The sequence below is a fragment of the Mauremys reevesii genome, linkage group 11 (assembly GCF_016161935.1).
Source record: "Mauremys reevesii isolate NIE-2019 linkage group 11, ASM1616193v1, whole genome shotgun sequence".
NCBI classification, from domain to species: Eukaryota; Metazoa; Chordata; order Testudines; family Geoemydidae; genus Mauremys; species Mauremys reevesii.
The window spans coordinates 74,741,830-74,875,576 of NC_052633.1; the positions used below are offsets into that span (position 1 = coordinate 74,741,830).

The 133,747-nt window shown below is 61.8% G+C and overlaps 6 protein-coding genes across 21 annotated transcripts; 4 read left to right on the forward strand and 2 right to left on the reverse strand.

The window, feature by feature from the left end:
* Positions 1-565: 565 nt before the first annotated feature.
* PLCD4 (phospholipase C delta 4) lies at positions 566-19,346 on the forward strand. Of its 2 annotated transcripts, XM_039494867.1 has the most exons (16): positions 566-669; positions 5,234-5,292; positions 6,770-6,928; positions 7,172-7,400; positions 7,772-7,901; positions 9,133-9,364; positions 10,514-10,715; positions 11,827-11,971; positions 12,871-13,023; positions 13,936-14,100; positions 14,922-15,069; positions 17,133-17,249; positions 17,743-17,921; positions 18,231-18,366; positions 18,486-18,635; positions 19,154-19,346. In XM_039494867.1, the coding sequence occupies exons 2-16, from the start codon at positions 5,268-5,270 to the stop codon at positions 19,252-19,254; spliced, it is 2,271 nt and encodes a 756-aa protein (XP_039350801.1). In that variant the 5' UTR covers positions 566-669; positions 5,234-5,267; the 3' UTR covers positions 19,255-19,346. The 2 variants fall into 2 exon arrangements, with proteins under 2 accessions (XP_039350801.1, XP_039350802.1); XM_039494868.1 differs by lacking the exon at positions 12,871-13,023.
* A 6,587-nt stretch (positions 19,347-25,933) lies between these two features.
* On the reverse strand, positions 25,934-44,820 carry ZNF142 (zinc finger protein 142). Of its 2 annotated transcripts, none has more exons than XM_039495814.1 (9): positions 44,696-44,820; positions 40,834-41,163; positions 39,346-40,059; positions 37,428-37,685; positions 34,729-35,541; positions 33,887-34,064; positions 28,832-32,078; positions 27,422-27,527; positions 25,934-26,635 (listed from the first exon to the last, which is right to left on the reverse strand). In XM_039495814.1, the coding sequence occupies exons 2-9, from the start codon at positions 41,111-41,113 to the stop codon at positions 26,160-26,162; spliced, it is 6,072 nt and encodes a 2,023-aa protein (XP_039351748.1). In that variant the 5' UTR covers positions 41,114-41,163; positions 44,696-44,820; the 3' UTR covers positions 25,934-26,159. The 2 variants fall into 2 exon arrangements, with proteins under 2 accessions (XP_039351748.1, XP_039351747.1); XM_039495813.1 differs by lacking the exon at positions 44,696-44,820 and adding an exon at positions 43,999-44,094.
* Positions 44,807-54,792, forward strand: LOC120375121 (mitochondrial chaperone BCS1). Of its 5 annotated transcripts, XR_005586445.1 has the most exons (9): positions 45,471-46,203; positions 47,737-48,120; positions 48,706-48,845; positions 48,967-49,161; positions 49,923-49,986; positions 50,905-51,074; positions 51,667-51,784; positions 52,835-53,037; positions 53,175-53,287. XR_005586445.1 is itself a non-coding variant. In XM_039495824.1 (8 exons), exons 2-8 carry the CDS (start codon positions 47,801-47,803, stop codon positions 53,425-53,427), a joined length of 1,260 nt encoding a protein of 419 aa, XP_039351758.1. In that variant the 5' UTR covers positions 44,807-44,938; positions 47,737-47,800; the 3' UTR covers positions 53,428-54,792. The 5 variants fall into 5 exon arrangements, 4 of the variants coding, with proteins under 4 accessions (XP_039351758.1, XP_039351759.1, XP_039351761.1 ...); XM_039495824.1 differs by lacking the exons at positions 45,471-46,203; positions 52,835-53,037 and adding an exon at positions 44,807-44,938 and having other exon boundaries at positions 53,175-54,792; XM_039495825.1 differs by lacking the exons at positions 45,471-46,203; positions 52,835-53,037 and adding an exon at positions 44,841-44,938 and having other exon boundaries at positions 47,734-48,120; positions 53,175-54,792.
* Positions 54,793-57,537: 2,745 nt separating this feature from the next.
* On the reverse strand, positions 57,538-66,413 carry RNF25 (ring finger protein 25). The gene is made up of 10 exons (XM_039495822.1): positions 66,258-66,413; positions 64,837-64,911; positions 64,142-64,244; positions 63,971-64,038; positions 63,019-63,088; positions 62,784-62,855; positions 62,420-62,560; positions 61,380-61,469; positions 60,342-60,476; positions 57,538-59,907 (listed from the first exon to the last, which is right to left on the reverse strand). The coding sequence occupies exons 1-10, from the start codon at positions 66,299-66,301 to the stop codon at positions 59,137-59,139; spliced, it is 1,569 nt and encodes a 522-aa protein (XP_039351756.1). The 5' UTR covers positions 66,302-66,413; the 3' UTR covers positions 57,538-59,136.
* Positions 66,414-66,541: 128 nt separating this feature from the next.
* Positions 66,542-94,522, forward strand: STK36 (serine/threonine kinase 36). 7 transcript variants are annotated; one of them, XM_039495816.1, is made up of 27 exons: positions 66,542-66,565; positions 68,054-68,152; positions 69,651-69,791; positions 70,335-70,412; positions 73,040-73,170; positions 73,288-73,537; positions 74,493-74,586; positions 74,821-74,990; positions 76,059-76,261; positions 76,347-76,461; positions 76,590-76,733; positions 77,265-77,444; positions 77,856-77,953; positions 78,442-78,547; positions 78,758-78,899; positions 79,805-79,932; positions 82,563-82,667; positions 83,028-83,126; positions 83,524-83,618; positions 85,147-85,210; positions 86,171-86,281; positions 86,511-86,585; positions 88,184-88,355; positions 90,373-90,520; positions 91,158-91,317; positions 91,570-92,316; positions 92,923-93,069. In XM_039495816.1, the coding sequence occupies exons 2-27, from the start codon at positions 68,069-68,071 to the stop codon at positions 93,067-93,069; spliced, it is 3,987 nt and encodes a 1,328-aa protein (XP_039351750.1). In that variant the 5' UTR covers positions 66,542-66,565; positions 68,054-68,068. The 7 variants fall into 7 exon arrangements, 6 of the variants coding, with proteins under 6 accessions (XP_039351750.1, XP_039351749.1, XP_039351753.1 ...); XR_005586444.1 differs by lacking the exons at positions 66,542-66,565; positions 92,923-93,069 and adding exons at positions 66,637-66,689; positions 87,532-87,796 and having other exon boundaries at positions 91,158-91,265; positions 91,570-91,700; XM_039495815.1 differs by lacking the exon at positions 66,542-66,565 and adding an exon at positions 66,637-66,689 and having other exon boundaries at positions 92,923-94,522.
* Positions 94,523-97,149: 2,627 nt separating this feature from the next.
* Positions 97,150-130,749, forward strand: TTLL4 (tubulin tyrosine ligase like 4). 4 transcript variants are annotated; one of them, XM_039495569.1, is made up of 19 exons: positions 97,151-97,301; positions 105,145-106,594; positions 107,872-107,984; positions 109,350-109,413; positions 110,487-110,611; positions 111,973-112,083; positions 113,235-113,311; positions 114,238-114,432; positions 114,517-114,599; positions 117,950-118,078; positions 118,427-118,549; positions 120,066-120,164; positions 120,900-121,034; positions 122,042-122,179; positions 124,494-124,596; positions 125,704-125,914; positions 128,024-128,094; positions 128,899-128,981; positions 129,413-129,684. In XM_039495569.1, exons 2-19 carry the CDS (start codon positions 105,231-105,233, stop codon positions 129,543-129,545), a joined length of 3,357 nt encoding a protein of 1,118 aa, XP_039351503.1. In that variant the 5' UTR covers positions 97,151-97,301; positions 105,145-105,230; the 3' UTR covers positions 129,546-129,684. The 4 variants fall into 4 exon arrangements, with proteins under 4 accessions (XP_039351502.1, XP_039351503.1, XP_039351506.1 ...); XM_039495568.1 differs by lacking the exon at positions 128,899-128,981 and having other exon boundaries at positions 97,150-97,301; positions 129,413-130,748; XM_039495572.1 differs by lacking the exons at positions 97,151-97,301; positions 128,899-128,981 and having other exon boundaries at positions 105,249-105,386; positions 105,833-106,594; positions 129,413-130,747.
* The last annotated feature ends 2,998 nt before the right edge of the window (positions 130,750-133,747 follow it).

Here is a 133,747-nt window from a genome sequence, read left to right on the forward strand (position 1 = left end):
TTTGCTGAGTTACAAGGCGTATCTGCCTCCTCTCCATGGGTCAATTGTAGCTGATGGTCCTTAATGGGCCCTCAAGCAGGCCAGGCAGAGCTAACACCAACTTGTCTGGGGTGTCACCGAGAAGCACAGCACAAATCTGAAATACAGACAGTACAGAGCCAATACTCATAACTTCAACTAAAAATGACACACACACCCAGACAGCATCATCTTAACCAGCCACCCCTAACCTGGTCTTAGACACCCTAGATGACCCCCTTTACATAAGATTTGGTGCCACTACGGGACCTTGGTTGCAACCCTGTTCTATATGGTCCCAGTTCATATCAATAACGTCACAGGTCCAGGTGATTCTTACAAGGGATCCAGGCCCAGGTGAGTTCATGTGCTGTGGGGAAGGCGAGTCGGGGGCTGGGGGGATTTTCCTCTCCATCCCCAGCCAGCAGCTCCCTGCGCCGGCCCTGCAGCAGCTGAGCGGCCCGCCAGTGGCAGGGTGACAAGGGAGCCCTTGGCTCTGTGCCTTTAAGGGGAGAGCCAGAGCCAGAGCCAGAGCTGGGCAGGGCCGGGCTCATTTCTCCTCGCAGCTCAGCTGCTGGGTCAGTAGCTGCCCTGAGAGGAGAAGGGGCCGGACCGCGGGGAGCCCGCTGCCGCGGGAGGCACCAGCCGCTGGTAAGGGAGGGCAGCAGCTCCGCTTCCCGGGGATGTGGGGGGTCGGGGGCTCGCTGGGCAGCTGCCCTGCGGCTCCGGTGCCTCCTGCAGCCGCCGCTCTGGGCACCGTCCCGGCAGAGCCGCGAGGCGCCTGCGGGGCGCTGGGGGGGATGCGGGGGACGTGCGGGGGGAGGCGGCCTGGCTCCCGCTGGGTTTCTCGCTCTCCCAAGGTCGGTGCTGCGCGGCTGGACACTTTCCCAGCCGGTCTCCTGTGGCCTCAGTTACCCGCTGGGCTGGGCAGTGCCCGGGGCTCTGTGCCGCAGCCCCTGTGGCCATCTGGGCACTGGCAGCTCCAGGGGCTCTCCCGGTTCCCCCCCCCCCTTCGGCTCCAGGATCCGGCTCTCAGAGGTGCTCAGCACCCCCCAGCCATGGCACTGCAGCCACTCAGCACCGCTCGGGGGGATCGGGCCCTGGGTCTCTTGCCACCCTCCCCAGCTTCTCAGGCAGGAGCTGCTGCCCCTGGGAGCCTTGATGCCCAAACGCCATGGTGATGGGCCTTTCACAGCTCGCTGGCATGCTCCACAGGGTGGCAGGGACGGTGCCACCTTCTGGGGGGCAGAGCAGGGGTCAGGCCAGATCCCTGGGGGCAGATGATTGCCCCTCTCCAGCCGCTTCCACCTAAGGATCCCAGAGTACATTGACGCACTCAGCTCCCCACAGCCTGCCACAAGCGGGGGAAACTGAGGCACAGGGCGAGGAAGAGACTTGCCAAGGTCCCAGTGTGAGTCTGTGGTAGCCTGGAATGGAAGCCAGGCAGCCCGACTCCCGCGTGATGCCTCAAGCAGGGCTCAGAGCAGCCCCCGCGGGACGCTCGCACTCCCCAGATCTGTGGGTTCAAATCCCCGCAGGGCCTTTCGCTCGTCCCCGTTGGCCAGGCCGTTCGCGGTGCTCCCGTGTCCTAGGACAGCATGGCCCCGTCTTCCTGGCTGGGGCAGCGGCCTCACCCTGGCTCGCTGCGGGGTTTTGCAGTTAGCAGCCAAGGCCCCCAGCTGCAGAGGGCCCTGGGGCCCCCCCATCATGCAGCAGTTCACTAGCCCTGACCCCCACCCCCAGGAACCCCCTGCTCACAGGGGCGGCTGCTTGGCAGCATCTCCCATTTCTCTGCACCCTGGTGGGAGAGACTTACTCAGCCCCCTCCCCGCCAGCACAGCCCCGTTCCCGCCCTCTGGCCCCCACCCAGCAGCGCCATCCCCTGCAAACACCTGCCAGCAAACCGTGATCAAAGTGGGACCCTTCGCTCTGCCCCGTCCTCCCCCCTCCAGACCCTGCAGCGGCTGGAACCCCCCCTGGCTCTGCTGGGGCAGTGAAGTGAAATCCATGGGGCTGGGCCGGTTCCCACCAGCCGAGGGGCCCGCCCCCACCAGGCGCTAGGGCGCTCCTCCCCCGTTCTCCACGGTCCCCCAGGCCAAGCCCTTTCCCTGCACGGGCGGGACGGCGGTTCTTGCCTGGGTCGGAGACGTTCTGACCTGTGACCCCTTGCGGGGAGGGGGGAGGCTGAATGACTGGGCAGGTGGACGATCTCAGCAGGGCCCTGTGGGGTGCAGGGGGGAGCCAGGGGCCTTGGGAGCACCCTGGCTTTGGGTGCTCTGCTGGGGGGCCCAGAGGGCGGCCAGGTGGGGAGAAGTGAGGGGCGTCTCTCCTCCCGCTGGCCTTGCCCTGGGCAGAGCAGGGCGAGGGGCCGTGTGTCCCCAGCCCCGGAGAAGGGTCGGAAAGAGGCGAACACCAGAAGGGCCCAGGAGCAGAGCCCAGATCAGAGACAGTCGCCCAGTTCCCCCGGGGTTGAGCCCTGGTGTTTGGCTAAAGCCCCTTCCCCCAAGGCAGCCAGGGGCAGCTGGAGGCTGCCCCACGGCCCTGGTTCAATCCCCTCGGTCAGGCTGGCTGGGGCAGCTCCCGCCCGTGAGTGCCGACCTCCCTCCGGGCAGACGCCACGCAGGGGGGTGCTCAGCAATGAGCTTGCACCGAGCCAGGGACAAGGGGCAGGGAGAGCTCAGGGGTTTGAGCACTGGCCTGCTAAACCCAGGGGTGTGAGGGGCCACTTAGGGATCTGGGGCAAAATCAGTCCTTGGTCCTGCTGGTGAGGGCAGGGGCTGGACTCGACGACCCTGCGGGTCCCTTCTGGCTCCAGGAGGCAGGTCTAGCTCCATAAATCCTGGGCCCCCCGGGGCTCTGCAGCCGAGCCACCACCCAGACCACCTGGACTGTGCGTTTGTCCTGCCAGCCTGACCTGGGCTGCTTGCCCTGCGCTGCCCAGCCTGGCTACTAGCCACGGATGGGCCCGTCCTCCATGCGTCTGTCTAGCCCCTTTGAACCCTGTTCTAGCCTTGGCCTCCACTACGCCCTCTGGCCAGGAGTTCCCCAGGGTCAGGGCGGCGCGAACACACACTGTCGGGTGGTTCTTGTAAACCTGCTGCCTATTAAACCCCCCTCGGGCCTTTCCTGCAGCCAGAGCTTGCTGCAGGGCCAGATGTGCAGCTGAAGGGCTGAAAGACGTGACTGGAGATGGCTGAGGGCAGGCAGGCCCTGACAGCCCCCCGGGCTGCTCTGCGGGGCACCCCAGTCCTGTTTTTAAACTCCCCCGCCCTGCTATCCTGGCCCCGGGGCTCCCCCAGCTCTGCCGGTGCCCCATAATCCCAACCCACAACCCCGATATCCCAGCCCTGGGCTCCCCCAGCTCTGCCAGTGCCCCATAATCCCAACCCACAACCCTGATATCCCAGCCCTGAGCTTCCTCAGCTCTGCCAGTGCCCCATAATCCCAACCCACAACCCTGATATCCCAGCCCTGAGCTTCCTCAGCTCTGCCAGTGCCCCATAATCCCAACCCACAACCCCTGCTAGCCCAGCCCTGGGATTCCCCAGCTCTGCCAGTGCCCCATAATCCCAACCCACAACCCCTGCTATCCTTGCCCTGGGGCTCCCCCAGCTCTGCCAGTGCCCCATAATCCCAATCCACAACCCCTGATATCCCAGCCCTGGGATTCCCCAGCTCTGCCGGTGCCCCATAATCCCAACCCACAACCCCGATATCCCAGCCCTGGGCTCCCCCAGCTCTGCCAGTGCCCCATAATCCCAACCCACAACCCCGATATCCCAGCCCTGGGCTCCCCCAGCTCTGCCAGTGCCCCATAATCCCAACCCACAACCCCTGATAGCCCAGCCCTGGGATTCCCCAGCTCTGCCGGTGCCCCATAATCCCAACCCACAACCCCTGCTAGCCCAGCCCTGGGCTCCCCCAGCTCTGCCAGTGCCCCATAATCCCGACCCACAACCCCTGCTAGCCCAGCCCTGGTCTCCCCCAGCTCTGCCGGTGCCCCATAATCCCAACCCACAACCCCGATATCCCAGCCCTGGGCTCCCCGAGCTCTGCCAGTGCCCCATAATCCCAACCCACAGCCCCTGCTAGCCCAGCCCTGGGACTCCCCAGCTCTGCCAGTGCCCCATAATCCCAACCCACAACCCCTGATAGCCCAGCCCTGGGCTCCCCCTCCCCCAGCTCTGCCAGTGCCCCATAATCCCAACCCACAACCCCGATATCCCAGCCCTGGGCTCCCCCAGCTCTGCCAGTGCCCCATAATCCCAACCCACAACCCCTGATAGCCCAGCCCTGGGATTCCCCTCCCCCAGTTTTGCTGGTGCCCCTCACTCCCGACCTGCAGCCTCCTGGTGCCCCAGCCTTGGGCTCCCGCTGCCCCAGCTCTGCCAGTGCCCCCAATCCCATGTGCAGCTCCCCCACTGCTGTAGCAACCTTGAGTTAGCTACAGACTCAGGACAGCGGCAGAGATGAAACCAAGAGAACCGCTGCTCGCCGCAGCCACTCTGTGCCCCCGGGCAGGCGGGGCCAAGGCCACCGTACCAGCTGTCCTGACCGAGGGGAATCAGAAGAAACAAAGTGTGTGAGCTACACAGCGAACAAACGGGACCCCATCAACAGACCGCGGTGGCAGCCGGGCGAGTGCCAGTCCCCCACCAGCAGCGGTAACACAAAGGAGAAGTGCAGACTGGTCTGCAGGCCAGCGCGCCGCAGGGCCTACGAGATCGAGCAGGCTGCAGTGGCCTGACGGTGAAGGCCACATCCCTCGGCTGGGCTCTGTTCAAGTCACCCGGCCCCAGCCAGTCCGCAGCCGTGGCCCAGAAGCTACAACAACTGCAAAGGCGGTTGAAGGAAAGATGGAGCAACCGGCGTGGAACTTGGAGCGGGGGTGGGCTGGCATTTGGAGATGGCACCAGGCAGTCAGTCTGTGTGCACATGGCTGGAATGCCGATGTCACAGCACCTCTGTCACCAGTGCCCTTAATAAGAGGTAATTTTGTTTCACACGCCTGGAGTCCTGTCGTGTTATCATCCTGTGCATGGTGTTATCCTGTCCTGTCGTGTTATCATCCCCTGCTATTCCAGCCCTGAGCTCCCCCCAGCTCTGCCGACACCCCGTCCTGCTGCAGCATGCCATGGTGCCAGGGGCAGGAGCTGGCGGGATAAGCCAGGCAGATGTGACTGTATTTAATGACTCTGGTGTTTTCTCTTGCTAGATGCCCGTCGGGCCAAGCCCCTGACGACAGCCCCATGGCATTGCACCTGTACAGCCCCCGTGAGTGTCCCTGGAGCTTCCCCAGGCTGAATGGTGTGTGGGCGGGGCAGGAGTGAATGACTTGGGTTTGGGAGAGTCACGGGGGGCGGGGGTCAGACCCAGTCACAATCCCGCCAGCACTGGTGTGGGGGGAGCTGCCCCCTGTGGTGTCTGGGCCCCGGCCTCGTCCTGATCCCTGGGTCTGTGGGCCGTGGAGCTCAAGCGAACAGCGAACCTGAAACCGGGGCTAGAGCGGTGCACGCAGGGGCGGCTCTAGCCATTTCGCCACCCCAAGCACGGCGGCATGCAGCAGGGGGCGCTCTGCCGGTCGCCGGTCCCGCGGCTCCGGTGAACCTCCCGCCGACGTGCCTGTGGATGCTCCACCGAAGCCGCGGGACCAGCGGACTCTCTGCAGGCACGTCTGCGGGAGGTCCACCGGAGCCGCCTGCCGCCCTCCCCGCGGCGTGCCACCGCAAGCGTGCGCTGGGGCCTGGAGCCACCCCTGGGTGCACGCCAGGCGGGGGGAGAGCTCAGACAGCTGGGGCAGAGCTGAGCCGGCCAGCCAGCATCTGGGGCTCCTCGCGGTCACTCCTGGTGCGACCCCAGGGAAACTGGGCGAGCTACAGCACTTCCCCCATGGCCACTAGGGGGACCAGATGTCCCAATTTTATAGGGACAGTCCCGATATTTGGGACTTTTTCTTATATAGGCTCCTATTAACACACACACCCCCCGTCCCGATTTTTCACACTTGCTGTCTGGGCACCCTAGTGGCCACTAGCTCTCCCCGGCCGGGTGAGCGGATCCCTCCAGGCCAGCCGGGGAGCAGGGCCCATACGGGAGAACAGAGGCCCCCCGGACATGGAACTACCACTCCCAGGAGGCACCCGGCACAGGGACAGGAATTCCAGTCGGGGTCAGTCTGTTCCAAGGAGCTGCCCCAGGTGCCCCCAGGGCCGCTCAAGGGACGGGTGGAATTCACCCGGGCTGCTCAGGACGGGGTTCTCCACACCACGGAGGAGTCTGGGCCCCTGGTGTAAATCTGCTGATTCCGCCCGTTTGCACCAGCGGAGGAGCTGGCCCCATGTAACGGGAGCGTGCGGACTCTGAGCTCAGCCACCCTGGTGTGACTCTGGAGTGACCCCGCTCCTGAATCATTGTAACTATGGCCGAATTCCCCCCTCCCCCACCTTTCGGGGTGCTGCGGCCATTGTCCCGTAGCTACAAGTGCACGTAGGTCTATCACGGGCACCAAAGGGTTAACGGTGTGGTAGGTTTGCGCCAGTGACGCTGGTTGCATGACGGGGCTCCATTTGTCGTGCCCCTTTCCGAGGAGGCCGATGAGCCCCAGTGGGACCCTCAGGAGCCGGCTGGGTCACGGGGGGCAGCGGTCAGCCAGCCAGCACGGTGCGCCTGGCGAGGGTGCACTCCCATGGCGGGTCACTCCCAGCGGTGCCGCCTCCCCGGTCCTCCCTCGCTCAGCACCTGCCGCCCGCAGGCCTGCAGCTGGATGAGACCCTGGAGCAGATGCAGCAGGGGACTCTGATGCGGAAGGTGAAGTCCAAGAGCTGGAAGAAGCAGCGATACTTCAAGCTGCAGGACGACTGCATGACCGTCTGGTACAAGTCCAAGAAGACTGGCAACACCAAGTATACCTGTGAGTACAGCCACTGCTGTATGCCAGCCCACTGGGCACTCAGTAGGGTTCAGAGTGAACGGTGTGCGACTGTGTGCGCACAAACCAAGGTGTGTGTCTGGTGGGTGTACAAACATGGGTATGTGCATGGTAGGCGTGTGGTTGTATATACGGGTGCTTAGGGGTGTGTGTGTGTGTGTGTGTGTGTGCGCGCGCATGCAGTAAGGTGCCCCCTCTGGAGCCTGACCCATCCCTCCCTCCCAGTCTCCATCAGCGACGTGGAGACGGTGCGGGAGGGGCACCAGTCCGAGGTGCTGCAGAGCCTGGCTGAGGAGTTCCCGCCCGAGCACTGCTTCACCGTCGTCTTCCACGGGCGGCGCGGGAACCTGGACCTGATCGCCGGCTCCCCCGAGGAGGCGCAGTGCTGGGTCCGGGGCCTGCGCCGCCTGGTGGAGATCGTCACCAAGATGGACCAGCAGGAGAAGATGGATCAATATCCTTCCGCCGGCCTGGCCCTGAGCCCCGGCTCCTCCTGCCCCCTCGGTGCCCTTCCACCCACCCAGAGGGGCAAAGCCAGGGGGCAGGGCTGGGAGACACCCCCGTCAGCCTGGGGGATGGGCCTGCCTGCCTCCCTGTCCCCTGGGTGTCTCCTCCCCAGTGGATGGGGAAGGGCCCCTGGGGCAGGGATGTGCCATGTGCTCATGTCCTGGGGGCACTGGGAGCTGGCGGGCGTTTAGCTAGGTCAGTGAGGGGGGTACCACCGGTGCCCATAGCCTATGGACGGCACCCGCCTGTTCCCCTCCCCCGCCTCAGGCAGGGAGCTCTCAGCCCCCCGTCCCGTCGCTTTCCTTAGCCCCCCGGCAGGTGGATCTGCGACTGGTTCCACAAGGCCGATAAGAACAAGGACGGGCGCATGAGCTTCAAGGAGGTGCGGCAGCTCCTCCGGATGATGAACATGGACATGAACGAGGACCACGCGCTGCGGCTCTTCCAGGTGGGCACCGTGCCGGGGGTGCCAGCCCTTTCCTTGCCCCCAAGGACTGGCCACCCCCACCCAAAGGCTGTTTCAGAAGGAAGCCCTCTGACGGAGCAGCTCACAAGGGGCTGGTGGGAGGCCGGCCACTAGGGCTTTCCCCGTAGGGCAGGGTGGGGGGTCCTTGTGTCTCTGCTGGAGCCCACATGGGTCCAGCCAGTGATGGCCTCACTCTTCTCCCTCCCTCCCGCATGCCTGGCATCGCCCCGCCTGGCAGCCAGCCGCAGAGGACACACTCGAGAGCCGCTTGGATTGAAATCGGCTCCTTAGCCCAGCATCCGTCCATCCACCTGTCTGCACCATCCATCCGTCCATCCACCTGTCCGCATCCTCAGTCTATCCATCTGCACGCATCATCCATCCATCCATCCCATCATCCACCTATCCACCCAATCACCCACCCATCCTTCTGTACCCATCATCCGTCCATCCAGCCATCCACCGTCCCATCATCCACCTATCCACCCAATCACCCACCCATCCTTCTGTACCCATCATCCATCCATCCATCCATTCATCCATTCATCCATCCACCGTCCCATCATCCATCCACCCATCCTTCTGTACCCATCATCCATCCATCCATCCATCCACCGTCCCATCCTCCACCTATCCACCCGATCATCCATCCATCTGTACGAATCATCCATTCATCCCATCATCCACCTATCCACCCAATCACCCACCCATCCTTCTGTACCCATCATCCGTCCATCCATCCATCCACCGTCCCATCATCCACCTATCCACCCAATCACCCACCCATCCTTCTGTACCCATCATCCGTCCATCCAGCCATCCACCGTCCCATCATCCACCTATCCACCCAATCACCCACCCATCCTTCTTTACCCATCATCCGTCCATCCATCCATCCATCCATCCCCATCATCCATCCATTCACCCAGTCACCCACCCATCCATCCATATGCATCATCCATCCATCCACCATCCCATCCTCCATCTGTACCCATCATCCATCCCTCCATCTCTTACCATCCTTAACCCACAGAGCAAGGATGGTAAATAAAGGCCAGCTCCCTCTGTGGGAGGTGGAGGCGATTTTGGTAGCGGCCCCACTCCTGACGCGTGGGGTGGTCAGTGCTACGGGGCAGTCGGTGCCAGGGGCAGGGGGGGCATGCGCTGGCACTGTCGGTCCTGCAGCCTCCCCCTGGCCCTGCTCTCGCTGCAGATGGCTGACGGGTCGGAGTCGGGGACGCTGGAGGGCGAGGAGTTCGTGCTGTTCTACAAGGCGCTGACGCAGCGAGACGACGTGCTGGGCGTCTTCCAGGCGTTCTCCCAGGACGGGAAGAAGCTGACCCTGCTGGAGCTGGTGGATTTCCTGCAGCAGGAGCAGCTGGAGGGGGAGAACACGCAGGAGTTCGCCATGGAGCTGATTGCCAGATACGAGCCGTCTGAGAGCGGTGAGGGTCACGGGAGGGGACCAGCCCCGGGGCCGAGGCAGCTCATTCCCTACAGGGCCCGGGCAGCTACACGGGGCTCTCGGCCTTTCCTGGGGGTGGGGGGTTCCCAGCCACATTCCCTCCCAGACTGGGAGCACGGGGCTCACCCTTTCCAGGATGGGGCCCCCTTATTCAAAGCCCAGTTTTCGTGATCCCCTGACAACTGCTGTCACAGTAACAGTGAAAAGTGCATGGACGCCAACGGTGCTGTGCCAGTGTGCCTGCCACGTGGGTGTGTCTGGGGGGGACAGGGACCCTGCAGGGGCCGGGCACGTGGGGGGTGATGGGGGATTGTCTGTGCCTGCCACGGGGGTGTGTCGGGGGGGGACAGGGACCCTGCAGGGGCCGGGCACGTGGGGGGCGATGGGGGATTGTCTGTGCCTGCCACCTGGGTGTGTCTGGGGGGGACAGGGACCCTGCAGGGGCCGGGCACGTGGGGGGCGATGGGGGATTGTCTGTGCCTGCCACGTGGGTGTGTCTGGGGGGGACAGGGACCCTGCAGGGACTGGGCACATGGGGGGCGATGGGGGATTGTCTTGGTATTAACTGGCTGCAAAACGCTGCTCCAGGTCAGTGCCGCTTGGGAACGAGACGGACCCTGGCGCGCACCCTCCTGGGAGCCGGCGGAGCCCTGCTCCCACCTCCGCACTGCGCCGCTGATGGCAGCCGGCCGCGGGCCCAGGGCAGAGTCAGATCCGGGCCGTGGGAACGGGCGGTGAGAATCCGGCACTGTCGCGCCGGGCCTGCCGCGTCGGGGGCCGGGATTCTGGCAGCAACAAGGAGCAGGATTTGCCCAGCAGGATTTATTCTCGTCACCCCCCAGCGCTGCCCGGTGCCTGCGTTTCTCAGACTCGCTAGATGTTTAGTGATTTTTCCCTCCCTCTTACTGTGGTCTCTGGTGTTTGATTAGCTCTGGTCATTGCCAGGATCCCTCTTCTCCCCTTTTGGGAAGATTGGCACCACGCTTGCTTCCCTCCAAGCAGCTAGGAGCTCCCCTCCTGCCCTGGGCTCAGGGCCCTGCAGGCCACGGGGCCCTCGCCGGGCGGGGTGGCTGGACCCAGCTCCCTGGTCTCTTGACGCCGCGCTTTGTCTCGGCTCCTTCGGCTCCAGCCAGGGCGCGCCACGTGCTGAGCCTCGACGGCTTCCTCCTGTACCTGCGCTCGCCGGAAGGTGCCATCTTTAACCCCGTTCACGGGCCGCTTTGCCAGGACATGACACAGCCCCTCTGCCACTATTTCATCTCCTCCTCGCACAACACCTACCTGCTGGAGGACCAGCTCCGGGGCCAGAGCAGCGTCGAGGGCTACATCAGGTGCGTGAGGAGAAGGCAGCTGCTCCCGAAGGCGTCGCCTGGTCTCCCTGGGGGGCAGCGTCGGGTATGAAGGGCTGGGGGGGCCTCTGGGCTCATCCTGCCCCGGTGTCTCGGCGTGGCGGGACGGGAGCTGTGGTTTTGCTGGAGGTGCAAACCCAATGCCTGACCACGTAGGATTGTCGGGTCCCCCTGCCCCCTTTCAGCAGAGCCATAGGGCCAGCCCCACCTACCCTGGCCAAGTTCAGTGTGGGAAAGTTCATTCTCCCACCCGAAGCCCCTGCCTGGATGGGGTATTCGGTCGCTGCCTGTCTCGTGGAGCATTGCTGGGAGCAGCTGCCATGTCCCACTCAGAGGTGGCTGCATCACTGTGGGAGGCAGGGCCGTCCCTGCAGGGGGATCAGCATTGTTTGCTTCGGGGCCGAGTAGGAGGCACTGGGCTGGGGCACGCTGCGGTGGAGTCGTTAGCCCCCGGGAGTAGGGGACAGAGGGAGTCCATCGCTGGCGGCGTTACTCCTCTGTGTGTCCCAGCCGCAGGAGCGACGGCCGGGCCCCATTGTGCGTGCACGGTGGGGACTGTCCCTGTGCCAAGAGCTGGCAGCCGACCTGGGCACAACAGGCAGGAAAGTCGCTATTCCAGAGGGAGAACCGAGGCCCAGGGAAATGCAGCCACTCGCCCGTTGGTTGTGGCAGAGCTGGGAGCTGCCCCGGGTTTCCCCAGGCCTGGCCAGTCCTGGCTGCCCGGCAGCCCCGGCGTGTTACCGTCAGAAGCACCGTGGAGCAGGGGGCAGCTCAGGGGGGGTTGGTGAGCGGGTTAGGCCGCGGCGAGCCAGCGTCGCACGCCCCAGGGAGCAGGGCGGTGGCACCGGTGGGGCGCTGAGCAGCCGGGGGGGTCGCCAGAGGGCGGTGGCACCGGTGGGGCGCTGAGCAGCCGGGGGGGGGTCGCCAGAGGGCGAGGCGGCGTCGCACGCCCCAGGGAGCAGGGCGGTGGCACCGGTGGGGCGCTGAGCAGCCAGGGGGGGTCGCCAGAGGGCGGTGGTACCGGTGGGGCGCTGAGCAGCCAGGGGGGGGTCGCCAGAGGGCGAGCCGGCGTCTCACGGCGTCTCCTTGGCAGGGCTCTGAAGCGGGGCTGCCGCTGCTTGGAGGTGGACTGCTGGGACGGGCCCAGCGGGGAGCCCGTCGTCTACCACGGCCACACGTTCACCTCCAAGATCCCCTTCCAGGACGTGGTCAGCACCCTGGGGCAGTACGCCTTCCAGGTAGGGCAGCCCCCGCCAGTAGGGGGCGCTAGGTGGCGCCACGGGGCAGGTTCTCAGCGGGGGTCACGACGGGGTGCAGGGGGTCAGGAGCACCCTACCCGTCTCCTTGTGCCAAGCGGGTCGGGGGGTCCCCCTATGGGAAAGGCCAAGGCCGGCCCTGCCCTATGGCGTGTTTGCAGCGCCCCCTCGTGGTGGCAGCCCCGTCCACGGGCTCGGCGCTCAGAGGTGGCTGCCCCAGGGTGGCAGGGGAGCAGCCACTCGATGGGGATTAACAGCGTTGGGTCACCTGCCCAAACCCCGGCACTGGCTGAAGTGCGGCATGATCCAGGCCCCAGGTTTCTTCAGCTCCATTCGGCTTCCCTCCCGCCCTGTGGGACGGGGACGGGGGCAGCGGGGACGGGGCGAGGTCGTCACTGCAGCCTCATGTCGCCGGGTTCTGCTGCAGCGCGAGGCGGCGTCGTGCTGCAGGGAGCAGGGTGGGGTATAACTAGGGGCGGGGCGGGGTGCAAGGCTGCAGGGAGTGGCGCAGGGGGCTCGACGGGGCAGGGGCTGCAGGGAGGGGTTGGGGGCTTGGCAGGGGTCACGGGGCTGCAGGCAGGGGGCGGGGGCTGCAGAGAGAGGGTGGGGGGCTCAGCAGGGGTTGTGGGGCTGCAGGGAGGGGGCAGGGGGCTGGGCAGGGGGCAGGGGCTGCAGGGAGGGGGCAGGGGGCTGCGCAGGGGCGGGGGGCCAGGGCTCTCTCCCCCCTACTCAGGGCTGGCCCGGCTGGCACTGTTCGGCCTCGCCCCCTAGGAAGCCAGGCGGGCTCTTGCCCCGCTCGGTGCCCACGGGGACCCGGAGGCTCCGGCCTGGTCTCGGCGCCTGCCCCAGGGACCAGCAGCCGCGGGCTCTTTGCTTGGCAGGCGTCCGACTATCCCGTCATCCTGTCCCTGGAGAACCACTGCGGCCCGGAGCAGCAGCACCTCATGGCCCAGCACCTGACGGGCATCCTGGGAGAGCGGCTGCTCACGGCCCCCCTCGACGCCCGCGACCCCCCGCAGCTGCCTTCGCCGGAGGTAGGGGATGGGCGGGGGGGGCTGTCGCTGGGGGGCCCGGCCCACGGCTCGGAGCTCCCGGCTCGGCCATCCCGCCCCCCCGGGGACGCCTGCCCCCCGCCCCCGCACGCCACCCCTGAGCAAACTGCCGAGAGCGCAGCAGCCGTTCCCGCAGGGCCCTGGCTGGGGCTGGGGCCGTGCTGGGGGGCGGGCGGGGGAGTTGCATTTCCCCCCGTCTCCAGGGGGGGCGCTCTCCTGCCTCCGTCTGCACCGCCATCCCCACCCACAACGTGTCCGTCCGCCCTGCCAGGCCTCCTGCATCCCTCCCGCCATCCATCCCCTGCATCTCTCCTCCCTCCTCCTCCATCCCCTGCATCCATCCTCCGCCATCCATCCCCTGCATCCATCCTCCATCCATCCCCTGCATCCCTCCATCCTTCCTCCCCTGCATCTCTCCCTCCTCCCTCCCTCCATCCCCTGCATCCATCCCGCCATCCATCCCCTGCATCCATCCCGCCATCCATCCCCTGCATCCCTCCATCCTTCCTCCCCCCTGCATCTCTCCCTCCCTCCATCCCCTGCATCCCTCCCTCCATCCTTCTCCTCCCCCTCCATCAATCCCTCCCCTGCATCCCTCCCTCCATCCCCTGCATCCCTCGCCATCCATCCCCTGCATCCCTCCATCCTTCCTCCCCTGCATCCCTCCCTCCCTCCATCCATCCCCTGCATCCCTCCCTCCTCCATCCATCCCCTGCATCCATCCCTCCTCCATCCATCCCCTGCATCCCTCCTCCTCCCTCCCTCCATCCATCCCCCTCCCTCCATCCATCCCCTGCATCCCTCCCTCCCTCCCTCCTCCATCCCCCCTGCATCCCTCCATCCTCCCCCTGCATCCCTGGCCTCCGCCCACCCTCTCTCCCGGGTGTCCTGCAGGAGCTGAGAGGAAGGATCATTCTGAAGGGGAAGCGGGCAGAGAGCCTGGCGCACTCGCCGAGTGGGCAGCCGGACGAGGCCCCGGAGGGGGAGGCGTCGGAGGATGATGATGGGCTGGAGGCGGAGGAAGAGAGCCTGAGCCAGGAGGCCAAGAGGAAGGCCGAGGTACAGAGCCGCCCTCCCCCAGCCGGGAGCACCGCACCAGGGCGGGGGGCTCCGTGAATGGGTGGCTGCTCCCGGCGGGTGCTGGCTCCCAGCTGGTGGCGACATCCCCCAGGGACAGCTCCGTGCAGTGGGCCGACACCCACCCGCACCCCACACTGGGGCTTCCCGGGGCTCATCACCCCTGGGTGCTGGGGGAAACGGCCTGGCTCCGAGCCGCCATAACCAGCCAGGGCGCCTGGGCCTTGGCCCTCTCCATTGGTCTGAGCTTCTGCCAGGAGTTATCCCGGCCTCCTGGGCACCCTGAGATCGGCTGCCCAGGGCTCTGCCCAGGACTGCGGGCAGGGCCGGGGCAAGGATACTTTGTGCCCTAGACGAAACGTCCACCTTGTGCCCCCCACCCCCCGACAACCTCCGAAAACTAGTAACCTCAGCATTGTAAACAGCCTGGGAGAGCCCCGCTCCCGGCCTCCTCCTGCCCCACGGCGGCTACGCTCCCCCTGCCCCTGCTCAGGCCGCCCAGCTCCCCCCGAGCAGCGCCCGGGTCCTGCTGCTCTCGGCCGGCGGGTGCGGGCCCCCAGCTGAGCCCGGTCCCTTGCGGCTCCTCCGCGGCGGCGGAAGCCCGAGAGGAGGGGTGGCCCCCGGGCAGGGGGGAGACTCTGAGGTGAGGAGGCCGCTGGGTGTGCCCGTGCCAGCCCCGGCAGGCGCAGCCGCCCCACCTCGGTGCCCACGGCCCATCCCGCCTGCCCAGCTGGTGCTCCCGGTGCCGGCTCCTCCGGCTGTCAGCCCTGCCCCCAGGCTCTGACCCGCTCGGCCCTTCGCAGACGTCCCAGGCCCAGGAGCTGTCCGACTGCATCGTCTACTGCCACAGCGTCCCCTTCGGCGGCTTCCAGCCGGCGCTCGCCCGCCGCCGGCCCTACGAGACGGCCTCCCTGCCCGAGGCCAAAGCCAGGAAGCTGGTCAAGGAGGCGGGTAAGGGGGGATTGCGGGGGCAGCGAAGGGGTGAAATCCCAGCCGCTGAGAGGAGCGTCCACGGGCTCCGGGGCCAGCGCGGGGCTCTCCTGCTGGGACCCCAGAGCTCTGGCAGGGGGTGTGGGACACCCAGCTCGGCCTCCCGGCCGGCAGCAGCCCCCCAGCCAACCGAACTGGGTCCTGTTCCCGACGGGCCAGATCGCCTGAGATCCGATGGATACAGCCCCGGGCTGCGGGGCAGGACCTCTGGGTTCTCTCCCCAGTTCTGGGATGGGAGTGGGGTCTAATGGTTAGTGGGGGGTGGAGCTCGGAGCCAGGACTCCTGGGTTCTCTCCCTGGCTCTTCCATTGCTTCCCTCTGGGAGCTTGGGCAAGGCCCTTCCCCCACCCCGTGCCTCAGTTTCCCCTGCCACCCAATGGGGCTGGTGATACTGACCGTGCTTTGAGATCTGGGCAGCGTGTCGCTGATTCCCAGACCCACCGCAGAGGGGAGAGTCCTGGGCCTGCGTCAGACGGGCTCAGCCCAGATGGTCCCTTCTGGCCGTCAGTGTCTGGATCCGTGGACGGACAGCCTCAGTAGCGAGGCCCCAGGTGTGTGGGTCACAGGGACCGAGCTTTGCCCCCCCACCCCCAGCCAGGGCAGGGCAGTGCCAGGCCAGAGGGCAGCTCTGAGGCCGTCGGCTCCTCGCAGCCTGGCAAAATCCACTGCCCTTGGCAGCCGGTGCCCCCAGCCCCTCGGGGGCTCACTGCGGAGCCTGCGCCGCTCCGGCCAGCGGGGAGAGCCCCACGCCCAGCCCCACGCCCAGCTCGTCCGCCAGCCTCTCGTGCTGGGGCAGCCCAGGCCCATCGGCTCTCTGCACAGGTGGTGGGGGGGCTCTGTGGGTAGAGGGTGGGTGAGGGGTGTTTATGGGGAGATGGGGGCCCTGTGGGGGGCCAAGGGGTCTCTGAGGGGGAGGTGGTTGGTCAGGCTGTGGGTGGGCAAGGGGGTCTCTGAGGGGAGGGGTAGGTCGGGCTGTGGGGAGATGGGGGCAAGGGGGTCTCTGAGGGGAGGGGTAGGTCGGGCTGTGGGGAGATGGGGGCAAGGGGTCTCTGAGGAGGGGTCGGTCGGGCGGTGGGGAGCCATGGGGTCTCTGAGGGGGAGGGATCGGTCAGGCTGTGGGCGGGCAAGGGGGTCTCTGAGGGGAGGGTCAGCTGGGCTGTGGGCAGATGGGGGCAAGGGGTCTCGGAGGAGGAGGGGTTTGTCGGGCTGTGGGGGCCGAGGGGTCTGTGAGGGGGAGGGGTCAGTCAGGCTGTGGGGGGGTGAGGGGGTCTCTGACGGGGAGGGGTCGGTCAGGCTGGGGGTGGGTGGCTGTGGGTCCCTGCAGGCAGCTTGGGGGCCCTGTGGGGGAGGGATCGGTCAGGCTGTGGGGAGATGGGGCGAGGGGGTCTCTGAAGGGGCGGGTCGGTCAGGCTGGGGTGCCTGCAGGCAGAGCGGGCCCCGTGGGGAGGTGTCGATCGGGCTGTGGGGAGATGGGGGCGAGGGGGTCGGTCAGGCTGTGGGGAGATGGGGAGGCGAGGGGGGTCTCTGAGGGGGGGTCGGGCGGGCTGGGGGTGAGCGAGGGGTCTGGGAGGGGTCAGCTGGGCTGTGGGGAGATGGGGAGGTGAGGGGGTCTCTGAGGGAGGGGTCGGTCGGGCTGGGGTGGGCGAGGGGTCTGAGAGGGGTCAGCTGGGCTGTGGGGAGATGGGGAGGCGAGGGGGGTCTCTGAGGGGGGGTCGGTCGGGCTGGGGTGGGCGAGGGGTCTGGGAGGGGTCAGCTGGGCTGTGGGGAGATGTGGAGGCGAGGGGTCTCTGAGGGCGGGGGTCGGTCGGGCTGGGGTGGGCGAGGGGTCTGGGAGGGGTCAGCTGGGCTGTGGGAGGTGGGGAGGCGAGGGGGTCTCTGAGGGAGGGGGGTCGGTCGGGCTGGGGGTGGGCAAGGGGGTCTCTGAGGGGGGGTCGGTCGGGCTGGGGGTACCCGCAGGCAGAGCGGGGGCCCTGTGGGGAACGGGATGGCGAGGCTGGGGGGTCACCGTCTCCTCCTGCCCCCAGGGAACGAGTTTGTCCGTCACACCGCCCGGCAGCTGACGCGGATCTACCCCAGCGGGCTGAGGACCGACTCCTCCAACTACGACCCGCAGGAGATGTGGAACGTGGGCTGCCAGCTCGGTAGGGCCTGGCTGGGACCCGGGGGGGGGACCCGGGGCCCGAATCCCAAGTGAGCGTCCCAGGGTCCTAGGGACCCGGCCTGGAGCATCCCGAGGGAGAGCCGGGCGCTGGCCTGTTCGACCCGACCGGGGCCTGGCTCAGCTGGGGCCCGGTAGGATCCACCAGCGGGTGCCGGCCCCTCTGACTTAGTGCTGCAGTGGCAGTAGGGGGCGCTGTGCTGCCAGGGGCCCCCCTGAGAGGTAACACTGAGCCCCCCCCAGCCCATGAGTGTAACCAGCCCCATGGGCTGGGGTCCTGGTTAAGTGTCCCCGGCCCTGGATACAGCAGCGTCCTTCACTTCCTGTCCTAAACGGCTGTGCGCTGGTTCAGCGGGGTGGGGGAGGAAGGGTTAACGAGCACATGTTCTGAGAGCTCGTGGGGAGCCCCGGCTGGAAGGGGTGTCCGGGTCCCTCTGCCGGAGCCCCACAAGCCCCGACCGCCTCCCTCCCCGCAGTGGCCCTGAACGTGCAGACGGCCGGGGTGGAGATGGATCTGTGCGACGGGCTCTTCCGGCAGAACGCCCGCTGCGGCTACGTGCTGAAGCCGGCTTTCCTGAGGGACGCGGGAACCGCCTTCGACCCCAACGATCCCCGGAGCGGGGCCGGGGGCGGCCCATGGAGCCTGGCGATTCAGGTACGCCAGCCTCCCGCAGGGGTGCTGCCCGGGCGGGCGCCTCTCTCCACTGGTAGCAGGGGGCGCCTGGTGCTATGGGGCTCAGCTGGGCGCAGGGGAATGGGGGAGGTGTCATTGTGCCCCATGGCAGGCTGGAGCCAGGCCCTGAGGCCAGTCCTGGGTGCAGCGTCCCGGGCAGTGTTCGGCGAGCAGCCTGTCCCGTGCCTGCCGAGGACCCAGCTGCTGGCGCTGGCAGAGCTCCTGGGGCCCACGCGGCTGCCGGTTCCCCGAGCTCAGGGGCCCCTGTGCTGCTGCCCGGTGTCGCCGCAGGTCATCAGCGGGCAGCAGCTCCCCAAGGTGGCCGGCAGCAAGGCGAGCGCCATCGTCGACCCCCTGGTGCGCGTGGAGATCCACGGTGTCCCCGCCGACCAGGCCAGGCAGGAGACCCAGGCCGTCGATAACAACGGTGAGTCCGGCCTCGGGCAGGTGCGCCCTGCCAGCAGCCTGCAGCTCCAGCCCAGCGAGGAGCAGGCTCGGGGGGCCGAGGTCCCCAGGCCCTGACCCCATCTCCGCCTCCCCCTCCAGGCTTTAACCCCCGCTGGGGGGAGACGCTGCGATTCAAGGTGCACGTCCCCGAACTGGCCCTCGTGCGCTTCGTGGTGGAGGACTACGACAAGGCGTCCAGGAACGACTTCGTGGGCCAGTTCACCCTGCCCTTCGCTAGCATCAAATCAGGTGAGCGCCAGGCCCGGCTGCTTCTGCACGGCCCACGGCTCCCTCCAGCCAGAGCTGGGGCGCCATGGCAGGGCCAGGGGGAGCGTGCCAGGGCCGGGGGGGGGGCAGTAGCTAGCCAGGAGAGCGCCAGAGCAAGAGCCAAGCCCCGTGCCTCTGATAGTCCCCCCCCGGAGAGAGGGGGGCGTTCGGAGAGCAGCACGGAGCAGGCGGGGGGGCAGAGGAGTGGGGGACCTCCAGCTGGTTTGGGATGCGAGATCCCTGCCCAAGGAAGTGGGGGACGCGTTAGGGGCTCACCAGGAACCAAGAGGGGACGTTGGGCACCACGCTGGAGAAGGGCACGGTACAGATGCTGGAGGGGGGCGGGAGACCCAACACTGGGGGCAGTTGAAATCAGGCTGGAGGAAGCCCCCCTACAATAGACCCCCGGGGAGCATCTCCCGCCCGGGCCCCGGGAGCCCACAACTCTTCTCCAGTGGGGCCTGCCGGGTCCGACCCAGCTCACTGGTGTCTCCCTGCAGGTTATCGTCACGTCCACCTCCTGTCCAAGGACGGCACGGCCATCCCGCCTTCCTCGCTCTTCGTTCACGTCCAAATCACGGAGCTTCCCTCCCCCGAGTAGCAGCCGAGTGGGTCACGCCAGGCCCCTGCACCAGCCGTTAACAGCCCTGTCCCGAGAGCTGCTGGAGCGACCCTGCCCGGCCCCGCCCGCCCCTGCCCAAGGCGGCTTTGCACGACGCTGGTTTGCTTTTGAACCTGCCTGTAGCCGTTTGGGCGGCTGCTATTTGGTGCCCGAGGGTTTGCCCGGCTCTCAGCCGGGCTGGGAGGCAGGTGACTGCCCCTCCCCACGTGGCTCCGACCCCGCATCCCCCCCCCCGCCCCAGGGCTGCAGGCGTGCTCAAGGCCGAGCTGCCAGCTGGGGCGCTCCGGGGGGTTTGCACGTCCTGGCCAGTAGCACCCCGGTTTAGTCACTACCCTTGAGGGGGCTCAGGCTCAGCTGCGTGGCTAGAATCAGGCAGGCTCTGCTGCCCCCCGCTGGGTTGGACAGCGGTGCCCCCAATCGCCCGCCGCGGGCAGCCTCGCGGTGTTCGGCTTGCAGAGCACCACGGCCCAGAACTACGCCTCTGCCCCACAGAGCTTCCAAGGGGAGTAAAGGACAAGAGCCATGTGGGGACAGGCCGGTCAGCGCCCCAGCTGCCTCCCAGGGCTGCGTGGGGCTGGGGGCTGATAGAGGGAGCTGGGCAGCCGTCTACAGGCAGCTCCTCCTCAGCGTAACGGGCAGCCCCAGAGAAAGCACCAAAGTGCCCACTGGACACTGCAACCCATGAGTGCAGCCCGCCAGCCAGAGCTAGAGCCAGGAGCCCCCGGTTCCCAAAGGCCCCGGAAGCTGCAGTGGGAGCAGCTGGTGCCTGGCTCGGCCCTTGCAGGGGCTCTCGGGCCCAGCGGCAAGGCCCGGCGTCAGGTGCTCCAGGAAGAGCTGCTCTCTCCTTTTCAGAGGGTGGGGGAGAGAGGCGCCGAACCCACCTGCTTTGCACCTCTCTTGGGAAGCAGCGGGGCAGGGCTAGGCCGGCAGGGAATTGCCCCAGCAGCTGGGGAAGCCCCCAGGTCCCATGTGTAGAATCTCCAGGGTGCTTGAAGCTGGGGCAGGTTATGGGGCTGCACCCACACAGCTCTCCACACTCCCCGCATGCTGGCTTGGGGGGACACTTTCCTTCCTGGCCCTTGCTGCTGTCTGTCACCCTAAGCTGTAACCCTGCCTCCCCTCCCAGCACAGAGACCTATGGCCACCCAGCCTGGGCAGAGCTCCCTCGCCTCAAGCCCCTCTGGCCAGGGGACGCCGTGCGGCTAGGGCTTAATTTGCAATCCAAGAGGTGCCACGGCACAAATTAAGCCGTGCACACATCCAACAATACAGAGCGTGGGAGCCCACGTCTCCAGCAGCCCGGGGTGTCCCCTGCTAGGCTCACGGCTCCAGTCTCATTCCTCCATCCCCAGCCTTCAGGACCAGTCCCCCGGGGCAGGGGAATGACGAGGAAGTCAACAACCATGGACAAGGGTGACCCAGTGGCTATAGGGTACTTTGACTGTCAGAGTCTTTGACAAGGTCCCTCACCAAAGGCTCTAAAGCTGTCGTGGGCTAAGAGGGAGGAAGGTTCTCTCGTGGGTCAGTCCCTGGTTAAAAGACAGGGAACAAAGGGTAGGAGTAAAGGGTCACTTTTCACAGTGCGGAGAGGTAAATAGCGGGCTCCCCCAGGGGTCCGTACTGGGACCGGTGCTGTTCAGCGTATTCATACATGATCTGGAAAATGGAAGTGAGGTGGCAAAGTTTGCAGACGATACAAAATTACTCAAGAGAGTTAAGTTCAAAGCAGCCTGTGAAGAGTTAGGAAGGGATCTCGCCAAACTGGGAACTGAGCACGAACATGGCAGATGAAATGCAATGTTGCTAAATGCAAAGTGATACATTGGAAAATCCCAACTATATATATAAAACAATGGGGTCTAAATTAGCTGATACCGCTCAAGAGAGAGATCTGAGAGTCAGTGTGGAGAGTTCTCTGAAAAACATCCACTCAGTCAAAAAAGTGAACAGAACGTTGGGAATATCCTAATGCCTGTACCAGTCCATGGTACCCCCACCCCTGGAAAACTGCCTGCAGTTCTAGTCACCCCATCCCAAAACAGAGATAATTGGAAAAGGTCAGAGAAGGGCAACAAAACTGATTAGGGGGACGGAACAGCTTCTGTATGAGGAGAGATTAATAAGACTGGCAAAGAGACGACTAAGGGGGGATATGACCGAGGTCTGTAAGATGACTGGTGTGGAGAAAGTGAGTAGGGAAGGGTTATTTACCCCTTCACATAACACATGAATCAGAGGTCACCTGATGAAATACAGCCAGCTCTCCTGGACTCCTTCCCCCTCATGTTATTCTCCCAGGGGATCCTGCCCATCAGTTCCCTGAGGGAGTCAGAGTCTGCTTTTCTGAAGTCCAGGGTCTGTATTCTGCTGCTCTCCTTTCTCCCTTGTGTCAGGATCCTGAACTCGACCAGCTCATGGTCACTGCCTCCCAGGTTCCCATCCACTTTTGCTTCCCCTACTAATTCTTCCCGGCAGCAGCAGGTCAAGAAGAGCTCTGCCCCTAGCTGGTTCCTCCAGCACTTGCACCAGGAAATTGTCCCCTACACTTTCCAAAAACTGGATTGTCTGTGCACCGCTGTATTGCTCTCCCAGCAGGTATCAGGGTGATTGGAGACTCTCATGAGAACCAAGGCCTGCGATCTAATAACTTCTGTTAGTTGCTGGAAGAAAGCCTCGTCCTTCTCATCCCCCTGGTCTGGTGTCTATAGCAGACTCCCACCACGACATCCCCCTTGTTGCTCATACTTCTAAATTTAATCCAGAGACTCTCAGGTTTTTCTGCAGTTTCACACCGGAGCTCTGAGCAGTCATACTGCTCTCTTACATACAGTGCAACTCCCCCACCTTTCCTGCCCTGCCTGTCCTTCCTGAACAGTTTATATCCATCCATGACAGTGCTCCAGTCATGTGAGTTACCCCACCAAGTCTCTGTTATTCCAATTACATCATAGTTCCTTGACTGTGCCAGGACTTCCAGTTTTCCCTGCTTGTTTCCCAGGCTTCTTGCATTTGTGTCTAGGCACTTAAGATAACTCGCTGATTGTCCTGCTTTCTCGGTCTGAGACAGGAGTCCTCCCCTCTTGTAGTCTCTTGCTCGTGCTTCCTTCCGGTATCCCATTTCCCCACTTACCTCAGGGCTTTGGTCTCCTTCCTCCGGTGAACCTAGTTTAAAGCCCTCGTCACTAGGTTAGCCAGCCTGCTTGTGAAGATGCTCTTCCCGCTCTTCGTTAGGTGGAGCCCGTCTCTGCCTAGCTCTTCTCCTCCTTGGAACACCATCCTGTGGTCGAAGAATCCAAACCCTTCTCTCCGACACCACCTGTGTAGCCATTCGTTGACTTCCACAATTCAACAGTCTCTTCTCAGGCCTTTTCCCTGCACAGGGAGGATGGACGAGAACACCACTTGCACCTCAAACTCTTTTATCCTTCTTCCCAGAGCCACGTAGTCTGCAGTGATCCGCTGAAGGTCGTTCTTGGCAGTATCATTGGTGCCCATGTGGAGAAGCAGGAAGGGGGAGCGATCCGAGGGCTTGATGAGTCTCGGCAGTCTCTCCGTCACATCGTGAATCTTGCCCATGACCCTGCTCTACCCACAGCTCTCTCTGCTCCTTGGTTCCTAATGTTCGGATTACAGGGACGCCTGGCGCAAGAGAGCTCACCCGGGCCAGGCAAACACCTTACCTGGACAAAGCCCCTTCCCAAGGACTTGTCTAATGTGTCACCAAGGCAATCTCCTCCTTGACCCCCGCTGCTCGGCCAGTGATCCAGCAGGATCAGCCCAAATCTCTCCCCAAACACCAAGAGGTTCCTGGCCATGCTTCACGCACAGCCAAGGGGCAGCGGTAGCTGCGAGCACCTGGTGGGGGCCAGGCTGTGCCTCTGACCGCTCCTCCAGGGCTCCCTTCACCGAGTCACTCACAGCAAGGGCCGTGTGCGCTGCTGCATTCCTGTCGCAGGTCTCCCTTCGTTCCCCAACCCCGCACCACGGCCAGGAAGGCACCTAACCCGCTGAGCCTCAGGCTGCTGCCATGGCAGAGAACTACTGCTCCTACTCTGGGCGTACTGCCATGTCGAGCCGCTTCTGCCGCAGCAGGATGTGTCTTGTGGCCTCGGAGCGGCTGGCGGCCTCGGAGCGGCTGGCCTCCACTCCCTGGGTCGTTCAGCAAGATGCAGGTTCTTTCTGGAAGGTGTCACCTCCTAGTACAATGCTGAGCCAGGAATGCTTCGTTCTCATGCAGGCAGCAGGAGCTTGTTACTGGTACATCAAAAAGCCTCCAGCCTGCGAGCTGGGGATGAAGTCTCCCACGCCGGGACGACATCTCCATGGCTTGCTCCAGCTGTGTCTAGCCGCTGGTGCCCGGACACCAAGTTCCCCTATCCACAGATCTCGTATCACAGCTAGAGTTACTGGGATACTCTGGAGGTTCAGAGGAGCTGGGATCTGTCCAGGTGAGGCCATCTCCTCCCTAGCTGAGGCAGCAGGGGCTGTGAGATCTCCCTGTGATATTTACACTGGGGTCACTGCACTGGGGAAAACAGACAAGGGTTTGGTAGGCTACGGAGCTGCCCCAGCACATGCCCGATGGTTCTCCCCATGGGGAGGGTCTTTGCACCTGTACAGCCTGCTGGGTCAGCTGGCCAGGCGGGCTCCCAGCACCCCGACTTGGGCTGCAATGTTCCACAGCCTGCGGGCAGTCCAGGGTCGGGGATGGTGAATCAGTTTGCCATGGCCCCTGCAGTCCTCACTGTGCTGCTGAGGGGCCATCAGCACTAGTGCAGGACTTGTGTGGTCTCCCCCGGGTCCCCTCCCACTTTGTGCCCTGGCTCCTTTCCCGTCTGCCTGACAGTCAGGGGCCAAGAAACCTGGCCAGGTGGCCGTGGATTAAACACTTTCAACAGGAAAACTCCATCACAGTTGTCACAAGCTGACCTCTGATCCGGGGAAGTAGGAGACATCCCTGGAAGCAGGTTACCCCGAACTCCCCAGGCCGGGGAAGCAGCAGTGCTGGCCGCCAGTGGAGACAGGATACCGGGCTGGATGGCCCTGGGCTCTGATCCAGCCTGGCCGGAGCAGCTGTTACAGAGACAATCCCACTCTGTCCAGTCATGCGCTTGGCATCCTCCCTGGAACACGGCCTCGCAGCGTGGCCTCTCGCGGCTGGCCCAGTCGCTCAGATCACTGACGGGCGTGGCATTCGCTGCAGAGGGCAGAGCGCCTCATCGCTTCCCGGCGGCTCTCTCCAAACGGACGAGTGTCCATTACCATCCCCTGCCCCCAGAGCTACTGCTCCTCAGACTCCGGCTAGCCTAGAACCAAAGCCGCTTGTAATGCTGCTGCTCACGCCCCTAGCCACGCAAGCCTGGCTGCTTGCAAACAGCAAAGCCAGAGCTCGCCGCAGGGAGCCAGCGCACAACGGATCCTCTGCATGGACAGCAGGAAGTTAGGGTTCGACGGGCTCCCAGGAGGGGAATTCTATGCAGACAGCTCAAATTCCAGGGGCGGAACAGTGTGTGCTGGTGGAGATGTGGGGGGGGGTTCTGCATGTGAAAGGAAGCCAAAGTTGCAAAGAAACTGAGCCCCACCAGATTTAGTAACTAGTAACGTACCCACCCCATTGCTGGGACTTCCAGCAGGCCCTGGGCTCCCACTGCCTCGGACAGGCCAGCCGGCGCCCGCGGTCTGCGCCTCCCACTGCCTCGGACAGGCCAGCCGGCGCCCGCGGTCTGCGCCTCCCACTGCCTCGGACAGGCCAGCCGGCGCCCGCGGTCTGCCCCTCCCACTGCCTCGGACAGGCCAGCCGGCGCCCGCGGTCTGCGCCTCCCACTGCCTCGGACAGGCCAGCCGGCGCCCGCGGTCTGCGCCTCCTATTCCCTAATGGAGGGCAGGCCCATCTGGACCTGGGGCAGCACCACTGCATCCTGCATGGGATGAGATGGGCTGCACCTGGTCTGGCAGAGCTGAAACGGGTAACAGAGGAGCGCAGAAGTGAGGCAAGCCAGACACCCGCAGACGCAGGCCGAGAGCAGTGCTCGGGTGAGCTGCTGCACGTTCGCCTGAGTAGCGAATCCAGTTTAACCCTGGCCTTGCTGGAGTCTAAAGGCCAAGAGAGGAGTCACCCAGAAAGTATCTGGGAGCCACCGTGCCAGGAAGCTGCGAACACCTCGGATTCCAAGACCACATCCCACCTCCCGAGCAACCAGTGCTGCCTTTCCCCCATCTCCCTGCTTCACTCAGGTATCTTTCTATGGAACGTACCTTTATATGCCATGTAGAGAACAGGCGGCCGTACAAAGCGGGGGTAGCTGTGTCACTGCTCTGTTGCCTTGTACAATCCCTTCCTATAAAAGAGACCTAATAAAATAGAGACCGGTTACAAAGCCAGAGGCTGGGCTGGGCGGTGGCTTCTTTTCATGCTTGTGTACAAATGGTAGAAGTCTAAAAGCTAAGCCGAGTGAACGCGAGTGCCTGGTACTTACTGAGGATATTGATGTAACAGGCGTCACAGACGCATGGTGGAACGACGCCAGTCAGTGGACACGGTAATACCGGGGTATAATAGATAAAGGAACGGCAGAACAGCGTGTGCTGGTGGGGGCGTGGGGGGGGTTCTGCATGTGAAAGGAAGCCAAAGTTGCCAAGAAACCGAGCCCCACCAGAATTAGAAACGAGATCGGAGAGTCCTTTTATACAACCGCATATTGTACATCCCATACACACATTTGTCTATACACACACGTACACTCTAAACAGGGCCTGCGCTTGCAGCGAGCCAACGGGGACTCGCACTAGCGCCGGGCGAGGCCCATAAGGCTCTGGCCCTGGGCCCTCTCTTGGGCTCGGAGTGCGAGGGGAGCTGGCCTCTCTCCAGCCCAGGCCAGCCCAGCCTAGCCCTGCCCTGCCGACTGGACCCCGTCCTCGCCTTCCGGCTTGGGGGGCTCCAGCTGGACGTCATGGAGGTGCAGCGTGGGGGTGCTGGCGTCCTTGCCGACCCCTTGGCTGAGGTCGCCCGGGCCGCAGTCGGGGTGGTGCCGCTGGATGTGTTTGATGACCTGGAACTTCTGCTTGGCCTTGTAGCTGCAGTAGCGGCAGAAGAAGGGGTGCTCGTTGGTGTGGGTGAGGTAGTGGTGGCGCAGGCCGGCCGCCCAGCGGAAGCCGCGGTAGCAGACGTTGCAGACGTAAGGCTTCTCCTCGCTGTGCTTCTTCAGGTGGGTCTTGAGGAGGAAGCGGGTCTTGAAGGCCTTGCCGCACTGCTCGCAGATGAAGGAGCGGGCGTCGCGGTGCCGCGTCTCCTTGTGGATGCGCAGCGCGTCGGCCCGGTTGGTGCAGTACTCGCACTCGTCACACTGGTAGGGCTTGAGGCCTGCGGGCGGGAGACGGAGCTGCTCAGGCTGGGGCGGGAGAGGGGCCGGAGACAGGCTGGCTCCCTGCCCGAGAAGGGAGCTCACTCTCCGAGGCTCTTCCAACCCAGCCCTGCGCTGCGCTGGGGGGCTGCGGGAACGGGGGTGCCCAGCACGCTCCCCCCATCACCAGCCTGCCCCACGCATGGGGGGAGCGAGGGCGCTGGGCCCTTCTCTTCCCCCGGCAGCAACTAGCCCCACACTCCTGTTCCCAGCCCGAGGCCTGGGCTTCTGCCCCCACCCCACAGACTTGGGCCCCCTGCAGTCCAGGCAGTTAGGAGTCTGGTGCCCCCTGCTGCCAATTGCTCGCCACTGCGAGTAGTGGTTAGAAAACTTCCAGGCCGCTCCTATTGTAGGAGCCCAGCTAAGTCTCCCGCCCCAGCACCGACCCTGCCGCCTCCTGCAGGGAGCTGGCTCCCCCCGCGGGGCCTGCCCACAGCACCCCTCAGGCAGCAGAGGAACCCAGCACGCACCCCCCCACCCCGCGGGAGACGTGTGGGCTGCCACCTTAGACAGGCCGAACCCGCTGCCGGAAGGACGACACGGCCTGGTCAGAGCCGCCGCAGAGCGCCCTCCCCTGACGGGCTGCTCGCTGATTTCCCGGGGCGCCGGCAGCCGTTCAGAGGCACCGCTGGTGCCGAGTGGGAGAAGAGCCCCCTGCCTGGACCTGACCCAGCCCCCGCAGGGCTCAGCGCCTGGCGCCGGCCCAGCTGTGGGGGCTGCTGCTTCCCGCCCCTCCCGGCACTCGCCTGTGTGTTTGGTCATGTGATACTTCAGCTGATTCACCCATTTGCACTTGTAGCCGCATTCCGGACACAGGTACTTCCGTTCCTCCTTATGGATTCGCATGTGGTACTGGAGAGAGAGAGCGTGGAGGTCACCGGACTCGGACACAACCCACGGGCCAGCCCACCCTGGCTCTGCCCTGCCTTCTGCAGCGAGGTCAAGGCAGTGTGGCTTAGTGGCAAGAGTGCTGGACCAGGCGGCAGGAGACTTGGGTTCTATTCCCACCTCTGCCACTGGTGACCACGGGGAAGTGCCTCAGTTTCCCCAGTTGTACCATGGGGGTAAGAATCCCGACCTCTTTGCTGTTAGATCTCAGCTGACAGGCCTGAGGTAAGAGCTAGGGATTATCCGCACCTGTGCTGTGCAGTGCCCAGGGGCTGGTCGTTTTCAGCGCCAGGCTCAGGTCCTCTGGGCACACCGCCCAGCCTAGCTCCTACTCGGACTTGTGCCCAGTGACGGGACCCGTCTGTTAGAGTCACGGTGAGCGCCTGCCCACCGTCACAGCACCGGGCACCCACGCACGCTGACCAGGCCTTCAGACTGCGGGGGAAGGGGATGCAGGACAGCCACCCCCCATTGCACAGATGGGGAAACTGAGGCCAAGAGGCAAGGCAACGTGACTGAGGCCATGAGGGGAGTCCATGGCTGAGCCAGAATTAGAACTCGGGACTTCCCGAACCCAGCACTCGGCTCAGTTCTCTAGGCCGTGCGTGTGGAATATCATCTCCTCGCCCTCCCCAGCCTGATCTGGGGAACTACCCGTCCCGCACAGGGCTGCCCCTATTCTGTACACTGGGGCTGGCCCTTGCATGGGAACACGATATTTCCTGCAGCCAGACACACCAGCCCCTGCTCGGATCTCACTGCCTGCCTGAGCACTGGGAAGCGTGTGTCTCTCGTGAGCAGCTCATTTGTGGGCAGTTTAAGTCCCCCCACTGATGGGGCAGGGAAGGGCCTGACACTGCCCCAAGGGACTGTCCCAGCTAGGAGCTGGGCAGCCGCGGCCGGGCGCTGCCCCAGGGGACACTCCCTGCTACCCTGTCCTCGGGAGTGGGCAGCAACGGGCCAGGGGCTGCCCCAGGGGAAGGTTTCCCCCCCCCGCCCCGCAGGAGCGGGGCAGCAGCCGGCCAGACCCTGCCTCAGGGGAAGGTTCCCCTGCCCCACAGGAGCTGGGCAGCAGCAGGCCGGGCGCTGCCCCAGGGGAAGGTTCCCCCCCACACCCGCAGGAGCTGGGCAGCAGCAGGCCGGGCCCTGCCCCAGGGGAAGGTTCCCCCGCCCCACAGGAGCCGGGCAGCAGCAGGCCGGGCGCTGCCCCAGGAGCAGGTTCCCCCCCACACCCGCAGGAGCCGGGGAGCAGCTGGCCGGGCGCTCACCTTGAGGCGCGAGGGGTCAGCACAGGCGTACTTGCACAGCTGACACTTGTACGGCTTCTCTCCGGTGTGGATCCGGATGTGCCACGTGATCTTCTGCTTGTTCTTGGTGGTGTAGTCACAGTCGGCGCACTTGTAGACGCGGGTGCCCCCGTGGCCCTTCACGTGGTGGTCGAAGACCAGCTGGTGGTGGCAGGCAAAGTCGCAGAAGGGGCACTTGAGTGGCTTGTCCTGTGCCGTGGCGGGCTCGTGGCTCTCCACGTAGTGACGCACCAGCTGCTGCCGCTCCTTGGCGGCAAAGCTGCAGTGGTCGCAGCGGTGGCTGAAGTGTAGCGTCTTGTGCTCCTCCAGCGCCTCCCGGCTGGCGAAGGTCTCCTTGCAGGTGCCGCACTCCAGGTGGGGGTGCTGCTTCTGGGCGTGGCACTTGAGCGTGGCCTCGCTGTGGCACACGAAGCTGCAGTGCGGGCAGCGGTGGGAGACTTTCTCCTCGTGCCGGCGCAGCACGTGCTGCTTGAGGGCTGTCTCGGAGCTGAAGCGAGCCTCGCAGCGCGTGCAGGGGAACTGCAGCTCCCCCCGGTGGCAGCTGTTCACGTGGCGGGTGATGTCGTTCTGCAGGTAGCCGCTGTAGTCGCACAGGCGGCAGAAGTGCGTGGGTTTCTTCTCGTGGACCCGCAGGTTGTGGATGCGCAGCTTGGAGTTGGTGCCGAAGGTCTGGCTGCAGACGCTGCAGGTGATCCGGCCCACGCCGGTGTGCAGCGACTCGTGGGCCTCCAGCCGGTAGCGCCGCGTGGTGCTGAAGTCGCAGTAGAGGCACTTGTGGGGCTTCACCCCCTCGTGCTTGATGTGGACGTGCTGGCGGAGGCAGCGGGCCTGCTTGCAGGTGAAGTCGCACTGCCGGCACTGCAGCGGGGGCCGCTTGCTGTGGTACTTGCGGTGCAGCCTGCGGTGCAGCCGCAGGGCGCTGGCCCCCTTGGAGGTGAAGGGGCACGCGGGGCAGTGGAACTCGTCCAGCTTGACGCAGCCTCGCTTCTTGTGCGTCTTCATGGCCCGCTCCTGGTGGCAGGTGAAGGGGCAGGTGGCGCAGGAGAAGCGCCGCCTCTTGCACCGGGCAGCTCTCCTGGCAGCCGTCACGCCCGTGGCCTTGCTGGGCTGGCCCCTCCCTTTGCCGGCTGGGCTGCTCTCTCGGGGCCCATCCGGAGCCGCTCCTTCCTCCAGCGGCCTGGCGCTAGCGCTGCCTTCCTCTCCCGGAGGCCGGGAGGACTCCGGCTTGAGGTGCTTTTCCAACTGGTGGCTTTTCAGGGCCCGCCTGGAGCGGAAGGCCTCTGAGCACAGGGAGCACCGGAACTGCTCCAGGCTCCGGCACCCGTCCTCCACGTGGGAGCTGATGGTGGAGACCCTGGAGCAGACGAAAGAGCAGGCGTTGCAGTGGAGCTTTCCCTGCTCCAGCCGGTATTTCTCAGGCAGGGACGGACACTTGGCTTCCTCCACTTGGGAATGGTCTCCTGGCACAGGCGGTTCTGCCACCGTGGTCTCAGCCGCATCCTCAAGTGCCTTGCTGGGGGCTGGGCTGCCCACCGACGGCGCCTCGGGGAAGGGCCTGCTCATGGAGGATGCTTTCACGGGCACCCGATCTATCTCCCAGGGGGGCTCGGGAGTGCTGCTCACTTCCCCGTCCTCCGAGCCGCCTCTGCTATTCTCCACACCTGCACGGCCCGGCTGCTCCTGAACGGCTGGCTTCAGAGGCTTGTTCTTTCTCAGGATCACGGGGCACTTCTTGAGGAGATGGGTGTTGAGCCCCCGCTGCTGCTTAAAGCTGGCGCCGCACTCCCGGCACACCAGCGGGGATTTCCGGCTCTGGCAGCCGGCTTTGACGTGCAGGGCCATGGACTTCTCCTTCCGCGTGATGTAGGAGCACGTCTCGCACTTGAAGATCTGGCTCTCCGACTGAACCACCAGCATCTGCACCCTCCCTTCCAAGACCAGCGTTTCTGCTTGCTCCTTGTCCTGCTTCCGGAGAGCTTTCAGCACCAGCTCCGACTGCGGCCCTGCCTTGGCCTCGGCGCACGGGGAGGCCGGGTCTCCGGGGGCAGGGAAATGGCCCTGCTCAGCTGGCTTTATGATGCTAAACCAGGCCTCTTGCACACTGGCCTCTCTAGTCTCTGGCACTGCGTGGGGGTCGGAGGCCATGCTGGGCAGGTTGGAGCACTGCCCGTCACAGCAATCCTTAGGCCCCTGCTGAGTGTCCTTTTCACGGCTCTCTTCTGCATTCGTGGTACAGGCCAAGCCGCCAGCGCTGCCCTCCAGCCTTTCCTGCCCTTGGACCTCCGGCTCTTCCTCGAAGTCAGGGACGTCTTCAAGCCCGTTGTCGTTCTCCTCCAGGACCAGCGCGTCCTGTGAGCTCAGAACGTCATAGGCTGGGTCCTTGCAGCTCAGGGCATCTGCATTCTCTGGCTGGGCTGCCGGAGGCTCGCTGGCCCCGAGCCTCAGCATAGGGTCTGCAGAGACGTCCAGCGTCTCCAAGTGCAACGTGCAGCTTTCAACAGCGTCACCGGCATCATCCAGCATCCCCGAGTCCTCCGCCATCGCGCAAGAGGCCTGCGCACGGGAATCTTCCAGGGGGCCCATGTCGGTGGAAGGACCCCTCTCTTCCTCTGCCATCTCAGCGCTGCCCCCCAGCTGCCCAGCAGCACGGTCAAAGAGGGGCACAACGAAAGCCTGCTGAGAAGCCTCTTGCTGGGGTTCCACAGCAGCGGGTTTGCTTTTCTGCCAGAGCTCCTTCCCGGACAGGGAGGAGTTGGAGTCGGACCTCAGAGCCACGCTGATGTCGTAGTTCAGCAGCACGTCTGCCGAGCTGATCTGCAGCTCCTTGCTGGCATAGTTCTCCAGCCAGTCCTTGTCTCCGGGCACGTACCCATGGGCCTTGCGCTTGTGGAAGAAGAGGCTGGTGTTGCTGAAGGTGCAGTAGGCGCAGAGGGCGCAGCGGAACTCCTTCTGCTTGGTGTGCTTGCAGTTCTCGTGGTTGAGGAGGGCCTGCTTGTACTTGGTCTGGTAGCTGCAATACTGGCACTGGAAGACGGGCATCTGGTAGTTCTGCGAGTGCTTCACCTGCATGTGCTTCTGCAGCTCGTACTTGCGCTTGCAGGCAAAGCCGCACACCTCACAGATCAGGCTCTTGCCCTGGTGGCGCAGCTTGTGGCTACTCAGCTGGTCTGCCCGGTGGCAGCGGTACGAACACTGGTTGCACTGATACCTGCCAGAGACATCAGACAGTCAGAACACGGCAAGGGAACAGCACTGCCAGAGTGAGGCTAGGGAGGGCCCCCGCTCCAGCGCACCGGGGTTTACTTGACGGGTCAACTCCCCTCCCCAGAAGGTAACAACAAGCAGAGGGTAATTTATTACGCTCTGGAGCCATCTCCTTGGAAGCGTGGGCACTTGGCACCTCTCAGGATCAGGCCCTTTGCGCTGCCCTTCACGTCAATCCAGCCTGGGGAGTCCTTGGCACAGCCTCTGGGATTCCCCCCCACTCCCGGTGGTCTCTGCTTCACCCTCACCAGTCTGGAGGCTTTGTAGTGGGATCACCAAACCATGTGGGCGAGGGCTGGACTCTCTGCAGGGCCTATTACCACTGGGGACAGCTGCTACACCCTGTCAGCGGCTGAGCCCTCTGTGACGCTGGCAGGCTGGCTCCTACCAAGGTCCCCACGTCTCAACTGAACACTGATAAATTCAGGGCTGCGACCAGGCTGGCTCCCCTGCACGTAAGTGCTGGTAAGGGAGGCCCTAGGGTTGTAAGGACATGGATAGTGTTTAGACTTTATTGAATGCTTGTCAGTGGCTGCCAGCATTAATCTCAGTTATAACAGCTGTGTGCGTGTTGCGAGGTAATATCGGAGCGGTTGTATTGTGAGCCTCTGAGACTGTAAATCACCAGCCAGAAGAGAGACGTTAACTAGAGTGAACTGCTGGTTTCCAACAGAAGGTGTTCGTCCTTCCTGGCAGGAAAGGCTTTTCGACACTTGAGGGACTATTGCGGGAAATTAAAGAGGAGAAGAGCCGTTTGCTGTTCTGCTCTCCTGTGTGTGAAGATGATTCATGCAAGCGGATTCCTCCCATCAGCTGAGTTTGCAGCTCAGATCACATGACAGGAGGGGGATAAAGGAACTAGGGATCTCTGTGCTGCTTGGCTTCGGGGCTGCAAGGTTTCTAGGGATAAGGAAGAGATTCCCAGCTGCTTAGCCTGGGTTAGCCCTAGAGCACATATAACTTCTATTACTTTTTGAAACTTAAGATTGTTATTCATTTGTGTGTGTGTGTTCACCTGCTTTAACTCTGTAAATAACTCTCTAATCTCCTTGTCCTCTATAAATAGTTTATTACAGGCTTGGCTACAAGCATTATCTTTGGTGTGAGATCTAAGATGCAATTGACCTGGGAGGAACCTGAATATTGCTGTGATTCGAGCTATCACAAGGGCAGGCTCACCTGGGTGGCAAGGGACTGTCTGTGACTCCTCGCTTGGGCTGTTACAGCGCCTGAGGAGTTCAGACTTGATAACTGGTTGGTCAGAGCTAAGCAGAGAACTCGCAGCCAATTTGCGGTGTGTGCCCTGCTTCCGACCAGCGCCCTGAGGCTGGTCCTCACACGTGGAGTCACTGCAGATGGCGGTTCTGGCAGCACGTCCAGCCCCTGCAGGCCAGGAGGAGAATCTGGGACTGCGAAGAGTAGTCAGGCTCAGCGGGTGAGGATGCAGAACGCTGGCCACTAAGCCAACGGCAGCCAGGCAGGCAGGCTCGGCCCATCCCAGAGCTGCAATGGCCCAAAGTTCATCCCGAATTTGCAATAAATGGAACAGGCCACAGCCACCCTGGACCCGCCTCCCACAGCGCCTACAGACCTAGGCATGGGAAGCAGCCAGGCCTTGTGGATCAAGAGGGAGCATCACATCTCCACAGGCTGCCTTTGGGACGCCCTGAGCTAGGCGACCAGCCCTGCCCTCTTTGACAGGAGAGAGGAGCAGATTGGCTGTCGCCGGAAGGGGGACCCGGAGGCACGTACCTGAGGTCTCCGGTGTGCTTCCTCATATGCACGTTCAAGTAGTGCTTCCACTTGGTGACATACCCGCACTCGGTGCACATGTAGTTCTTGTCGTTGGAATGGGTGAGCATGTGCTTGGACAGGTAGCTCACGTCCCGGCAGGTGAAGTCACAGAGCTCACACTTGTGAGGTTTTTCCCCTAGTGACAGGAGAGAGAGAATCCACTCACGTGGGGTGGGGCGGAGAGAGGCCGTAACTTCACACGCCCCCTCTCCCCACATACATCTCCTCACCACTCCTGGCCAGCGACCTGCAGCAGGTGACGGGGCTCTGCCCGCCAGCCCCTCCCACCGGCCTCCTCCGAGGGAACGCGCAAGGCACCAGCTCTTCTCATTTGTGTGACCTGCTGTCGCCTTGGCTCCAGCGAGAACCAGCCCAAATCCCTTCACCTCTCCTCAAGCTCAGATCTGGCACTGCCCTCTGCTGCAGAGCTGCCAGGGCAATTACCCCCCCCCACACGGGCCAGGGCCCGGCGTGCCACGCTGCACTGCGGACAGGTCTGACGAGAGCCATACGCCTTGGTATGCTGCCCCTCTGGCACTGCAATCTGCCAGCTTAAGGGACATATCTAGGGATACAGAACAGGGAACTGAACCCAGGAGTCCTGATTCCCACTCCCCCCTGCTCTAACCACTGGATACCACACCCCTCCCAGAGCTGGGGGTAGAACCCAGGAGTCCTGACCCTATCCCGTGCTCTCACCACTAGTTCACATTCCCGCCCAGTGGAGCGGCACAGCACAGCTGATCAACCCCCCCAGAAGAGCAGCACACTGGGGAAGCCGAGAGGCTGAGGCGACTCACCCGTGTGCAGCAGCATGTGGCGGATGAGCACTCTCTTGTGCGCCGTGGCAAAGCTGCACTCGGTGCACTTGTGGATCTTCTCGTTGGCGTGCATCTTCCCCACGTGGTCGTGGAACTCCACGGGGTTGAAGGTGGCATAGGGGCAGAAGCCACACTGCAGCTGCTCGCTGCCAGGGTGCCCCTGCTTCTTGTGCTTGCGGAAGATGTGCTTGTTGGAGCAGACGAAGTCGCACTGCTGGCAGTGGAAGGCGTAGTGGGTTTTGCGGTGAGCTTCCATGGCCTCGGCCGAGCCAAAGAGCAGGGAGCAGGCGTGGTACTTGCATTCCACCGCCTTGATGCCGTGGGCCTCCTTGAGGTGGCGGATGAACTCCTTGCGGTCTTCGCTGCAGTAGCCGCAGTCATCCTGGAAGCAGCTCAGCCTCTTGGGCTCGGTCTTGTGGGTCTTCAGGTGCTCCTTGAGCGCCTGGCTGAGCCGGAACGTCTCCTGGCAGACGGGGCAGGCGTAGACGTCGGAGTAGAAGTTGGAGATGTTCTCGTGCATGCTGGCCATGTGGCGGTTGAGGGCATTCTTTTCCACCGAGCTGTAGTGGCACAGCGGGCAGCGGTGAGCTTTCTCCCCCGTCTCTCGCATCATGTGGATTTTCAGCTTGCTCTTGCTGGTGAAGTACTTCTGGCAGTTGGGGCACTGCAGGCTGGGGTCTGGGAAGTGCAGGTGCAGGTGCTCCACCAGGTGCGTCCGCTTCTTGAAGCACCGTTTGCACTCCGGGCACATGTGGGTTTTGAAGAGGTATTCGGAGCCCTCCGCTACGTCCCCTGCAAAGGAAACCATCCCCAGTCAGCCCGGAGCCACCACACAACGGGGCACGGAGAGCTGCCGGGTCAGACCCAGCAGCGACCGGAGTACGTCGCCCTACTGGGCGGGGACTGCAGAGCGAAGCTGCAGGAGGAGACTCTCTCCTGCTGAGGTCCCTGAGGATGGGAGACCAGGTGGAAAGCCCAGGAGTCCTGGCTGGGTGGAAAGGTCTGGCTGGAAGTGCACCCTGTGGTCATCTGGACAATAAATGGAGCCCAGAACCGAAGACTCATTTGGGGTGGCTGATCATTCCCGGTGAGGAAGCCAGCCTCACTCAGGCACGTCAACAGCAAACCCTGCACTCGGAGCCAGCCGCTGCCTGCGGACACCTGCATCACTGGCTGCAGGGATGTCAGCCCCCAAGCGACGTCCACTCCCTGTCGCACACACGCTCACTAACTCCGCCTCTGCTGACGTGCCGCCAGAAGCCACGTCTGGAGCAAGAGGGGACCAGCCAACCCACTGCACCTACCACACCTGAATGGAGACGCAGCAGTCCAGCATTCAAGCGTTTGGGTGTTGGACCTTTGCTAACGTCTGCCTTCAGTGGGCTCGGGCCCCTCTGAGCCGGCGGGCTCAGGCTGCATCAGGCAGCCAGCAGTGGGAGCTAGGGCCAGGCTTCACTCACTCTACGCTTTTTGCTAGGTAGGGATCAAATGAAGGTTTGTGTGAAAACCAACACTACGAATCTCCAGGTGTGCTTAGATTCCCAGAGTCAAGGCCAGACGGGGCCATTAGATCATCTAATCTGAGTCCTGTTTATCACAGGCCGTTACCCCTCTGCAGAGCCCAGTAACTCAGGTTTGGCTAAAGCATCTTCCAGAAAAGCAGCCAGGCCGCTCTAAAGCCACCAAAAGCTGGCAAATCCCCCAACCCAGGGGAGTTTGTTCTAGGGATTAATCGCCCTCGATGCTAACAATTTGTGCCTAATTTCTCATTGGAATTTGTCTGGCTGTCACGGCTGTCCCCTGAACAGAGCCGTGGCTCCACAGACACACCACTCGCAGGCACCATCCCAAACAGGCTTTGATTTCACTGTCAGAACCGTAACAGCTCCTGGAGCTGGATTCACTGGGGAGCCAACACGCTCTGCCCCCGTGGCCCGCAGGGCTCACCCTCTGCAGAGAGAATCCAGGACAGCCACTGGGATTGTAATGGTCCTGCTTGGGGGCCATCACACCTTCCAGCAGATGGCACAGCAGGAATCCCAGGCTCCTCTGGGATTTCCGCGATGGCCTGGCCCAGCTCACCCTCTGCACCTGGCAGCACAAAGGTACAGTCCCCTCTTTTGGGGCACAGGGCTGCTCAGCCTAGAGCAGATCACTTGGCCCATCAAACCCAGGATCTTGCCTACTGCAGAAGCTAGTGGCCAATACTTCATAGCAAAGTGAAGCCCAGCGCAATGCAGTTCACCGGGGAAAACCCTTCCTGACCATATGCATTTGGCTTGATTGTCCCTATTTTAGCAAATGTAACCAAGTATTATTGCTACCAAAACGATCCAGCCCCTCCTCACAAAGCAGGCTGGCTGGCTGGCTATGGCGTAAAGCCACGGTTCACTGGACACTAGTTGTTACGAGTGCCATTGTGACCTTTGTTCCCAATATGGGGCAGCATAAAAGGACGGACCAATCAGTTCCCTTCATGCCCTTGGAAATCCCCCAAACATCCAGCTCTTCTGCTTTCCTAGATAAACCACCCACAATCTCACGTCCTCTGCCCGACGCGCCCACGCTGCCCACTGCTGTGCCTTCGTCACCCAGCTCTGGGTGTGCCGGCTAGTGAAAGCTCTGACCGCCAGCTCCCGGAGCAGTCGCATCGCCCACGTGTGAATGAGGTACTCTACCTTTGAACTGCTGGGCCCGAGGTGCCTTGGCTTTCTTAGAAGCCACTTTCTCATCTCCTTTGGCTTCTGCCTCATAGGCGCTCTCCTCCTCTTCCTCCTCCAGCGATTCATCACCTGTGCTCTCAGAGTCTTCTTCCTCTGCCGACAGTCTCTGACCCTCGTCAGCTGCTTCCCTGGTGCCATCAGACACCTGCTCTGCTGCTTCCCAGCTGGTCTGATCTAGGGAATTCTCTGCCTCCTCTACGGTCTCCCCAACAGCTTCAAAAGGAAAAGGAAAGAGTTAATCTGTTAAACTCCCTGAAGGGAGGCTCCAAAGAGGATGGAGCTCGGCTGTTCTCAGTGGTGGCAGATGACAGAACAAGGAGCAATGGTCTCAAGTTGCAGTGGGGGAGGTCTAGGTTGGATATTAGGAAACACTATTTCACTAGGAGGATGGTGAAGCACTGGAATGGGTTACCTAGGGAGGTGGTGGAATCTCCATCCTTAGAGGTGTTTAAGGTCAGGCTTGACAAAGCCCTGGCTGGGATGATTTAGTTGGAGTTGGTTCTGCTTTGAGCAGGGGGTTGGACTAGATCCCTCCTGAGGTCTCTTCCAACCCTGAGATTCTATGATTCTTTGGAGTCAGACAAATCCACGATCCAACCCCTCTGGTGGAGATGCCGATGACCCAACCCAAGGATCTCAGCAGGAGCCCAAGGACCACACACAGCTAGCATGGAACAGGGCTGAGTGCAGCCGGCCTCGTTTTTAATATGGGCCTATGGCTCAAACCACAGGTGCCAAGATGTAGTGCAGCCTGGCTGCTTGGCTCAGATGGAGCACTGCATGCTGGGACTTATAGTCTCCAGGCATTGCTCATTTGGCTGAGTGCAACGGATGGACCATCCATTGTATCCTAGTAGAGAGCAGCAGGGAATTTTGGTTCTTTAGGGGTTTATTCCTGCTTTCCAGGGACGATCCGGATTTCTTTTCTCCAACGTTGCAGTTCCAGTCACAGCACTTTTAGCCATGAAGCTTCCCTTCAGGTTGGCTGCATGAACTCTGCAACTCCCCCACACCCCCCAGCCGCACCCAAGGGTAAGCACCAGAGCCCAGGGGGGACCTGCTCTTTCAAAGCTCAGCGCTCAAGGATCAAGCAGCCCCTACTGAAACTTAACCCTGGCATCTTCCCCTCCCCCGTCAGCACCGTCTGGGCTGTCAGGTTTCTCTCGCATTATTGGGGACGCGCACATGCAGCTGGCCACTGGACCGACCCAAACAGGCCAGGGAAGGACCACGCAACACTCGGCCCTGATGCTGCGCCTCCCATCGGAGGGCTCCCACCTGCTTTGTGGGTGCTGAGTCCCCGCTCCTGGGTGGTGGGTCAGGAGCATCAGCCCCGTTTTACAGCGGAGGACACTGAAGCACAAAGGGGAAGCGACTTGTTCAGAGTCGCAGTGAGTCAGCCTCAGAGCTGGGGGAAGAACACAGGACTTCTCCCTCTCTCCTACCCTAGCCACTGAGCAACACTGCTGTCCTACCCATCTGTGTCTGGGGAGAGGAGCCGCTTTCTAGCGACTAACAGCACAGGAGGGGCGTCTGTCGCCTACCCCCGGGTCACTGGGAAGTCATTATACACCCCCCAGTCCCTGCGTCGACGGCTCCACTCAGCAGCGACCGCTCACCCCACTGCCATTTCACCACTGTGGGAAGTAGCCAGATGGCCTCAGCCAGGTGCTACGAGGCAGGAATCTCCACCCCAACTGGCAGTGAGGGGCCCCCCTTGTTGGTAGGCTGAGCTCCCCTAGCAGCCCTAGGGCTGAGGCACCTGGGTAGGGGCAAGGTGGGGCACTCGCCCTGTTGCCAGCCAGTGTCTGTCCTGTAGACAGAGAGCTCTCAGTCCGCCCCATCCCCCCCGTTCCCTTGGCTCAGCAGGTACCGCAGCGCAGACGCAGGGCCTTGCTGGGGACCTGCCCGGCCATGGCAGCGAAGTCGCACTTGCAGGTCGCCTCCATCCGCCCCGTCTCGGCGGGGGGCTCGCCGTCCCCCCTGCTCTCCGGCGAATGGCCCTGTGTGTGCTGCCTGAAGAGCTTGGCATTGGAGCTGACGAAGTCACAGTGGCTGCAGTGGAAGGGGAAGTGACTCCTGTGATGCAGCTTCATGTCCTGGCAGCTCCGGAACAAGAGCGGGCAGGCGCGGTAGGTGCAGGAGACTGGGGACACCTTGTGGGCGCGCCGCAGGTGCCCACGCAGCTGCTTGCGGTCTGCCGGGGTGAAGTGGCAGCTCTTCTCAGGGCAGGCCAAGGCCCCCGGGGTGCTGCGATGGGTCTTAAAATGCTCCTTGAGCTCACTGGGCAGCACAAACTCCCCCCTACAAACAGGGCACAGCAGTCGCTCAGCAGCGCAGCCAAGGTCCCCGTCCTGCCCGCTCGCTCCTGGCGAGCTCTGCGCCAGCTGCTGGCAGACAGCTGGTTCTCCTCTGCATTCGCTGGGCAGGGCCGGCAGCTCCCCCGGAAGCTGGGGGAGACCAGGAAGCTCCAGGTGCTCGGGGGCTGCTAACGTGATGCACTGGTGCTGGGTCGGCAGGCTGGTGTCAGAGAAGCTCTGGCCGCACCTCTGGCAGAAATACAGCTCAACCACTTTGACCAAGACCCCTGTGGGAGGGGAGAGAGAGAGCGTGTCAGACAGCTGCATCTGGAGCCTTTCGCCTGGAGGTCACCAGCTCAAACGCAGCTCAGGTCACGGGCAGCAAGTATGGTCCCTCTCGTCTAGGTCTGTTATGGGAGACAGGACGTGCGTGTGTGTGTGTGAGGGGGGGCCCTTCGGGCTAGTTCCTGGTGAAACGGCAGGGACATCGCACAGGCCACCGCTACAGTGCGGGGAGCTAGAGAGACCCGGGGGAGAAAGGATCGAGCCAGAACCAAGCGGACCATTTGCTGGAAGTTCAGCAGCTAAGCCAAGGGTTCAGCGGGCTGCGGAGACTGAACTCCAAGGCAGGGGCGGGGCGGCAGGGGAGGAGGCGCACACTGCTGTGCCCCAGGCTGCGCCTGTTAAGGTCCAGCCGGCTGAACGGATTCACGATGACACCATCGACTAAGCTCACAAGGTGCCAGTGCCAGGGCCTCTAACAGGCGGCGCTTAGAGGCCAGGCCACCCACGGTGCTGAGCAGGGCTGGAGAGGGCCTGTCTGGTCACTGCACATTGCTCAGCACTCGCAGCGAGTGGTGGCGATGGGCGTCACGGGGACACATCCACACAACCGGCCCCGCGAGACTGGCTGGAGCGTCCTGTCTGCGACTCCAGAGAGGAGGGACTAAAGAACGAGCCCTGGCCTCCCTGACACCTGGGCGGGTGGTGTGGCAGGGGGACGACCCCTCGGGAAGATCTTTGATTCTCGTCTAGCGCTGCCCCCTCAATGTGTGCCATACCTGTGGCGTCGCCTGGACTGCTCAGAGACACGTTGCCTGCCACGGCCTCTACAAATATTTCCACCTCAGCTGCTTCTGCATGAGCTCCGTCCCCAGCCACAGACGCATCCGTCAGCAACAAGCTCTGTCCTACAGTCAGCGGGGACGTCCCTGCCACGCAGTCACTGGAGGTCCCCCGGCTTCCTCCGGTTCCTGCCTCTCCCGAGGTGGGCAACAGCCCTGGGCACAGGGCATCCATCTCTCCTCCGGCGGGCTCTGCAGCCACCACTTCTGCACTCATGGCCTTTCCCTCACCAACCTGCACCGCGCTGCGGAGGAGTACATCTCTTTCTGAAAAGATACAGACAAGGTGACCCAGCCGGCCCTGAAAGGGCTTGAGAGCACAAGACTCCAGAGATGCCTCCTTTTAAGGTGTCTCAGGTTGGATACCCAATATCAAGGTGCTCGAAATACCAATCTCTTTTTAAAAGCTTGGCTAAAGTTCGTATCCGTCATTAATAATGTATATTTTTTAATTGTAACGATAACCACTACTAGCCCAAAGGACTTTGAAGCATTTTGCAGACCTTCAGGCTGATGCACAAGGCAAACGCTCGGCTCACTTCACCTAACAGTGAAATACAGCTGCCTCTGCAGCGGCATGATGCAGCTATTTAACAGCTCGCAGCGACATTATGCAGTGCTGTAAGCCAGGATGTGATGAATTCTGGGTGCAGCTGAAATGCCGCGGGAATTGTAGAGATATATGAGTGAAACTAGACGACTAAGTCACCTACTTGTCTGTTTCCCTTATGCATCCTGAATGAGCTGCTCTCTGATGAAGGAGGATGGGATGAACGCAAGGAAGGAGCAGTCGTAAGGACATTAGAACTACCAGACCAGGACACAGGACAAACATCTTGGCTCTTCCGAGAAGTGCCTAGGTGTCCTTTAGTGATCGCAGATAGTCTGTTTTACATCTCAGCCCAGAGGCAGCCCCAGCCCCTTTCGGGGGGACTGGAGTTGGGGCCAATTCAGAGACAAGAGCCCCCACTGAATCACAACCAGCTCCCACAACTCCTAGGGCTCCTCTACCACCCTCTGCCTCAAGCTGCTTTGTCTGGGGGGATCAGATGGGTTCGCTGCAAGACTTAAACCTCCAACTCAATTTCAAACGAGTGAATATGCTGGTCACTCATTTATATCACTCACTCATTTGGGGACAGGGACTAGACAGGTCAGTTTCACCTGCCGATTTTGTGCTCCCCCATCGTTCTGTCTGTGTGCACCTGTTGTCTCTTGTCTTATGCTTGGACAGTCACCTCTTTGGAGCAGGGACGGTCTTTTATTCTGTGTACGTGCAGCACCTAGCACCATGGGGGCCATAACTGGAGCTCCTAGGCGCTGCCACGATATAAACAGCCAGGGGATGAGGTATGAGCACAGAACTGTAGCAGGATTAGAGATGGAAAAGGCTTCCTCGGCCCCCGGCTCCACTCCCCCTTGGCCAAGCCAGTCCAGCTGTAACGCCCCATGCGATGGGGCAAGCACTAATCTGTGCATTCCAAAGCTGTTGAAAGCTACACCCGCCCCGAGGCCCTCTTATCCCCCCTCGGTCCCTCCTGTTCTCTGCCTGCGGCACACAACAGCCTAGTCCCCTGTGGGCTGGAATACTTTGGTCTCACTTCAGTTGTAGGGTTTGAGTGAGGATGCTGTTGGCAATGTGGGATATACTGGAGGTCAGGCTATAAGATCCCTTCTGACCTTAATATCTCTGATCTCCATGCGGTTCTCTCATGTACACATCTTATTACACAGAATCCAGGTCTGGGACACTATATGGGATTTATCCTGCCACTGTAGTTTCTGGGCAGCTTCCACATACAATCAGGAGCAACAGGGAAGTCCCTAGTGAATTTCATGGGGTCTCTGGTGCATCTCCCTCTGCTTGGTGTAGATTTGGGGGTTGTAAGATTTTATTCATTTCCTCGTTTATTACTGTTGTTGGCAGGGGTATATTGGGTAGAAGGGGGTGTCAGGGTTGGGGGTGTCAGTCCCATGATGGGATGGCTTTTTGGAAGCAAGGCTCCACCTTCTAACCCCCCTTTCCAATCCCCAGCCAAACAACCTTGCTGGGAGCCAGGCAAGTTTAGACTAGTTCTCAGTACTGCCTGTTCTGCTAGTCCAAAGGATTAGCCTAACCCTGGTGCCTGCGTTTCCCAGGTGGGCTTAGCAATGGCACGATGCTCACCAAGTCGCTCTCCTCAATAACCTCGCCAGTGGCACCGGATGTGCCAAGCAGCAGCGCCTGCTGCTCCCAGCGGCACAGCTCAAGAGCTGTCTGTCGGCTGGGTTCCCAGTCCCATAGATAATGAGGCTGTTTCCAGCATATGGGTGACATCTGAACCCGCACCCACATCTCTCACACCCACACCTAAGTTCAGTGGCAATAAATGTCCCGATCGCATCCCGAGGCAAGTCCACATGGATGTAAAAGTCACACAATGAATGCTTATGCAATGGCCAAATTCCCATTTGGTCAATTCCATTCCACTGTCTTCAATTCCCTCCTGGATACAGGATTCTTCTTCAGTCCCTGTTCTAAACAGTTACATGATGTTGCTGTGTGCTGTTAAACCGTCACTGCATCTCATGCCAGAGGGGGCTGCATTTCCATGGCGGATGGTCAGATACACGTCAGCCTTACAAAATTCTAACCACCTGTATAAATTCAGGTATATTTTTAGCAGGTGAGTAAAATATCATTTGGTTTTTCATGATCAGCTTTGTGGCAAAGGACACGTGGGGGATTTTGCAAGGCTGATTATACACCTGCACGCATATATATGGAAAGCGCCCTGAGAACCCAGAAGACGCCAGATACCAGAGAAAGGCAAGTCTTAGTAGCAGTTTCCAGGGTGCTCTGGGAGAGAGCAGTTCCCCGCTTTAAAACACTTCCTGGGTTTGAATTTCCCACCAACTGGGCTCCTGCCACAGACATTTGAGGGAACTGGCCGCACAGCACCACTCTCCTGGGTCGTGGGCCCCATCTCCTACGCTCGCCCCTCCCCTCGCAGAACTCCATCCCCCAGCCCCTCTGGGACCCCATAAACCCACCTGCCCCCACCTGGGGGGAAGGTGCTTAAACTCCTCCTGAGCCTCCCCCTTGGGATCCTTCCCACTCACCTGCCGCACTGTGAACACCCCCTTCCCCGGGGGCCTGCGGCTCCATAACTGAGCCTGCCTCTGGGCTGGGCCTGGAACCCTCCCATCCCCGTCCTGGGGAACCCCCCTCCTGGGACCCTCCTTCCCCTCCCCCAGAGAGCCTCCCTCCTCGCCCCCCGGGAACCCTTCCTCCCCTCCCCCCCTCTTTGGGGAACCCCCCTCCTGGGACCCTCCTTCCCCTCCCCCAGAGAACCTCCCTCCTCGCCCCCCGGGAACCCTTCCTCCCCTCCCCTCCCCCCCTCTTTGGGGAACCCCTCTCCTGGGACCCTCCTTCCCCTCCCCCAGAGAACCCTTCCCCCTCCCCCCCGGGACCCTCCCATCCCCCTCCTGGGGACCCTCTCCTGGGACCCTCCTCGCCCCCTCGAACTCCTCCCCTCCCCCTCCCCGGGACCTTCCCATCCCCTCCTGGGGAACCCCCTCCCCAGAGAACTCCTCCCCTCCCCGGGACCCTCCCATCCCCGAGACCCTCCTCCTCGCCCCCCGGGAACCCTTCCCCCGCCTCTGGGAACCCCCTCCTCGAACTCCTCCCCCTCCCCCTGGGACCCTCCCATTACCCCTCCTATGGGGAACGCCCCCTCCCCCCGCGGGGGGCCCCCGGCTGCGCAGGCCCGGCCCGGCCCCTCCCGCTCGCGGGGCTGCAGCGCCCCGGCCCCCTCACCTGAGGGGCTCGGCTCGCGCTGCCCCCGGAGCGGCCCATCTCTATGGTGCCTCCGGCCGGGAGCGGCCCCCTTTGTGCGGCGGCCCCATCCGGCCCTTCTCTCCCGCGGCCCCCGCGCTCTATGGTGCCTGCGGCCGGGCCGGGGCAGGAACCATAGAGACGAGGGATGGAGAGCGGGGTCCCTCGGCGGACCGGAACCGTAGAGTGCGGGCGGCTGGCGGGACAGAGCGGCGCCGCCTGGCGGTAAGGGCGGGGGGAGGGGACGAGACCCGGTCACGGCGCGGGGCTCCTGCCGCGTCCGGGAGGGGGCCGGCCCCATGGGGAGGGGAGGGGGGCTGCTGGGGGCCGGCCCCCTGGGGGGGGAGGGGGCTGCTGGGGCCGGCCCCATGGGGAGGAGGGAGGGGCTGCTGGGGGCCGGCCCCATGGGGGAGGGAGGCTGCTGGGGGCTGCCCCCATGGGGAAGGGAAGGGAAGGGGGCTGCTGGGGGCCGGCCCCATGGGGGGAAGGGAATAGGGGCTGCTGGGGGGAAGGGAAGGGGGGGCTGCTGGGGGCTGACCCCATGGGGAAGGGAATAGGGGCTGCTGGGGAAGGGAGGGGGCTGCTGGGGGAAGGGAGGGGCTGCTGGGGCCGGCCCCATGAGGTCAGACCCCTTATAGGGTGAGTGGGGATCAGACCCCATGGGCTGGGAGAACTGGTCTGCGGGGTTCAGGCTGCTTTACAGTGGGGGGGGGTGTCAGGGGAATTAGATCCTATTACAGTGGGGAGGGGGCAGAAGGGGGTCAGACTTCATGAAAGGGGAACTCAGGTGGGGGGTTCTGGCTCCTTTACGGGAGGGGCAGACCCCTGAAGGGAGGAGGTGTGGCGGGATCGGGGCCCCTCTCCAGCAGGGTCAGGCTCCCTCAGCATGGCCCTTGTAGCGCTGCCTGTTGCAGCTGGCGCACCAAGCCAGCCTTCTCCCTACCCGCTGGGAGCAGCGGCAGTGTGTTTGCTGGTTACAGGCTGGGGCCAGGACTCCTGGGTTCTCTCCCTGGCTGTGCAGGGAGTCAGCCTGTTGAGCAGGCGGAGACCCACAACTCCTGGATTCTGTTCCTGACTCTGCCACAGCCGCCTGCTCCCCTCTGAGCTGCAGCTTCTCCAGCTCTGCAAAGGGGGCGATCATGCTGCCTCCCCTCCCAGGGCCGTGTGAGGCTTAAGTCACTGAGGCATGTAAAGATCACCAATATGAAAAGTGCTGGATATCATCATTGGTGGGACGGTGCAGCCCAAGGAGAGGGCAGGTTCCTGCGATACAATCAACTTATTTATACAGCACTTTTTCTACAACATGGAAGGCAAACTACTCCACAGGCTCCATCAATAACAGGGCAAGAGAACATCAGGGGCAGGACTTCAGGGTTAAGCCCAACTGCCCCCCAAATTCTGCATCCTGTCCATGCCTGTGTTAATAACGATCCCTGGCTTTTAGAGAGCCGTTGCATCGGTGGATCTCACAGCACCTTGCAGACAAGGCCAGTATCATCGCCCGTGTTTTACAGATGGGGGGATGGAAGGGAAGGGACTTGCCCAAAATCAAGCCAAGACTAGAACCCCCATCCAGTCTTCTGTCCACTACCCCACGCTGCCTTACAAGGGAGCCATTTCCACAGCTTGATACAGGGCGGCTCTGTGGCTTTGGACCTTCCACTGCCATCACAGACAGGGGAGGCTGCTTCTGTCTCCGTCGCCTCCAGGCCCCCAGCTGCCCGGGACATGCCTTTGGGATGCAGCTGGAGATGCATGGTGACTAGCTGCAGCAATAAATCCTCAGTAATTGCAACAGGCTTTTCCCACAGCTTACAGCCCGGAGGCTTTTAATGATAAAGCCTCAGTTTTGACTTTTCACCTGAGACAGCTGAGATTGGTTTTACACTCTTGTGCCCCCAGACTCCTCCTGGTGACCTGTCGTGGTGTTTCACCACTCTCCACCCTTCCCCAAGAACTCCTTGTCCCCGCTCCCGAGAGCCTTGTCCTGGCTGCATCCTCTCAGAGGATTGTAGCACTCTAGGGGCTGCTTCTCTTTCTGCAGCACAAAAAGTTACAGGGCCCCCGACCTGTTGAGGACTATGGCCAGGAGTCAAGACGCTGCATTCCCTGCTGGCCGCTGCTCCATGGTGAAGGCTGCAATCTGCTCTGGGTCTGCATATCAAGGGGGGTGGGCCTCTTTAAGGGCCCAGCAGTAGTTACTGAGCAGGCGTACCTGGGCAGGGAGCAGCTGATTCTGCGGTAAAGGGCGGCAGGAAGCTGGGGAGGGGAACGCTCGGGGAAAGAGGGACTGGAGAGTGCTGAAGGTGAGTAGGGTCCAGCAGGGAACCCCGAGTTTTCAGAGAAAAGGCTCAGAGCGGGGAGGCCCCCAGCAGGACTAGGAACGTGGACTTGATCGGGGGCTGAGAACTCATTTTAACTGTTTTGTTACATTAAGAAATCCAGCCCTGGGAGGGGTGTTGCTGAACTTGCAGAAAGTTTGCTTTGGTAATGTAATGGAGAAAGCCTTAACAAGTGGGGAAACTGAGGCAGGGCTGCTGCAGCATGACCTCAGGCCCCGAGGGGGCGCTCAGGAGGCAGCCGGCCTGATGGCAGGGGTGCTTGGGCTCCCATATGGGCACCAGTGCTGCTTCAGTTTGCGAGCTGTGCCCAAAGCAAGCCGGGATCCTCTGTCAGGGTGTAAGAGTCGCCAGGGGAAGAGGGATGAATTCTGCTCGGTGGGCTGAGGTGTACATTTGGGACTTTAACATCTCCCCCATGTCGAGGGTCTCTTGCTGCAGGCAGGTGTTGCTGTACCCGTGGTTCGCTGCATCCGTAAGGGCTACGAACTAGCTTTGCGTTTTAAAGAAAGTTCAGATGGTGACGAATCGGACGGGGCCTCGTAAAGACGTAATCTGGGCCAGATCCGGCCAGTGGGTCGTATGATTGCCACCTTGGCCCTACATCTGGGTCGCCCCCTTGCGCTGAGCTTTTGCATGGCCCCCCATGGCTCAGTCTTTCCCTTTTTGTTTTGTCAGCAGGTTTGTTTCTGGCTGGCAGAGGTGATGCCATTGAAAGCAGCCGCGTGACTGCCCCGGCCCCACCATGCCCTTTTCCGACTTTGTCTTAGCGCTGAAGGACAATCCCTACTTCGGGGCTGGCTTTGGCCTGGTAGGGGTGGGCACGGCTCTGGCTTTGGCCCGGAAGGGGGCCCAGTTTGGGGCGGTTGCTTTTCGCCGACACTACATGATCACCTTGGAGGTGCCCAGCAAGGACAAGAGCTACCAGTGGCTGCTGAGCTGGATCTCGCACTATGCCAAGCACACGCAGCACCTCAGTGTGGAGACCTCGTACCTGCAGCACGAGAGCGGGCGCATCAGCACCAAATTCGACTTTATCCCCAGCCCTGGGAACCACTTCATCTGGTAAGGGGGGGGCAGAGTGGGCGGGGGGGGGAACGGGCCGGGAGCTGCCCAGCTGGCTCCCGGAACCGAGGGCTGCGTGTGAAGAGAAATTCTCAAAGAGCCTGGGGCCTGATCCGAAGCCCGTTGGAGTCAGTGAAAGGGTCCCATTGATTTCAGTGGACTTTGGATCAGCGCACAGGCCTGCTTAGTGTGGGAAGGAGACGAGTACGAGGAGATGCGGCTGCCGTAAAATGGCATGCTGAGCTCATCTCCAGTCCCTCTGTCACTGGCTTCGTTCGGCCCGGAGACTGGGGTTGAGAATGCCCCTTGGGTGCCCTTGCGAAATGGAAAGGCTACTCGGGGACGTTCAAAGGCTGCACCTCCGAAACGGGAACGGATCTGTTTCTGTACGGGGTGCAGAACCGACCTGTGCCACTCACGCTGCAGGGTGGGATTGGAAAAGTGCTTTTCAAAAGAGTTAGCGCAGGTGGAGACTTAAAACGCTGTGTCGGCGCAGCTGTGCCACTGTAGTGCTTAAGTGAAGTCGCTCCTAAGCCTCGTCTCGTGTCATCCCCCCGCTCAGCCTGTCTCTCCTCCTGCTCCCAGGTATCGGAGGAAGTGGATCCGCATCGAGCGGAACCGAGAGAAGCAAATGATTGACCTGCACACAGGGACCCCCTGGGAATCAGTGACGTTCACAGCCCTGGGCACCAAGCGGGAGATCTTCTTCAACATCCTCCAGGAAGGTACGGCTCTTCGGCTGCCGCGGCAGATTTGAAACCTGGCAGATATAAAAGCCAGGCCATTGCCTGGTGCCTTCTGGGAGATTCCCTTTCACTGCCAGCCCCTCTCTCTGTCTCTCTCTAGCCAGGGAACTGGCTCTGAGGCAGCAGGAGGGGAAGACAGTCATGTACACGGCCATGGGTGCCGAATGGCGGCCGTTTGGGTTCCCGCGCCGCCGCCGGCCGCTCGCCTCCGTGGTGCTGGAGAAGGGGATCTCGGAGAAGATCGTGCAGGACGTAAAGGAGTTCATCAATAACCCCCAGTGGTACAGTGAGAGAGGCAAGGCTCCCTCCTGGGCTGATGGCTCTGCCCTTCCTCTGGGGGCAAATAACGCTACCTCGAGCCAGGATGATGTGGGCTGGTGCTGTGCGGCTACCCCTGCCTCCTCACCAGCCTGCCACACCTCTCCAGTGCACCTGGATCCAGATCTGCAGCCCCTTAGCTAGTGCAGGCCAGCCGAGCCCCCAGATACCCCTTAGTCCTTACCCCCCCGCCCAGTATTGGACCCCTGAACCCGGGGTTTCTGTGCATCATGTACAATCCTTGCAGCTGCCTGTGGGGCACCGGCACCCTGCTGCAGCCTCCACAACCGGAAAGGGGGAGTTTCTGCACCGGGGCGGCAGCGCCTCTTTCCTGCACTCAGCGGGCCCGATTCACCGCCGTGGGTGGAAACTGGAGCGTTGCCTGGGTGATCCAGGCCCAGTGCGTTAGGCAGCCCTGCGGTGGGACTGTGTTCTGTGCCTGGGGTCTGCCTCTCGGGCCTCTCCCTGGCGCTGCAGGACGCAAGCAGGTTACCCCTTGGGTCAGCTCCAGTCCCGGCCGAACCAGAGCCGACGGCAGCGCTGCAGCAGGAAAGCAGGCTGGCCACGAGCGACATGTTAGAGTGACGCCAGCAAGAGCCCAGCTCCGGGGGCCCGGGGCAGCGTTCTGGGACTCGGGGGGTGCGGGGTGATCGTTAGTTCGGTTCTGTCCTTTAGGGCTCTGTGGCAGGCTGGGTGTGGGGCGTGTTGCCGGCTTCTGATGGGTCCCTCTCTCCCTAGGAATCCCGTACAGGAGGGGATATTTGCTTTACGGGCCCCCGGGCTGTGGGAAAAGCAGCTTCATGTGAGTGTTGTGCGCTGGGCAGTGCCAGCTTTCCCCCGTCTCCTGGAGCTCTGGGTCCCCTTCGGCCCCATGGAGGGAGGCCAGCGTGTGCTTCTCTAGGGCTGAGGAGGAGGGTTCGGTCAGCTAGGCAGAAATGTGCTGCACAGAAGGAAGCCAAAGGACCGTGGCCGGAGGTGCTGCTAGCCTGCTGGTGGCCCGAAGCAGGAATATTGGTGGAGGCCCCCCTTGCCCCTCACCCGCCCCCTGGAATACTAATTGCTTTATTTCCACACACCAAAACCATCCCAGCCCCCCCCGTGCTAATACACGGGTCAAACAGGCCACTCCCGTAAGAGGAGCGGTGCTTTGGGGGTAACACGAAATCGGGCTCCCTTGACCAGCTTGTCATTCAGGAGCCCACCTTCCGCCTGACACATCTATCTGGAGGCACCCGCCTGGCACCTTGTGTCGTCCTTTACGCCTGTGCAGGGCGGGCAACTGACTCCCAGAGCCGAGCGCCAGCACCCCCCCCGCTCGCTTTGCCTGCGGAGGAGTGACGGTGTGAAGGGCCAGGCGGGGGAGAGTCCGGCGCCAGGTGTTTCTGCCGGGGGGACTCGGGCCCCATCACTGAGTACCACGCAGTCCTTACTGCATTTCTCCTCCCTCCACCACCCCCCCGGAGGCAGGGCAGGGCACGTGGGAGGCAGGGGTGTAGAGAGACGGTGACTTGCCGGAGGTCACACAGAAGATCCGTGTCCCAGCTGGGAATGGAACCTGGGTCTCGAATCCCAGGCCAGCCCCCAGCCCCCTGGCCCATCCTTGCCCTCTGGCGGGGTCTGATATAGGTGCTCCCTGCCCTACGGGACTGGGGAGGGAGCGTTTTCCCCCGGGGGTTCCCTTGCGGCTTGGTGCTTTACTCCTGCCCTGTGTCCCTCCCAGCACGGCCCTGGCCGGGGAGCTGGAGTACGGCATCTGCCTGCTGAGCCTGAGCGACCGCAGCCTCTCCGATGATCGCCTCAACCATCTCCTCAGCGTGGCGCCGCAGCAGAGCATCATCCTCCTGGAGGACGTGGACGCGGCCTTCGTCAGCCGGGACCTCGCTGCGGAGAGTTAGTCCCAGCCCTTCCCCATCCTGGGGGCCTGCTCCCACCCCTGGGGAAACTGGTGCAGGCCTCGCCCTTGTCTTCAGCATCTGGGTGCCATGTGGAGATGCCTCTCCTCTCCCCCCGAGGTCCCAGCCCGGCTCGGCAGTGAGCAGAATGATGGGGGAGCTGTTCTGAGGTGGCTTTTGTTTCACCTGCTGGGCCGGGGGAGTCCCTGATTCCCAGGGAGGAGGCAGCACACCCTGCCTGGCTGTATATTCCTCTTTGCTCTTCAGCCCGTTAGGGTCCCCCCGCTGGCTCCCTGCCCTGTGCGTGGCGTGGGGGGGCAGCCTGCCGCCAGCTGCACTGCAGGCAGAGAGGATCCCTGGAGATATGCCAGTAGTTGGGTTTATAGTGAGGCGGCGTCGGGGGAGCGCAAGATGGAGGGTGGCCAGGTTCCTTGGCCGGGGACCAGCCCTCTTGGCCCCTGGTGTTGATTGTTGGCAGATGAGGCGGCTCCCTGGCAGCTGGTAAGCTGCCAATGCTGCTGTCTGTTGGGCAGAGTTCGGGTGTCCCAGACCTGCCCTGGATCTGAGACATCTGGTGCCTTTTCCTCCAGACCCAACTGCCTACCAGGGCATGGGACGGCTGACCTTCAGCGGCCTCCTCAACGCGCTGGATGGCGTCGCCTCCACGGAGGCCAGGATCGTCTTCATGACCACCAACCACGTTGACAGGTCAGAGCCCTCTCCTGGGGGGGAGGGGCCCCAGGGCAGGAACCCCCCCTCGCTTGGGCGCCGGGGAACAGTGACGCTGGAGAACCCCCCTTGCTTGGGCGCTGGGGAACAGTGACGCTGGAGAACCCCCCTTGCTTGGGCGCTGGGGAACAGTGACGCTGGAGAACCCCCCTTGCCTGGGCGCTGGGGAACAGAGACGCTGGAGAACCCCCCTTGCTTGGGCGCTGGGGAACAGAGACGCTGGAGAACCCCCCTTGCTTGGGCGCTGGGGAACAGTGACGCTGGAGAACCCCCCTTGCTTGGGCGCTGGGGAACAGTGACGCTGGAGAACCCCCCTTGCTTGGGCGCTGGGGAACAGTGACGCTGGAGAACCCCCCTTGCTTGGGCGCTGGGAACAGTGTCGCTGGAGTACCCCCCTTGCTTGGGCGCTGGGGAACAGTGACGCTGGAGAACCCCCCTTGCTTGGGCGCTGGGGAACAGTGACGCTGGAGAACCCCCCTTGCTTGGGCGCTGGGGAACAGTGACGCTGGAGAACCCCCCTTGCTTGGGCGCTGGGGAACAGTGACGCTGGAGAACCCCCCTTGCTTCGGTGCTGGGGAACAGTGACGCTGGAGATGAGATCGGACCGACCGGCTCCCCCCTCAGCTCCTCACTGCTCAGGGCAGGCCCGTTCCCTGGAGTGTGCGTTTCAGGGGTTGCTCTCGTCTAGTTTGATTAGCCAAACAACTGGGCTCCCTTCTCCACGTACCCCTTTTCCTAACGCTGCCATTCCACAGTCTCGGTGATCTTCCGCCTGCGTCTCCCCTCGCTCCGTCTCCTCCTGTCCCCTGTGGCGATGCCCCCCGGAGACCCGTCCTCCCCCTCCTTGGGGTTTCCGCTGCAGAGCTCCGTTGGGCTGCAGCTCCTTTCACAGCAGAAAGCCTGTCACAGGTGTGTGGGTGGGCGTGTCCGAGTGGACCACCTGCCCAGGAGATTGGGTGCCCCAGGAGAAGCCTGAGCTTTCTGGGACCCTGAGGGTTTGCTGATCTCCTTTGTCTGGTTCTTCCCCAGCTTTCTCTCAGTTGCTTCACAGAGACCCCGCCAAGCTAGAAGCCTCCTGCAGGATCTTGCCTGTGCCTTCCATGTCACAACAGTACATGGGGCGTGAGGTCCGGGCTGGACGCCCTCCCAGCCTGTGTAGTTAAGGGGGACGGTCACGTTGGAGGAAGGACATGGCCGTGGTTTGTGGCGCATCCCCACTGCTCTCATGGAAGGTATTGAGGCTGTGGGGGCCCACCTGTCTGCCCCGCCCCTCCCTCGGGATGCCAGCGAAGGGCAGGTCAGAGAGCAGTGATTGGACTCCTCTGACTGCTGACTGACCGCACCTCTGCCTGTCTGTCTGCCTCCTCAGGTTGGACCCAGCCCTGGTGCGCCCTGGCCGGGTGGATCTGAAGCAGTACGTGGGACCCTGCTCCCGCTGGCAGATTTCCCGCATGTTCCAGCGCTTCTACCCAGACCAGCCAGCGGCTGCTGGGGAGAAGTTTGCAGAGCAGGCCCTGCGTGTCGCGGAGCAGATCAGCGCCGCCCAGGTGCAGGGCCACTTCATGCTGTATAAAGCAGACCCAGCCGGGGCCATTGAAAACGTGCAGTCGATTTCGCTGTGACCGAGGGTGGGCGCCCTCACAGGGGAGGGGCTTGCAGCGCCACTGCTGGGAGTGACTCATGGCGGACTCGATCACCGTGAGGCTGCTGCTCTGGGCCAGTCCCATGGAGCCGCTCGCTCTTGTTTCACTACCTCAACAAGGCCTTGGGTGTCTATTAAAATATAAAGAGAACTAGGACACTCTGATTCCCCCGGTCGCAGTGCAGTGTCCAGCGTGATCGCGCCTCCCCAGACGCAGCTGCTAGTGCGCAGGACCCAGCTGTGCTGGAAATGCCAGGGCATTCTGAGCCTGCTAATCACATGGCCATAACCCACCCCCTCCGCGGCTCTCGGCCCACTGTGCCCCCGGGGAGGGAGTGAAAGAGTGAAGAGATAATAGAGACGGAAGCTGGAGATGACGCCTGGCTCGGCTCTGGAGCATAATATTTGCCAGCTGCCTTTGAATGTTCTCTGTCAATACAGCACAGTGTGAAGCAGGGTGACAGTGCCCTACCAAGCACTGGGTGGGGCCTTCTGTCTTCCAGGTGCTTTGCGAACTCTGTACGTGCAGGTATTGTTAGAGTGCTCTGTGCTGGGGGAGCTGCCGGGGGCCCCAGCCCTGGCCCAGGAGCCAGTGGCGCCACAAACCCAGAACAAGATGACAGTTCCTGTCCCAGATAGTCCCTGGCCCAAGGAGCTCACAGGCTAAGCACGTCCGCTGTGCCTAGGAAGTGGTGCCCTTTGGTTTTCACTGGCGCAGACCCGGTCACTGCATGCGCTCACAAGGACCCAAGTTCATGGGAATCTTTCCATCCCCAGCAGCGGATCAGGCTCCCAGATAGGCTTTTTCTGACTCACGTGAGCTGTCCCTGCTGTGGTATTATCTCCATTGGGGGTTTGATCTCTGTCCCTGTGTAGCTGAGCTGTGCGCATGGCGGGGGGTTCAGTACCTGCTGAACCCCTTGTGCGGTGCCCCCTCTCCCCCCGGGGTGGCAGCTGCTGCCGTAAATACTGAGGTCACTTCAGTTTTCCTTGGCGCGAAGCTCACTGGGTGCCTGGAGCGGGAGATCCCTATGAGACGTGGAACCGCTCCCTGGGCAGCTGGGCCACCATCTTCAGGTGTGGTGAGGGGCAGGCCAGGCCTGTGGGGGAGCCAGGAAGACCCATGATAACATTGCTAGTGTCTCCCTCCCCACTTCCTGGGCCCTTCCGTTGACCCTGTCCACAGGGACCCTCGCCTGGGGGTCTCACTAAGCCCTGCTCAGAGGGGGTCGGGTATCTCAGCTGTGACTAGTTCAATCGTCTGAGTGCTGCTTTGGTGCAGCCATTCCTCTTGGACTGCGACGCTCCTCTGAGCACAGTGCACAGGAAGATGGGGTGTGTGAGACAGACAAACCTAGACCAGTGACGGGCTGTGTCACCCCCTGCCCTGCCCCTCTGGTACCCTCACTGCAAAGCTGCTGTGTCACAGCCCTGCCACCAAGCATGCGGCTCACACCCCGGCTTCCACCACCTGGCTCCTTCTAGCAGAATGACCCTGACGCCCTCCCGGTCCCGAATTTCCCCCAGCCCATCTGCCTGCAGCGTCCAGCCCTCTCCCTGAACCCTCACAGAAGTTACATCATTGCTCCTTTAAAGGGTCAGTTCTCTGCAGCTCGTTAATTTAACGGGTTTGCCCCACATGCTAATTTTAATCACAGCACTGACTGGGTTTGCAATGTATTAAACGAAGATTCCCAGAGCTGCATGGTGCCCAGTGAAGACAGGCAGGGGGACAAGGAAAGAAAAGGGAAAATTCCATTCTACGGCAAACTTCAGCAAGTCCCAGTCTTTGCCCGAGCAGGTTTCTCAGGCCCCAGAGACCTCAACCCCCTTGGCAGAAGGACCCAACATTGTGAGATTTCAAGAGCTCTGGGCCCTGGAATCCCCCAAGTGATGACCCACTACAGGGGTCTCCACTTCCTTTTAATAGCCCAGTAACCCTCTGAGGTGTATTCTGTGAGCCGTAAGCCCAGCCCACGTCTCTCCTGCGGGGGCGGAGACGCCATGGTGTCTTCCCAAAGTCCACTGACCCGGCTTCCAGAGGCAGGAAGGCCTCCAGCTGTTCTTCGGGGGTGTCAGCTGGCACCCCCCAATGTGATGCATTTGGGGAGAACTCCTGGGCGTCGCAAGTCAAGACGAAGAGCCTCAGCGGTTTCACTCGGTGCAGGAGAGGAAGAGTGGCCATTGCTCAGCACGCCAGCCCGGCAGTCAGGAGAGCGGGTCCGATTCCCTGTTCTGACAGACTCAGTGTGACCGGGAAGATGCCACTTAGCCTCTCTGGGCATTAAAGGCAGCACTGGTAGCCAGAGAAGCACAAGACAGGCTGCTTTGGCCACTGGAACAAGGATGGGGGTTCCCCTTGTCGGGCCTGCAACGGGCAGTGCTCAGGCTCTGAGTGGTGTCCCAGCCGAACCACAGCGCGCTCAGGCAGTGAGGGGCCGTAGCGCTGACCGTCCATGGCTTTACCCCAGGCGTTGCGAAGCTCCGTGGGGTTGTTCCGGGTCTGGTGCAGCCAAGTGAATCACAGACGACCGTGTGGCCACCGCCAGTCCGTGGCCAGGTAATGTCCCCTCCTAACCTCACGTCCGACTTTCAGGGCTCGAAGTGCGGGGACTTGATCTCCGATGCGCCCAAAAAGGGCCAGTGGTGGCTTCAGCCCTCTCGAGGCCAGACTCAACGATACGTCCCTATGACCGCCCTGTGCCCGGCAGTCGCCACTGGCAGCCCAGATGAAAGGCCTCCAGCCTCCTGGGGTCTTGTGGAGGCAACATCCTTGTTTCAGATCCGTCCGAGAGGTTCGGGAGTGCACAGCTCTGATAAACCCACGGCTGGCTGGGCCCTGTTGATGACAACGTACTGCCCTGAAGTCGTTGTGGCTTTTCCAGCAGCACAGCTGGTTTGTATTGTGCTGCTGGAACAGCTTAGATGTCTCTACACGTGCCAGGAGGCTGGGCAGTAAACAGAGAACTGGAAGTATTAGTAGGTGAGCTGAATTCTGACTTGGTTGGCATCACAGAGGTGGGATGGGAGTGGTGGGATGAGTCTCACGACTGGAATATTGTCCTCGAGGGCTACAGCTTGTTTGGGAAGGACAGGCAGGGAACGAGGGAGGGGGAATACACTCGCTCTGAGGTCCAGGAGGAGCTGAGAGGCAGCCCAGTTGAAAGTCTCTGGGTAAAGACAAGGGGTAATATTAGGAGTGACATCATGGTAGGACTCTCTTCCTGATTTGGGGATCTGGAAGTAGAGGTGGATGCGGCATTTCTAGAACCAATAGACCCTGGTAGTCGTGGGGGTGTGTTCTGTGCAGATATCACCGCTGCTCTGTATTTGATGTCAGCGCAATAGCTGCCTGGCTCCCGGTAGCGCTGCAGAAGGAGAGCTGAGCTGTCCCTCCTCACAGCACAGGGATCACGAGGTGCAACCCTCCAGCTGCGACTGGAGAATTTACCATTTACCCTGCCAGACGGTTCAGCAACAGGCAGCAGCTCCAGCTGCCCTGGCCCCTGCCAAATTCACATCCAACATTTAAACGAAGATTTTTTTAAATCTAAAAGCTCCCCCTCCGCCCCAGGGAATGTCTCTCACCCTCCCTTTGTTCCGCTCCCCATCTCCCTGCCGCACTTGCCCCCCCCAGGGACAGCTCGTGGTTCTGGGATTCTGATGAACACATTAAGAAGAGTCACCTTTTCTAGGAACATGTGAGCTCGGTGTAAATGAGACGGACAAATTCCCTGCCCTCCTAGATCACGGGATTCCCAGGACGGCTCTAAAGAATATTCCCAAGGGGGCTGTGAAGGTTTGAACAGCAAAACTTCAAGCAGCTGGTTTCCGAGAGAAAGAACCAGCTTCAAGCTCCAGGTACTTTTGGGGGAACAAATGGAGCAGCAGGGGGTTAAATTCTGCACTCTGCTGTGCAGCAGGGGACAGGAGGCTGGCAGAGCAGAATTTGGGCCTGTTCCTATTGCGGTGGAAATTCCCTTCTCTGGCGGCTCACGTTGTCCAGCTTCAAGAGCCGAGCGTCTGAGCTAAAACCGGGTCCGTGCAAACCCAGGTGTGGGGTCTTTTAACAAAAATCGCATCAAGGGCATTGAGTGTCAGTGCTGACTGTGAAATAGGTCAGCGCTGCAGCAGAGAATCCCGCCGTTCACTTGCAAACAGGCTGTGGGACACTCCTGTGCTGTGCCTGCAGAAGTGAGGAAGAGGAAGGTTCGCTGGGACAAGAATCAGGGGGCAAAAAACTGGGATCAAGGGTCTTAACACCTGCTCCCTCCCCCCTGGCAGCCCTGCTGTTCCCTCCAAGGGGAGGTCAGTTCTCTTTAACAATGGGCAGGAGAGGGATGAGACCATAACACTCGGCTTCGCTGACAGGGCTGGAGAGATGAGCGAATGGAAATAATCCAATTTGATCACAAGAAGCTCGAGTCCCTCAAGACAAGTCCCATGCGACCCAGCTAGGGCTAATCCCAGGGAACAGGAAGCCAAGGCTGGAGTAGTAACAAGGCTCAGGGGTGAGCGTGAAGGAATGTTTACAGCGGGGTTGTTCCTTGGGATACCATGGGGAGCTGGCCTTGGGCTGCATGGAGAGCAGGGGAGTAACTCCCTACTGGGGATGGCTCGTCCCGGAGCCGGGGACTGGAGAGTGCGGAGAGAAGCGGGGGGGGGGGGGGGGTTCTCAGAGGGAAGACAATAGCCGTTAACCAAGTGAAGCCTGGCGTGCCAGCTGCTCCAGGGGCATTCAGTGTGGTCTCTGCAGGGATGTTTACAAGGCGGGGAGGAGAACCGGTTCGGATCAGTGAGCGAGCAGAAAAGGGTCAGCTCAGTTTAAAGAGAAAAAGGCCCATTTAAATACGATCAACAGGGACATGGACCCAATGGCAGGGCCTGAGGGAATCCAACCAGAGTCCCCTTGGCCCAGGCGGCTGGCAGCTACTGGAGCTGGCCCCAGGCGAGCTCGTGAGTGGTCCGGGGTGGGGGCTGTCAGTAAAGCGACGCTCGCGGCAGTGCTACCTTGGGGGCGCTGACCCCGGAGCAATGGCAGGTGGCGTTCACGCTCAGGAGCCTGGGATCCTCCCGCACTCTGGCCTTGCTCGCTGGCACTGAGCGGGGCCTGGCTTCCTGAGGCTGTTCTGCTTCATGGGACAGTCCCACCCTCCCTTCAGTCCGAGCATTGCTGCCGCCAACGGGATCTGCGGCAGGGCTGCGTCCCTGCTCAGAGGAGCCAGTCTAGGCTGGCCTCAGCACAGAGCCTGAAGCCTGGGGAAGGCCCCGCGGAGCCCTTATGTAGATGGCTGCAGTCGGGTGGCATCGGGCTACTCCTGGGTCCTGCCTTCAAGGCCAAGAGAGGGATTTTGCCTGCCCAGGACTAACCAGGTGATTGATTGTCAATCTGCCAAGAGACCCTGCAACGCAGCCATTAGTAACCGCACCTGCCCCTCATTTACTAAGATGTGAGTCCAGCCTGGATTTCTGCCCCCACCACGTGCCCAGCTCATCACAGCCTCACTGTGTTCCTCTCCAGGAAGTGTTTTACCCAGGAAGACGTGTGCTGTGCCCGCCACCCACACCCACGGAGAGATCTGGGCTGGCCCTGCTCCTGGGATACGGAGGTGGATAGCTGATGTTCTAATAGACTCTTTATTGGTCTCCCCAGGAAAGACCCCCCCGCACCAGCCCCTGCCCCCTCCTGCTAGGAGCCATCCTCCTTCACTGGGCCGTGGGGGTCTCTCCTTTCACTGGGCCTGAATGCCCCTCGCCCCCGTGGCGCCCTGGGATAGGAACCACGCTCCCTGCCCCGGGACTTCTCCCATCTCCCACAGTCCCAGGGCCTGTGATGGCCCTGCCAGCGGGTGGGGCCCCTGGGGTCATGCTGGTTTAGTGCCAGGTTTTCCTTCTCCCTGCTGGGGGTCTCAGCTCCCTGCTCCGGCATCCATCTCCCCACAGCGGGCTGCTCCTCCTTCGAGTCCAACGCCCCTTTCACGGGCAAGATGCCAGCAGGGCCCGACTCTCTCCTACCAGCAAAGGCAGCCACTCTGCCCCTGCCGTGCAGCTGAGGGAGCTCCTGGCTGTAACCCCCACTGGGTCTCTGGCTCCTGTCTTCTCTCCGTTCGGGTCTCCAGTCAAAACCGCTGGGTCCCCCAGGGCCACGGAGAAGGCGGCAAGTTTCCGCAGCTGCTGCTTGTGGGTGGCTGAACGGCTGCCTGCCCTGGCCTCGGAATCCCGGCCTTTCCCCTCGGTGCCGCTCTCTCTTGCTCTGGTGCTCCAGGGGAACAGATGCGTTGGCCGGCTGCCTGGGTTCTCTCCCCAGAGCTGGAGCTTGGGGAGGGCTGGCAGGCTCCGCAGCACATCCCGGGGCCGGCATCTGCGGTGGTTGGCAGAGCTGCTCGGTGGCAGCCACGGCAGTTTCAGGAGTCAGCAGCTCAGGGGCGGCTCCGTGGCCGGGATCCGCAGCCGCTGGAGGCTGCGAGAGAAAGGGGCCAATGGTGAGGAAAGGGCCTGGCCTGCCACACCACCTGCCTCCTGCTTTTCTTTAGGGAAAGGCCCCGCGGCTGCTGCCCAGGCCCGGCTCCTACAGGCCCACCCCCCCCCACAGCTGGTGCCGGCAATGCAGCACCACGCAATAACCGGACAGTCCTTGGTCATCCCTCTGTGCCAGGACAGCCAGCCCCTGTTCCATGGGCGGCTTTCTGGAGACACCTCCCTGCCCCCCAGCACCGTCTGGGACCTGAAACCCGCCCGCTTTCTGGCATGTTGGCAGCAGTGCCCCCACAGCGAGCAGGTGCTCCAGAAGGCAGGAAGAGCAGAGCCCTGCACCCCATTCCCTGCACACTCCTGCACCACACCAGGGCGGCGCTGGAGAGCTCCCCACAACGCCCGGCCCCGGGAGCAGCGTACCGCCTGGAGGCTGATGAAGTAGCGGTTTCTCTCGGCCTCGGGGTCAATGATGCCCCCCTTCTTTTGCTGCCTTTGGTAGATTATGCGCAGTTCCTCTCGGGTCTGTAGTGCCTTTGCATCAGGCCTGTACGGCTCCTGGGGAAGAGTTAGTGCCGTGCTCTGTCAATATCCAGCCTGGCGGAGTGGCTGCTCCCGGACGGGTAAAGCACCCAAGCCCCTGCCTGCAGCGCTGCTGCCTGGGGCATTCACCCCCACGGGCGCCCGGCGTTAGTCAGACACAGGGTAGCCACAGCAGACTGGACCAGCTGCACCATGTCCCCGCGAGGGGCCTGGAGAGTCTACGTGAGCCAACACGAACTAGAGACTTACTGAAGGGAAGCTGCAATTCTCTTTGAGCGCAGCCTAGAACTCAAGAGTCTGTTCCACCCCCCAGAGCCAGGGCAGGATCACTTCCTCCGGTTGGTGCTCTAGGGCTTTGGCCTGTTGGATCTTAACTGACTGAAGTGACAGGCCCTCTGCCCCGGCCCTTGGGAGAGGGCTCTGGGGAGGGCAGGAAGAGCCACGTTTCCTTGGTTTAATTCCATCCCATTCCCCATGGAGCCTGGCTGGGCCGGAGGATCTTTGGGACAGGGCCCCAGCCTCGTCCCTTCCGGGACAGCAGCACCCGTCCCTCTCCAGGGTGTCTACACCCATCAGACACATGCAGACTTGTTCCCCTCCCACAGGGTGAGAAAAGCAAACAGTAACCACGGAATAAGTCCTTGAGTGTGGCTGGTAGAGCGTGGCCTCTCCGTCTCCAGTCCCAGCCCAAGGAAGACGGGGACTGCACCCGGCGGGAAAGGGGAGAGTTTGTCAGGACTGTCCAGGTGCTACGAGGTGGATGTTAACGTGACCAGTGAGTATCTGCCAGGCTCCAGTAAATACCCAGCAGAAGCAGACAGCAGCCCTGGGGAGGCCCCTGCTGTGTGCCTCAGGGACCCCCCAAATGCTCCCTCCCTCCCGGATCCGTGGGCGTGGTTCCAGCTAGGGGCTTCTTACCACCGGGTGCTGCGGGGGTGGCGCTGCCTGCAGAGCGGAGAGGTCGTAGATTAGTGTTTCCCGGCAGACGGGGCACTGCACTCCGACTCCCTGCAGGGAGAAGAGCGAGCTGGCACACAGTCCTATCGCACTAACCCCCCCCCACCCCCTGCCCCTCCAGGAAACCAACCCCCAGGTTCTTTGGGTCCCAGGCTTCCCCAGGCGCTGCTCTAGCAGGGCAGAGGATGCCTGGCTGCCCAGGCTTAGCTTTAGGACTCATCGTTTTCAGCAGCACTGCAATAGCCTTGCTGATTATTGTAACTCCCACTCCAAACGCACCGAGGGAGTCCTCTGGATTGGCTGGCTGGGAGTTAGGCCAATTTATGCCACCTGGGCATGCTGGGAGTTGTAGTCTAACAGGATGAATAACTTTAAAGCAGCTGGTTCTAACCAATAGTCAAGTTGCCCTTACCCGAGGGACTTCTCTCCCCACAGACACTACTGGGCAATGTGTGTTGGCTGAGATGCCCCTGGCTTGACAGCGGGGGCTGTTCTCAGGACACTGGGTGGGAGGGGTCTTGGACCTGGTTTCTGGGCACTGGTGCTATTTATTCCATACTTTGCAGGAACTGAGTCCAGATTGCTGGCTGGGCGCATTATTAAGCCCAAATGAAGGGTTAAATAGATTGCCCAGCCCCCGCAGGTGTGTGTGCAGGTGAGAATCTCACCTTACGTTATTTCAGTGAAAGTTTCTAGCCCTTGTGGGAAAAGCTTCACCCGACAGGCTCCAAACCCAGAAGACAGACCAAACCAGCCCCAAGTTTATTCTGTTTTTAAACTCATGATTTTTAGCCAATCCCATGATTTCTGGGGGCCTGACCTGTGATTTTCACAGGCTGGAGATTGGCGAGACCGATCTAGAGTCAGTAACCCAAACGGCAGCTCCGAGGAGTGAGCTCTTAGGCGTGGCCATATCCAGAGCAGTGGGGATTGTGTGACGGGCCTGGGAGAGAGAGAGGCCTCCTCTATGTGACACGGGGGGAGGGCCCAGGCCCTCTTACCTGCTTGGAAGGAGGTGCCAGGTGCTGCTCTCTCTCTTCCTGCTGCACATGGATTTCCTCCTCCATGTGCTGGGCGTAGCGAGCCAGGCAGTGAGAGTGGAAGTAGTGGTAGCACTGAGTCTTTGTGAACGCTTCTCTCTCCTGTCCAACGAGATGGGGCCATTTGGAAGGAGCCCTGTGTGCACCCCACGGCGCCCTCCCCTGGTGAGGGGGCCTTCCACTAATGCTCTACCCTCAGCTGGGTCTGATTCAGATACATCTGCTCCCAGAGCCCCCCATCCCATCTCCACAAGCCCTGAGCTACAGGCTGCCAGTCCCTCCCCAGCAGACCTCAGGGCCACGCACTGATTGCAGGGGTTCCTACCTGGAAGCCGTAGAGACAGATCACGCACTGGCCATGAGGAATGTTGTTGTCGGTGAGAATTTCCTTCCCTTTCTGTAGAAAGAAGGAGAACGAACACTTTACCCACCCAAAGCACCAGGTGGGCCTAGGCTCTGACCCAACCAACCCGCACGCAGAGACCAGGCGAGCGTGTGATGCTGTCGGGCTGTATCTAGCACCATGCCCAACCCACCCCAGGCCTCCCCTCCTCTCTTACCTCAATCAGCTCATACAGCACCGCTGTCCCCAGCCCAGCCTCCGCAACTTGTCCCAGGGTCTGGGAAATCCTAGAAGAAAGAGGCAGAAACCTGTGACTAAGGAGGGGCCGTGCTAAGCCCTCGTGAGCTGCAGCAGTAAGACGGGAACAGCGGCTACGATGCAGTGGGTGAGATGGCTGCAGCAGCCACTGGACTGGTCAGGAGTGGTGCCAAGCTGGGGATAGAAATCCCTGTGCTCCGATGTGGTTAACGCAGTCAGACCCTTCCCCCTCCCACCTACCCATCCCCCATGGGGGGGGGAGGAGGAAGAGGAGTCCCATTAGAACAGGTCGGAGGCACCAGATTTTGGCTCCTACCGGCTGCCCTGGATTCTTTGGCACACACGGGCCCTTTGTCAAGGCCGACGCCCAGGAAGAGTCTCTACTCAACACAGCCTGCCTGTGACGAGCTAGCCCGGCCCAACCTCCGCTGCACTCACGGGTGACAAGGCAGAGAGACTAAAACCAGGCCAAACACCCAGGGTTAGAGCCAGCGGGATCTAAGCCTCCTTCTGGCAGCAAAAGACTATCCAGATCTCACCCCACCTGTGCACGACCCTCTGGGACCGGGGAGGGAAGAACACGGGAGCTGTCCGACTGGATGAGGCCAGGGCCAGTGGCTTCACAAGGTGCAAGAGATTCCCCTAGTGGACAATGATGGAATAACCTGTCCAGGGGGAATTTCCTTCCTACCCCCAGGCCGCTAGTGGCTGGTCCTGCACTGAAGCGGGACGGTTCAATGGCCTTTGTTTATTTTCTAGCCAGGCCGATGCAGCTCTGGACGACAGACAGAGCAATTCTGTGAATGCGGGAAAAGGGGGGGTTCATGTTTCCCACCCCCAGCTGGAATGCAGGAAGTTTCTTTCCTCCTGTGTCTCGAGGGCAAGGGGGAAACCCCTTCCCCAGCACTCACTTCTGGATCTGCTCATCCGACAGCCCCCGCGGATTCCGGAGCGAGATTTTTGGCACTTCATTGGGATACTAGAAAGAAACAAATCCAGGGATGAATGGGGCCCGAGGTCCTGCCCTGCCCCTCCCTGTGAAGTATGGCTGCACTCCTGGGGGTCAGGCACCGTGACCTTACCTGTGGGGGCACAGACAGCACGAGCGTGAAGCAGACGTACTGAGAGTCCTGATCCTCCGCGGTCGCAGGGTGCAGGGTAATGCAGATTTCCCAGGGCGCTGACCTGTGCGGGCAGGGAGGCTGAGGTGAAGTGTGAGGCGTATTAATGAAGGACAGGCGGGGCAGCGAGGGTGACAGGGGCTGCGTATTGTCACAGCAGCACAAACCTTCCAGGAAAGCCCCACGGGGCTGAAAAGGGGCAACGGTGCCGGGAGTGCAGCAGAGAGGAGACCAGCAGGCTGAGGTACCTGTCCTGCCCCCGCAGGGGAAACGCTCATTGGAAGGGGGCCAAGGTTCACTAGCAGCTCTGAGGAAAGGAGCGGCTAGGAACGAGGGCGGAGATTGGCAGTAGCTCAGGTACGAGTCAGGGAGCTCAGCATGCTGGAGCTCCGGTGTAGGGCTAAGGACAGCAGAACCCTCTCTCTGGGCAAACGTTCAATCCGGACACGGCGACCACTGGAACTTTATTCTCAGCTCACCGGGGCTTTGAATCCCAAGTGCAGAATCCACAGTTGGACACCCGGAACATCTGTGTACACAAGCCAGTCCAAGGATTGCTCCCAGCAGCACAGCTCTGAGATCTGACTTTGGAGATAAACTGAAGTGGTGAAATCTCACCCCTCAGAATTAGTGACACCTGGGAATAGCACAAATACCTGCCATTTCCTCGAGACACCTGCAGCTCATCCAGGTATATGGATTCCAAGACCTCCACTTCTGATGGCAAAGCCCTGAGAACAGAGAAGGGACATCACACAGAGCTGCTCTCCCTCGTTCATGCACGACTCCCTCCTCCTCTTCCTCCCTGAGCAATGCACAGGTCTGCCTAGGACCTTATACAGCAGAAGCATCTCAGAAACCCCCAATCATTTACAAATAGAAATAACAATACTGTGGAAATTTGTTTTAAAGAGATACTGTCCAGGTAAAAGTGATGTGGAAGGCAGCAGGGTCTAGTGGAAAGAACAATAGGCTAGGACCCAGAAAACCTGCATTCTATTCCTGGTTCTGCCACTGACCAGTCGTGTGACCTTTGGCAAGTCACTTCCCTCATCTGGGCCTGTCTTCCCTCCCACCTTTGTCAGTGTTCCCCATGGAGATAGTAAACTCTTCAGGGGGTGAGGTCTCTCCCTCACTACAGAACTACAGTCATGCACATGACAGATAAATTACAAACATTTATTTCTCAGATTATTAAAAGTGAAAGAATTTTGAAAACTTATTTTTTTTACTTAATTTTCTTTACAGGACCCTCGGCTTTAACATTTGTTTCCGCTATGTTTCCATTTCAGACTCCAAGCTATAACATCGGAGTCGCAAACGAAGCACAAGCATGTTTATTTGTTTTAAAATAACAGATGTATTTGAAATTTTCCAGAACTATAGAAATAGCTTTTTGCTTTACGTTTAGTTTGGGCCAAATTTCAGTTGACAGGCTCCCTTTAGAGAGAGCTCTCCTTGTCCTGTGGCTGCATCAGCTCCCGGTATGACCCCGCACAGCTGGGCTGAAGGAGGCCGGGGACAGGTCAGTCAGTGGGAGACTGCCAAGAAAACGCAGGTGACCCACTACCCAGGGAGGAGTCTGGGAGGGGCGCACCGGGCCCGGTGCTGCCAGCACCCTCAGCTCTGCGATCGGACAAGTCCCGGCTCGCTCAGAGCTTCCAGCCCCCCCGCGCCTCTCACGAGAGCGGGCGAATTGGGAGATCACGTGTTTAAGGTGCCTTTCACCTCAGCCAGTTCTGTGTGATCGCGCCCCAGCAACCGGCTCCGTGACCGCGCCTGCGAGAAGGGAAGGGAGCCGGGGAGGCAACAACCCAGCTGAGGCAGCGGGGAGCGGGGAGGGGTGGCCGGGGGAGAAGGCGGGGGCCGGGGAGATGGGGGCCGGGAAGCGTCACGGCCGTGGGGAGATGGGGCCGGGCGGCACGGCCGGGGAGGAAGGGGAAGGGGTGGCCGGGGCTCCGCGAAAGGGCGGGGCTGCCTGGCAGCGGGGTGTAGCTGCGGGGAGAGGCCCCAGGGGGCGGAGACCAGGTTCCGGCCGGGTCCCCCCGTCGCAGCCCGCGCCCATCGCCATAGTTACCAGTCAGCCACCGCCTCCTCCTCTCTGTCGCTGGCCGCCGCCATCTTCCCCGCCTGTCCCGGAAGCGGAAGTGGGCGGCTGCCCCGGCGGGAGGTTGCTAAGCGACGCGGACGCGGCGGGTCCCCGGGGTCCTTGCGCGGCGCGGTGGCTGCGGCGGCGCCTGTGTAAAGAGGCGGGCTGCAGCCCCTCCCCCGGCCAAGCTCCGGGCCGGGCCGGGCCGCGGGGTCCGTGCGGCGGGGTGTCGGGGCCAGGGCCGGACCTGGCCGCCTTTCCGTGCGCGTGCGAGGCCGGGATCCAGTCAGGCACCTGTGCGGGCAGCCCGGGGGCGGGGCGGGGCGGGCGGCGCCCAACGACCGGCCCGGGCGGCAGCGGGGCCCGGCGCTGGGGTGGGGGAGAGGAGCCGGGAGCCCGCGGGGATTGGGGCGGATCCCGGTGAGCGGCCGGATCCCGCTGAGGGGGGGCAGGGACCGAGTCCCGCGGGAGCCGGGTCTTGTGACCGGGGAACGGGCTGGAGCCCAGCGCCGGGCGGGGGGGCAGGATCCTGGCGGGGGGGGCAGGATCCGGGCGGGGGCAGGATCCCGGAGGGGGCTGGATCCCTGCGCCGGGCGGGGGCAGGATCCTGGCGGGGCTGGATCCGGGCGGGGGGACTGAATCCGTCTCCAGCGGTGAATCCCCAGATCGCAGTGATGCGGGGGGGGAGGGGTGATCCTGGGCATAGGATCCGGTCTGACCTACCAGATCCTGCCCACGGGCAGCCAAGCCCAGGGCAGCAGAACCGGGCACGTCCCTGGGAGGGAGCCCAGGGAGTCAGGGCTCCTGGTCAGCCTGGGGGTGCTGAGCACGTGCTGGGGGGCTCAACCCTGACGGGAGCCATGTAGGTTCCTGGAGACGCAGCTCTGAGCCTGGGGAGACTCGGATGATCATGGGGGTTCCACTCACCAGGCCTGTGTTCAGGGCATGGACCCGACCTCATCCCCACCTGCAAAGTGCTGAGCTCACCCGGGGCGCCAAGAACCAGCCCAAATGTACAGGCCACCTGGAGCCGGGAAGCTGGGATACGGGCGACCGTTCAGGCCTTGCTCTGGGGGAAAGAGCAGAAAGCTGAGGATGTGGGAGGGCAAGAGAAGAGGGAGCCGGGGGAAGGACATGATCAGGCTGGAGGACAAGGAGGAGTGTGGCTGCGGGATGCCAGATGGGGGCGAGATGAGGGAGGCTGGAGGGGAGGAGGCCAGGGTGACCAGGATTAATTTGGGTGGAAGGGTTGGAATCTGGAGCTGGCCCAGGGAGAACCAAGCGGCTGGATGAGAGGAGCTGGAGCCTGTCAGGAGGAGGATGAGGAAAGACTGGGAACTGGGCAGCCAGAGATGGGGCTGGGATATTGGAGGTCTCCCAAGAGAAGACCCATGGGAAGCATCTAGGTAGCACCATAGCATTCGAGCACCTCAGTCTCTAATGTGTTTATCATCCCCCCACCCCCCGAGATAAGGAGGTACTTTCATCTCCATTTTCCACATGGGGGGACTGAAGCCCAGAGAGGCGATGGCCTGGATGTTCCAAGGTATTTAGGCACCTGACTTCCATTGAAATAAGGCCTTTGAGGATCTGGGCCTCAGTGACTTGTCGAGGTCACACAGGAGGTCTGTGGCAGAACAGGGACTTGAACCCAGGTCCCCCAGCTCCTCGCTAGTGCTCTAACCATTGCACCATCCATCTTCTCAGCTCGTATAGGCCTGAGGGGAAGGGGAGGCTCAGGAGGTGAATTGAACATCCTCTAATGTGCCACTTTGCCCTGTCAGGCTGGCGTGCCCACCATGGAGAAATACCACGTGCTGGAGATGATTGGAGAGGGCTCCTTCGGGAGGGTGTACAAGGGGCGCCGGAAATATAGCGCCCAGGTGAGGAGAGATCCAGGGAGGGGCTCTCTCAGGAGATGGGTGGGACGGGAATACAGCGCCCAGGTGAGATGTGGGGAAAAGGACATATGGGGGAAACACAACACAGCTGAAGAGTTCTTGGTATACAGCTCAGGGTTCTGTGACTGGGCCTCTGACAATCATATGTGTGATCCTCACCAGATAGTTTATCTGGTAGTTTCCACTGTACTTAAGGTTGCACAACAGTTTCCATTCTAATTCCCTGCTTTTACATGCTCAGCACTTTCTGGAACATTCCCCTTAGGGGCTGATACATTCCAGGCTTTGTTTGCACTTGATGGGGAAATTAATTTGTTTTAAATTTTCTGATTATTTCTGAATTTGACAGCTTGATTCTCCCTGTACCTTTTAGACAGGTGCAGCAAAAGCAACCAACATCTGAAACTTGTTCTGGGCAGAATCTCACTGAGGTCTGGTACCTTGGTTTGGTCTAGATAAAAAATAGGTTTTGATTAACTCCTGACAATTTGCAGCTTGGTTACTGAGCCTGTGCAGCTGCAGCTGTCATGAATTCTACAGGTTCACACACTGATTTTGGAAAGGCCTTTCACCCCGCCTCCATTTCTACTGGCACAACTGTTCACCCACCATTTTGCCTGCAATTCATTGCAGATGCAGTTAGTGGCACTTAGATGTCTGGTACCTGATTTGCAGCAGAATAAGGTAGTTATATGACTAAGTGCTACAATTTGCACAATTCAGTGTGTGCAAGATTCCGCCCAGGAAACCCGAGGCAACTTTTAAAAATCAGAACCCCAGAGAAAGATGCAGCCTGCACATGGGCAGACCTAGCTACACTTACGCTTTACAAAATTTCCCAGCACTGAATCATCATACTTTTAAAATGACTGAAGTTTTTCAACCCTAGCTTGTTTTGTAGATCTCGCTGAGATCTACCAGTTAACCATGTTTGAAGAAAATCAGTTCAAGATTTTAAAAGTTATGAACACTGAAACACAGTAAACTTTGGGATCCCCTTAGTCCATGTCCAGTGCTAAGGTTACGTGCAGTTAGGGTGACCAGACGTCCCGATAAAATGGGCACCATCCTGATATTTAAGTGTTTGTCCCGAACGATTTTTGATTGGGACCTAATTTGTCCCAGTATTTCATTCTGCCAGCAGCACTCCCCCCCCCCTTTTTTTTTCCCCTCGCTGCTCCGCTGGCAGCACTGGGATTTTTATTTTTTTTTCTCTCTCGCTGCTCTGCCAGCAGCACTCGCCTTCCCCCCCCCCCGTGCTGCTCTCAGCTTTTTTTTGTTTGCTCTGCCAGCACCCCACCTCCCCGCCCCCCACCCATCATATGTCCCGATATTTTCTCCCTCTCATCTGGTCACCCTATGTGCAGTGGTAGGGGAGTGTAGACCTGGCCGTAGCCTTCCACCCTAGCAGTCACTAGTTGATCCTTGCCTGGGTGGGAGCTGTGGTGGGTGCAGCTCCCAGCTTTGTCTGCTTTGGCAGGTGGTGGCGCTGAAGTTCATCCCCAAAGTCGGGCGATCGGAGAAGGAGCTGAAGAACCTGCAGCGGGAAATTGAGATCATGAGGGGGCTGCACCATCCCAACATCGTCCAGATGCTCGACAGCTTCGAGACCGACAAGGAGGTCAGAGGGCGCGTGTGAGGGCGGGGAGGCGCGTGCATTGTCAGCTGCACAGGTTCTCCCGAGCAGCCGTAGCTGGGCCCTTCCCGCGGGGGCTGGAGACGTGCTGTCACTTCCAGCGACGCTGGAAGGAGCAAGCGTTGGCCTTTCCAGTGACTGCTGCACGTTTCTCGCCCCCCTGTCGGCGGCTGGGTTTGTGCCTTGCTGCGCGGGTGAGTCCCGCGGTCAGACTGCACAGCTCTCGTCTCCCTTTGCTGGTTCCCCAGTGATTCCCCTTCCCCAGGGCCCAGCAGGGTGTTTCCTCCACCTTTTGGGCTAAATCCCGAGGCCTCGCTCCAGAGTGCTGCTAGGAGGCTGCCTGAGCAAGGGCTAAGTCCGGGTCTCTGGATCTGGCCAGATGTGCTAGAAACAGTGTCCTCAGCTGGTGCGTTTCCCAGCACCAATGCTCCAGCCACTGGATCCCGTCCCCAGGGGTCCCCAGGACCCAGGTGGGGTTCGCACCTGCTCCCCTCACTCCCACGATCCCTTCCTGCCACCCTCCTGCAGGTGGTGGTGGTGACGGACTACGCGGAGGGGGAGCTTTTCCAGATCCTGGAGGATGATGGGAATCTGCCAGAGGAGCAGGTAGCTGTGTGACGCTGGTCGGAGTCATGTCAGGCCAGGGGCAGGGGTGTGGCGAGGGGCTCATGGTCCTGCGGGAAGTGCCGATGTCACTTCTTCAGAGAAGCGGATATCTGAGCTGGCTGGACACTGGGGCTGACCCTCCAGAGGGGAAGGAATCGGAGCCCGGCGGCAGGGGCGGGAAGGCTCTGATTGGCCAAGCGGGAGAGAGAACTCACCTTTCACCTCGACGTGAGCTGGGTTCAAATCTAGCCTTAGGCTACAAGTGACATGAACTGGCTGGGTCTCAGCCCACGGCTCACCTGTGGCCAGGGCTGGAATAGGGATGAGGGGGGGTCGGGATCAAAGGGCTGTGGCAGAGCTCTGTGCCTGGGCGCGGAGCCCAAGACTGCGATAACCGGAGGCTGTTGGTCAGGATTGAGGGGCCCTGGCAGAGCTGGGTGTCTGAAAAGCCTTGGGCTGTGGGTTGAGACAGGGGACATGGGCAGAGCTGTGTGTGTGGACAGGGCTGGGCTGGCAGGGGCTGCGGGTCGGGAGTGAGGGGCGCCGGCAGAGCTGTGGGGGCAGGGCTGGGCTGGCAGGGGCTGCGGGTCGGGAGTGAGGGGCGCCGGCAGAGCTGTGGGGGCAGGGCTGGGCTGGCAGGGGCTGCGGGTCGGGAGTGAGGGGCGCCGGCAGGGCTGTGGGGGGCCTAGGGCCGGGCTAGCAGGGGCTGCGGGTCGGGAGAGAGGGGCGCCGGCAGGGCTGTGGGGGGCCTAGGGCCGGGCTAGCAGGGGCTGCGGGTCGGGAGTGAGGGGCGCCGGCAGGGCTGTGGGGGGCCTAGGGCCGGGCTAGCAGGGGCTGCGGGTCGGGAGTGAGGGGCGCCGGCCGCGCTGGGGGGCAGGGCTGGGCTAGCAGGGGCTGCGGGTCGGGGGGGGGGGGCGCCGGCTGTGGGGGGGGCGCCCAGGGCCGGGCTAGCAGGGGCTGCAGGTCGGGAGTGAGGGGCGCCGGCAGAGCTGTGGGGGGCAGGGCCGGGCTAGCAGGGGCTGCGGGTCGGGAGTGAGGGGCGCCGGCAGGGCTGGGGGGCGAGGGCCGGGCGAGCAGGGGCTGCTGGTCGGGAGTGAGGGGCGCCGGCAGAGCTGTGGGGCAGGGCGGGGCTGGCAGGGGCTGCGGGTCGGGAGTGAGGGGCGCTGGCAGAGCTGTGGGGGCAGGGCTGGGCTAGCAGGGGCTGCGGGTCGGGAGTGAGGCGCCAGCAGAGCTGTGGGGGCAGGGCCGGGCTGGCAGGGGCTGTGGGTCGGGAGTGAGGGGCGCTGGCAGAGCTGTGGGGGCAGGGCTGGGCTAGCAGGGGCTGCGGGTCGGGAGTGAGGGGCCCCGGCAGAGCTGGGGGAGCCCAGGGCCGGGCTGGCAGGGGCTGCGGGTCGGGCGTGCGGGGCGCCGGCAGAGCTGGGCGCCGGCAGAGCTGTGGGGCAGGGCCGGGCTAGCAGGGGCTGCGGGTCGGAGTGAGGCGCCGGCAGGGCTGTGGGGGCCTAGGGCCGGGCTAGCAGGGGCTGCGGGTTGGGAGTGAGGGGCGCCGGCAGAGCTGGGCCAGCCCAGGGCCGGGCTAGCAGGGGCTGCGGGTCGGGAGTGAGGGGCGCCGGCAGAGCTGTGGGGGGCAGGGCCGGGCTAGCAGGGGCTGCGGGTCGGGAGTGAGGGGCGCCGGCAGCGCTGGGGGAGCCCAGGGCCGGGCTAGCAGGGGCTGCGGGTCGGGAGTGAGGGGCGCCGGCAGAGCTGGGGGAGCCCAGGGCCGGGCTAGCAGGGGCTGCGGGTCGGGAGTGAGGGGCGCTGGCAGAGCTGTGGGGGCACAGGGCTGGGCTGGCAGGGGTCGGGAGTGAGGGGCACCGGCAGAGCTGTGGGGCCCAGGCCATGCTAGCAGGGGCTGCGGGTCGGGAGTGAGGGGCGCGGCAGAGCTGGGTCGGGAGGGGCGCCGGCAGAGCTGGGGAGCCAGGGCCGGGCTAGCTGGGGCTGCGGGTCGGGTGTGTGGGGCGCTGGCAGAGCTGTGGGGGGGCACAGGGCTGGGCTGGCAGGGGCTGCGGGTCGGGAGTGAGGGGCCCCGGCAGAGCTGGGGGGCCCAGGGCCTAGCAGGGGCTGCGGGTCGGGAGTGAGGGGCGCCGGCAGAGCTGGGCGAGCCCGGGGCGGGGCTCGCAGGGGCTGCGGGTCGGGAGTGAGGGGCACCGGCAGAGCTGGGGGAGCCCAGGGCTGGGATAACCGGGGGCTGCGGGTCGGGAGTGAGGGGCACCGGCAGAGCTGCGGGGGGACCCCAGGGCCGGGCTAGCAGGGGCTGCGGGTCGGGAGTGAGGGGCGCTGGCAGAGCTGGGAGAGCCCAGGGCTGGGCTAGCAGGGGCTGCGGGTCGGGAGTGTGGGGCACCGGCAGAGCTGGGGGGGCCCAGGGCTGGGCTAGCAGGGGCTGCGGGTCGGGAGTGAGGGGCGCTGGCAGAGCTGTGGGGGCAGGGCTGGGCTAGCAGGGGCTGCGGGTCGGGAGTGAGGGGCGCCGGCAGAGCTGTGGGGGGCAGGGCCTGGCTGGCAGGGGCTGCGGGTCGGGAGTGAGGGGCGCCGGCAGAGCTGTGGTCAGGACGCAGACTCGGCCGCGGGGGCCTCAGGGTTACGGTGTCTCTCAGGTTCAGGACATCGCCTCCCAGCTGGTCTCCGCCCTCTATTACCTCCACTCCCACCGGATCCTGCACCGCGACATGAAGCCCCAGAACATCCTGCTGGGCAAAGGGGGCGTCATCAAACTCTGTGACTTCGGGTAGGTGCCCGAGGCACTCGCAGGCCCTTGGCATCGGGGCCGTTGGGGCATTCGAAGGGTTCCTGGGCTGGGGGGGCTCTCGGAGGCAGAATTAAGGGGCTCCCTCTCGCCCGGCAGGTTCGCTCGTGCCATGAGCATCCACACCATGGTGCTGACGTCCATCAAGGGCACCCCGCTGTACATGGCCCCCGAGCTGGTGCAGGAGAGGCCCTACGACCACACGGCCGACCTGTGGGCTGTGGGCTGCATCCTGTACGAGCTGGTGGTGGGGACGCCGCCCTTCTACACCAACAGCATCTTCCAGCTGGTCAGCCTCATCGTCAAGGACCCCATCACGTGGCCCAAAGCCATGAGCCCTTCGTTCAAGGTAACGGGGAGGGGGGGTGGGCAGCCCCTGCACCCCACAGAGCCACAGCTGCCCCGGTTCCAGACAGCCCCCTCCCCTCCCCTCCCCCCCCGTGGCTCCAACAGCCCCTCCTCAGGCAAGGTCACTGAACCCCCCTTTCCCAGGGGATGGGCTGTCCAGGCCAAATTCCTGCTTGGGAATCAGGAGCGATTCCACTGACTCCCCTTGCAAACTGGATTCTTCACTTCCTTCCCTGGTGAGCGGTGTTGCTGTGCGCGGTTGGATGGCTGCAGGGGCTCACCCCAGAGCTGGCTGCAAGGGGAGTCAGGGCCCTGCATGTTCTGTGTGTCGTTCGGTGCAGGATCTGCCTCCTGCTGCTGAATCGTCCTCTGGAATCGCAGCTTCCGTTTAAACAAATAGCGTCCAGCCCTTACGGTTGTGAAGACCCAGCAACGCCTGCCTGAGTTTGTAGACAGCCTGAAACAGCAGCTCTGAGGGACACAGACTGGCCCATTAATCTCAAAGGATGTTAACTCTGAAGCATAATGATGAGATGCTGTATGCCAGCTTTGAACTATTTCAGTCATTTCAGCAGAAACATGGGGGGAGGGACAGCTCAGTGGTTTGAGCATTGGCCTGCTAAACCCAGGGTTGTGAGTTCAATCCTTGAGGGGGCCACATAGGGATCTGGGGCAAAAATTGGTCCTGCTAGTGAAGGCAGGGGCTGGACTCGACGACCCTTCGGGGTCCCTTCCAGCTCTAGGAGATAGGTCTAGCTCCAGATATTACTTTATTTTTATCCATTTCTGCCCACTCCGCCGCGCTCCCTTCCCAAAGCCAGGTGTAGAACCCAGGAGTCCTGACTCCCCATTGGGCTACTGCACATGCCCAGTTCATTGTGTCCCAGCAAGAGCCAGCAGCTGTGGGGCACAGAGAGGTGGGGAGTGTGACACTGGGTCTCTGTGCCCCTGGGCAGAGCTTCCTGCAAGGCCTGTTGATGAAGGACCCTCGCCAGCGGCTGGCGTGGCCGGAGCTCCTGTGCCATCCCTTCATCGCTGGACGGGTCACCAGTGAGTGCCCCCCCACCCCCCCGCTCTGTTCCTGCTGCACCGGGTGCAAAGCCGCCATCACCGCCCACAGCCCGGCCACCCCCTCTGCCCCATCTCCCCTGGGTGCAATGGGCACCTGCCTCGCCCGGCCCTGTCTCCAGCGCCCCCAGCCCAGGCCAGTCTCCAGAGTCTCCCCCCGCCCCCCGCTATGGTTGCTGTGGTCCCTGCCCGGGCTCACCCTCCCGCTCCCGGCAGTGATCGATGACGCGGAGCGACACGGGCTCGCGAACCCCTTCACCAGCAAGCTGCCCCCGGAGCTGCAGGTGCTGAAGGAGAAGCAGGCCCACTCGCTGGCCCCCAGGAGCGGCCAGTCCAGGATCCTGAGGAAGGCGCGGCAGAGGATGGCCCAGGAGGCCCGGAGGAAGGTGTGTGGCTGGTGTCCTGGGGGCCAGGCCGAGCCTGCACTGCAGCGGGGTGGGAGCTCCCGGGACACACCGGGCGGGGGCTGGGCGAGAGGCCGAGCGGGGCCCCTCCCGCTGGAGGTCCCCGAGGGAGTGGGAGGTGGTTGGGACAGTTACATGGGGAAGGCCCAGGGGAGTCTGGGGGGTTGGTCAGTTACATGGAGAGAGATCCCCTGGTGACTGGGGGGACTGAGTGGGGACAGGAGCCCGCGGGATTGGTCAGTTACACAGATAGGGCCCCGGGGGCTGGGTGAGAGTCGGGGGGGCTTGGTCAGTTACAGGGAGAGGGGGACCCCCCCCCATGATAGAGGAGTAGAGGCAGGATTGTGGGGCTTGGTCAGTTACAGGGAGAGAGGGACCCCCCCCCCATGATAGAGGAGTAGAGGCAGGACTGTGGGGCGGGAGGGACCCCCATGATAGGGGGCTGGAGGCAGGACTCTGGGGGCTTGGTCAGTCACAGGTGGAGGCAGGTCTGTGGGGCTTGGTCAGTCACAGGAGAGGGACCCCATGATAGGGGTGGAGGCAGGACTCTGGGGCTTGGTCAGTCACAGGAGAGGGACCCCCATGATAGGGGTGGAGGCAGGACTCGGGGGGCGTGGTCAGTCACAGGGAGAGAGGGACCCCCCCATGATAGGGGGGTGGAGGCAGGACTCTGGGGGCTTGGTCAGTTACAGGAAGAGAGGGACCCCCCCATGATAGGGGGGTGGAGGCAGGACTGTGGGGCTTGGTCAGTCACAGGGAGAGAGGGACCCCCCCCATGATAGGGGGGTGGAGGCAGGACTGTGGGGCTTGGTCAGTCACAGGGAGAGAGACCCCCCCCATGATAGGGGGGTGGAGGCAGGACTCTGGGGGCTTGGTCAGTCACAGGGAGAGGGACCCCCCCCCATGATAGGGGGGTGGAGGCAGGACTGTGGGGCTTGGTCAGTCACAGGGAGAGAGACCCCCCCCATGATAGGGGGGTGGAGGCAGGACTGTGGGGCTTGGTCAGTTCACGGAGATCTAACCTGGCTGAAGCTCTTTGGTCTCTTCCAGGAGCAGCTGAAGGCCGACGCGCCGTGTGAAAAGGAGGCGGCCAGAGGAGGCCTGGGGCACAAACCCAAAGCAGCCCCTGGGAAGGCCGCCCTCAGGGCGGGGGAGCAGACAGCCCGCGCTCCGGGAGACGAGACCCAAGCCGGCCTGGGGGAAGAGCCCAGCGAGGCAGAGTGGGAGGCAGCCGAGCCTCCCCCGACGCCACGGTGAGGGGCAGGGGTGCCTGCTGTGGGTTTCTGGGGCAAGGAGCTGGCGTGGGCCGAGTCTCTAGCTGCACTCCTTCCTGGGCAGGGAGCACCGCATCACCCAGGATTACGAGCGGGAGTTCCCGGACGTGCCGGCGGGGGGCAGCGAGGCGGGGCCACGCGGCAGGCGCAGCATCGAGACCGTGGACCTGGAGAACGAGGTGAGACGTGACGGGGGCGGGCTGGGGCCCTTGGGCGCTGGGGAGGTCTGGGGCAGGCGTGGCCCCGCTCCCCTCAGCCTGATGGCATCGAAGTGGCCATCTCCCCTCTCTTGGGCCCTTTGAGCTAGGAACTGGATAGTGACGACGAATGGCAGCATCTGATCGAGGCGACGGAACCCGCCGCCCTGCAGCTGAGCACACCGCTGAGCCTTCTGGGGGACCCGGCCTTCCTGCAGCGCATCCAGGCCCGGCTCCAGCTCTGCAGCCAGCAGGCGAGTGGGGCCAGCCGGGGGGAGCAGGCTGGGGCCAGCAAGCGCTGCAGCGGTTCCTTATCCCAGCTCGCTATTCAAGGAAGGGCTCGGGACCGGGAGGCAGGAGATCTGAACTCGGTTGTCAGCCGTGTTACCTTGCGGGACCCAGGGAGGGAGGGGGATAGAGGGAGTGTGTGGCTGTGTCCTGTGCCTCAGTTTCCCCATCTGCATAATGGGGGATCATGATTCCAACTCTCTTCCATAAGTGCTTTGCGCAGGCCCGGAGACAGGCAAAGGAAGCACCTAGGACACAGGGGAAGCCTTCCCCTCCCCCTGCATTGGTGACCCTGGGGGAAACACCTGGATCCCTCCATCCCCTCTCCCATCCAGGGGAGGAAATTCCTCCTCTGTCGCCAGAGAGCCGAGCTCTCCTGTTTGGCGGATCCCTGCTCTGCCCCCTCCCCGGGCTCAGAGCCTGTGATGCAGGGAGCCCTGTGGCTGGCAGACAGGGTGCCCACATCACAGCCCCTTCTCTGGCCTCTCTCTTGCCAGGTGCTGGAGGGGATGTTGGAGGGAGCGTCTCATCTCCGCCCTGCCCTGCGCGTCCTGGCCAACCTGCTCGCCACCGGCTGTGACTCCGAGCTTCTGTACAGCTTCTGCCAGGCCGCGGATTTACCGCAGGTCCTGCTGCACCTGCTCGGGCAAATGCTGCAGAGCGCCAGCAGCAGGCAGGTGGGTGCGGGGAGCGCGGGGTGCAGGCGCCCAGACAGCACGTGTGAAAAATCGGGACGGGGGTGGGGGTAATAGGAGCCTGTATGAGAAAGAGACCCAGAAATCGGGACTGTCCCTATAAAATGGGGACAGCTGGTCACCCTGGCTGGGTGCGCGTGGCCCCCCCAGAGGCTAGTTCTGCACATGCTGAGCTGTGCCAGGCCGCCGGGGCAGGAGGCCTGTGGGGGCCGTTGTGTCATCACCGCTGCATGAGCTCTCTGGGGGCCAGTTGTGGCCCCGCTCCAGCGCTGGGTGTGCTCCCCCTTGCAAGCCCGTCCGAGGGGGAAGGGTCCTGTGGTGCCCCAGGTCCGGGCACTGCCAGCCGCTCAGAGTGGCGCTCCCTGGCACATGGGTTCTTTCCTGCTCCCGCAGCAGCCCTGGTGCATCACGCTGCTGACGGACCTGGTTGGCGTGATAACGGCCTATTTCACCAGTGAGCCCCCCCTGGAGCGGAGCCGGAGGAGGAGAAGGTAGAGTGGCTGCCGGCGCGGGGGAGGGGCCTGTCCTGGAACCGTCTCCGAGAGGCACTGCACTGAGATCCCCTCCCACCCTTCTCCCCACCCCACACGTGCCGGCTCCATCCTTGCATGGGGGAGAGACCTGAACGTGGCCCCTCCACAGCACGGTGTCCTCCAGAACTCTCCGAGTACTGGTGGGGGACAGTCGGGATCAGATGGGGAAACTGAGGCACGGAGGGGGGGAGGGATACCCCCGGATCCCACAGGGTAGCAGAACTGATGAGTTCAGACCTTCTGTCTCCCAGTCCTGAGGCCTCCCCACTGGGCCATGGCGCCTCCGCTGGGGCTGACCTGCCCGTTAGCCAGACGCCTGCCTCCCCCGGGGGCTCTGCAGCACGAGGGCGGCTGGCAGATCCCATGGGCAGAGCTGGGCCCGTGCAGCTCATCGGGTGACCCCTGGCCCCCAGTGCCTGGCCTCCACCGACACCCGCCTCCCCCAGCCTGCAGGTTTTCCACGAGGCGGCTGCCGGCTTCCTCTCCCTGCTGCCCAAGCTGCTGGCCCAGCCAAGGGATGTCGAAACGAGGCTCCGCGAGCAGAGCAGCACGGTAACGGTGCCCCCCCCTGCTCCCCCGTGCTCACTCGCTGGGCACCTCCCCGTTCCCGTCCCCTCGCTCCGTCCGTGTGCCTCTCCCGCCCCTCTGCCAGCCCTGCCCCGGGGGTCCATCCTGCGGGCGCCTGAGCCCCTCGCGGTCATGGCTCAGGATCACCCGGGATCATGGCCTGCGGTGATTGCGGCTCTCTGGGTCCCTCTGCAGTGCTTCGCCCGGCTCTGTGAGCGCATGGACGGCAGCAGCCCCTGTGTGTCAGGGCCCTTCTACGCCGGCCTGCTCGCCGAGCAGCGCCCCCTGCTGGACGCGCTCCTCCAGGGGGCCACCCTGCCGCAGCCCGCCCCGGAAGGTAACGCTGCCCCTGCCCCTGGGATATCCCCCCTGGGGGCAGCCCCACCTCGGGCTGGGGGCTGGCGGGTCCCAGCGAGCTGCAGTCACTGGCCCCGGTTCTCTGGGCCTCACTTTAGTGCTGGGGAAAGTCAATGGCCGATGGCCCTGATCAGAGCCAGGGGCGGAACAGGCAGTTCCCGCCCCAGCTCTGCCGGTGCCCCTCACTCCCGACCCGCAGCCCCCTGCCAGCCCAGTTCTCCTCCCCCGCTCCCAGCTCTGCCGGTGCCCCTCACTCCCGACCCGCAGCCCCTGCGATCCCAGCCCTGGGCTCCCCCCAACTCTGCTGGTGCCCCTCACTCCCGACCCGCAGCCCCCTGCTAGCCCAGTTCTCCTCCCCCCCCCCAGCTCTGCCGGTGCCCCTCACTCCCGACCCGCAGCCCCTGCGATCCCAGCCCTGGGCTCCCCCCAGCTCTGCTGGTGCCCCTCACTCCCGACCTGCAGCCCCTGCTGGCCCAGTTCTCCTCCCCACTCTGCCGGTGCCCCTCACTCCCGACCCGCAGCCCCTGCTAGCCCAGTTCTCCTCCCCTTCCCCCCAAGCTCTGCCGGTGCCCCTCGCTCCCGTCCCGCAGCCCCCTGCCAGCCCAGCCCTGGGATCCCCCCCAGCCCTGCTGGTGCCCCTCAATCCCGACCCGCAGCCCCTGCTAGCCCAGCCTGGGGCTCCCCACACACAGCTCTGCTGCTGCCCTTCTCTCCCGACCTGCAGCCCCCTGCCAGCCCAGCCCTGGGTTCCTCCCTGCAGCTCTGCCGGTGCCCCTCACTCCCGACCCACAGCCCCTGTGCACTAATTGTCCAGCTGGCTCTCTCTCAGCAGCCCGATCGTTGTTCATAATTACGTGTCTTCTTTGATCTTTTGTCCCTGCGCAGAGCCAGCGCGGGAGGCGAGAGCCACGCGGGAGCAGCGGGAGCGTGGGGCAGATGTGTTCACAGCAGCACTGGCCGCAGTCTGCAGCCTCCCCGTGGGGTGGAACGGGTGCCAGGAGGCCAAAAAGCAGGTCAGGAGCTCGGACCGCGCACGGTTCCTTCCCGGCCCTGCGTGGCTGGAGGTGACGCTTCCCGACGGGGTCACTGCGACCACCCTGGCCTGATCCAGAGCATAATCCAGAGCACTTTACAGACGCTGCCCAGGGACACTGGTGTGCAGCCACCTCTGGGGTGGAAAGTGGCAGGTGTATAACGGCGCCCAGCAGTGCCGCGCAGCAGCTCAGCACAGGGAGTAAAGGAGGCTCCTGGAGTGGGGGAGTTTGGGGAGGGAGAATGCGATTAGCCCCGCGGGGGTCTGAGCAGGACGCTGGGTAAACGCCCCGACTGGGGCACAGAGACAGCGTAAGAGGGTCTCTAACCGTCCTGGGTGGGCTGGGCCACAGAGTTACACCTTCTTCAAAAGAGAAGGCAGCGTTCCCCCAGGGCCAGGCTGAGTGCCGGGGAGAGCGCCCCCTACTGACCCACCCTGCTCCCTGCAGCACATGCCCCCTAGTGCCAGGCTGGGGCCAGCGCTGACTGCCAGGGGAGAGCGCCCCCTACTGACCCCACCGTGCTCCCTGCAGCACAGCACCCCCTAGTGCCAGGCTGGAGCCAGCGCTGACTGCCAGGGGAGAGCGCCCCCTACTGACCCACCCTGCTCCCTGCAGCACACGCCCCCTAGTGCCAGGCTGGGGCCAGCACTGACTGCCAGGGGAGAGCGCCCCCTACTGACCCCACCGTGCTCCCTGCAGCACACGCCCCCTAGTGCCAGGCTGGGGCCAGCACTGACTGCCAGGGGAGAGCGCCCCCTATTGACCCCACCGTGCTCCCTGCAGCACACGCCCCCTAGTGCCAGGCTGGAGCCAGTGCTGACTGCCAGGGGAGAGCGCCCCCTACTGACCCCACCGTGCTCTCTGCAGCACAGCGCCCCCTAGTGCCAGGCTGGGACCAGCGCTGACTGCCAGGGGAGAGCGCCCCCTACTGACCCCACCGTGCTCTCTGCAGCACAGCGCCCCCTAGTGCCAGGCTGGGACCAGCACTGACTGCCAGGGGAGAGCGCCCCCTACTGACCCACCCTGCTCCCTGCAGCACACGCCCCCTAGTGCCAGGCTGGGGCCAGCACTGACTGCCAGGGGAGAGCGCCCCCTACTGACCCCACCGTGCTCCCTGCAGCACACGCCCCCTAGTGCCAGGCTGGGGCCAGCACTGACTGCCAGGGGAGAGCGCCCCCTATTGACCCCACCGTGCTCCCTGCAGCACACGCCCCCTAGTGCCAGGCTGGAGCCAGTGCTGACTGCCAGGGGTGAGCGCCCCCTAATGCCCCCACCGTGCTCTCTGCAGCACAGCGCCCCCTAGTGCCAGGCTGGGACCAGCGCTGACTGCCAGGGGAGAGCGCCCCCTACTGACCCCACCGTGCTCCCTGCAGCACACGCCCCCTAGTGCCAGGCTGGGACCAGCGCTGACTGCCAAGGGAGAGCGCCCCCTCCTGACCCCACCGTGCGCCCTGCAGCACAGCGCCCCCTAGTGCCAGGCTGGGAACAGCGCTGACTGCCAGGGGAGAGCGCCCCCTACTGACCCACCCTGCTCCCTGCAGCACAGCACCCCCTAGTGCCAGGCTGGGACCAGCACTGACTGCCAAGGGAGAGCGCCCCCTACTGACCCCACCGTGCTCCCTGCAGCACACGCCCCCTGGTGCCAGGCTGGGACCAGCGCTGACTGCCAGGGGAGAGCGCCCCCTACTGACCCAGCCTGCTCCCTGCAGCACACGCCCCCTAGTGCCAGGCTGGGACCAGCACTGACTGCCAGGGGAGAGCGCCCCCTACTGACCCACCCTGCTCCCTGCAGCACACGCCCCCTAGTGCCAGGCTGGGACCAGCACTGACTGCCAGGGGAGAGCGCCCCCTCCTGTCCCCCCCGTGCTCCCTGCATCACAGCGCCCCCTAGTGCCAGGCTGGGATCAGCGCTGACTGCCAGGGGAGAGCGCCCCCTACTGACCCCACCGTGCTCCCTGCAGCACACGCCCCCTAGTGCCAGGCTGGAGCCAGCGCTGACTGCCAGGGGAGAGCGCCCCCTACTGACCCACCCTGCTCCCTGCAGCACACGCCCCCTAGTGCCAGGCTGGGGCCAGCACTGACTGCCAGGGGAGAGCGCCCCCTACTGACCCCACCGTGCTCCCTGCAGCACACGCCCCCTAGTGCCAGGCTGGGACCAGCGCTGACTGCCAGGGGAGAGCGCCCCCTACTGACCCCACCCTGCTCCCTGCAGCACAGCGCCCCCTAGTGCCAGGCTGGGGCCAGCACTGACTGCCAGGGGAGAGCGCCCCCTACTGCGTGCCTGCAGCACACACCCCCTGGTGCCAGGCTGGGGCCAGCACTGACTGCCAGGGGAGAGCGCCCCCTACTGACCCCACCGTGCTCCCTGCAGCACACGCCCCCTAGTGCCAGGCTGGGACCAGCACTGACTGCCAGGGGAGAGCGCCCCCTACTGCGTGCCTGCAGCACACACCCCCTGGTGCCAGGCTGGGGCACTGGGCAGCACTGGCTCAGAGGCGAGAGCACCCCGTGCTGAAGCAGCCCCCCAGCTCCGTGCGGCAGGGGCCCCCTACCTCTTGGGTCGCTAGCGGGTCTCTGGGTCTGTGACCCTCCTGGCTGCTTTCCCGCAGGTCGCCCAGCGGGTGGCAGAGAAACTGGCGGAGGAAAGGAGCCCCCTGTTAGCGAGGCTGCTGGCGGGACTCGAGCGCCCGGCCTGCTCCCTGAACGTGCTGAAGGTAACGGGTCCCGCACTGACCCCGCCGTGGGGCCAGTGGGCTGGGGCGGTGGGTGGCGTGGCCCCCAGCTGTGCTCCCACAGCGCGGCACCCACGGGCACCAGTCATGCCAGATGGTAACGGGCCCGCTGCTGTCATGGGGGCCGACCTCGGCCACCTGCCTTCTGCCCGCTGGGTCCCTTGGGGCCCGCCTGCGACGTGGGGTCACCATGAAACCGAGCCCACGGCGGCCTGCAGTCTGGGCCTGGGTCTCTGTTCCCCTCCCGGGGGCAGGGCACTTCTCCCCCCTTCTCCTTTCCTAGCTGGGCTCCCGGCTCTGTGTCCCCCCCGCGCTGAGCTCTGCTCTCCCTCTGGCCCCCAGGTCCTGTACTCCTGCGGCCACGCCAGTAAACGCCTGTGCCGGCTCCTGGCAAAGGGGCAGCAGGTGCCGAGCTCCCTGGTCCGGCTGGTGAAGGGCGAGGTACGGAGACCCCCGGGCGGCGGGTCGTGGGACAGCCGGGCTCCTCCCTCTGTGCGACTCCTGCTGAGCACGGACATGTGCCCTGGGGTGCGGGGGGGAGGGACCTGGGGCGACGTGGGGCCCTCGTGGGGCAGAATGAGCAGAGAGGACTGTACCAAGAATCGTGGGGGGCAGGGTAGAGGAAAGGGGCCTGGGAGAGGGAGGTTTGCCAGGGCCCGGTTTGGTGAGAGGCGGGGGCAGGGCGGGGGGAGGTAACCGGGAAAGGAACCGTTGTCCCAGGTCGGCCTCTGGCCTGTGCAGGCCGGTGAGTCAGTGGTGCCCACCCTGGCAGCCTTTGCCCCCCTGCCCAGCGCCCGCCCAGGTCTCTGCCCCAGCCCTGAGCTCTCTCCCTCTGCAGGTCCCGATGGGGGAGCGGCTGCGGCTGGAAGCCTGCGAGGCGTCGCTGCACCTGCTGGCCCTGCTCACCCTCCAGCTGCAGGCTCTGCCTGCCCGGTAAGCGTGTCTGCCCCCACCCCGCGCCCGGCCAGTCAGCGCCTGGGGGGGGGTGAGCTGGGGGGGCCTCGGTCTAGTCTACTCCCCAGGGCCCGGTGGCCGCGGCGAGATCTGCTCCTAGATGGGATCCCCACCGGGGCAGGGCTGCGGTTAGCGCCGGACCTCCGCGTGGGCAGAGCGTTTCAGGCTCTGGCTTTGTGGCTGCAGGCCAGGGGCGCTGTCCCCTCGGAGTCAGCGCTGACCCCAGCGGGGCGATAGGGGGCACTGGGCTGCAGGGACAGGGTGTGGGGCTCAGTACAGACCCCAGTGCGGCACTAGGGGGCGCTGGGCTGCGGGGACAGGACGTGGGGCTCAGTACAGACCCCAGTGCGGCACTAGGGGGCGCTGGGCTGCGGGGACAGGACGTGGGGCTCAGTACAGACCCCAGTGCGGCACTAGGGGGCGCTGGGCTGCGGGGAACGGCGTGTGGGGCTCAGTGCAGACCCCAGTGGGGCACTAGGGGGCGCTGGGCTGCGGGGACAGGACGTGGGGCTCAGTACAGACCCCAGTGCGGCACTAGGGGGCGCTGGGCTGCTGGGACAGGACGTGGGGCTCAGTACAGACCCCAGTGCGGCACTAGGGGGCGCTGGGCTGCGGGGACAGGACGTGGGGCTCAGTACAGACCCCAGTGCGGCACTAGGGGGCGCTGGGCTGCGGGGAGAAGACGTGGGGCTCAGTACAGACCCCAGTGCGGCACTAGGGGGCGCTGGGCTGCGGGGACAAGACGTGGGGCTCAGTACAGACCCCAGTGCGGCACTAGGGGGCGCTGGGCTGCGGGGACAGGACGTGGGGCTCAGTGCAGACCCCAGTGCGGCACTAGGGGGCGCTGGGCTGCGGGGACAGGACGTGGGGCTCAGTACAGACCCCAGTGCGGCACTAGGGGGCGCTGGGCTGCGGGGACAGGACGTGGGGCTCAGTACAGACCCCAGTGCGGCACTAGGGGGCGCTGGGCTGCGGGGACAGGGTGTGGGGCTCAGTACAGACCCCAGTGCGGCACTAGGGGGCGCTGGGCTGCGGGGACAAGACGTGGGGCTCAGTACAGACCCCAGTGCGGCACTAGGGGGCGCTGGGCTGCGGGGACAAGACGTGGGGCTCAGTACAGACCCCAGTGCGGCACTAGGGGGCGCTGGGCTGCGGGGACAGGACGTGGGGCTCAGTACAGACCCCAGTGCGGCACTAGGGGGCGCTGGGCTGCTGCGGTACCATTTGAAGCCCTTAGTCTCAGGGGTTTCCCCAAGAAGCAGGCTCTGGACCCTCCTGCCGCCCCCGAAAGTCCCCGGCGGTTTGTTGAATTTCGGGCTCCTGCGTCACCGGGCCCCAGCTGCTGCGTCGCTCCTGCGAGGTGGCTGCCTCTCCGTGCTGGGGGCAGTGGTTGCTGGCTGTGAGCTGTTTGCCCAGCCCTGCAGGGCCTGCTGGGGTGTGTCAGTCCCCGGCCGGGGGCGATTTCCCAGCCTCTCCTGATGCCTGGCTCTGGGTCGCTGCGTTTCAGGGTGGACCTGGTGGTGAGCGCTGCCGCCGAGCTCTTCACCCAATCGGCTGTCGTCTCCCTCGTGGTGAGTCCGTCCGCCTGGCACAGCCCCTCCCAACTGGCTCCTGTCCCGGGAGGGCTTGAAACGGCCTAACCCCCATCTGTGTATGGGCAGAGCCCGGCATCTCTGCCTAACCCTTCCCATTCAGGGAGCTAGCTGCTGTCGGACTGTCCCTACACCCGGGGCGAGACGCTCACAGTCAGATCCCCATGGGCGGGGGTAGGGGGTCAGTCTGACTGTTCCTAGATCCGGGGGAGACGCTCACAGTCAGATCCCCATGGGCGGGGGTAGGGGGTCAGTCTGACTGTTCCTAGATCCGGGGGAGACGCTCACAGTCAGATCCCCATGGGCGGGGGTAGGGGGTCAGTCTGACTGTTCCTAGATCCGGGGGAGACGCTCACAGTCAGATCCCCATGGGCGGGGGTAAGGGGTCAGTCTGACTGTTCCTAGATCCGGGGGAGACGCTCACAGTCAGATCCCCATGGGCGGGGGTAGGGGTTAGTCTGACTGTTCCTACACCCAGGGCGAGATGCTCACAGTCAGATCCCCATGGGCGGGGGGTAGGGGTTAGTCTGACTGTTCCTACACCCAGGGCGAGATGCTCACAGCCAGATCCCCATGGGTGGGGGGTAGGGGGTCAGTCTGACTGTTCCTAGATCCGGGGGAGACGCTCACAGTCAGATCCCCATGGGCAGGGGGTAGGGGTTAGTCTGACTGTTCCTACACCCAGGGCGAGATGCTCACAGCCAGATCCCCATGGGCAGGGGTAGGAGGTCAGTCTGACTGTTCCTACACCCGGGGCGAGATGCTCACAGTCAGATCCCCATGGGCAGGGGTAGGGGGGCAGTCTGACTGTTCCTACACCCGAGGGGAGACGCTCACAGCCAGCTCCCCATGGGCGGGGGAAGGTGTGCCGGAGGAAGGGTGTGGCCAGCTGTGTGTCTCCCCGGACTGTAGGGTGCTGAGCTCTCCCCTTCCTTGCAGAGCGCCGCAGGATTCCTGCTGGCTCAGCTTGGCCAGCACGGGGCGGCCATCGAGGTGGGGCACGAGGAGGCCATGTCGGCCATGACGAATGCACTCACCGCGCCTGCCGAGGTAAGGGGCAACCAGCCAGGGGGCTGCCCCGTGGGAGGGCACGGCCAGGAACCCCCAGTGCACCCCAGCGAGGGGACGGACAGGCTGGGACGCCCTGACCGGGCCACCCGCAGCTCAGCACGAATCCAGCCCGGCCCGTCTGATGCCGTGGGAGCGATTGGAACCCCCCAGTCCTAGAGCCCCGTGCCCAGCACTGACCTCTGCCCCTCCTGCCCCACTTCTCTTCCAGCTGCACCTGCCCCCACCCCTGGGCGCCGGCCTCTACGATGGATTCCTGCTTCTCCTGCTGCAGCTCCTCGCCCAGGTACCTCGCTGCCTGCGTGGATCCGGCGCCGGGACTGCCTTGGCGGGAGGGCGGCTGCTGGGGGCCGGGGGGGAGGTCCAGGTTCAAACCAGGTGTCCCAGATCCACACGCTCGGGGTTACGCCCCCAGCTGCGGATCGGTCTCTTGGCGCAGCCCCTTCCATGTGCCAGACCCCCGCGGGGTCTCACTCCTCCTCCAGGGTCAGCCCCGCGGCCTCCCCAGACCGGACCCCTCAGCTCCAGCCCTCCTGCTTCACCCTGTGAGTGCTGCTGAGCGGGGACAGAGCCCCGCCCGCCCGCTCCGCAGGGATCAGTGCACCTCGCAGGGACTCGCCCAGCGTTGTCTCCACAGGCCACAGAGAGAAGTGAAGGACAATCCCTAGCCCGCTCTGGTCAGCCCAGAGCCCAGCTAAGCTGCAGCGAACCCCATAGGTCCCAGGCGAGAGCCCCGACTCCTTCCTGCCACCAGCCCTGATTGCTCCCCCCCCCATCCCTTCCTGGTCCTTTGTTCTCCAGCTGCGGGCATGGCTCCGCTTCCCTGCCGAGAGGTGGGGAAATCCGTCTCCCCCTGGGACGTTGGTTGCTGGCTGTCAATGGCCTGGGGGTGGCTTCACGGATTCTGCATTGATGGGGGGTCGGCCAGTCCTTACGCGCCATTCATACCTGTCTCTTAGCCTGCCCCTCCCCCCCCCACAGGGTAACAATGCAAATAGGGGGAAACTGAGGCACACACAGGCTTCCTGAAAATGTTACAGGAAAGTCTGGATGCCCCTGCCTGAGCAGGAATGGCTGAGCTGGGGGGAAGTGTGGGGAGAACACATGGGAGTGGCCAGCTGACAGGAGGCTCCCTAGCTGATGGGGGAGCGGAGAGCAGTGGGTATTAGCTGTCACCAGTTTAAATCCAGCCCGGCTGCTCTGCTCACATGGGGCGGGCACCTTGTCTCCAGCTGCAGCTGTCAGGAGCCAGGCTCTTCCTTGCAAAGGGGGCTGTGAAAGCAGCTGGGAATGAGGGGCCAGCCCCACCGCCTCCTCCACAGAGCTGCCTGCCGCAGAGGAGCTGGAGAGGGAGCAGGAGCTGCCTGCAGGGACTGGAGCCACCCCTGGGTGCGGAGCTGCCAGCCCCCAGCGGGAGAGGTGCAGTGCGGGAGGAGAGAAGTGAGACCAGGAGACAAAACGGCCAGCGCACTGACAGCTCCATTCCCAAAGCGAGCCGTGAGCTGGGGGTCTCCCTGAGGGGGCGCTTGGGGCTTCTGACCTCCAGCCTTTAAGTTGGCACAAGCAGGGCCCCCGACTCCCTGGCCCCGGGACTCGCCCGGGGAGCAGCTCCTGGAGAGGAGATTGCAGGTGGGAGGGGAGGCAGGGGCTGGGGGCTGGCCCGTCGGGGGGGTGGGGTGCCCATGAGACCAGCTCTGTTGTGATGGGGCCTGAGCCCCTGGCTGGGGTCCAGGCTGGTGAGGTGCTGACACCCCACCCTGGCTCCCCTGGGGCGTCCGAGCTGCCTGCAGGGCTCTGGCTTTGGCCCCGGGTGGTGGCGAGGGTCGAGTGCTCCGCCTCACGTGGCGCGGCCCGGCCCACCAACCGGCGTTCTCCCTCCGCCAGGGCGACGCGGTGACGGTGCGGGGCTTTGCCGGCTCGGAGCTGTGGAACGTCGCCTGGCACCGATTCGCCAGGATGCTCCGCCTGGCCGCCGCCGAGCCGGTGATGGAGGGCGAGACGCCGCGGCCAGGCCAGCCCACTCCGGAGCCAGACTGGACCCTCGTCTCCCCTCAAGGTAGGGAGGGAGGAATGTCACCTTCACCGGTGGCCTAAGACTACATGTCCCAGAATGCCCTCTGGCTGGCAAATAGCCCCCACAGCTGGGAGCTTTGTGCAGGATCCCACTGGGAAGGGCTGGAAGCTGCTTCCTTCACGCAGGGCAGCTCTTCACATGAGCTTCTGGAGATGTGGGAAGCAAAGATTCCTCACTTGCCGATCCTCGTGGAGACAACTGAGATGGATGGATTCCCTCAGCCTGGGGCTCCGGCCCTCCGGACCCCATTAGCAGGGTGTCACGGCGTCCCCGGGCGATGCCCTGGAGCTGCTCCCCACCAAGCCAGGCAGGACCCTGGGGAGCCTCCTCTCCCTTGGAGCAGCCTGTCTGCAGGGCAAGAAGCTCCCACGGCTTCACCTCCTGGGTCTCTCCTTGGAGCATTCAGCATCCTCTGCCCCTCCGTGCGCTTCCCCCAGTGAGTCCGCCCAGGCGGGGTCCTGGGGGGGCCACAGGGTCCTGCCCCCCCACTTCGCAGTCAGACGTGACTCTCAGCCAGCCAGTAACACAGAGGTTTATTAGACGACAGGAACAGGGTCTGAAACAGAGCTTGTAGGTACAGCGAACAGGACCCCTCAGCCGGGTCCATTCTGGGGCCCAGTGAGGCAGACCCCCACGTCTGCCCTCACTCCTCGTCCCCAGCCAGCCCCAAACTGCAAAACCCCCTCCAGCCCCTCCTCTGCTGAGTTCCTTTCCTGGGCCAGGAGGTCACCTGATCTCTTTGTTCACCTTTAACATCCCCTTGCAGGGGGGAAGGGCCCGGCCATTAGTTGCCAGGGAGACAGCGGGTCAGTGATTTATGCACACTGGCCTTTACCCCACCACCTAGAGACTTAGGAAATGCACGGGGGAAACTGAGGCACCCACACAGTATTCAGAGGAAACAGGCCCACTTGGTCACACATGGCTCCTGCGGCAGGTTCCTTTGAAGACTCACTCGTGTGCCCAGATGCAGCCTGGCTGGTGAATTTTTGAAGGGTGAAGAACGTGAGGAAGGACGGCCCAATGGTTAGCCCGGCACTCAGGAGCCCTGAGTTCCATTCCCGGCTCCACCACAGACTGAGTGTCACTTAGTCTCTCTGGGCCTCAGTTTCCCAGCTGCCCAATGGGGATGATGGCCCTGCCTCCCAGGGGGCTGTGAGGTGCTCAGATACCCCAGTGATGGGGGTGGGGTGGCGATAGGTGCCTTAGCTAGAACTTCAGTTGAAGGTTTGTGTCTCGGTGTGGAGCCATTCATGTGCCACCCAATCTGCCCAAGCATCTTCTGCCTCTCTCCTGGGTTCAGCCCTTCCCTCAGGCAGCGGAAGTCTGGTCTCTTGGTTTATTAGTAGCTAGATTATACCCAGCACCCCCTCACCAGGTCTCTAAAGCCCCCTCAGCATCCTGGGATGCTAACATGGGCCTTATGAGGCCAAGGCTGGTGCTTGGCGACCAAGGTGATGGGTGCCTTAGACACCCAGGTTGATTTGAAGATGGCAGCTCGTCTTCCTGGGGCAGCGACCTCAGCCACAGAGCCAGTGAGCCGCAGGGGCCAGTGACTGCGCCGGCCTACGCCGGGTCCTCAGTTCCTGCCCCTTGCTGGGAGGCAGCAGCTGCCAGGCTGGGAGCTGGCAGGAGAGGACCAGGGCAGCTGCTCTGGAGAGGAGGGGACAGCTGAGCCCGGGGGGCACAGACCCCCTGGTGGGTTGCTGGCCGTTCAGCAGGCCTCTCTCCAGGAGAGCACATTCAGGGTCACTGGACACTGGGCCGTAGCCTGCCTCAGACCCGTTCCCAGGCAGATGGACGCTTCACTGGCTCTGCCTGGTCTCGGGCAGGAGTGGAGACCTGATGGCAGGAGCGCTCCCCACTCTGCCTCATGCCTGCGAGGCAAGATGGAGCGGCCTGGCCGCCCCAGAACCCGCCCAGCACCGGGGTGAGGGGGGGCAGGACTCATTGCTCACCCCTCGTTTCATCTGTCTGCCAACTTCCCCCTCCCCTGCAGGCACCGCGCTCTTCCTCAGCCTGGCCCTCTGCGTCTTCACCCGAGAGCCTCACCAGTGCCTTCCTCAGCTCGCCCACCCCGACAGCGTCATCATGGCAACCTTCCCCAAGCTGCTGTCCCTCGACTTCCTGGGGCACCTGGCGCAGACGTGAGTTCCAGCCAGTCAGGAGCTTGGCTGGGCAGGACGGTGCCACGGGGAACTGGGCTCTAGAGAACACGCCAACTCGGAGAGGTGCAGAGAAGCAGCTTAGAAAACCTGCCTCAAAGAGCCCAATCTCTGGAGCTTATCAAAGAGACGCTTCCAGGGCGACGTGATCAGTCTCTAAGTAGCTACATGGGGAACAAATATGTGAGACAGGCTCGTCAGTCTAGCAGAGAAGGGTTAACGCAGTCCAGTGGCTGGAGCTGCAGCTACACTGGAAAGCGGGTGGACATTTTTAACAAGGAGGGTCATGAACCACCGGAACCACTTCCCGGGGCGGTGGTGGAATCGCCGTCACTGGTGGGTTTTCCACCAAGACTAGGTGTTTCTCGAAACGCTCTGCTCTAGGAGCGACTGGGGGGCAGGTCTCTGGCCTGGGTTCCACATGGGGTCAGACCAGAGGATCACAACGTGCCTGTTGGCGTGTGCGTGCCTGCTGCAGATGGCCCCACTCAGATAGCCGGCACAGTATGGACCCATGGGCCATTGTGCCCTGAGGAACAGCACAACCACTCAGACCTCCCCGCTGGGCCTAGCATTGTGGGGCTCATCTGTCTGATCCTCTCTGACCCCTCGACCCCAGGCAGGTGGGGGAGGACGGTGACCCCGAGCTGGTCTCAGCTGTGGTGCTCCAGGCCTGCCAGCTGCTCTGCTTCCCCTTCTCCTTGGACGTGGACACCGAGACCTCCAGGTGCGTCATGAAGGCCCTGAGAGACGCCGAGATCCCTGCCCATCTCCTCCAGGTACCCAGGAATGCTCCCTCCCTCCCATTGCTTGGGCTCTGGAGCTGGGATGAACAGGCCCCAGGCTCTCTGTCTGGACTTTCTCTCCGCCCACCCCACCTCTCTTGCTCCCCGCGTGCCAAGCAGAACCGTGGAGACCTCCCCTCCCATTCCTGCCTCTTGTCTATGGTGTCTGTCTCCATGAGACCCTCCATTCACACCACCCTGGCCCCTCCGAGTCCTCTCAGCAGCTGCCATCTCTCCTCATCCTAGGTCTGCTGCCACCATCTGCCCTTCTCAGAGACCGCGCTGCCCATGAGCCTCCTGTGCCACCTCGGCCTGTCCGACGAGCGGGTCATCGACCAGTTGGTGGGGGTGGCTGCTGCCTCGAACCGCGCCAGCGCCTTCCTGTCGGCCATCTTGCTTTCGGACAGCCCTGTCCTCATGATGGACCTCCTGTCCCTCCTGACCCACGTGGCCCGGGCCTGTCCCGCTCACCTGCCTTTCCTCCAGAAGATCCTGGGCGGCTCGGACTCGGCCTACCAGCTGCTGAGCCACCTGCTGTGCCACCAGGAGCACCCGATACGCGCCAAGGCCTGCAGCCTGGTGGGGAACCTGCTGCGGCATGGCCAGGACTTCCCCCGGGCGCTGCAGAGCCAGGCGGGCCTGCTGGAGCGTCTGCTGGAGCTCCTGTCGGACCAGGACGAGAGCGTGCGCAGGTCGGCCAGCTTCGCGGTGGGCAACGCCGCCTACCAGGACGGCTCCCTCCCGCTCGCCCTGGGGAAAGCTGTGCCCGGCGTGGTGAGGCTTTTGAGCGACCCCCAGGCCAAAACCCGGTGTAACGCCGCCTCCACTCTGGGGAACCTGGGCAGGCAGCCAGCGGAACTGGGGGACGTGCTGATCGAGAACAGAGCCCCCCATCTCCTGCTGGACGTGGCCTGCCACGACTCCCAGCCAGCTGTGCAGGAGGCAGCACTGATCGCACTGCGGTCCATCAGCCAGCAGCCAAAGATACATCAGGTCAGCACCTTCTGGGTCCATCCCCCTCCCCGGCCAGGCCTGTCCCCTGCGGTTCCCTCCCCACCTCTGCCTCTCTCTGGGCCCAGCCACTCGCAGGGTTTGGGGGGCACCAGCCCATGGTTAAGGGGTGGCAGTGGGGGCTTCTGCACCGTGCCCGCGCCCCACATGCTGGTCGCTCACCAGAGTCACTGTAGCTCCAGGAGACTGCGGTGATGGGGCACGGGGCCCAGGGCACCTCACCGCCACTATCTGGGAATTCCCGGCTCTCCCCCCATGGGGAGTCCAGTCCCGTGCCCCTGGGGCAGGGAAGGTGGGTGGCAGTCTCATGCCCCGGGGGGCGCAACCTAAATGATGCTCCTGCACCAGGCGCCATCCAGCATCCCTCTGCATCCAGAGCCCTCAGGCCCATCCCTCCATCTTCTCATCCTGATTCTGTGAAGAGCTCTGAGCTCCACATGTCGCCTAGGAAGCTGGACTTTAGGCTTCGAGACATGTGCAGACTAATGGGCAAAGAGGGTAGATGGGGCAGGGCCCCCTGGCAGGGAACGCAGCTAAGGCAACGCTCAGTGCAGCTCTGTGATGAGTGTCGTCTCCTTTGGGTTCCAGGTGCTCGTGTCTCTCAAGGCCAGCGAGAAGCTGCTGGCACTTTCTGTCAGCGAAGCTCAGACCAGTTCCTATGGGAGCCCCCGACCGTCTTCAGCTCATCACTGCAAGAAGCTCATCCACCTTCTGCGCCCAACACACAGTGCCTGAGAACAGCAGGTCTCTGCTCTGGGAGAGACCATTCCACCCGCCTCTTCAGGACGACACTTAGTGCCCGAATTCAGGGGACACTCCCGTACTCTGTCCAGAAACAGAGGCCACCACCCCCATCTCCTGACACCAACACAGTGCCTGAGCTTGGAGTCGGGGGAGACCACCCTGACAACAGTTGGTCAAGAAACATATCTGATAAAGACAGAGATGGGTGAGAGAGAACCTGGAACAATTCCTCCTCTTGATCCAGACCCCTGCTCTCCGATGAGACCCCTCTTTGCCAGTCCTGAGAAAGATCATGCCAGCAACTCCCTTTCCTGTCCTTTCATAGCGATCTCTTCAACCCAAATGTGGTGCCCCCCAAATTTCCTCAGGGACAGACTTTGGTTAATGCCTCATCTTGTACTATCTCCATCCCCACCACACTTCATTCCAACCCTGTTTCCAGGCTGAATCCAACCAACCAGGTCTAGCTTCTACTTAGAGGGTCTTCTGACTCCAAGCGCCTTCCGGGGAAGGACCCAGCTTTCAAAAAGGGGTCTCATGCTTCCTGAGCTGTGCCTTATGGTCACCTAGGTTGAGCCATGCAGCGGACCCAGCCCCAAGACCCAGTGTGCCTTTGGCCTCTCCCCATCGCAGTCTCTCTCCCACCAGAGAAGTGCCTCATCTCTCCCCATCCTCCTTGAATGAGCTCCAGCAAAATCAGATTTAATTGAACCAGATCCCGGATAGACTAAACCCAACACCAAGCCTTGATGGTTCAGGGACTCTCTCCAGGCCACAGTCCACATACTTACCTTCACCCTGCACTTCCAGAGTTTAACTGCAGGGTCCAGGTGATACAAGCCAGACTCAGCATCAGATTCCCAGCAGAGTTGGAGCTCATGGTGTGTCCAGGAGTCTGTTCACAGCTGCTGACGGCTTCTCTTCTGTGGTGAAGTTGGGGATTGTTTCCCTGGCTCGGCTTCATGAAGACGGGTTCGCTTCTCCTGTTATTCCTGGAGTGTGTGGTGGGGATTCTACTCTGCGGCTCTGACTGAAGTCTGAAGGTTTCTCCTAATCTACGCGCTCCATCATGCTGGGACCCAACGACTTTGTGGATGAGAACTGGAAGTCAAGTGCCATCAGCCGAACCTGCTAGCGTTCCTTAATCAGCCAGAGGGCTCGCATTTGGGCAATGCCAGGCACTTCCTCCCTGAAGTTCCATGTACCACCTCAGTGCTTGTGGGTCTGGACTCGATCCGATGGGTTCATAGTGGTATTTGGGTGTCCATAGAAGCCCGTGGCTGGACTTATCCAGCCTGCATTTTCTAGCCATTTGTAGTGACTCTTTTATAACAGAGACTTTGTGTGACATTGGTTTGGAGTCACTTTTCTAGATCTATTTTTTGTACTATTGCATTTACGTTTGTAATTTATTATAATAAACAGCTCTTCCCTTCCTGGGAAACTTTCCTGCTGAGCGTGTGGATCCCTTAAAGAAATGAACAGAACTGGTATTTGGCCAGCGTGTAATGGGCCCCAGGGATCCCAAAGAGCTTTACCCTGAAAAACGTTCCAGAGCAGCGAAAATCTAGATCACTGATACTCTAATCTGTGGCTCTTTGGGGCCCTGCAAGAGTCTACAAAAGAAACCCAAGAATGGCCAGACTGGGTCAGATCAATGGTCCATCAGCCCATCTTCCAACAGTGGCCAGTGCCAGGTTGTCACAGAGTCCCCGGGCGATGCTCTGGAACTGCTCCCCACAAAGCCAGGAAGGACTCTGGGGAGCCTCCTCTCCCTCGGAGCAGCCTGTCTGCAGGGCAAGAAGCTCCCACGGCTTCACCTCCTGGGTCTGACCTTGGAGCATTCAGCATATGCCCCTCCATGCACTTCCCACAGTGAGTCCACCCAGGCGGGGTCCTGGGGGGCCAGAGGGTCCTGCCCCCCCACTGCGCAGTCAGACGTGACTCTCAGCCAGCCAGTAACACAGAGGTTTATTCGATGACAGGATCAGGGTCTAAAACAGAGCTTGTAGGTACAGAGAACCGGACCCCTCAGCTGGGTCCATTCTGGGGTCCTGCGAGCCAGACCCCCACGTCTGCCCTCACTCCCCGTCCCCAGCCAGCCCCAAACTGAAACCCCCTCCAGCCCCTCCTCTCTGGCCTTTGTCTCTCTCCCAGGCCAGGAGGTCACCTGATCTCTTTTTTCACCTTTAGCATCCCCTTGCCGGGGGGAAGGGCCCCAGCCATTAGTTGCAGGAGACAGAGGGTCGGCCAGAAACTGAGGCACCCACACAGTATTCAGAGGAAACACTAAGAACAGCCCCACTTAGTCACACAGGTGCTTCAGAGAAAATGAGCAAACCAGGCAATCATAGAGTGATCCATGTCATCTCCCAGTTCTGGCAGTCAGAGGCTAGGGACACCCAGAGCAGGGGGTTGTGTCCCTGCCCATCCTGGCTAATAGCCATTGCTGGACCTGTCCACCATGAACTTCTCTAGTTCTTTTTTTGAACCCCCTCATAGTTTTGGCCTTCACAATATCCCCTGGTTCCATACCTTTTTTGAGATGGGGCGGCCACATCTGCAGGCAGTATTCAAGGTGTGGGCCTACCATGGATTTATATAGCAGCATTATGATATTTTCATAATGATATTATGAAATTAATATAATATGATATTTGATATTTTCTGTTTTCTTATTCATCCCTTTCTGATGGTTCCTAACATTCTGTTTGCATTTTTGACGCTGCACATTGAGCAGATGTTTTCAAAGAACTCTCCACAGTGACTCAAGATCTCTTTCTTGAATGGTAACAGCTAATTTAGACCCATCATTTTGTCTGTATAGTTGGGATGATGTTTTCCAATGTATGTTACTTTGCCCCTTATCAACACTGAATTTCATCTGCCATTTTGTTGCCCAGTCACCCACTTTAGTGAGATCCCCTTGTAGCTCTTCGCAGTCTCCTTTGGACTTAACTATCTTGAGTGATTTTGTATCCTCTCCAAATTTTGCCACCTCACTGTTTGCCTGCGGTCACCCTTGTCCACATGTTTGTTGACTTCTCTCAAAGAATTCTAATAGATTGGTGAGGCCTGATTTCCCCTTAGTCCTCTCATGGAATCTGCTTGTTTGATCAGATGAAGCACTACATCCCCATCAAGGCAGAGATGGGTAGTTATCTCTAGCTTCTTTATCCTGGCTCAGACGTGGCTTTGGTCATTCATGCCTGTTTGGCTGGCTGGGACCATGGCATTCTCCCCATCTCTTTTAGAAAACTGTGGGGTCGTTATCTTTGACCTGGACACATGCCGGGCCTGGGGTGGTAGACAGCTCTATTTATTGGCTCAGCTGCAGTCTGGTGGCAAGATAAATCCGTAAGCTTCTACCCCAGAGGTGGCTTTTACTATCTGCTTAGCGTGTCCGTCCATGAGCACAGTTGGAGGGATTCCCCCGCACCTCTAGCCCCCGCCACATACAGACAGACGGGCATTGGAGAGGGAGTGGAAATGATCTGTGCTGCAGCTTTGTCTCAGTGGGTATTACCCAAGAACCAACGGCAGGGACAGGCTATAACCCATCCACCTGCTCCCTGTGAAATGGGGGGCACCATGGGCATTGCTCTCTGAATCCTGAACCGTGAGGTGGGGGGTTGGCTGGGAAGCCGGACCGTGGGACGACTGTGCGGGCGCGGGGCTGTGTGGATGCACATCCTGGAGGAGAACCCGAGGGGGCAGTGCTGGTGGGCAACTGGCTGGCTTCACGCCCAGGTCCAAACCCCGGCTGGGGGCCTCGAGCGAAGCCTGGCTTGGCAAGCTGGAGCCATCGCCCATCAGCCCTGCTGGCCACAGAGCCCAGCTCCAGCAGAGCCATGCTGGGAGCCCTGCCCTGGGCTCTGCGCCACGCGGGGCATGCTGGGAGCCCTGCTCTTTGCTAGCGCAGGGCATGGGGGGGGGGGGTAGTTCCATGGGGCGCAGGGCCTGCTGGGAGCCGTAGTTCCATGGGGCGCGGGGCCTGCTGGGAGCTGTAGTCCCATGGGGGCGCGGGGCCTGCTGGGAGCTGTAGTACCATGGGGGCGCGGGGCCTGCTGGGAGCCGTAGTCTCAGTGACGGGAGCACGTGGTGTCCCGGCCCCGCCCCGGATCTCTATGGTAACGGCGGGCGGTTCGGCGCCCGGCGCGCGGGGAGCCTGCGGCCGCAGGAAGAAGCCGGGTGGGGCCCAGGCCGCCCGCCCCGCCGAGCCGGTGAGTCCGAGGGTCCCCGTGCCCTGCCCCCGACCCCGGCCCGGCTCCCCGTGCCGGGCCCCCCGCCCCCACGTGTCCGGCTCCCCGGGCCCGGCTCCCGCCCCACGTGTCCGGCTCCCCGTGCCGGGCCCCCGCACGTGTCCAACTCCCTCCCCATGGGCCGGCCAGGGCCCCCCGCCGCCTCCCCTGCGCCCGCCCCCACCCCCACGTGTCCAGCCCCCTCCACCCCGCGGCCACCTTCCTCGGAGTCCCGCGTCCGTCCCCCCTCCCCCAGGCTGGGGCCTGGCCCCCCACGGGTCCAGCTACTGCCCCTGGGTCAAGTCTCCCCCCCCTCCCCCCCGCAGGGGCCGGCAGGCCGGATCCCACCTTACCCCCTTTCCTTTCCCACTGCTGAGGGCCCCCGGCGGGTCCCACCTCCCTGCCCAGGCGGGCTCCCCACCGCCTCCCCTGTGCTGAGGGGACACATCTCCCCCCCCCCCCCCCGAGACCCAGCTTCCCCTTGGTCCTGTCCCCGCTCCCCGCAGGCACCTGCATGCCCGCGTATGGGGGGGAGCCGACCTCGGCTGGCGTGTCCCCAGGGCCCAGCTGGGTGCCCAGGGCTGGCAGCAGGCGCCGCCCACGCCTGGCCCCGGGGCCGAGCGCTGCCCTGCAGCCTGGCCCGGGCGGGAGCCGCGCACCCACATGGCTGTTTAAAGCCGTTCTGTGCCGGTTACCCAGGGTAACTGCCGAGGAAAAGCCTCCTGCCCCCTCTACCAAACCCTGGGCTGTCAGTAGCTTCGAATCCGCCTTCCTCCCACTTAGAGACTGGGGTTCGGGCCTCAGCCTCTGCCGCGTACGAATGCCCAGCCCGGTTCTGCGGGCAGAGCCGCGTCTTCACCTCCCAAACGGGCGGAGGTGAGCACACGGCGCTCCTCCCGCCGACAGCAGAAACCCACCTCCACCGGGGCGATGGGGCACTGTCTGACTTCCCTTGGCTGGCTCATCAATTTCATGGCTCTGCTGGAGGACCCATGACATTGACAAGGAAGCCGATTCCCGGCTCCGGGGCCTGGCTGCTGCCCGGTCTCCGCTCCACGCTCGGCTGCCACCCACGCGCCTGCCTTCGGCTGCCTCCCGGGGTCCCGGCTCCCCACTCGGAGTGCAGGAGCCAACCAGACTACAGGTGTGGATCTCCCTGCCGGAGGTGAGAAGCCCTGGGTGGCCGCTCCGCCCCGCAGCTGGGAGTGGGGAGGTGAGAAGCTCCAGGGGGGGCAGCTGGGTTCCCAGTGGGGAGCTGTGAGGAGCTGGGAGCCCTGGCTCTCAGCCCCCCACGCTGCCCCTTTTCAGTCAGCGGAAGCTCTCCTAGTGAGGACCGCGCACCGAGGGCGGTGTGGCCATCAGCCACGGCAGGAATGAATGGGGTGGCTGGAGGTTGACCTAACACAGGCTGACCTCTCTCTGTAGTGTAGACATAGCCTTGGTCTGCACTTCAGGGTTGTGTTGGCATATCTACGTCGGTCAGGGCGTGAGAAAACCATGTCCCTGCCTGACGCGGCTGTGCCAATAAAACCCAGTGTGGGCGCTGCGATGTTGACAGAGGAGGGCTTCTGCCCCCAGTTAAGTTGTTCAGGGAGGTGGAAAACCCCCTGGTGGTGGGGCAGGCCATGTGCGCACTAGGGGGCCATGCTAGCATAGGCTCTGTAATGCAGCCACCCCCCTCACCCCCGCACCTACATTTCCAGCCCGCGGAGTGACTGACTGAACAGGGAACGTTCCAGCTGAATAGCTGGGAAGAAATCGGACATGAAGCTGAATCAGGTTTTGGCGGAGCCGCCCCGAGGGAAGTCGTGGGAGTTCTCCTGCTTGCGGGGTCTAAGCTAGAGTGGCCAGAACATTGATGCGCGGCCTTTGCAGAAACCTGCTGCGGTGGGATTTCAGGCAGGGCGTGACCGTGTTCCTGACCCGTGCCTGAGGCCGGGCTGGGAGCGCCCGGTAACAGGACTCTGCAGGTCTGCAGCCATTTCCAGCCGAAGACCTCGGTGTCCGTGAAGCCCCCAGTGTGCCCAGACTGATGCGAATGTGGCTGGGGGAGATGAAGAGACCTGCCAGGGGCTGCAGGGCCAGTCTGTGGCAGAGCTGTGCCTAGAATCCAGCTCTCCCGAGTCTGTGTGGTGCCCTCCCACTCCACGCCCCACCGTATCCCACTGTGAATGGGAAAAGAAGCCTGAGCATGGTTGGGCTTGTCCGGCCGGGTATCTCGTGTAGGGTCCAGCTGTCTAATTAACGGATTGCTTTGTGAGCTGATGCACCCCCCGGCCCCCGAGTCTTCATTCAGCGCTAAGCAGACAGTGAAGCCAGAGGGGTGAACTGCATGCAGTGACTGGTTCCAGCATGGGCAGTGTCTGCTGCTGCTGCCTTCCTGTTGGTGGCTGGCCTGTTCCCTTTGTAGTAACATTATTAACAGCCTGTCTCGTGGGGTGCGCTCTCAACTTCCTCCGATTGGACTTGCTTAAAATGACCCCCCCGAGTCAATTCAGCCCCACGTTGATATTGTTAAAATCCAGCTCTGCAAGTGCTCGGAGATCTCCGGAGGGGAAGCGCTGCCTGAGTGCTAAGTACTATTGGAGCTCGGACCGTCACCAGTTATTCTGGGATCCTTTTCAAATCCAGCAGGGAGTCTTATGCAAACGCCCTTTGCAGGGTTTGCATCCCAGGTGCTGCAGGCGATTTGGGCGTCCCCTCGCATGGGTTTAAAATCCCACGTATGGTTAAACTGGTGCTCACTCCCGTGTGCAGCCCAGAACCCTGTCCCGGGTGCCGGCATTACGCTCGCTTGGAGGAACAGCCGTGAGCTATACAGGCGCCGGGCCCTGCTGTGGCTGGGAAAGGGAGCCGTTGGTAAAGCACTGCCCTGGCAGCACGTGGGAACTACAAACGGAAAACCTCCCTCCTCTGGCTTTCCCTGTCTTGCGGCTGTAGAGGCAGAGGTGGGGAGAATCGCTGGAGACGGCTCACTGTCCCCGTGCACACGCTGCATGGTGCTTCTAGAGCAATGGCAAACTCCTGCTGAATCCACTAGGGCTTGGCTCAACATTAAAGGTGCTGTGTAACTCCAGGAACTACACCAAAGAGCAGTTCTACTTGGTAGCTCTCTAAAGATGGTCTTCAGGGGCCCTGTATGCGTCCCCATGAATCCAGATCCAACTTCCTTCGTTTACGAGTGTTTCGTTCCGACTCTTAGCCCTGCCAGCTTTCCTGGGAGCTGAGAGGCAAGCTGGTCTGTTCGGCAGTAAAGATTCCAACTCCGCAGCTGATTTGTGAGCCCGAGTGGAGCCCAGCTCCCGCGCCTGGCGGTGGTGGCTTGGCAGGGCTGATGGCCGAGACAGCCCGCGGAACAGAGCGGTGGAAGGTGAGACTGCCCGAGAGATTTTAGAGGACGTGGCGGTAGCAATATCCCGCTCTGTTTCAGATGCAGCGTAAGTGCTAACCACCAGCTCTGTTAAGGAGGGAGCAGCAATAGAAACAGGGCGGGGGGAGAAATCTCCAGAGCAGGGTGGCCTGTTCCTGGCAGCTGCCATGTCCCCTGCAGGAAGAGCCTAGGACATGGACTGTGGCTAGTCGGTTTCAGTGCTTTCGAACCCATGGCTTGACTTCGTTGGCAGACGCCGCTTTTGTCATGCTGCTCCCCGGTGTCAGTTAGCACGACCTGTGTTATGCCATGCACCTGGGGAGGCAATGGCATTTCCCTTCACACTGAGGATAGCAGTGAAATCCTAGATGTTAGAGATGGAAAATTCTCAGGCAAGCCAGCCCGTTCCCAGTGGCGGTGCAAAGCTTGTCCAGTCTAGCTTGCTTTGCGACAGCTTTCGTGAGTGCCTGGAGGTTAGTTGGCTCGAGAACGGTGGAGCTCTGAAGGAGGAAGCAGGTACCTAAAATCTCCAGCTACTGAAGAATTCTCCTCTGAGAGTTGGTCCCCGTCTGTCCTGTGCTTTGCCAGTGGCCCCGTGAATTGTTTATTTCCCGTTCTCGGAGTTATCTCACTCCTATCTCTGCTGGTTCACTTTTCCTTCCTCCCCCTCTCGGACCAGGCGCGTTCTCTGTGAGTTGTCTACACAGGGACGCTACCCGCTAGAACTCTAGTGGTATCACTTATACTGCTAGCTATGCCGTACAACTGCTTGTGGGGAGTGTTAGTGAGTCAGGGCGGGGGAGGGAATATCTTTTATTGGCCCCACTTCCAGTGGTGAGAGCAAGACGGAAGAGTGTTTTCATCAGCCTAGCGACTGCCTCGCGACTGACACCTACGGGGAGCACCTCTTATCAGAGTAGTGTCTACACCAGGGGTAGGCAGCCTATGGCACGGGTGCCGAAGGCGGCACGCAAGCTGATTTTCAGTGGCACTCACACTGCCCAGGTCCTGGCCACCGGTCCGGGGGGCTCTGCATTTTAATTTAATTTTAAATGAAGCTTCTTAAACATTTTAAAAGCCTTATTTACTTTACATACAACAATAGTTTAGTTCTATATTATAGACTTATAGAGAGAGACCTTCTAAAAACATTAACATGTATTACCGGCACGTGAAACCTTAAATGAGAGTGAATACATGAAGACTCGGCACAGCACTGCTGAAAGGTTGCCAACCCCTGGTCTACACGGAGGTGCTGCAGCTGTGCTGCTGGAGAGGTTTAAGTGGAGACGTACCCTGAGTCAGCCATAGCCTGGGTGGCAGGTTTCTTTCCTCCCTCCTTTTCACGCTGTTTCTTCTCAGATTAACCTGGTTTGTCTTCCCCCCCCAAGGAATGGCCAGGTACAGTATAAGTGGTTACAGGTGGAGGCAGGCCCCCAAAATGGCGAGATTGGCTTAAAAATCATGAAATGTTGCAAGACTATATATTGGGGTCTTATTTCGTCTTCTGGGGGCTTGTCTACACTGAAAACGCTGTCGCGGCACTGCTGCGCTCTGTAGGACTTCAGTGTAGACATCGCCATCAGCATGGGTGAGCCACCTCCCCAAGCAGGGAAAAATCCACCCCCTGAGCCACATAGTTAAACTGACCTAAGTCCCATGTAGACAGCGCTAGGTCAACGGTCCGTCGGTCATTGGTAAACGGACCTTATTTTCTAATGTAGAGCAGGCCTGAGCCTTTAGAGCACACTCAGGTGACATGGTCACGCCTTTCTCTGCAACCAGGAGGGTGAGAAACTTGAGAGTGTCACATAATCATGACTCCAGGAGCTGGGTCTTTAAGAGAAGCATCGTGATCTCAAGACCTGCGCACAGGAGTCAGGAATGCTGCAACTGTTGAATGCTGTAAACTCGGGTGGATAAAAATCAATTATTTAAAAAAAAAATGATTTTTTTATTTTAAATCGGATTTTTTGATAGGTTTTTTTATTCAAAAAGCATTTTATCTAAAGATAGTTTTAATTAAGATACATTATAGCTCAGATCTGTCATAATGGAATAGGGATTATAAATTCTAATTCTATAATATATATACAATATATTCATGTCATGTTTAAGAAAAGTTTTGTAAATGAGTTCCAATAGTTCATGGATTAGGGACCCAGTCTTATGGGGTTCCAGGGCCTTCTGTATCGATTATTTTGGTTAATCTTTCTATCTACCCAACGGGACTCAGTGCTCAGTCTAGAAGATACCATCAGAGATGCTTAGTTTTGTAGCTCTCAGACTGTGGATTTGTGTCTCCAGACATAACATGCTTAACAGCAAAAATGTTTTTAAATAAATAAATAATATATAGAGGTAAGAAATAACAGACCTCAACCCTATTGTCCCTCTGCAAATGTGTGTACACAGAGTCAATGCCTTACCTCTCTAAAAGTGCAGAGTTTCAGAAAGTTCAATGAATAGAAGATTGTTGGGGGTGGAATAGATCTGGAGGAGGAGAAGAATTTTGGAGATAAATGTGAGAAGCGAGGGACATACACTTGCTTTGTTAAAATATTACATGTTTGCTGTTGAAGAAAAAGATCCAGAATATTTAATGTTTTAGTTAAATAAAACAATGTAAATGTCTGTCTGGTGGTGATCTCCTCTTGATACAGCAGGGCAAGAAAATCCTCCAAATATTAATGATTAACCTGTTGAACTGGAGACAGTTCACCTCCCAGTGACTTCATAAATATCTGCTTCAGTTACCTTTGGTAAATGAAATCACCAACCAATCATTCATTGTCTGATATAGCTGTAAAACTAATCCGAAAAGTTTTCAGAATAAATCACTGTCCAGCCGGGTAGCTCGTTAGGGTCCAGCTGTCTAATTAACGGATTGCTTTGTGAGCTGATGCACCCCGAGTCTAGGTATAGTGTGTACCTTCTACAAATGAAGCCTACCTCTATCTCTGAGTTGTGAAGAATATGTATTAAGGTTATAACAACCATCAAGAACGCACTTTTGTGTAGAAAACAATGATTAAATCGAGTCTTCCTGACTAGTGATTTAAATCAAATCCACCCTGTGTAAACCGGACAGTGTTTGAAGGGGTTTGGCTGTATTGTCCAAACAGTCTTGAGTCCGGCTTGTGTGCGATGTCTCATCTGCTGACTCATTTCGCTGTGGCTGTATTTTTTGGCAACTGGATCTGTTCTTTTGTACCTGCTAGCGAAACTGCAAAGCAGCAGTGAAAAGGGGCTTCCCCCCTGGACTTGGCTAGGAAAGTAAAGGCTTTTGTGTGGGCAGAGCTCTTTCAAAGAGCTGTTCTTCGCTGCATCCACTTCTGTGCGAGAGAGCAGCTTTTCCTTTGACGTTGTGTCCAGTCTGGAGAGAGAGTTCAGAACTAAGACCAGAGAAGCTCTGCCTGCTTCCTGCTGCCCTGGATCGTCCCCTCTGTCCTGGGAAGCACTGGACTGTGGGTGACGTTGTGTGGCTCCTGGGAGAGCTCCAACAGCCAGTCCTTGAGCAGTGTGCTGCGTCCAGGGGTAACACGCTCAATCGGCCTGTGTGCAGAGCCAGGGGAGCGGTCAAGCCACACTCGGATCTAGGTGTCGTTTTCACTTCAGCAATAGCGTTTCTTCTAAAATTGCCGTTCTCCCCAAAGGGATGGGTGGCAAACTCGCTTTTCTGTTTTGGGGTTAGCACGGTAAGTTGTACACGGGCTTCTGTGGATGGGGATGGTGCAATCCGTCTGGCGTCCGCCGTCTCTCCCTGTGAGCTCCAGAGTGTGTGTCGCTCACACCATGCTGAGGGTGACCCCTGAATTTCCCAGCTCGTTTCCTGAGATTCTCCTACCCCCGTCCCCATCACCGGAATTCGAAGAGCCTGTTAATAGTTTGTAACCAGCCTTGCGTGCCAGAGCCCCCAGAATAGACCGAGTTCCTCTCTCTCTGGTTGGATTTCTCTGGATCTCTTCTGCAGCCTGTGTCCCAGGGGAGTGCCGGGGCGGGGAGGGGACGGGCATGAGAGGTGAAGCTCAAGGCCTCACAGGTGGGTTTAAGCTAGTCTCCTTGTCAGTCCTACACCTGGCGGGGGGGCTGAGATGTTGCTGTGGGTGGTTGCTCCCTCTTGGGCATTTGCTTTGTAAACCGCGATCAGGAACGTCCCCAGCTTCCTGCTGAACATCAGACGCTGCCTTTCACCCGAGTGTCGCCTGCCCCAGGAAACGCAGTTCACTTCTGACTGGGATGCCTGGGCAGAGCCTCAGGAGGCACCGTGGGCTCGCAATGCAGCGTGGGGAGGGGCGCAGCCGTTGATAGGCCGGGATGGCTGGAGTCCCACCTACCCGTCCATTGAGCGTGCACAAAGCTCACCCTGCCTGGGTGCTGGGTGCTGGGCGGGGAGTGCTTGCCAATGGTGCAGGCTGCAGCTGAAGGCTTTTGCTTCCTGTGTCCTTGCTGCAGGCTGACAGGACCTTGGAGAAGATGATGGTGAGACCGCCTGAGTCCCTGTTCTGAGTCAGCCCGTGCCTGGTGTGCTATGGCTCTACATGGCTTCTGCAGGACCGCAACACTATAGTATAGGCCTCAAAAGGAGAAGCAACTTCCAACTGCCCGTTCCAGCTGCGGAGAGACCCCCTGAGAGCCAGGCCTGGTTCCTCGCCCAGCAGCAGGTGAAGCCCATCTGGAAGCTAGGACGAAAGCATGTGAGTACTTTCCAAGACCACAGGCCAATCCACTCAGGGATCCCTCCCCAGCGCACCTGCTTCTTGTACCCAGCCTCGTTATGCAGCAGTCACCTGCGTGACCGAAGCCTGCCCCTCTCCCGGTCCCCGCCCCATCCCTTCCCGGACCTCGCCGGGAGCACGTTGCTGTATCGGCGCTCGTACTTCAGACACAAGCCTTACCAGCGGCTCGAGTCCATCTGCTTACGGTCCAGTGCTTCGGAGAGCCGACAGCTTCCTTTCCCATCCAAAGGGCTCCGGGCTGAGCACGGCATGGCATCCTCGGCGGTGGAACCGTTCCCCTGGCCGAGTGCAGCTGGGGAGCAGGCCGGCGCAGGGGGGAAATGCGCTCCTCTAGGCTCGGGTAAACGAACGTCCGGCCAGTACAAACCAGTGCTAAACAATAACTCCTTCCTACGGCCAAACAGTGCTAAAGTGCCTTCGCTGCAGTCACCAGGGAACAAGAAACTGAAGAACAGCCCGAGGTCTCCAGCGATATCTTGGTCCCATTGTGGGGGGACCGGGGACGGCTCCTCCATGAGTCTGGAGAACAGGTCTGGGAAAGGCAACAGCCTTGTGCTGGAGCAAGCCACCCCCGTGTCCCGCCTGTCTCCAGTTCAGCCCAACGCGGCCTGCCGAGCCGAGCAAAGCTCCTGGCACTTGGAGGACAGTGAGAGCCGGGTGCAGACTTTAAAAGCCAAGGAACGAGAGATCCGGCTCACAGAGGCCGTGAGGAAACTGAGCGGGAAAGTTACCTACAACGAATTCGGCCGCAGGATTGAGACCTCCTGCCTCATGAACACGGGCTTCCAGTACAACCTATTCAATAGGAACAGCCGCTGGAAACAGCATCTCCTCGCCCAGCTGAGCCCAAAAGAAACGGCCGCCCCCTTGAACTTGGAGCTGGGTAACCGGTGCCTAAGCGGTAACCTGAGCCTGGCTGGCCCCAACAGTGCCACCGTCTGCACTAAACGAATCAGCGTTTGCCTCTTAGCCTCCAATTCTGACTCTTCGGACCCCAGTGCGCCCTGTCGGACTGTGAACTTTGTGGGCCTGAGCAGTGGAGACCAGGTGGGGAAAACCGAGCCAGCCCCCCATGCTGACATCTCCGCGGTAGCAGCTCAGATTTCCACCATCCAGCTGAGCAAGGATGCGAAGTGGGAGCAGGCCGCTCCCCTGAGAGAGCCAGAGTGAGTACCGTGGTAAAAGTTCTCTGTGAGCTCTCCTTTGTGGGGCTGGGGGGTCAGCTGGGCTGCCGCGGCCTTGGGGCCCCTCTGCATGTCTCAGCAGGCATAGCCTGCAATTCTCTGTGTCCTGAGAGCCGTTCCAGATCCCCACTCGGGGTGTGGACGCTTCTGGGCAGCTGGTTGCTTGAGAATGCAGCAGGTTACCTAGGAGCGCTGTTGCCATGTGCCACGATCCGGTACAGCTGTCGACCTGAGAGAAGCCGTGTGCCCCAGACTGGGAATCGGCCAGCATGCCTGGCTTCGGTCCCTGGTTCTGCCCCTAACTCCCTGTGTGACCTTGAGCCAGTCTCTTCACTGTCCATCCGTGCCTCGGTTTCCCCCTCTGTCAATTATATGGCCTCCCCTTTGGGAAGAGCTGTCTGCGTACTAAGTAGGTATCGCTGCTGCAGCATGACATTAGGCAGCTGCCGGCTGGCTCAGCCGTTTTTTTTCAAGCACTAAATGCCTGTGTGCAGGGGCAGTTCCCTGAGCTGTACTAAGAACCAATAGCCCTGTGGTGCAGACGGGGTTGGTCTCCTGTGCTAATAACAAACATTTAGACAGAGGCGACTGTCTAAATGGACCTGCTAATGATGAAAGGGAAGTGCCCTGAGCTTTGGAGAACCTGTCTCTCTGCAGGGACGAATGGCAGGTGAACTGTCAGGTGTTGGGTAAAGCTTCAGGACTAAATCCCAGATCAAAGAGACCTCGCTCCCTTTGCAGCTTCCCCAGTGATCTGCCAGGCTCGCTCCGCTTCCCGTGTGCGGCGGATGTCCAGCCTCTGCAGTCAGGGCCCTTTGCCTGTCTCTGCTCCAGTAAAGGGGGTTCCTGTAGCTGCTTGCTCAGTTCTCAGGACACTGGTGCCGAAGCGTGTCTGAAAACCGAGCCCGTGTGTCTCGGCGCCAGCATAAAGTACATCTTATGCCATAGTCATAGCCGAGCCCTATTTCTGTGATGAGTGTGGGCTGTAATGTCACAACAGGTACCTTGGCTCCCCTGAAGTGCTGCCCCTGCGTCCCCTCCCCTCGTCTGAGTCTTGGAGGTGCCCTGGGGATCTGTGTAGCAAAGATACAACCCCAGGTGTCACGCTCTAGCCGCCCCGCCTTGGGGTCATGTACATCAGCCCAGGCACGTGGCAGAGACCCTTCTCGAGGGCCGCGGAGGTGCCTCCGTGGTGCTGTGATGGAGACAAGCCGCGTGTGCCGCTGCCTGGATGGACTTTACTCGTTGTTGTGTTCCAGGGCGGCCGTCAGCCTGCCCCTGCTCGACCCCGCGGAGCCCGAAGCCGATGCAGAGGAAGAGCTCCCTGATGGGCTGGACGACGGCTGCAGTCAGGATGAGGAGGAAGAGGAGGGTTAGTGCGGCTGTGCCAAGGAGAGCTGGGGGGGGTGGGGCGTGACTGGGGATCGGTGAGTGGTGCTCTCCTCCCTTTCCAAACGAGCTGGCTGAGGACGCTCGTCTGGGCTGTGGAGAGCTGGGTGTGAGTGAGGCCATGGCTCCTCAGGAATGTCTGACCCAGTTCTCCCCCCACCCCCCCGTGGAACCGGGGTACCACTGAGCCCTCTGTTTCACCAGCCCGGGCTCCCTCTCACCCTGTGGTGCCGTGACAAGCTGCAGTCCCCTCCAGGAGCTGTACTCACACAGGCGGGACACACCAGCTGCAGGCGCATGAAGGCTTCTCCGCCACTCAACAACTGGCAATCATAGAATCACAGAATACCAGGGTTGGGAGGGACCTCGGGAGGTATCTAGTCCCACCCCCTGCTCAAAGCAGGACCAACCCCCAGCTCCAGAGTGAGTGAGGCTCCAGCCAGAATACCCCCAGCCTAGGACCCCAGAGCTGTATCATTCTGCCCTGGTCCAAAGGCTGACCAGTGTCTGAGTTATTACCCAGCCTGGGATCGAGCAGTGTCTCACCCTGTCAGAGAGTAGAACAGTCCCCAAGGTTTCATACGCAGGCAGGCTTCCTCCTTTCCTGCCTGGGGCCAGCACTTCCCCCAGTTCCGTCTTTGGTCCTCGGGGGTTTCCGGGTGTGGTGTGGGGAGCGAGGCCCCCTGGTGATGTCATTTCCCCCTTTTATAGCTTGTTCCATGGGGCGGGAACCCCTTTGTTTAAAGCCAAGCTGCCAGCCCTTTTTGTGGGGAAATACAGGTACCAGAATGGAGTTACCAGGTGCGGCTAAGCCTTTCCCTGGCCCCTTGTCGTTGCTGATGAGCCGTTCCCTCTGGCTAGTCCATTCACAACGTGCTGCCGAGGCGGGATGCAGCCCCCGGGAGCAAACACCTAGATGCACGCACACGTCAGTGTTCAGAACTTCAGATGCAAAAATGATCCTTGGTGCCTACAACTAGGATAATCCTATTCAGCAAACCGTAACTTTTCCATGGACACCTTACATAACATCCGGTGTACAAGATACAGGCTGATCCTCTCACTCTGCTGTATGTGGGTGCAGAGTGTCACACCGGTGTTTCGGATTCTCTGCCCCAGAATTAGAGCTGGTTTGTGGCTGAGTGTAGTTGCAGGGCCCTGTGGGGCATTGAACAGGAATCGTTTGAACCTCCTGTGCGTATCCACCTGGCCAGTTTCCTGCGATCGCTTGGGGGCGGCAGGGAGGCTGTGAGAGCATTGGTGGCCCTGGGTTTTCAGACTCTCTCCCTCATCTCCAACCTCCCCAGGAGCCCCCAGTCCTTGTCTAATGGAGTCTCTCCTCCTGCAGGCGAGTCGGACAGCTCCTCCGTCACAGGCTTATCGCCCAACGGCTCCGTGGCTCTGATTTCCAGGTTAGTTGCTCCAAACGGGGTCCTACAGCAGGGGGGTTGGTGTCTCAGGCAGACGCTTGGCTCCTTGGCAGAGGGGAGCCATTTTGGTTTAGGATACAGAGTACGTGTAGTGACCGGCTTTCAAATCGAAGTCAGCTGATTGGAGACTAGGGCATTCTGTCCCCCGTATGGACCAGTCTGCAAATACCTTCAACGAGAGACACCCATTCGCTAGCCGCAGGGTAAAGCCCCTGCCTTCAGTTCACTCCCGTCCCTTCGTTACTCCTGGGCACAGGTTGGGATTTGCCTGGCCGCTGGCCAAGGAGCTGGGCTCCAGCGTCTAGTGGACCAGTCTGAATGTCACAAACGGCCCACGTGCCTGGCCCTGCCTGGCCTCTGGGCTCCTGCAGCAGGGAGTGACTATGTCATGGAGCCGGCGCGTTCCTCTAAGCCCTCGGAAGTGGCCCCCTGGCAGGAAGAGGGGCATTTGCTCTGACACCACCTGTGCGGCTAAACTGGGCCTCGTGCTCCAGGCTGTCAGTGGGCTGCCTTCCGCCATCACTGAACTCCCTCAGGAAATGGAGCCCGGGAAAGCTGCTGGAGCTGGTTGCAGCAGGTGTCCCCAGTGATGGGATGAAAACTCCTGATGGGAGGGACAGCGCCGCCCCGTGTGAGTGTAACTTCCCTGCGGCTGGCTGGCTTTGTCCCGTGCTGGCAGCTGGAAAGGGGCAGATCTAGGGAGCGGGTCACTTTGGGTAGCTTCCCCCTCCAGTCAGGACAATGGAGTTCCACCCGACCCCTCCCTTTCTAGCAGCCAGGCTCCCTTGCTGCCCTGGAGCAGAAACCGATCTGCTCAGCCTGTCCCCTGACCGGCCTCAGGGCCTTAGATCCCTTCCTGATGCTTGTTGCATCGCAGAGTCTCTGAGCCCATGGGGGTGAATTGCAGGGAGCTGGTACTGAGAGAGGCCGCCGGGGAGCTGTCCCGGGGTCTGGCTTCCCGGCAGGCTGCCCGTTTCTCAGGACCTGTTGCCAGGGCCACATCTCTTATCTCAAAACAGCCCACCCTCCTCGCCCTCCCTCCCTTGTTTTTCCAGGAATTGTCTTGAGTGTTTGACCCAGCCACTCGAGGCCCGAGAGCGGATCCTCAAACCAGCTCTCATATGCAGTTTATTCCCCACCGTGCCTCCAACCATCTACTTCAGTACTCGGGACGAGAAAGGTGAGCTGGGTCTGAGTGCCGAGAGCAGAAACGGGAGGGACGAGCCGGGAGCCCGGGGCGGGCGGAGGAGGAACAGGAAGTTGCCGTGTGCTGGAATGACTGTGGGGAACGGTAATGCAGGCTGGGTGCTCCCTTCTCATCCCATGGTGAAAGAACAAGTAACCCCCTCTGTGAAATTAAAGGAACAAACTAAAATGGCCACCCCCACCTCCTGTAAGAATTAACCTGCGGAACTCCCTGCCCCATGTTTATTGAGGGAACCAGGTACTCAGGGTTAAAATACCCAAAGGGGTTGGAAATGGCTGTGGCTAAGATCTTCTGCAGTGAGGCTGGAGTGGGGAGCCCTCGGGGCAGCAGCTGATCACGAGGTGGTCCCAAGAATACAGTTTTGCAGAGTTAATGTCATTCAAGGGGGTCTTGCTCCTTTCTCTGAAGATCTGACGTTTCCAGCTTCCAGAGGCTGCTGATGCAGGATAGTGACCGGTCAGTGCTGAGATCGCAGTCCCTAGCGCAGAGGTGGCCAACCTGGGGCTCTGGAGCCATGTGCAGCTCTTCAGAGGTTACTATGCGGCTCCTTGCATAGGTGCTGACTCTGGGGCTGGAGCTACAGGCGCCAGCTTTCCAGTGTGCCGGGGGGTGCTCACTGCTCGACCCTCTGCTCTGCCCCCACTCCACCCCTTCCCCGCCCCTCCCTCCTGCCCCCCAGAGCCTCCTGCACATGCACAACAGCTGATCATGGCAGGCAGGAGGCATGGGGGAGAGGGGGAGGGGCTGGAGGGTGGGGAGTGGATGGGGGGCTCTTTGGCGATGTACATTGGTAAATTCTGTCTCCTTCTGGGGCTCAGGCTGGCCACCCCGCCCCAGAGCGTTAGCCAACGGGAAGAGAGCAGGTGTTACACACATGGGTGGGCAGAGCTCTGGGGTAACTGGCAGCCCATCCCCTGCTCGGAAGGGTCCAAGTGCTGTAGTGGGCTTAGAGCACGGAGCAGCTGTCTGCAGCCTTCCCGGCGTGGGAGGACCGGGGGCACTTTGCTACGAGGGGCTGCGACACTAGATGGGTTGGTCCGTTTGACGTAAGGGACCGAGCCCCGCTGGGTGGTGCTCCACCCACTCGGTTCCCTTCAGTTACCTCCCTCCATGCCGTGCCCTCCTGTAACTTCACCTGCTTGAGCTTTAGTGGTCTGAGCTGAGCGCAGAGCTCGCCTATAGCTCCCCCCCAGGCCGGCAATCAGCTGGCCCTGATTCACCCGTCAGTATAAGCTTGTCAATTCCTTCAGGACAGACGGGGCTACAGAAAGGTTAGCTCAGCTCTCGTGTTTTCCCTCGGCCCTGACGTTTGCAATCACTTCCTTCCCTGCCAGTGGAGAAGCTCCCCTGGGAGCAGAGGAAGCTGCTGCGATGGAAGATGAGCACCGTCACCCCCAACATCGTGAAGCAAACCATCGGCAGGTCCCACTTCAAAGTCAGCAAGAGTAAGTCGGCTGAGTTGGCAGGCGCTGGGGCTGTGGGGGCGTGGTGGGCTCCCTCTGCCAGCCTGGAGGGGGAGGCGTCTCATCCTGCTGCCCACAAAGGGGGGAACAGGGCAGTTCTGCTCCGGGCCTGTGTTGGCGAGACTAGAAGTTGGTTAGGTGGCTGTAGAATACACGTCGGGGTCTCGGCCTCGGCCCTCAGGCACGTGCCCGCGCTGCGAAGGTCTTTGCAGAGGATGGCTTCGCCAGCTGTTCCTGCTTGACGTGCGCAGGGCAGGGTACGATCGGGGCCGAGGGACGTGAGTAGAGCTCTGTGTGGGGAGCAGAGCAGGGCTAGCCGGCGTGCATCAGCAGAGCCACAGGGAGCTTGCACAGAGCCTGTCTCTGGCTGCTGCTCTTGCATTGGTGAAAACTTTGAAATGGCTCCCGAAATTTCAAACCCAGCGGTGCTGCTGCATCTCCTAGCTCCGCGGTTTGTTCCCTCTGCGGCTGGGGAAGGGGAAGCGGTCGTGCCTGGTTATTTGGGTGTAACGCATGAACACGGCGCTTCCGCTGGCATGCAAGTCTGAAACGAGGCGGCAGGGAGAAGCTGCCGTGTATCATTCAGCCCATCTCTTCCCCTAGAGTGTGTCCTGCCAGGCTTTGACCAATCTAGCTGTGGGGCTCCTGCTTGTGTCAGGACACCTGGACTCAGCCCCATGCGTAGGGAGTGTAAGAGGATGCCAGCAAAGAATCGCTGTAATATAGTGGAGAGGGAACCAGGAAGTCCTGTATTCTCCCACTGCCTCCCGTTAGCTTTGGGCAGGATACTAACCTCTCTGCCTCGGTTTCCCCATCGGTAAAAAGGGGTCTGGTTAAGTGTCTGCCTCCCCGGGTTGCTGTGGGAGTGAATTCACTAATGTGTGAATGGTGCTTTGAAGATGAGAGGTGCAGTCTGTGTGCTCAGTGCAGAATGTTTCACAGGGAAAGTAGCCACCTAGAAAAGCTGGAGCCTGGCCAGCAGGGTTGGCTTGGCGGAGCCGGAGGGGTGTCAGTAGCGTGCATGCCTGCTGGGCCCCTCGGGGTGAGTTGGGGAGGGTGATCGCGCATCCTTCTGTAAGATGAAATCTGGGCGGGTGGTGAACTTGTCCCCAATTTTGTCTCCTCTCCTCCAGAAAACAGCGACTGGTTGGGCTGCTGGGGCCATCACATGAAGTCGCCTGGCTTCCGAGCCATCAAGGAACATCAGAAGGTATGAAAGCGTTGGGGTTCAGCGCATGCGGTGCCATCTGGGCGAGCTGCGCCGCTTCCTTGGATACCCATCGCTGTGGGCCAAGGAACTCGGCCAGGATGGCACCCTTACGGTGTGCAGTATCGAGACCGCTCCCCCAAAACTCCTGCAGTAACGTGCTTCTTTTCCTGGGAGAGGAGACGTGAACCCCGACAGACCTAACGCAGCCAGGAGCTCCCTCTGTAACAGCTGTGCTGTGAGACCCTCGCCACTGGCGCCAGGCGAAGGGTAGTGGAGGAAGATGCGGGTGGGGTGTGTGTTTGAGGGGAGCTCCTGTAGAGCAAGGGGGACCCGTTTTACTATGTACCATGCGCATCTAGTCTGATCCTTGTTGGGTGAAATCTCCAAACTCACCTCAGTCTTGTGGCTGAATCCGGGATTTGAACCCAGGGCTGCAGAGGTGCCAGTCTCCTGCGCTCACCCCCACCCTCCCCTTTGACACCAAGCCCCTCTGTTCACATTGGCTCAGTGCTGTGTTGGCAGCGAGGCTGGTGGAGTTCTAGCTTCTGTGTGATGAGCCTGCGTTGGATCCAGAGACCACGCTGGTGCGGACTGGACCAATACTGAGAGAGAAGGGAAGCTACGAACGTGGATCGATGTCTGGCAGGCTCTGGGCTGCTGCCGGCTCAGTTGCCATAGTGCTTTGCACCACAGACATGCACGTCACCAGGAGAGGCCTGGTCCAAGTAGATACGGTATTTCTAGCCCTCCAAGTGCCAGCCAAAGAGCGGCATGAGATGTTAGTTCCTGCTGGCCTCGCTCGGGGGGTGGGCTTGGAGGAGAGGGAGGGAGGGTACCCCAGGCCTAGGGGCAGTGTGGAGGGGGAAGGCTGGGACATGGCCGCAGGAGGACACCTCCTTACTGCTGTTTGTTCGGTTCTCTCCCAGTTAAACCACTTCCCTGGCTCATTTCAAATCGGGAGGAAGGATCGTCTGTGGCGCAACCTGTCGAAGATGCAGGCTCGTTTTGGCAAGAAGGAGTTTAACTTCTTCCCTCAGTCCTTCATCCTGCCCCAGGACATCAAGCTGCTGAGGAAGGCCTGGGAGGAGAGCGGTAGCCGCCAGAAGTGGATCGTGAAACCAGTAAGAACCAAGTGGGGCTGAGTGACTTACCCTGCTGCCGCTACAGCCAGGTAAACTGATGCCCTCTGGTGTGTGTTTTTCCAGCCGGCGTCGGCCAGAGGCATTGGCATCCAGGTCATCCACAAATGGAGCCAGCTGCCCAAGAGGAGGCCGCTGCTGGTGCAGAGGTGAGTTGGGCTTTCCGGGTGTCCTGTGCTAGGAGCAGGCTGCAAACAGACACTCCCGAGGGAATTCTGCACCAAAACACGAACAGTTCTGCGCACAAGATTTTCAAATTCTGCAGGTTTTATTTGTCAGAATAACACCATAATCCCACCAGTTTTAGTTATTTGAGTAATTTCAAACCTGTCCGCACAATACAGATGACAAAAAAAGATTCCGGAATTTTTTTTGACAAATAGATTCCTTACTAGGCTTGTTAATACAGAGCTCTGAGTAATAATTCATTAAAACTACATACAGAACCGTATTTCCCGCGCGCGCCCCCCCCCCGCCTGAAGCAATGCAAAGACTTGGGGGAGTGGGGGAAATGGAGGAGCTGAGGGAGAGAGGAGGAGCCTGGGAGTGAACCCGAAGGACTATTGGGGGTGGGTGGGAGGAGTATGGAACAGGTTTTTTTAGGGGAAGGGGATTTTTAGAGAGTTGGGGAGCCTCCCCCATGCAGATCCTGGCTGACCCCTAGGCTCTCCTCTTCAGTCAGGCACATCTGCCCCTGTCCCCATGTGGCCCTGGCTCAATGCTGGCACCCCACTAACTCCTGAGTCTGCGGCCCAGTCTGCCCCCCCCAGCCCTTCTGAGCCCCAGTCTGTGACCCTCTAGCAGCCCCATGTGCCTCACTCCCCCCCGTCCTGTGCCTCCTAACCTGGCTCCGCAGGCAGGGTGCTGTGAGGAACTCGGCCAGCCGCTGGCTGTTACAGTCGGCCGGCCGCTATCTTCTCATGTCTTGCAGCACTCCTGCTAGTACAGTCCAGAATGATGTTCGCTTGTTTTGCAACAGCATCACACTGTTGACTCATATTTAGCTTGTGATCCACTCTGACCCCCAGATCCTTTCCGCAGGCTCCTTCCTAGGCAGCCATTGCCCATTGGTGTGTGTGCAACTGACTGTTCCTTCCTACGTGGAGCACTTTGCATTTGTCCTGATTGAATTTCATCCTATTTACTTCAGCCCATTTCTCCAGTTTGTCCAGATCATTTTGAATTTTAATCCTGTCCTCCAAAGCACTTGCAACCCCTCCCAGCTTAGTATCGTCCACAAACTTCATAAGTGTGCTCTCTGTGCCATTATCTAAATCATTGATGAAGATATTGAACAGAACCGGACCCAGAACTGATCCCTGCGGGACCCCACTCGTTACGTCCTTCCAGCCTGACTGTGAACCACTGATAATGACTCTCTGGGAACAGTTTTCCAACCAGTTTTGCACCCACCTTATAGTAGCTCCACCTAGGTAGCATTTCCCTAGTTTGTTTATGAGAAGGTCACTCGAGACACTATCAAAAGCTTTACTAAAGTCAAAATAAACCACGTCTTTCACCCCATCCACAAGGCTTGTTACCCTGGCAAAGAAAGCTACCGGGTTGGTCTGACACGATTTGTTCTTGACAGATCCCTGCTGACTGTTACCTATCACCTCATTATCTTCTACATGTTTGCAAATCGATTGCTTAATTATTTGCTCCATTGTCTTTCCGGGTACAGAAGTGAAGCCGACTGGTCTGTAATTCCCCGGTTTGTCTTTGTTCCCCTTTTTATAGATGGGCACTCGATTTGCCCTTTTCCTGTCTGCTGGAGTCTCTCCCGTCTGCCATCACTTCTCAGAGATACTCGCTAGTGGCTCAGATATCTCCTCAGTCAGCCCCTTGAGTGTTGTAGGAGGCATTTCATCAGGCCCTGGTGACTTGAAGACGTCTAACTTGTCTACGTCATTTTTAACTTGTTCTTTCCCTATTTTAGCCTCTTCTGATCCTACCTCATTTTCACTGGCATTCGCTACGTTGCACGTCCAGTCACCACCGACCTGCTTGGTGAAAACCGAAACAAAGACGTCATCAAGCACCTCTGCCATTTCCACATTTTCTGTTGTTGTTTCCCCCCTCATTGAGTAACGGGCCCACCCTGTCCTTGGTCGTCGTCTTGCTTCTAATGGATTTGTAGGATGTTTTCTTGTTACCCTTTACGTCCCTAGCTAGTTTGATCTCCTTTTGTGCCTTGGCCTTTCTAATTTTGTCCCTGCAGACTTGTGTTGTTTGTTTATATTCATTTGACCTAGTTTCCACTTTTTGTAGGACTCTCTTTTTGAGTTTTAAATCACTGAAGAGCTCCTGGTTAAGCCAGGGTGGTCTCTTGCCAGACTTCCTATCTTTCCTACATAGCTCAGGAAACCTTTGTTCCTACTGAAGAATTAACAGCACCGTTGGAAGCTGTGTCCTCCTGCCCATCATTCAGTGGCTCTGTCCTGTAGTCAGAGAGCAGGGCCACAGGGTGCAGGGCTTCTTCCAGAAACACACTTGGAGGAAACCTTCCTCTGTGTGAAACAGTCTGTGGCATACACTGAAATCATTTCTTCCAGCACCAGCCTCAGGTGATCTGTCGGGCAGAAGCTCCAGCTTCAGCTCTCCCCCTGTGCAATACAGATCTGTTGTAGTGTAGTCCTGGTGGCTTTCTGCTCCAGCCAGCAAAGCTGTGAATTCTGCAGGCAAATCACTCAGAAACTTCCCCACGAGGCTGAAATGGAACTGGCTGGAAAACGGAAAATTGTTCCAGCAAAAACTTAAAAAATTTTCCATCCCAAATTGGGTTGAAAATTCAGAAATGTGAAATTTTTCACAGGAAGGGATTGCCAGAAAAATCCAGGAGAACCAAAATCGAATCCTTCAGCTGGGCTGCCTGCCCAGACCGGCCTGGTCAATTTCACTGTCGCCTCTAGCAGGAATTGAAATTGACAAGACCCTTCCAGCTGGAGAGCCATGGTTTCAATTTTTTCCAATGGAAGATCAAAACTTGGAAAATTATGATTTTTGCAAAAAGGGCATTTCTGATGGAAAATTCCCCCCCAGCGTTCCTCCCCAAACTAAGCCGGGAGTTTGCAGCCCGCTCTGTGTCGGAGGTAGCTCTTTGCAACATTCCCCGACCTACAAGTGTGAAAAACCCTCGCCTTCCCTAAGCTCTTATATCTCCTAAATGCCTTGTGCAATGAACCTCCCTGCTGCCTCCTCCACTAGTAAGAAAGCTCTGGTAGAGTGGATTTATTTTAAGGCAGATTGGTTCAAAACAGGGCTCACAAGGGAATCCATGGGACTGCTGCAGGGTCTCCGTCATGGAAAGCTCAGTCCTCAAATTGCATTATTCCGGCAGTGATTCTTAGCGCTGCGCCCACCAGCTGCTGCTGCTCTGTGCTTCTCCCAGCACAGAGATGCTGCGTCTCCTGTAGCCGCGTCCAGGGAAGCCCCCCCGCCCCGCCCCCCGCGCCATACAGAGTTGATCCCGCTCACCTGGCTCTCTTGTTCTTTGCAGATACTTGCACAAGCCCTACCTCATTGGCGGGAGCAAGTTTGACCTGAGGATTTATGTTTACGTCACTTGCTACGATCCCCTCAGGATCTACTTGTTCAAAGACGGATTAGTGCGCTTTGCCAGCTGCAAGTAGGTCCCCCGGGGGGAGCGTTGTCTGCCCGGGGGTGGCGCTGGTGGGCTCAGCAGGCGGGAGCCTCTGGACGCAGCTTGTGTTGATGGGTTCGATGCTGGCTGCCCCACGTGCAGCAGAGAGATCACAACGGCGGGTGCTTGGGGCCATCGGAGCCCGTGTTCTCCTGTGCCCCGGGGCGGTGGGCGTAAGGGCCGTTTGCGTGCTCTCTTGGGAGGGAGGCCGGGAAACGGGGCAGCGAGGGTGTGTTGTGGCTGCCATTGGAATGCAGCTCCCAGCCCCGCGCCTCTTGGCAGGCCCTGGCTCAGTATCTGATGGGCTGTTCCTTGTCCTTCTCCCCGGCCCAGATATTCCTCCTCCATGAAGAGCCTCAGCAACAAGTTCATGCACCTGACCAACTACAGCGTGAACAAGAACAACACCGAGTACAAATCCAACTCGGACGAGACTGCTTGTCAGGGGCACAAATGGTAGGGGCTGGCGGGGCGGCGCCGGGCAAGGGCAGCTTCACTGGGCGGTATTGTGCCCCCCCCCCCCCCGTCGCTCTGCGGCTCTGCTGGGCTCATGGGGACCCAGCCCCCTCCCTCCCGTTGCTCTGCTGGGCTCATGGGGATCCGCCCCCTCCCGTCACTGTGCTGCTCTGCCGGGCTCATGGGGACCCAGCCCCTCACTCCCGTTGCTCGGCTGGGCTCATGGGGACCCAGCCCTTCCCCACCCCCCACCCCCCGTCACTCTGCGGCTCTGCCGGGCTCATGGGGACCCAGCCCCCTCCCTCCCGTTGCTCTGCTGAGCTCATGGGGATCCAGCCCCCCTGTCCCGTCACTGTGCTGCTCTGCCGGGCTCATGGGGACCCAACCCCCTTCCCGTTGCTCTGCCGGGCTCATGGGGACCCAGCCCTTCCCCACCCCCATCGCTCTGCGGCTCTGCCGGGCTCATGGGGACCCAGCCCCCACTCCTGTTGCTCTGCCGGGCTCAGAGGAGCAGTGATGACACGTTTGTCTGTTACGTTGCCACCACTGCCTGACTGCACAGGGAGCAGCACTGGGGAGCTCTTTCTAATCCCTTCCGAGCAGGCTGCACCCCAAAGCGGAGGGAGGGTTGTTCTGCCGGTGGGTGTCCTCTGATGTGTCCATTGGCTGCTCTCCTCCGCCAGTTCCCAGGGTGCCCCCTCGGTGACTAGTTCCCAGGGTGCCCTGCTGCTCCTGTCTGGGTACAGGCACTGGGCTCTGAGACCCTTCGGAGTGTTACAAACGGTGCGTGGTGCCACTTGCCTGCAGCGTTGCGCCCTGAGACCTGCCGTTCCCATGTTAAAGATGAAGGCGTCTCCTCCCCATGACGTAACCTTTGGGTTCCTGGCCCCTTGCCAATGGGGCCGTCATTGAACAGAGCTTGAGGGACCCTGGCTGAGCGTCCGGGTGGCCTGATCTGCTGCCTGCCCTGCTGGGTGCAGTGTGGGGCCCCCCCCCCCCCCCCCCCCCGGGCTCCTGTTTCCCTCACCCATACGGCCTTGCAGACGCTGCTGCGGCGCAGAAAGGTCTGTTCTTGGAATGGAGCTGGAGCCCGGTAGCTGCCTCGCGAAGGAATACTGGAGGGACCTGGTCCAGCAGGGGACACCCCTGTCAAGTGGCTGCTTTGGGGCGTCCCGCTCAGAGCGTGGTACACGTCGAAGTCTGTTGCCCGATGTAGCTCTCATCAGTTCTTTGGTTGTGCCCAGCGTCGGAGGGCAGCTGCCTGTGGGAAGGGGAGGGTGTGGGGCTCTCGTTCTGGGAAGGGGGCACTGGCCCTTCCCCCTGGCTGCCCTGCATTGATCGTTTCCTGGTAAGGTGCCCCGCCATGGCTCCCTTTCCCGGGGGGTGGGGTCAGTGGGGCGCAGCTAACTGCAGAGCAGGGAAGCAGCTCCCTATAGCCTCTGATGTGCTGGGGCTGCCGGGAATGCTGGGAGGCGCAGGGCCGGCTCCGGTGACCTCCCTTGCTCTGTCTCCGCAGGGCACTGAAAGCTCTCTGGAGCTACCTGAGCCAAAACGGGGTGAACAGCGAGGCCATCTGGGAGAAGATCAAGGACATCGTTATCAAAACAATCATTGCGTGAGTCCTGGGGCCCCTCCCAGCCCCTCTCGGCAGGAGAGGCCACAGCAGCTGGGGAATCCCTGATCCCCCTGTGCTCGAAAGCCCCCGTCTCCTGGCTGCCTCGCCAGAACCCTCCCTTCGTCCAGCTCTGTCCTCGAAGCCACAATAGCAGCCAGAGATCAATGGCCATCTAGCCATGGGGCCGGACCCACCGATTGGATCCAGGCTGCCCGTTGGGAACTTTAGATCCCGCCTCTCTCTGCTTCCTGCAGCAAATCTGTCAGGACTGGTTCTCGGGACAACCCCGGGGGTGGATGGGTGTTCTCCTCTCCATGGCACCTGCTGGAAGGCACAGGGCCCTTCGTGCCAGTGTGAGTAGTGACCTTGTGTGCACAGCAGGGGACAAGGCCTTTGAGTGCTTCGTTTCGCTGACCCCTCTCTGGGTGGGGAAGGAGGGAGGGAGGGCGGGATCTTATTCTTATAGCAGATCCTCCCAGCCTGGGCCTGGAAGTGGCTTCTTGCAGATCTGCTCTGGGGGAGTCACTCGGGACCTGACTTCAGCCCCGGGCGTGGTGGCGTGCTGTGCTGCTGCTCCACACGGGGCTGGCCTGGCATTCATTCCGCTCCCTGAGAGTGCGCTGAAACGCCTGGGGCATAGCCCCAGCAGCAGGGAGACAGCTGGGAACATGCGAGTGGTGTAAAGGCTCGGTGGCCTACCCGTCCGAAACCCAGCGTCTGCTCTCCTGCCGTCAGGTCCGAGCCCTACGTGAACAGCCTGGTGAAAATGTACGTGCGGCGTCCGTCCTGCTGCCACGAGCTCTTCGGCTTCGATGTCATGCTGGACGAGAACCTCAAGCCGTGGATCTTGGAAGTGAACATCTCCCCCAGGTAGGCTGCTGGCGTTCCCCTGCCTCGCTCTGTCCCTAGCTCGCCCCGTGCCCGTGTCTGCGATCAAAGACGCACGCTGCCGTTAGCCGAACCCTGCTTCGTGTTGTGGGAGCGCGACTCGCTCCTGCGAACGGACTTGCTGTGTGTTCTCGGTCCTGGCAGCTTTCTCTGGTGCCCCAGCGCTGGGACTGGGTGAGCCAGGCCCCGCGTAAGAACTGGGGTGCTCACTCCTGACTCTGGGGCACTAAACCTCTGCAACTGGAGACGTGCCCTGTCATGATGCTGACCCATCCGTTCTTTAAGTGTGAGCACCCTGCCCTCCCCTTACCGAATCCGCCTCTCAGAGGAAGGCGCCGCCTTGTTTGAGACGCTGCGAGGGACCCTCTCTTGGCCACAAGGCTGCGGCCTAGTTAGACCTGGCGAGCGTAGATGTGTGTAGGTCATGGTGAGCACCATGCCTCCGCTGCGTGTGGCCAGGGAAGGGAGGAGCCCTCCCGCTCTGTGAGCTGAGTGTCTGGCCGTTGGGTCCCGAAGGGGTTCCCTGCACACAGCACAGCGTGGCCGGCGTGGCTTTTGCTGATGCATCCTGAAGTAGGAGCCGGGGCTGGATGAAGCGGTGGGTGAGAGGTGGCTCGGCAGTTCCTATGTTCCGGACGGCAGAAGCGAAAGTTACAACTGTCTCGCGGCTGCCTGCTGACACCAGGGAAAGGAGTTGATGGTTCCAGTTTTTAATGGCTGCCTGGGCCCCAGTCCTCCCCCTTAGCCAGCGGCTTCAGCAGAGAAATGCCCAGGCTGACCAGGCAGGGCTTTTTATGGGGGAAGCTGCGGCACATGAATTCAAGGCAGTGAGGCTGCCTGTGCTGTCCCTTGCTCTGTGGAGAGGGGGCGCTAGACCCCAGCATTAAATCAGACAGGCCCCATGAATGGCTCTCCAGCTGGGGGAGGCAGGCTGGGCTGCTGGAGCCTCCAGCCTGGAGCTCAGACAGGTCCGTTCGATTGCCTCACAGCCTCCATTCCAATTCGCCACTGGACGTGAGCATCAAGGGCCAGATGATCCGGGATCTCCTCAACCTGGCTGGCTTTGTTCTTCCCACCGTGGACGACGTGGCGTCGGGCTCCGGGAGCGCCAGCAGCTCCACCCTCAGGTCAGGGCGAGGCTTGAGCAGGGCCCGGCAGTGTGGCCTCTTCCTTCCTGGGACGACATGCCCAGCTGCTCCGTGGCATCCCCCCTTCCCTCCCCACCCAGAGGCTCCAGGCAAGGCTGACCTAGGGGCCCCAGGGGCCCAGGTTGTGACCGTAAGTCTGATGGCAAAGGGGATCTGACAGTCCCATCAGCTCTACGGCCCGGACACCCGAAGTCTGGTTCCTGTGGCTGGGGGAGGCGCCGGCTCCTCAGCTGCACCAGCCCATTCTCAGCTCCCAGCCCAGCTCCGCAGGCCGGTCCCTCCCGACCCGGGCAGAAGGGAAGGGGGGAAGGGGGGGGGGGGGGGGGGGGGGGGAGACTGGCTGCTCGCCTCGGTTTTTGTTTGTTACAGTTGGCGCTTGGTAGGCTGCTGACCTAGAACGCTTGCTGCAGCTGCCTGATCTAACCCTGCCCAACCCGCGGCAGCAGAGCGCCGGCTCCAGCACGCAGCATCCTCCTCCTCTCTCCTCGAGCCACCACCACATTTCCCAGCATTTCCCAGCAGGCACCAAAGGCCTAAGATTTGAATTGTCCCCCCAGTGTTGCTGTTCTGTGTTGCTGCAGCGCGCAGCAGTGCACAGTGGGTGCATCCTGCCCTGCTAGATCCGTCCGTCGGAGAGGATGGGCCGTTCTCGGTGCTGTCACCACATTCAGCGGCTCCTCTTCCTGGCCGGGCGGGGAGGTTCCTTCCTGTGTCTGAGCGCTCTGGTGACCGCAGAAGGACATCGAGGAGGGGAGATGATCCGGGCACTGGCCGTACCTCTGGCCAGCCTGGAGCCTGTTGTCCCTGGCAGTGGCTACCAGTGGGCACGGCTCCAGGTGTTTACGGGTCTGTACAGAACAGGCAGTTGTGGCTGTAACTGCAGGTTCACACGGGCAGTTGTGCCTGTTCAGTTTGCAGGAGCCTCTTTCCCTGCCCCTCTGAATCTGCCGCCTCCAGTGTGTGTTCAGGGCCTGTCACCCGGTCGCCGGCTGCTTGTGTGTGTGCCATGGTCCCGGTGCTTTCGTACGGCTCTGCGCAGATCTGCAGCCACCTCCCTTTGGCTTTTATTAAAGGGGAAGGAGGTGGGAGGAGAGTGCTGCCTGCTCTTCGATCCCTGCCTCCAGACGTAACCGGGGTGAACAGCCAAGGAGGGGGATCAAATTCAGTTCCAGCTCTTCTTTCTGCCAGCTGCTTTGTACCCACTGGGCCCCCCCACTCCCACTGCCACGGGCCGGCCAGAGCGAAAACAGGGCCAATTTCTTGTGTACTGGTGGCTGTTCAAGATACATTCTGTACCTGGCTAACGGCAGCATTTGCCTAGTGCAGGAGCAGCAGCGAATCTCCCAACATTGGTAGCAAAAAGCCCCTGTCAGTGTTTCATGTCATTGCTGTTAACAGCTAATTCTAAGAGTTACGTAGCAGGTTCTGGGCATTTCCGTTCAGGCTGTCACGGAGTGGGGGGGAGTCCGGCCCTGCACCCCTCTTCCTGGGACTCAGTGACTCTCAGCCAGCCAGTAACACAGAAGGTTTATTGGACAACAGGAGCACAGGATACAGCAGAGCTCGTGTCCAGCGCCAGGACCCCTCAATCTGGCCTTTCTGGGGGTTCAGGGTGTCTGGATTCCAGCACAGGTTCCCCTGTAAACCCACCACCCAGCTCCCAAACCGAAAACTGACCCAACCCTCCCCCTCAGCTCCTTTCCTTTGCCCTGCCTGTCCCCGGGCAGGGGTGTCGACCTCCCCTCCCCCGGCCTCGCTCATGTTACAGGCTGAATACCTGTCTCTCACCTGACAGCCCCTGCTCCACCACAGGCTGAATCCTGCTCAGTTCATACCCAGTGTTTCTCCCGCCGGGCCGGGGGCTCTGTTAGAACTCCTGAGCCGGGGGGGGCGGGAGTCCCTCGGTAGTGAGGTTAGTACAGTCGCTGGCCCTTCGCCCAGAGCTAGGGGAGCTGCGCTGCTGGACCCGCCCCCTCTCGGAGGAGGCCCCAACGTGATCGCTACAGATCAGGTGTTAACCCGGGTCTGGCTGCTTCCCGGAGCCAGCGGTTCCCTCTCCTCCCTGCCCTTTCAGCTGGCCGGGAGCTGGTTACTTCCTGGGACCGGTGGCTGGGTGCCCTAAGCTGCGCTGCAGTTCAGTGCTGCCAGGTGCTCCCCAGCGGCCGTAACTCGCCTGGAGAGGCTGTGGAAGGGCAGCATCTTACCCAGGGCGTCTCCTTGCTGGTCGAAGTGCCGGCTTGGCCGAGCTCGCCCTGGGGTGGGGCCGTGCTGATGGCACATCTCCTTTGTTTAGTCTAAGCAGCACCGCGAAGGAGAAGCCGAAGTCGGCCCCGGAGCAGTTCACGGCAGAGAAGATGAAGCGAGCGTATTACTTGACACAGAAGCTACCTGATCAGGTGGGAGGCGCGTTTCTTCCCCAGCACTCGCCGCAGCTGCTTCTGTCTTGCCCCCGATGAGCTGGCCCTGAGGCGTGTTCCCGTAGTTCAGGCCCCGCTGCGTCCCCTCTGACTGGGGCAAGCAGGTGTCAGTCCAGTGTGTCAAACGCTGCTTCCTCTCGGGAACTTCGGGTTTTCACCCTCCATTTGCCTAAACATTGACCAGCCCAGTCTCCTCCGCAGTTGTTTTCATGCCACGTGCGGCACGTTTGCAGTGGTTCCAGCCTGCCGTCTCGCTGGGGGAGAGCTGTCTGACAGGCGCCCTGACCACCAATGTTAGGAGAGGGGGTGATTGTGTGAAGGGCTGGCTTGTGATGGTGGGGGCAGCCCTGGAGGTTGATCTGGTTTGTATCCGATGTTCCTAACGCTCATGCTTCAGGGGTTGAGTCAGCCAGCAGCAGGGGTCAGGAAGGGATGTTCCCAGCAATGTATTCTGGGAGCTTTTTAAATCTCCTGCCTCTGAAGCATTGGGATAACCACGGCGGGAGCCAGGCCATCGGGCGGGGAGGGGCAGGGCTCTGCGGTGGCACCGAGCATTCTCTGTCTCCGGTGTGTGGCTGGCTGGCTCTGGCTCACACGCCCAGGGTCTAGCTGATTGCCGTATGTGGGGTGGGGAGGGAATTTTCCCCCAGCTCAGACTGGCAGGGACCTTGGGGGTTTGTCTCCTTCCTCTGCAGCGTGTGGGTCACTTGCCAGGTTCATCTGGGTGTATCTCACGTCAGCATTGCCCTGCCATGACAGGGGCCTCGGGCACTGGTGCCCCTCGCTCCCGCCTCTCCTTTGCCCGTGGCACATCCTGGGCCGGTCTCCTCTGGGCTGTGGTACTTGGGGTCTCCTGTCCGTTGGGAAGGTCTAACCAGGGGACTTGGGGATTGGGACTCTGTCCCCAGCTCTGCCACGCCTCCTTTGGGATGCTGCAGTTAACCTCCGTGCCTCAGTTTCCCCCTCCTTAATACCTGCCTGTTGCTCAAGGGACGCCCGCAGTCAAGTGCACTGCGATCGCGGGGTGAAAAGCACTGGGGCTGAGCAGTAGGGAGGGGCGTGACCCTGGGGTGCTCTCGGCTGCAGGATTTCTACTCCTCCGTCCTGGACATCCTGACCCCGGACGACGTGCGGGTGCTGGTGGAGACTGAGGACGAGTTTGCTCGGCGCGGGCAGTTTGAGCGGGTGTTCCCGACCCGGATCTCCATGCGGTACCTGCGCTTCTTCGAGCAGCCGCGCTACTTCAACATCCTCACGGCCCAGTGGGAGCTGAAATATTACTTGAACAAACCCCGAGGTAACCGTGTGCCGCCTGCTTGGGGCTGGGCAGGGTTGGGTCTTCCGGAGCCATTATCAGAAACAAACACGCCAGGCCCCGGGCCAGCCGGGACCATCTGCCCTTCTGCGGGAGGGTTTGGGCCAGCTGCTGCCCTGCGCCCATCACTTCCCTGAGAGATCTGTGCTTGCCACACGCAGCAGCTTCCACCCTGGTGTGCGTCTCCGTTGGCTGCAGCGTCTCCGCCGCCGGGTCGCTGGTTTGTAGCAGCTGGTTCTGAGCACACTGCGGCCCCAGGGTCAGTGTGTTCTGTTCGCTGTGTTGTGGCAGAGCCCAGCTGGCTTAGGGGCCGTTCCCCTTTGGGGTGTTGTCGCTGTCCTTCCCCGGGCATTAGGCCAGGCTGCCGTAGCTCCGGCGAAGCCGGCACACCCCTTTTGGCAAAGGGACTGGTTGGTGCTCAGAGCACCCCGCAGAGTTCACCATTGGGCGCTCGTCCTCCCTGCCCCCACCCACCCGAAAGGGCCGAGTGCTGCCTTCAGATTCGTAACACGCCCCCGGGGCCAGAGAGCGTGAACACTGCTCTCCGGTCCTGCCGTCCCGGGGGAGTAACCATGGGGAGCGCCATTAGACTGCTCGGTTTCCCTTGCTGGTTCCCAGGCCCGGGCCCTCTCCTACGGTCTGAGATCCCAGCGCTGCCTGGGAATGTTCACATTGTTCAGCAGCCCCTCGGGAAACGCCTCAGTCCCTTCGGGTTTGTTTCCACCTGGGAAGTGGGGGGGAATCAGGTCTGTGCCCCCTTCTTTTGCTGCCGTGCGATGTATGAAGGAGGCCTCTGAACTGAGGGGACAATTCTGCCTGTTAAACACTCGAAATTCAGGTCTTGTCTCCCCTGGGAGACTCTCGGCCGGGCAGGGGGTATCCAGGACAGGGGTTGTCCCCCCAGGGGAAGCCTGTGGATTAATCGAAACTGCACAAGAGAGTTCAGTGTGGAATAAGAGCCCCCACGTTGCTGCTTTAAAGCCACACCCGAGCTCCTTCCCCACCTAGACAAGTGAGTTCTCTCGAGACTGCTCAGACTGTCGGATCTTTGAGCCAGCCTCTCCCTCCCCTCCGCTGAAGCGCTGTGTCCATGGCAGACCTCGAGTTCTCCAGCAACACCAGAGATCCTTCCACATGAGCAGGGAAGCCAGCCCAGGCGTTTCCCCAGCAGCCGAAAAGGGCCCAGCCCCGGCCTTCGTTCCCCCTTCATTCCTGGCCGTCCCGTAGGGTCCCCCTTAGAAACTAGCCGCCTTCTGCAAGGGGAGGCAGCTGAATGCAAAGCAGCCCCCTTGGTCTCTTGCAGAGGGATTGGGCCGTGCGGAAGCGTCTCTCCGCCCACAAGCGGCAGAATGCGTTTTCCTCTTCAGGCCGCTGGGCAAGGTCCCTGCAGGCCAGCAGGGCCCCCTCCGTTAGATGTGCCCATGCCGCAGAGCAGAGCTATGGTGACTCCAGCGGGGAGGCCTCACGCTGCCTGGCCCCTACCCCCCGGCTTCATACTTGGCAGCTGAGCGTACTGTGATTCCCAGCTGCCAACGCTGGCTCTGCGTTCTCGCAGGCCCCTTTCCCTGCTGGGCTCCGGGTAGAATGCGACTGGCGGGGAGCCTGGCGGGGGCTTTGGGGCGTGTAGAATCGCCGAGCTGGGCTGTCGTTTGGGTGTTACCAGGCAGCTGGAATGGGCCCTGGGCTGAGATCAGTGCAACATCCCTTCTCCTTTGAGATGACCCGGGGGGTTCCGCTCTTGGGATGTGTCTGAAAACACCAGGAACCATCCAGCGACAGGCTTGGTTTGCCAGCCCGAGAGCGCTGTACCGGTGCCGGGTTGTTGGGCAGATCCCAGCTTGTCTTCATGTGGGAGGGACTCGGAGCCCTGTGGGAGCAGATCAGCTGGGTTTGGAAAGAAACTGAGTAGTTTTGTGGCCACTCGTTGGAGCTGCCGTGCTAGGAGAAGGGGAACCAAATCTTCATGGCAAGAAGCCAATCCGTGAGCTGGTGCGGCCTGGGGCCGGCCCCTTCCCCTGAAGCATCCCGTGCCAGGAGCCCAGCCTCCTCTCTGCCTCGCCCGCCTCTCACTGCCTGCCCGTCCTTGTCTAGGTTTGGATCTGTTAAGAAACTGGTGTCACAAAGGGTACCTCAGCGGGGCCGTGCCGGACTTGGCCCAGATGGTGAGTGTCTGCCTCGATCCAGCTGTCCCTCACCGTCTCTCTCCGCTCCTTCCCTCTTTCCGGGGCCAAGGCTCCGGAGTCCAGGGGCTTGCCCTGCCTTTGGGCGAGGCTGGAGGAAGCCCCCTGGCTCTGGGTTTTCATCACCCACAGAGCGCCCTGTAGCTGGCTCTCCCCACCCGTCTCTCTGCCTGTCCGGTGCTTCCTTCTCCTCCGGGCTTGCAGGGGGTCTGGGGGCACCGGGCCTGTCGGTGCCAGCCAAGGCCGCTCAGTAGATGGAAGGCTGGTACTGAGACAGTGTTCAGGGCACTGGCCAGACACTCCGCTGCCCAGTCCTCTGCCAGGGAACCTGCCCCTGATCCGCCTTGGGAAGAGAGGCCTCGTTCTGCTCCCCCGGCCGGGAGCGGGATTGGGTCAGCCAAGCGCAAAGGCCAAGTGGGGCCCTGGGGGTGCGCTCGGGAAACAGCCATGACCCCAGGGATGCTGCTGCTCGGCTGGTTCCCTGGGGCTTGAGCCCGGCGTCTCCCTCCCGTGGGTACCAGCCGGCGTCTCCTGGCAGCAGCCTCCACCGGCCATGCTGCAAGCAGAGCGCATCCGCCTGCCTGTCGCACAGAGCCTGGCCCTCACCTCCAGGCCCCGAACGCCGCCCCGCCCACCTGCGGCTCGCTTCTCGCGCTGAGGCGGATGGGGCTGCGGTTGCTGGTGCGAAAGGCGCCTGCCGGTGGAGGAGGCAGCCACAGAGCCAGCCCAGGGTCTCTGCACGGGGGGGGAGGGGGCTCTGCCATTACCATTCTTCTCCCCTCCCAGTGGTCACTGCCAAGGCCCCACCTCTTCCCCAAGAGCGACGGCCACCTGAACGGCTTCTGCAAACTGGAATTGGGCCAATTTGGGTGAGTCCCCGCTGTCCGTCCCGGGCGTGGCCAGGGCCTGCGGGGAGGGGCGGGTGTGCCCGGCCTGGGGCTGCCATGTTGGGAAGGAGCTGGGACTGACGCCAGAGCTGCACTGGGGGGGACAAGGAGGAGCTGCCCACCCTGCCTTGGCTCCCCAAGGAGCAGTGGGGCTCGGCTGATACGCCCGTGTGTGACCTCTGCTGGGTTCTGGGCATGGCGGTGAGCAGGCCAGGTGTGCCAGGTGCACCAGCAATAGCCACAGCGGCTTCGTAACTAGCAGAATCCAGGTGCTCCTGCGTCTGCCTCTTAGCCACCGCAGTGAGCCAGGGACTGGCGCCAGACCCCTACCCGGCGCTGCCTGCTGCAGCTGCCCCCATGGGGCGGGGCTGGACGCACCCCTCTCCCTAGCTCCGTGTTCCCTTTTCCTGCAGCAAAGCTCTGCCGAGAGCTGCCGAGGAAGTGCCCGCGCCCCTGGAGCCCAGCGCCTGCCCGCAGAGTTTACCTCTGATCCGATACAGCGGTGGAGCCGTCAAGAAACCCGTCGTCCCGCAGCCGCGTGTCTGACTCCGCCTTGGTCATGTGACCGAGCGCCACCGGCCCCTCGCCCTGGCGGGGGGACCACGAACCTACCTCACAGGAAGCCGCTGGTGCTGGAGGCCGGCGAGGCGGCGGAGACGCGGGGGCCGCGCGCTGGCCAGAGGGGTATTTGGGGAGATTATTACTTGGCCAAAGGGTTAGATGCTCAACGTCTAGTTTTTAAAAACAAAAGAAATGTCCAGACACCGAAGCCTTGGGAAGGCAGGTTTGTTCCTTAGCGCGGAGGAGTCTCAGCTCTGCAAGTGCCTCTCCCCTGCCAAGTGCCCTCGCGGGGAGGGGGCTACCGAGCAAAGGGCTGGGGTTGTGTGTGGCTTAACCGCGTACGGTTCATTGCGGGCTAGTGTCCCCCCAGCCCTGGTAGCCCAGCGGGGCTGAATCCCTGCTAGCCAGCAATCCTGGGATGTGACCCGACTCAGCCTTGCCGGGAGCTGGGGCTGCCCCCTCAGGCTCCATTGCTACTTTTCTCCTCTGGAAGGAGCAGACTTGGGTCTTTTCAGTCCGTGGGGGTCAGCCCCATGCGCGCAGCCCCTGAGCTCTGAGCAAACCTCCGCTCCCTGGCATGCCCCATGGGGAAACCACGGGGGGTTAGAAATCAGGGAGGTGGCACTGCCCTCTGCAGAGACCCCCCCCCACCCCCATTACGCTGGCCATGCGAGGTAGGCGGGGGCTCCCGGGCCCCGGTGCGCGAGGCGGGCGGGGGATCCCGGCCCAACAGCCTCCTCTCCTGCCCTGCTTACAAACACTGTTGCACTTAGTGGTGGAGCCGGGCTCGTCGCTGCTCCCTCCCCAGGCTCATGCCTGGGCGTTTGTCTGGCGAGAGAACCCGAGAGCCGGCCCGTCGCCATGAGCCGCTGGCCCTGGGCTGCGTTCGGGTGGAGATGGGGCCTTACCCCCTACAAGCTGCCCGCTGCTCTGAGGCCAGTGTGGTTCCGGGAGCCTCCCTCTCCTCGCCCAGGGCCTTGGCCCCAGGGGCTCTATTAAAGTCTAACGCCCGAGCTGCACTGGCTGGTTTGTGTCGCTGGGGCGCTCTCCAGCCGGCGACTGATCTTCCATCAGCCAGTCGCACGGTCCCTCCTATGCTGGCCCTCCTAGCCAGGGGAGCTCAGGGCTGGTCAGGGCCTCAGAGCCCCCCGTTGTCTCCCGCCCTGGTCCCTGGCCCGCTCCCTTTCTGCGAGGAGCCTCCTCTCTGAGCTGGCTCAGGGTGCAGCCGTTAGCTGGGGGGACACAGGCGTGGGGCTCCAGCCACTTACCGGGAGGGCGCCCGGGGGCGGGGGCTGCATTTCTTGGCCGCCTAGGTACGTTCGCACCTTCCAGCCGCCAGGAACCGTGACGGACGCCTGCTACTTTCGTGCTCGGCGCTGCCGCACGGCTCGGCTGCCTCCCGGTGAGCCTGGCACTAAGAACTCGCCCCAGCCCTGGGCGCCGGGAGCCTGTTTAATGGTCGTGGGGGGGGAAGGTACAGTCTGTGGGGCGGTGGCTCTGAGGCCTTCTCCTTAACGGAGGAAAGGACTTAACCCCCCCCATCCCCCCCCCACTACCCTGAGACTCAATCCCTTATCAGTTCCCATCTGCTGCTGGAGCCCTGAGCCACGTCCCAGCGTGTGATGGTCCCTCCTGACCCCCCGGTCGTGCTGGAGCCGAGGGCTGGGGGCTCTATCCCACGGAGCAGAGGTGCGGCTACGTCCCAGCGTGCGATGGTCCCTCGACCCCCCGGTCGTGTTGGAGCCGAGGGCTGGGGGCTCTATCGCACAGAGCAGAGCTGTGCGCCCCCGCACCTCCCACGTCTCTGACCCGCTGGGTAACGGTTGGGCTTTTCCAGATCCGACACAGCTGCTCTGGCCCCGGGGGGAGCAGCTTGGGGAGAACCAGGGAGGGGCAGGGGCGTCTCCGCTGCAGAGGGGGGGTGCAGGCTGCTGTAACTCGAAGGCGTCTTGCTGCCCAGCCCCTGGGCTCGCTGGCGAGGGCCCTGTGGGGGGGCAGGGGAGCTGGCTGAGCGCACGGCCGCCTGCCTGAAGTAAATGCCTTAGGGCGCCTGTACGAGAGGGGCACATTCGACTGTCTCTCGTCCCCTGGCACCGTGTGGGCCCGAGGGCTGCCAGCACCACGGAGCCGCTGGCCCAGGCTCGCTGGAGACCAGCCCCGGAGCTGGGTTCGAGCTCCAGGCCCTGCTGTAGCTCCAGCGCTGAGATCAGCCATTCGCATCCTGCACGGTCCGTGCCCAGTCCCCAGCCCCTGGGCCTGTGGGAAGGGGGGGACGGACCCAGCTCTGCAGCGGTGCTAGCAGCGCCCCCCCCAGCACTAGGGGGGCACTGGATGGGCCACCTGCAGCTGGACTCCCCCCCCCCCATCTCCCTAGCACGAGAGGCCCCATCTGGCTGGCAGGGCACCCCCCCTTCAGCCTCTCCCTCCCCACACTGACCCCACCCTGCTAGTTCCTCAGCCTGCCCTGCCGTGGAGGGGAGAGGGCTGCACACGGGCTCGCTGGGTGTCCCCGGTGCCCCACAACCTGCTTGGTGCTTGCTGGGCCGCTCACTGGAGTCACCCGCCCGGCTAAGCGGGGCCACCCCTCTCTCAGGGGCGAGCTCGGCTGTCAGGGAGCACTCGCCCACGGCCTGACGCAGGGTGTGGGGCCCGGGCCGCACCCCTCACAATCCAGCCCCTGCCGTGGTGGGCAGCCCGTGGGGCTCGCTGGGGGGGGAGGCCAGGCGTGTAAAAGAGGGTTTGGGACGTTCCCGGAGCTGGTCAGGCCCGTAACCTCCGCGCCGGGTGCCCTAAAGCTCGGCGTGGCAGGACGTCAGGCTGGATCACTCAGGAATTGGCCGGCGGGATGACAGGACACGGCTACCTGGCCACTTCCCTCACCCAGTCTGGCCACTCTTAGGGCCCATGGAAATTAGGGGCCTGATGCCAAAATCTTTGGCAAAATGCCCCTTACTGTCAGTGGGAGCAGGTGTCACGGGGTGTGGGGGGGTCCGGGCCCTGCACCCCCCACTCTCTGCGATTCCCCGGGGCTCTCAGCCGGCCAGTGACACAGCAGGGTTATTAGCCGACAGGAGCACGGTCCCAAGCAGGGCTTGTAGGTGCAGCCAGGACCCCTCAGCTGGGTCCCTCTAGGGGGCGAGGAGCTTAGACCCCAGACTTGGGGTTCCTGCCTCCTCCCAGCCAGCCCAGAACTGAAACCAAAACCCTCCAGCCGGCTCTGCCCCCTCCGCCTCCACCTCCCCCTTTGTCCAGCTTCCCGGGAAAAGGTGTTGACTCACACCCACCCCCCACCCCCCCCCGCTCAGGTCCCGTCCCTCCCCTAAAGACACCCCCTGGTCTCCACTCCCCCCTGCAGACATTCCCAGGTCAGTCCACCCCCCTCCCTCCTGCGGCCCAGCAGGATCGGGCCCCCACTCGCCGCGTGGCTGGTGCTGGGCAAGGGCAGTGGGGTTGTTCCCTGCAGCTGTGGACGTGGATTCCCCGTGGAATGAGCCGGCTCTGGAGCCGCCCGCTGCTGGGCTGGAAACCTCCCACCTGGGGCCAGAGCAGCTTTGTCCCTGGCACAGCCCGGCCGAGGGGGTTCATCCCCCGCGGTGCCCGTCGCTCTGCCAGCAGGGGGGGGCCCTCGGGTCTCAGCGCCAGCCCTGCCTCGGGTTGTACCCAGTGACCTAGCAGAGCGGCCTGCCGGCGCCAGGCAGGGGCGGAGGGACACAGTCCTGCCAGCTTCGCAGGCCTCTGGCAATCCTGGCATGGCTTAGACAGGGTCGGCCAAAGCCCAGCTGGCAGCCCGGGCCCCTGGCCAGCCTGGTCTGGGCCCCCGTTGTGGCCTTCCTTGGCCGATGGAAAAACCCTTCTCTGCTAAATCAGCTGGCTCCCGGCCGGCCGGTGCCCCAGGTTCTTACACCCCGGCCCGCGGAGGGGAGGTTATGGGACCCCCTTAGGAGAAATCCTGGAGGAGGCAAGGGGAGCCTGGCCCCCGCCGATGCCTGGATGGGGGCTGGACATTCCCAGTTATTCCTCCACGCCCTGGCCCTAATCCCGTCCACGCTGCGCCCCCAGAACGGGCTCTGCTGCCACGCGTGGCTGGCGCTGTGTCCGCGGGAGGCTGCCCCAGCATCCTGCCGGCCTGTTACGTGGTCTGAATTCCCGGCTGTGGGGGCAGCTCCCCGGAGGGCCCGGGAGTCTCA

Coding starts and splice junctions, on each gene's coding strand:
- STK36 (XM_039495816.1), top strand. CDS start 68,069: ATGGAGAAATACCACGTGCTGGAGATGATTGGAGAGGGCTCCTTCGGG. Junction 69,792..70,334: donor GCTTCGAGACCGACAAGGAG/GTCAGAGGGCGC, acceptor ACCCTCCTGCAG/GTGGTGGTGGTGACGGACTA. Junction 76,262..76,346: donor GAGCCTCCCCCGACGCCACG/GTGAGGGGCAGG, acceptor CTTCCTGGGCAG/GGAGCACCGCATCACCCAGG.
- ZNF142 (XM_039495813.1), bottom strand. CDS start 44,044: ATGGAGCCGCAGGCCCCCGGGGAAGGGGGTGTTCACAGTGCGGCAG. Junction 35,542..37,427: donor TCGGGCCCAGCAGTTCAAAG/GTAGAGTACCTC, acceptor TTTCCTTTGCAG/GGGACGTAGCGGAGGGCTCC. Junction 34,065..34,728: donor CCACATGCTGCTGCACACGG/GTGAGTCGCCTC, acceptor TCCTGTCACTAG/GGGAAAAACCTCACAAGTGT.
- RNF25 (XM_039495822.1), bottom strand. CDS start 66,301: ATGGCGGCGGCCAGCGACAGAGAGGAGGAGGCGGTGGCTGACTG. Junction 62,561..62,783: donor TCTGTCTCTACGGCTTCCAG/GTAGGAACCCCT, acceptor CTCGTTGGACAG/GAGAGAGAAGCGTTCACAAA. Junction 60,477..61,379: donor CACCCCCGCAGCACCCGGTG/GTAAGAAGCCCC, acceptor ACTCTTCCCCAG/GAGCCGTACAGGCCTGATGC.
- PLCD4 (XM_039494867.1), top strand. CDS start 5,268: ATGGCATTGCACCTGTACAGCCCCC. Junction 6,929..7,171: donor TGGCAACACCAAGTATACCT/GTGAGTACAGCC, acceptor CCTCCCTCCCAG/TCTCCATCAGCGACGTGGAG. Junction 13,024..13,935: donor CGCAGCTGCCTTCGCCGGAG/GTAGGGGATGGG, acceptor GGTGTCCTGCAG/GAGCTGAGAGGAAGGATCAT.
- LOC120375121 (XM_039495824.1), top strand. CDS start 47,801: ATGCCCTTTTCCGACTTTGTCTTAGCGCTGAAGGACAATCCCTACTTC. Junction 48,121..48,705: donor CCTGGGAACCACTTCATCTG/GTAAGGGGGGGG, acceptor TCCTGCTCCCAG/GTATCGGAGGAAGTGGATCC. Junction 49,987..50,904: donor TGTGGGAAAAGCAGCTTCAT/GTGAGTGTTGTG, acceptor TGTCCCTCCCAG/CACGGCCCTGGCCGGGGAGC.
- TTLL4 (XM_039495568.1), top strand. CDS start 105,231: ATGGCTTCTGCAGGACCGCAACACTATAGTATAGGCCTCAAAAGGAGA. Junction 121,035..122,041: donor GAAGTGAACATCTCCCCCAG/GTAGGCTGCTGG, acceptor ATTGCCTCACAG/CCTCCATTCCAATTCGCCAC. Junction 125,915..128,023: donor TTACTTGAACAAACCCCGAG/GTAACCGTGTGC, acceptor GTCCTTGTCTAG/GTTTGGATCTGTTAAGAAAC.